The following is a 144,179-nucleotide window of genomic DNA, read 5'->3' on the forward strand; positions in this document are numbered from 1 at the left end:
AGCACCATTTAGTACTGTTCTTTGCAGTTTAAAATTGCTTCTGCCACACTGGTAATTTATGAATATTATTAATTCAGATTGCAGTTACTTTTGTAGTGTCTGCATGATACTGTGCAATACTTTTGCAGTCTAAATATCATATGGAAATTATGCAGATTGTAAAATTTTCATGAATTTGATTCCAACATTATGCGGAAAAGGTGGACTTTTAATATTTTGATTACTTCACATGTGAATCTATGAATATTTTAAAGGAAAGTCATTGAATTGATGAACTTTATTGCAATGGAATTCATATTTAAATACTCACATCTCCAAACTTTAGTGCAAATGACATTTGCATGGGTTGTGCATATGTATGTAGTAGTTTGATCATAGATGGATGCACATAGAAATGAGGGTCATTTAATATCACAACATATCATAGTTGTGGTCCTCCCCTCAGGAATTGAAGTGGAAGCCCGAATATGGGGTATGCCCTCTTCTAAAAGATTTGCACTTGGTGGTATTGGTTTGGCATACTCAGAACAATTGTGTTGAGCAGCTCCTGTGGTGGTTCTTTTTGGTGCATATCATCCCTGATGCCAGGCTGCTATGAGCTCTGAAAAGTAACTAAAGCATGCTCAATTGGGTTCAGATCAGGAAAGTTTGCTGGCTGGTCCAATCAGTGCAGTATTCTTCTCTTCCAAGTTTAGCCACACCCAATGCATGATGAAGATGATCATTATTACTGATATAAACAAAATCTGTTTTGGTAGCTTCATGGAACAGGCAAGCATGCTAGAGGATGGTGACGAATGATAATACCCTTTTGTGCGTGTATTGCACACAACACACAAATACAACCCCACAGATGTGATAAAAGTCAAATCTGGTCTCGGAAAGTTTTGAGTTTGACACAAAGTTGTGTCAGTCAAGTTCAGTGTATGGTCTAAAATAAATTAGGTGTCTGCCACAATGTAGGAAAACCATTTTATCACCCTTCAAAGTAGTCTCCATTGGACAAAATGCACTCTGGGTACAAACATGAATAGGAATTAGTCTTTGTTTGATATCCTACTCATTTTGATTATCACAGTTGCCTGGATGACGGGAATATTTGAACAATTCACCCTTCGGATCTAGCTTCAGCTCTGGGAATAAGAAGTAATTGACCCAAGCCAAATTCAGTGAATAGGAAGGATGACCCAGGGTGTAATCTTTCTCAGGGTGAGAAAAGCCTTAACAATTGCACTGATATGCAATTAAAAATTATCATGTAGATGAAATCGCTGGTTCTGTACAGTGTGGTCACACTCGATGAATGAGTTGCCCTATGCATGTATGTATGCATTTAAGTTACCTTAGAATAAGTCATGGGCTCAGGCTCTCTACTATTTTGCAGGTTTTAAATACCAAATTATTAGGACAAATACACTCGGTGGCAAAAAATATCACCCCCTAGTGATAAAATCTAATATTTTCTTTCAAACAGTATGTTTTATTTTTTATTTTTTTTGTAATGATTTTGACAATTGTACATACTGTATGGAATTTTAACATTTTCTGATATTTTACTTACCCTAACAATGACGGTAATAATGAAGAAAGCAACATTAAGCTTTATTGCCTTCCGCTATTGTTTAGTTACCTTTGTTTGGTATGATGTATAGTTCAATTGTTACATTTGTTTAGGAATTGGTTTGATAACCTCGCTGAAAGGTTTCTTGATCAGAAGTCTTCCTTCTTGCTCACACAAAGTACAGTATATCGAAATGGGTAGAATGCAGGGTGTTACAGATCTTAGTCCAAGAAAGCAAGGAAGGATACTTCAAATGTTAGAGGATAATGTGCCCGAGAAAGAAATTGCACAAAGACATTATATTCATCCAAAACCTGTCACAAATGTTGTTCGGCGGAATACAGAGACTGGAAGTACAGACCGTAGAAAAGGCAGTGAGAGGAAACAAGTTACAACACCCAGGGATGATAAAAAGTTGAAACATCTAGCAAAAGCTCACAAGCTTTCTCGTATACTGTCTACCCGCTGATTAGCTGACATTTGGAGCGGTGAAATCAGGAAAAAGGTATCGGAATGAATAATGAGAAGAAGGTGTGCCGAGTGTGAGCAAGAAGGAAGACTTGTGATCAAAAAACCTTTCAGCGAGGTTATCAAACCAATCCCTAAACAAAGGTAACTAAACAAAGCGGAAGGCAATAAAGGCCATAAAGCTTAACAATTTAATTAACTAACCACTTTCTTTGTTGATTTCTTCATTATTACCTTCATTGGGTGTGTTCCGAAAGTCTTAACGAAACAAACGCATTCAATGAAAATAACTTGGCTCGTGAATCTGGTGAAACCAGTTATTTTACAGACTTATGGTACACTCTAGGCAAAAGTGCAGGTGCAGCATTTTCTTTAGAGAAAGTTTGCGCATGGCGTCAGCGGAAGGAATGTCCTTATGGCAAAAATAAACTCTCCTGTGGACACTGTTACTCATTTCAATCACATTCTAAGAAGGCATAATCATCTTGTGCATGTTGCTTCATATCGGTCTCTGTTAAAATTATAATACATTTTCTGAACTAGTGCAGTTTGAATCCATCAGCATGCGCGATGTCTGAAAGCAGCAGACGATTCTCACGGAACAAACCAGCCTCGTGGCCTGTGCGTTTGGTGAATCTCGTTCTTGCACGAAACGCACGGAATGCGACTTTTGGGACAACATAAGGAAACTCACGAAACACATGGAAGCACTTATGGGACAACCATAACTCGTTTAACGCGTTAAACTCGTGCGACTTTCGGAACGGGCCCATTGTTAGAGTAAGTAAAATATCAGAAAATGTTAAAATTACATACAGTATGTACAATTGTCAAAATAATTACAAAAAAAAACATACTGCTTGAAAGAAAATATTAGATTTTATCACTAGGGAGCGATTTTTTTTTTTATGCCACAGAGTGTAGTGAACATGAAATGACTGGAAGAAGGTCACTATATTTTAGTTAAACACTCACTTAGTTTGAGAATATTAATTTCACATACAAAGATACTATGGTGAAGAGAAACTGAACACTAACTGAACCAATACAAAACCTTTGTCACATAATATTGGCATCAAATTAATGAACATTGTACTCGGGGAGGGAGGAAATGTGTGTGTTAACATTTATAAATATTCTGAACAACTTCAAATTGCTACAATGTGTCGATATTAATTCAACCTTAAATCTTAACTTTCTTCTTTATATTAATTTTTTTTATGATATCTAATCTGAAATCACTTACTATAATTTCATTTGAAGAGAATATATTTTTATGAACATCTTGAAGGTCATTGCATGATATCTTTCGTCCATTATTTTCAGAATTTGCCACTGCGAAGGTGACAGTGAAGTTCCACTTATTGCTCCTTGCTATTGTTCAGGATCTTTACGCTATGTTCACCAAGCCTGCCTCCAACAGTGGATTAAGTCCTCTGATATACGAAGTTGTGAATTATGCAAATTCCAATTTATTATGCAGAGCAAAATCAAGCCTTTCAGTGAGGTAAGTAGTGTGAGGATTATCATTCAGGTTCAGAATTTAGAATGTGATGACCTAAAAATTATATATATATATATATATATTTTAAAAAAAAAACTAAAACTTTAGGCATTAAAGGTGAGGTACAGTTTCCTTCAGTGAGCTCGAGAAGCTGTACTGAAGGGAAATCTGTACAACTGAAATTTTACATGGCTACACACAGCACATGAATGAAAATGAATACATCTTGATGGAAAATACCAAAATGTTGCTCTCATTAGTAATGACTTGAGTGATCATCCTTCATTCTCTGTGAGAAATACAGGGGAATTCAAACTCATTTAATAAACTCTATCTAGCTTGAAAAACTGCAACATGTGGAGAAATTCCTAAAAATGCCTAATAACCCCCAAGTTAAAAAGTGTAATTATAAACAATGTTTTCTGGTACAGACTGAAGGCAAACTAACTGCTGTGATATTTATCATCACACTCTCCAATCCCCAATGACTTTTAATGAACTTCCAAGCCTGTGAGCAAGGGATCATAGTGGAAACAGGATCGGTTTGGATCCCACTTTGAACTCTAATGACTGTACTTAAAGAGAGCCAAGAACAAATTCTAATTTTTTTTTTTAAAAAAAAAAATCATGCTTTATTTGCTGGTAATGCATTTTTTATATTTTTGTTTCAGTGGGAGAAACTTGATATGTCTGCAGTGGAGCGCCGTAAGCTTCTGTGCAGTGTGACATTCCACGTAGTGGCTCTGACATGTGTTGTTTGGTCTCTTTATGTTCTTATCGATCGTACTGCAGAAGAAATTCAACGAGGAATCTTGGAGTGGCCATTTTGGACCAAACTTATTGTTGTAGCTATTGGTTTTACAGGTGGTTTGGTGTTCATGTACATTCAATGCAAAATGTACATGCAGTTGTGCCGTCGTTGGAAAGCTTTCAATAGGGTCATCTTCGTGCAAAATGCCCCCGAAAAGGCACCCCCTCCGAAAGAACTGTTGATGGAACCTGAGCCGAAGCCGAACCACGGGAACGTTCTTTCGTGTTGTGCAGAAGTGGAAGTGAACATGAATTTGGAAGATAAGAAAACTGATAGAAGTGACAGTATAGCAGACAGCGGAAATGAACAAATTATTGCTAGCGAAAGAAATGTTCCTGCAGGCGAGATTAGTGAAACGAGTAGCCTTCTTGGTGAGGTAGAGACTTCATCGGAACGTGTTGCTGCTATCGGTCTTCATTCTCAGAGAACTCAAGATTGTGTTAGTGTGGCGGATGTTACTCCTTCCTGTTTAAGCGATCCGGGCGAAGTGCCTCAATCAGTGAAATCTAGACGCCAGTCAGCCCAGTCCCTCCCTGGCCGTTCTTGGTCTAACAGCCCATGGCCCTCACCATTGCCCGATCACGATGTGGTTGTACGCGATCGTAGAGAGATTGCTGGAAGGATTCAGTCCGGCACGAGAGCATCATTGGGCTCACAGTCTCCTCTACTATCCCAGGAAAGTAGCAATCTCAATACAAACTGAGCAGCGCATATAAAATTCTAATGATCCTAATTTACACGTTAGGAAGTTTGACTGAATCTCATATGTATATATAAATATGTTATATATCTGTGATGTGGTCGATTGCTGGTGATAAATAGAAACATTTCAAAAATATTTGGAGTAGCTTGAGTATTAGGATTTCATGTTTCTTTTTTATACGTTATGCGATGTGTCAAGTGACCGTTATACAATTGAAACAATTTGTGATGTTTGTAAAGACGAATGTTTGGGATCTAATTCACTCATATTTCATTTCCTTTCTGTACATAATCATTCAGTTTCAGTTTTCATCATTTCCTTGCATAATAAAATAATTAAAATTGTTGTCCTTTAATATTTATAGGATTGAAATGTGTTTGAACTATATGTACACTGATAAATTTTAAAAGTGCATTTTTATGATACTGACATGAATTACATTTCAGCATTATACAGGGTTCTAAGTTACATTTAACATGAATTTTTATGGTGCTGTAGTGTAAATGTCCAGAAATTTGTTACATGTTATACTGTATTTCCACTTGTATGAGAAAAAGTTACAGACAATGTGTTGTGTAAAATATTAAATGCATGAAGTAACATAAATTTTGTTTGAATCTGTAATCCTGTATCTTCCAATTGCAAAGTTTGACAGGTTGAGTTTTGCCAATTGTGAACTGCAGTAATGGTCAGAAACTTTCTTTGATATTCGTAAATACAATATTCTACATATGATTTTGTTGGGTGAAAGATGCAAGCTTGAAGTTTCTCTTAACACCTAAAGTCCTGATTAGCCTTACTGCGCACAAAGTGGACTTAAAACACCAAATCCACAAAAATCTTAACACCTAATGATGATGACTAACATTTCAAGTCTCACAATCATTATTTTTATCTTTTGACCTATTTAACATTATATGCTAGTAGCAACCAGATGTTAACATAACAGACCAAATGGATAGAGAATTCTGTTCTGTTGACAGACTTGCATTTGTATGATTTAGGGTCTCGAGAATTAATTTACTACAGCAAAGGTAGCAGCATGGTCTCAAACATGCAGCCATGTTCTTGTGTTCCAAGTGTTGGAACATGAATATATAGTCAACAACTTAGCTTGCTTTATAATAAGAATGGTCGTGGCAGAATTAGAAATGAAATATTCCAGAAACTACAAAGATATATGTGTGCCCATTAAATTGTTTGTAGTTTAAAATACATTATTCATACTTTACAATAATTCATAGTCTCCAAACATGTATGAGCAGTTTTTCTACATTTCTGTCACATTTTTTTTTCTATAGAAATTGAATTCACTTTGTTGCATAAGAATTAACTGGAGCATAGCTCTTCGGGAAATGGGGAATTAAGAAAGATTGTATTCTCTTCAGGATTTATGCCATACAGTTATTGCATAGTAAATATGCAGCAGCATTACATGAAGATCTTTAGATTTCCAGGGCTGGATAATGGTCAGTAAAGCCTGTATTTTTTGTTTTGAGACTGCAATTTGTGATACTGGTTCGGTGGTCAAGCTCAACTTTCGATCTCACCACTGAAGTTCTCAGGTTGGAGTTCCACCCTGGGCATAGGTGTTGTTTCATTGTGTCCAATCATTAATTTAATCTAATCATTCATTCTCAAAAGTGGCAAGAAAGCCATGACAAATAACAAAAATACAGCAATTTGTGATTTTTTTTCTGCATTTTGGGGTATGCCAGAAGGCTGCTAGAGAAAATAACATTGTCTTGTCAAAATGAGTCCTGTTTTTTTCAACTTCTTCCCCGATGAGCCATTGGTTGTGATTGCAGATAATGTATAATATCATGGGAGTGTAGAAAGCAATTTAAAAAGAGAATATGCACACAGAAGCAGGGCAGAAAACTATTGAGAAATGAATGAGGTCTTTAATAGCTTTTTCTTGTCCACAAAACAAAGTATAATAAAGACAATATGATAAAGACAAGTTTTGCCTTTCAGCAATTATATTTGACACTCATATTAGTTATGTTTTAAGTTTAATATTTTCTACATTACATGTTTTTGTACAATAATGAAAATACACTTCAACCCTCAAAAACATTAGTTTTAGTGTTTAATAAAATATGTGCGATGGATGACTATGGGAATCTGGAGGCCGGATAATATATTTTTTAATGAAATCCAAGTTTTTGAAATGCTAATTTATCAATAGGCTGTAATTTAATTGGTCTGTATTTTTGGTATTTTGGCCAGACAAATCAGTAATTTGAATCCTTTGACAAGTTTCCGCCCCTGGAATTCTTAATGCACAGAATAACAGCAGCTTGGGTGGATTTTTTCATAAAAGGTTGATTTGTTTTTTGTTATATTGAGTTGCTTTTCTGCCACTTTTGGCTAATTGCGACGATGAGGATGAGAGGTGATATGATGAAATTGATGAAGGGATATTCACAAAGAACACCCATGCTTAGGCTAGGCCAGGATTCCAACTTGGGACCCCTGGCATTGTATCGTACTATGCCATGGAGGTTGGTTCATAAAATGTTGAGCAAAGTTATATAAAGTGGTGCACCCACCTCACTTAGTATTGATTCTGTCAATTTCCTTGTTCTGTAATTGCACATAATGCAATTCAGTTTGTTATTCAGTTCTGTGTGGCCATTAATTCTTGAAGGTGCAAAAGATTCTAATCCCAGTGAATCTCTCCAGCACTGAATAAATGAATACTTCTTCATTTATTGATCCTGTACATACTACTTACATATTCACATTTGAGGAAAAGAAGAAGTAAAAAATAAAGATGCACAGTTTTCCAAATCCTCAAGATTATATTCCAGGAAACAACCATGAAGATCATTTTTCCTGCCACCTTTAGGCACAGTGAACTGGGCCAGTATATTTCACTAATAAAGTAAAATTATTCTATGGAGGTATATTGTTTTTGATGCTTTAGTACGATATTTCAGGAAATTGGTTACGTTCATCAATAAGAATCAACTGGAACATTTCTATTCAGAAAATAAGAAAGATGGTATGTTGTTCAAGATGCATACACAAACTGACCGACTACCTCATTTTTGGGTTATAAAGATAAAAGTTAAAGCTATCCCCTGGCCACTGCACCATGGCAAAGAGGGAGATGGTGGAGGTAGGGCCCACACATTCTTGCTTTTATCCAGAGTGGAGGTGGCGTTAACACCATCATGCTCCAATGGATGCCTTTATTCCTAGGTAAACCCTAGAGCTGCTTCATCAAAGACAGAAAAGTACCTATCCCAGGAATTGAACCTGGGACCACTGTTGCACATGAGTACCATTGAGTTACCAAATGGTTAGGTCCCTTGCTCTTGGTGTGAGTGGTTTTTGGTTAGAGCCAGGCCTCCAAAATGTTGATGTTGACCCGGTACTGTGTAAATTTTAGAATAAATTATTCTTCAAATGAATAGTGACAGACAAGTCCACAGTTGAAGAGCATATCAGTGAATATACTGATCAAATTTCACTTTATGAAAATCATAGCTTGTTTGGATTACGTTATTTGGATGCCATTAGGTAATAGAAATACATGTGAATGCTGCCAGTGTTAATTGATTGATAGAATAAAGTTATTCTACAACCTTTGGCTAATAGCAATGATGAGAATGAGTGACTCCACCACAGCGTTCAACACTGTTACCAGTGTTAACTTGGTATTGCGAAAATATCAAAATTAGTTACAATTTTCTCAATTGCTTCTTGCACACCCACCCCTAAACCGAAATATTCAGAACAATTAGAGAACCAAAAGATAAGTTGACTTTGAATTTCCTTTTAAGATAGTGATGTGTGCAAATATTTTTTCTTTGCATTTTTATGTACATAAAAAAAATCAGCTTGCTTAAAGTGTAATCATTTTAGTTTATTGTTTGAAGAAACTGTAGTAAAAAATTACATTAGTGAATTCCAGCTTGCATGTTTTATGCGCTTAGAATATTTTTAGAATAACTGTACCTATGAATATCAAAGAAGAGAATGGACGAAATAATTTGTCATTTTATATTGAACCTTTACATGAACAAAACTGAAAGCTTTTATATATAGATGTAACTGACAATCAAAATTTCTCCTTACTCTGTACTCCTGCATGAGTGTGTGTTTTTTTATTTAACTGTAGAAATTAGTGTGTTATGAGAACTAAAAAGTTGTAAATGACAATTTGTAATAGCAAACATTTACATTTTTTTTCCTTTTTAACATGAAGTTGCTGCTTGAACAGTGTAAAAAATCTTGTACAAAATAAATCTGAACAAATACATGCATCAATTTTTTGGTTATAAAAATACCAGTTTCACAATTTTAGTACCCCTCCCCCACCAAAAAAAACACCTAGCACTTTTTTAAAACTATTTTTACTTGGAAAAATTAACACACTTCTTTTAAGTAGCAAAAGTCTTACTGCCAGAGCAAAATGCAGATATTGTAGTGCAAGTAGACACTAACTACATTTCTTAATGGGCAAAGACTTAAGAAGATGATCTAAGCAACCACATTCCTAAACAGTGCAATTGTTTCATCTACGGAAGCTTTTACATTAGTCAACTGAAAAGGAATTTGAAACGTTATAAATGCTGGTAAAAAGTCAAATGTAAAGTGGAAAATCTGGAGAGATGAAGAATGGAATTTTGTACACTTAAAGATAAACATGTTAGCCATGTTGGTGTACTGGTTATTGAGGAATACCTTACGTATGGAACTTGTGTAGCAGTCCCACACGCCTGGAATATAGAAGATACCACTTTCAAATCCTGGAGAAAGATACTTCTTTCCATGAGAACTAGATTTCAATTGGGCAAGGTTCAGCAAATGCTGATCTACCTAGGGTTACCTAGGTGTAGCTACGGGGTGTGCCTAGGCACACCCTAAATGCTGCTTTATCAAAGAGAATTAAAGACAGATATTTTAATAAGAGAGAAAATAAGCGGCATCTTTCTTTTTCCAGGACAAAATTATTAAAAGTAGAGATTATTCGAAATATTGAACTTGCTGAGTTCTTTCAAAGCAAGAACAAACAAGACTGCAAAATTGACAAATCATGGAGAGGCTAATAAAAGGAGGCTGCCCATTGAGAGGTCATACTGAGAATAAAGAAGCATACGACAGGGGGTTATTTCTAGATGTAGTTGATTTAATTTCCAAATATGACCCCATTTTGGAAGAACACTTAGTGAACGGGCCCAAAACATTGCACTTACTTAAGTCCACAAATTCAGAATGATCTAATCCGCAGTTTGAAAAATGTTCTTGTAAGGAAGTTGAAAATGTCATTACGTGGTACAAACGTGTGCATTATCGCTGATGAAACGAGTGATTGTGGTCATCATGAACAGATGTCTATAGTTTTTCGATTTTTTGATGTCATTAAACAATTACCTGTTGAGCATTTAGTGCCTCTTCGTAAGTTATCTTCTGTAGATGCACAGACAATTTTTACTACGTTAGCACTAATAGTGACAGAGTTTGGTGTTGATTGGCAAAATGTTCCTTCAGTTTGCTTCGATGGAGCCTCAACAATGTCTGGGACACTATCTGGGGTGCAAATGAAGTGCAAAGAAAATAACAGTTCAATAAGGTACGTTCACTGCTATGCTCATTGTTTGAATCTTGTACTTGTGGACTCCTGTAACTTGCGACCCGAAAATAGACTAGTTTCAGATTTTTTCGGAACAATTCAATTCCTTCTCTCTTTCATTGAAAGTAGTTTGTCAAGGCATGCAGTTTTTGAAAGTGTATGCCAGGAAATTGGTCTAAGTTTAAGAACACTGAAGTCTTTCTCAACAACAAGATGGGCGTGCCGTGCTGAAGCTGTTTCTGCAGTGAAAAGGAACTACTCTGCAATTATTTTGGCTTTGGAAGAAATCACTCAAAACAGTCATCAGGATGCGAGAGCTAAAGGGAATAGACTAAAACAACAAGTCAGATCGTTTGAGTTCGTCTTTTGTCTCTCAATGCTGCATCCAGTCATACAAATGACCATGAAGGTTAGCAAGTTACTCCAAACTTCAGATGTAAATCTACTTTCGGCTGTATCTAGTGTCAGATCGCTTCGCAATGCTGTGGAATCCATGAGAAATTCATCTCAATTCATGGAACTCTTCAACGAAGCTATTAAGGTCTGTGATAGTCTGCAGATTTCAATTCCTCCAGTGAAGAGGAATCAGTCAACTCGTAGTATTTGTACGAAACAAAGGAAAAGGAGATGAGAATTTCTTGTTATTATCCTCTTTTAGACTCAGTTGTTTGTGGTATTGATTTTTTTAGCAAAGTGCCAAGTTCTAATATTGTTCTAAACTTGATGAGAAATGTCCAATAATCCATGTTGCTATAAATCAATAAAAGTATATGCTTAGCTCAGAATTCAAGTACAGTAGAGCGTCGATTATCCGAACGTCGGTCAACCGAACGACCGCTTAACCGAACTGTGTACTCGCTCACTTTCAGATATCTGTAATGAAAAAAGTACGTGACTTAGCTGCTCGTAAGCGTGTAGGCTTGCTTAGACAGACCAAAATAAAGGATTTTTTTAAACGTTAATTTTGTGTACTGTGTGTATTGTTCATGCAAAATGCGTATGTAATATGTACATATTTTTGTTTAATAAACTGTACCACATACTATATATTCCTACTAAAGTTGCCTTTGTACGTTACTTTGTAATACATACTTAAAGAGATGCCTGTTTTTATGAATAAATTTACTGTACAGTACTTCTTTTTGGCAAATAAACATGTACAGTTCGATTATCCGAACAAACCAGTTTTCCGAACACCCATGTCCCCCAATTACTTCGGATAATCGACGCTCTACTGTATTTTGATTTATTTCCCCATTAAAGAAAAAAAGGGATCTTTCTTTCTGCCATGATACTTGCAAAGAACTAGCCAGAATTTTTCTTTAGTGTTATCAATAGATAACATGCATATTTTGTTTTTGACAGAAACACGAAATGTGAAATCACACACTATATATATATAAAAAAAAGGTAAAGTGCTCTCCTGTGCTTAGCACCACACTTTCTTGATCCGGTCGTTAGTGGGGGTGATGTGATCAGCATCATGCCCCTGACTGCCTTTACCCCCCAGGGTTTCCCCCTGGTACCCATGTTACCAGGTGTGCCGGTTAATGATTCTTAATTTCGTCGCTGGAAGCAAGGTTTTGTGCACAGTCTCAACTGTTACGTCAGTGTGTTGCCAGGACATTACCTGTCAAAACACCGTGGATGTGCAACCGAGTGCGAGTGATTGTGATATTGGGTTTGTGTTGGAAACATGTTGACCTCAAACCAAATAAGGAGCATGTGCGGCAGGGCACATCCTGCTTTTCTTGTTCAATCAAAAAAAAATGCAAGTGAAAGCCATCATACCCTTGTGGAAACGTACGGTGACAATGTCCTAACGCAAGGTGCGTGTATGCGTTGGTTTCAACAATTCAAAAGGGGTGATTTTGACTTGAAAGACAAAGATCGCCCAGGCCAGCCGAAATAAATTCCAAGATGCCGAATTGCAAGCACTGTTGGACGAAGATGACACGCAAACGCAACAACTGGCAGAGAAGTTAAATTTTGGTCGCCAAACCATATCTGATCGTCTTCATGCCATGGGAAAGATCCAGAAGGCAGAGAAATGGGCCCCACATCATCTGAACAACAGACAAATGGGAAAAGCGAAAAACGGTGTGTGAAGTGTTGCTTTCTCGGCATGAAAGAAAGTCTTTCTTGCATCGGATAGTGACTGGGTGGGATCAGAAGGGTGTGGTGTACCATGAGCTTCTGAAACCAGGTGAAACAGTGAATGCCGTTCACTACCGTCAACAACTCATCAATTTGAACCATGCATTGATCGAAAAGCACCCAGATTGGGCGACAAGACACGGAAAAGTGACTTTGCACCATGACAACTTCTCATGACACACAGCGAAAGGCGTCAGACACACACCATTTCTGCACTTGGCTGGGAATTCTTGCCCCACCTGCCATTCTCACCAGACTTAGCCCCTTCGGACTACCACTTGTTTTCATCGATGTCTCACTCCCTTTCCCAGCAACACTTCAACAATTACGAAGATGTCGAACAATGGCTTGCTGACTGGATCACCTCAAAATGTAAACAATTTTTCTGGAAGGGCATCCACAATTTGACGGGCAGATGAGCACAATGTATAGCTAACGATGGCACATACTTTGAATAAAGCATTTGTTACCTTTCTCCCCAGATACACTTGTTTTCTTTCAGATCAATTAAGAATTATTAACCGGCACACCTGGAATTTGACTGTGGGTGGGTGCTGGGCCCGCTTCCAATGGCCTACAATATGCTACAGGAAGCATAAAATCACACACTATAATCTTCCATTTTCTTTGTTTTGAAAGGTGCATTTTCCTACAAAGGTTTGCCACAAAATGATGTGAAAATAACTGCAAAATGTGAAATAAACTCTTAAACACGAAATTTAGAGTTTATTTACCCACATGACACTTTCTAAAGTCTGAATTATCCTGTGAGTTTTGCAAACCACGAAAAATATATTAATTCTGCTGTAAATAAATGTGTTTTAAAAGTTCCGCAGGATTCTAGAAAGCTATAATTTTAAAGTAGGTAATAGGTTTATTACAATGAAATATTGTGTTTTTACACAGAGGAAAATTTAAAATTTTGTTCTGCCCACACCGTGCACGTGATTCCAAGATGGTGTCGATGCAGGAAAAAGCTCAGTGCGTGTTATGGCGTGCAGAGTTAAAATCTTGCATTTTGGTGCGGTGAAGGTTCCGAACAACATTTGGAAAAACATCTCCAGTAGAGACAAGAATCGAGAGATGGTACGAAAAGTTTAAAGCTACAGGAAGCATAAAAGATTTGCCATGTAGTGGGAGGCCAAGAACGTGTAAGGATGTGGTGGATGCTGTGCAGGAGAGCATGGAATGGGAGTCCAATGAAATCTCTTAAATGAAGATCCTTGGCACTGGGAGTGGTGAGGTCTACATTGCACAGTATCTTACTCAAGAAAGTGAAAGTCAGGCTCTACAAGTTGAAATTTGTGCACGATCTGATAAAAGAGGACTGTGACATGAAGGAATTTTGTGAATTGATATTAACCCAATTAAATGGTGATGGTCTCTTATTCTTTTCTCTGATGAGGCCAGGTTTCAAGAAAAGTGAATACACACAATTGCTGAATTCGGGGGGTTGAGAATCCACAAGAGTTTGAGATACATAAGCAGGATAGGCCCAAGGTCAATGTGTGGTGCGCATTTTCCATGGACCACCTCATTGGTTTATTCTTCTTCAAGGACGAAACAGTGAATGGCACCATCTACCTGAACATGTTACAGGCATTTCTTATCTCAGGACTTCAGAGGTTAGGCATCATCAATGAGGTCCACTTCCAGCAAGATGGTGCCCACACACTTTGCCCTTGAAGTTCGTGATTTTCTTGATGGTCAATTTGGGGAGAGAGGGATTTGCCACAGAGGTCCGCAAGGTTACAGGACCTTACACCTTGGGTTTCCTGACTGTGGGGATATGTCAAGATTCAGGTGTATGCACAGAAACCGACAGATCTTGACGACCTGAAGTTCAAGATACGTGTTGTGATTCACAACATTCCAGACAAGCCCCATCAGACATGGGTTTCCGGAAGGGAGGGCTGTGACCCCCTCCCCCTGGAAAATGAAAGTCAAACAAAAATTTTGTATTTTACACATATTTCATTTTAGCCACAATAATGTGTGTTCATTATTGCATGAACACCATAAATTCAAATTTAAGCAATGTGAACAACATTATTTTTGGGGAAAATGTGCCTTGTTTGCTCCCTCCTGGGAAAAAAAATACCTTCCTTGCCCCTCCATGGAAAAAATCATGCGGACGTCCATGCTGCCAGAATGCAATTCTCAGATTCAAACTAAGATTGCAAGAGGGTTTGGACATGAATGGTGCCCAGCTGGAGATCTGCCAATGAATTAAACCACATTAAAACAATAATTTTAAAGTTTCCCCTGTGCAACAAACAATTCGTTGTAATAAACATATTACTTTAAAAGTTATAGGTTTTTAGAATCCTGCACGACTTTTAAAACACACTGTATTTGTTTATTCCCCTACACTGGAATAAACTCAATATTCTGATAGCTACGTAAATGTACTATTAGAAGGGAAATCTTTAGTTTGTGTAATAAGTGCAAAATTAAATTTAGGATTATATTCACCATTTTAATATTTTTTATACCACTTTTGATCCTTACATGTACCCAGTTTTTGTCAGAAATCTTGATCTTTTATTCACCATACGCATAAATATGTGGCTCTAGTTATCAAGAGTATTTTCGAGCTACATGTCAAACATTCATTTTAAGCATAGATGTTCTGCATACTGACTCTGTACTCTCAAGACACCATGGAAGCAGAGAACCTTAAGGATTTTACTCCCTTGCATTTCACACAGGCCAAAGCTATGAATATGAGATTTTAATCACAATTTTTAACATTGGAAAGCCATCCTTTATACTGATTTTCAACCCAAGATGTAGTTTTTGTACCAAAAATTGTAATCCTTTAGTCACCAAAATATGTGGGTCTATAGTGCATGTAAATACAGCGTGTCCCGCATATACGTATAATAAAAAGAAAAAATCACAACTTTTTTATTTACCAATATTTTTTGTCCAAACTTTGTACAAACATGTAACAACTCAGAAATTTTTTTTGCAAATCAAGAAAACTAGTGCACTTCCACATGTGAACAGTTAGTGGCACGGCAAATGTCAAACCGGTTCAGTCTCAAGCCACACGTTTTGAAGCATGTGCAGGGTAATGTTGCTTACTGCAACCACAATTCTTTCACGCATGTCTTGCAAATCTCTAACCGGTGTACAGTAAACTTTGTCCTTAACACACCCCCACAACAAAAAATCACACACAGTGAGGTCTGGTGACAGTGGGGTCCATTCAATAAAATTCGAACCTCTTCCTATCAATGTTCCATTGAAATGCTCGTCCAGTAAGTCTCTAACGAGATTTGAGAAATGAACCAGTTTTGCGTAACTGTTTTTCCCATTTCTTTATTGAAATGTACGATGGAACTACTTCTTTAGCACCCAAACCATAACGTGCACGAAATCATCTCTGATCAAGTGTCACAGACTTCACTTCAGACAACGTTAAAACACAAAACACTTTTTCTTGTGGCGACCACATGACGAATGGCTACTGAGAAACTGATAATATCAGTTTTTTAGACATTCTGGATACTGCGCATGCGCAACTACCACTGAATGTGTTGCTAAAAAAAATCTGAGTTATTCTTTAAAATGAAACAACAATCACATCATTCTGACAGTTTGTTTAGAAGTTATGAATATTTCTCTTATTATACGTATAAGCAGGACACGCTGTACATATTTATACTTGCCTTGGGGATGGGACAGATTAATAAGCAGACACTATCTGTTGGCCGGTAACGGTAGACTTTCTGAATATTTCTATAAATATTTTGTGATTTCTTCCACAATTCTTTCATTTTCTTATGAACTAAAAATTCATGTGTTTTTAATAAATTTGTAATCAAGCAATTCCTTTCCCATGGCAAAACCCACAAAACTGCAGTTTTCAGCCAGTCGATTGCACGAAATTCCATATTGGTTCATTCCTATTACAGTGCGCCCCAATATTACATTCCCAGATTTCACATTATTCCACAATGCACATTCAATCTTGATGGTCCCTTTAAGTTTTTTCACCTCGGTCCCCTGAAAAATGTAAAATCCAGGTTCCACTGTTCATAATAACTAGCACTGAACAAATAATACTTTGAACTCGTACAGCTGGTACCTGAGTATTATTATTGATTTGCTTTATTTTACTTTGCTTTTGTGCCACTTTTGGCTAATTTGCGAAGATGGAGATGAGTGATGATATGATGAAAATGATGAATGGACACTCGCAAACATCCATGTCCCTGCCAGGATTGGAACCCAAGACCCCTGGCATCGTAGCGCTGCTGGTACCTGAGAAATATCGGGCAATTCCTATTGACATCCCTGAAAAAGCCGCTCTGGAGCTCACCCAATGCCTGAATCAGAATGAGGGTGTAAAGATGATATTGGACTACTATGGAACAAAATGACAATGTGTGGAACCGTGCTTCCCTATGCACAGCAGCTAACTTTACTTTTATGACAAAACCCAGGGATACCTGTTCATATGTGTTCAACAGTGGGTCAAGCTTATACTTGGTTCAAATTGAATGTCTGATACTATTTGAAATTTTTTTAGAGCATTACAGGTATCCCAAGGGGTAAGCAAAATGTGTATTTTTTATTTACATTGCACTAACATTGTGTGGTAAAAGTAGATTTTATGTGATTGGATGAGAGTTATACGATTTTTTATTTTTTCATGAGAACTATTTTTAAGATCCTAATAATTTCATGTAAATATTTTTCAGAGCCAAGATGAAATTTTTGCCAATATGGACATAAAATTTGCTAATATTCTACCAATATGATAATAAAATCTGATAATAAACTACATATGTTATATGAAGACCCTTAATGGTTCCGTCACCTTTTTAATTATGTACATACCAAGATGACTGCAATGAGCTTTGTTTTGTAGACATTTACTTTCCAAAACCATGGGATTATACTGTCAAATTCATAAAAATACTAACAAATTGGTAGAATTTCAGACTAAGTTACAAGCTCTCTATCGATATGGTGCAACAGCCTTTGGGGGGGGGGGGGGGGGGGCATGGTTATTCAAGCAGCTTTTTCATTGGGTGATGTGTCGTCAGGACATTGAGTTTCATCACCACTGTTTTCTGGCTTCCAAACCGGGGTCTGCCACTATTGATTGCAAGTAGCTCCCCAATTGTCCTCATGATGCTGGGTCAAAACTAAAATTTTGAAGTTCCCATCGGGATTGGTCAAAGGACCTCTTGCACCAAATGCAAGAACCCTACCCATCCAGTTAAGCAGGAGCACTAGATTGGCAAAATTATCAGTAAATTTACTGATAAACTGGTAACTACATCAGCTGACACTGATACGAGCATTAATTACGTCACATCAAGTACAAAAAATGCACTAAAAAAACTATTTCTTTAAATGTAAAGAACTGGATAAAGTCAGACACCTACATATTCTGGGAATACAAATTAACAATTTCTTTAGAAAGAGGTGCATATTTTTAAACTTGAATTTGTGAAACTGGTTAAATTTAAAAAAAATAAAAGGTAGGATATCTGTTTCACGTGCTACAGAGGTTAGCCGAAGACTGAAACTGCCACATCTGTTCATTACATTAAAACAATAACAAGAGCAAAAATAATATGTTTCATTATCATCAAAGAATTTTGAAGTCACTTACCATTTACTCACCATCAGCTTGCTTCTGTACAGGTAAAGGAGTTTATTTCACTTCAATACAGATTAAGTATTTCCTTATCAATCTGAAAATTATTTTTGCCTCTTGGGAAAAAAAAGGAAAAAACAAAATATTTTCAAACAATGAACTTTACTGTACAAAAAGCACTGCACATAAAATTGCTCATATCTTAAGCTTGGCTTTTCTTTGCTCCATTTTGCTTAATGTCCGACAGATGTGTTTCCTCAATTCTTTTTGCCTCTTCAACTGCTTCAGCTCATTCTTTTCTACTAGTTTCTGGTGCTCTTCAAAGCGTTTAGCCATTGCTTCCTTTAGCTTCTCTTCTTTCTTCTTATATGTGACTTTAATCATTTTCATCAGAGCTGCCACCTAGAATAATTTCAAAACATGATTATTAATCATAACTGTAATATGGCAGTTGGAAGTCACATACTCATGTGTTTGGATGAAATATATTTCAAAGGCTACAAAGACTTGCAATTATGTAGAAAGCAGTGTTCGTTTACATTGGGTGCCTCCAGGAACCCTAAATGTGAGAGCAAAACAAGGTTTCTCGGGTGGGTGTGTTTTATGGCATTTCCTGGATGCAGAGTTAAGTAGCAGGGAGCAACAACTCAAAACAATGGATGATCATCTTGTGATACATGCACCTCAAACATGATTGGAGGACTATGGAAGTTAATTTATATCAATAACTATTAAAAATGTTATGTCCCATATTTACAATTGTGTCAAGGTTTCTGGCTTTAAACGAAAGCCATCTCTTTGCAAATTATACCCTCAAAGCTGTGTTACATGTGCCACTAGCACGTGAAATCCTTGATGGCTCAAGAAGCAATTGCTATCTTGCTTTGCTCCAACGTTGAGCGTTCCTGGAGGCACCCATTATAATACAGTGCACAAAACTGGAAATATACACTGCAATTTCTGAACAAAATTATGATTTCATATTTTTTTTTTTTTTTTTTTTTTTGCACCTGCCTACAATGGAGTGTTAAAAAAGGAAGGAGAATTTAGTTTCCAGGAACACAGGAAACAGTGGATGGAAAGATGTGATGTCATATTAGGATGTGATCCAGTTCATCATTGGAACTGTTTGGCTTGCACTCTGTTACTCCATCCAATCATAATCAGAATATATGTACAAGGGCTGGATAAAAGTGGTGGCAACAATGCTATAATTCGTACCAGGCTTTATTGGCAGAGGGAACAACAGTTACACTGCTTCAATCGCCCTCCATGGTGACTATCTTCTGTCACACTTATGGAAGGCATCGTTAGAGCCACACATTTATGGTGAATTAAATATCAAGAGTTCAGTACAAAAACTGGGCACATTTCAAGATCAAAAGGAGTATAAAAAATGACATTTCGGTGTTACAATGGTGAATCAAACCCTAAATTTGATTTCAAAACCACACACTTCATACTTTGAGTCAAGAAGAGCCTTGCTCTTAAGTGGTGGTCTGTGGGTGGTCTTGCGAGAATTCTACTTAATTTCCCACAGGTGTGCCCAATAAAAGGTAAAACTGTTGTAGTGGGACATTCTTCTCCTGCGTTGCTGCTAGCAGGGAGGCTGTGCAGTGAAGGGTCCACATCCCCATGTTCGGCTGGTCCAGGTGGTATCTTTGTTCACAAGAGTGCCGGTAAAAAGACACATTGGAACTTCTGGGGAGTCACTTTCTGCTGGCCATAGTAAACCTCTTTTGCCACATGCTCACTTCAAGATATTTCCCTAAGAACAGGAAATATTATGAACAAACCTATGGAGTGACTGACCATGGGTTCACCACTTTCACTGGCCATCGCGAATTTCTACATGCAGCATTTTGAACATGAAGCCCTGAAGGATGCACTGCATCCACCATCCTGTTTCTACAGATATGTGGATGAAACATTCGTCGTTTGGTCACATGGATGGCTGGCATTACATAGTTTCCTGGAATTCCTTAACAATCTCCATTCAAACATCAAGCTTACTATGAAGATAGAAAAAGATGGCTGGCTGCCTTCCTTTGCTGGACATCCTAATCTGCCCCAAACTAGATGGAACCCTCGGACATACTGTATATAGAAAATCTACTCACATCAACCTCTACTTTAATGTCCTTAGTTTACACCACAAGGCTTAACGTCTTGCGGTTCTCAACACACTAGCTCACAGAGCAGTAACCATTTCGGACACAGAAAAACTACATTCAGAATTCAACCATCTTAGAACCACACTACAACAGAATGAATGCCACATCAGTTACATCAACAGCGCAATCACCAAGGCAGTGACATCTGAGTGGAGACCAACCTTGGACAACAGTGTGACCCTTACAAGCGCCGATTCATCACCACTCGGACCAGCTGAACATGGGGATGTGGTCCCTTCACCACACAGCCCCCCTGCCAGCAGCAACACAGGAGAAGAATGCCCCACTACAACAGTTTTACCTTTTATTGAGCACACCTCTGGGAAATTAAGTAGAATTCTCGCAAGACACGGAGTAAAGACCATCCACAGACCACCACTCAAAACCAAAGGCTCTTCTCTGCTCAGTCAAGGATAACCTGGAGCTTCGGATTCCAGGAGTATATCGTATGCCATGTGAGTGTGGGACACCAACAGGATGCAACATTCAACAGCAACGTAATGAACATCAGATTATTCCAACCTGAAAAGTCAGGACTTGCACAGAGCGACACAGGATGTTATTTGCTGACATCAAAATAATAGCCAAATGTGCCGGTTACTTGGACCGACGAGTAAAACAAACCATAGCCTTTTCACGGGAAAGCACAAATCTCAACAGGGACATGGGACTCCAGCTCAAGTCACGTCTGAAACCCACTCCTCCTTAAAACCAAAGCTCCAGCCAATAAGAACACCAGGATTCAGAGCGAGTGAATAGGAAGGCAGAGTCCAAACTCCGCCCCATCATAGTCATATATTTAACCCTACACTGGTATCCAGTTCTACATTTCCTGAGGATGAGAGCAATGTATATGCTTGAAATGTTGGAAGCCAACATCTACTTAACCTGGCTTGAACACTTGTTCGAATCACGTCACCAGGAAAGGTACAATTCCTATTTACAATTCTGTTTCATTACATTTCATCATTTTGCCTGATTTCCTTCATTACAATAAAGTCGGAAGCAGTAAGAAAACTGAAATGGGATGTTATTACTCATCCTACATGTGGTCTTAACTTGGCTCTCTCAGACTATCAGTTCTCATTGTACGGGTTTTGTACAGGGCTCCCACTCACGTTACAAACCCAAATTCCCTGATTTTTCCTTCCAGATAACTTAACAGACAACTCCATAATGATTTAATATTCTACTAGCAAATAAGTGTTGTCGTCAATTTTGACCATTATTTAAGCAATCCAAGTTTATTCAAGATTGTTGAAAATTGTGACAAAAATTGAGGGAACATTTTTATATGAACTATATCCCCCCCAAAAAAATAATAATCTGACTTTCTAGATTTTTTATGTTTATACACAATCCCCTGACTCGCCCATGACCTTCATTCTTTCACTCCTAAGTAAATTGACTTCTCTGACTTTTCCAGGTCAGAGTAATGAAATTTATAATGAACCTCTTACACTTATAGTTTTTTTTATTTTTTTATGAAAGCATTGCATAACTTACAAATTATTCTATATATTAAAACAGTTCATCACTTACCTTCTGTTCATGAGGTTCTCTGACAACAGCAATCCTCTGACTCTCCAAGCTCTTTTTCTGCTGTGACGGAGGAAGTTTTGGTCTATCCTTATATGGCAATTGCTTCTGCAAAGTCTTCGGGATCACCAATGGCGCAAACACCTTCGCTTTCCGTTGTACAGGCTATAAACATAATATGAACATAAATTAATGTACAAAATCAATGCAAATTTTAACATGTAGTGTAAGTTCATATAATATGGTAGGCTCAAATGAAAATAGCTTCAGATTGACTGCAAACTAGTTTTGAAGCAAAGCCAAAACCAATTGATTGGTACTAGCTGCAGCAGAAAAACACAGTCCAGTGAGAACCAAACAATGCTGGAATATCTATTCCATTACATGACTGAGAAAACAAAGGACTACTTGGAATCAACTTTTTACTTTTGAAATATTGTGATAAACGTGAAACCTAACCATACTATGTAGTTACAAACACTGCACTGGTTACTTTAAAACAGGTAACATTTCACAAACTTTTCATTTGGATCATCAAACCCAATGGAGTTGGAAGAAAAACATGTTGTTCATTACATAGTTTGGTAAAACAGTTCCGACGTGGTCAATTCTTTGTTGTTCTAACAATGTTATACAGTAGAATCCCAGGATTAAAATTAAAATATTTCAATTTCAAATATCTCAGTATTGATGAATTTGATCACCAACATTGGTGTGTACTTGCTTCCAGAATGTGTGTCACATGAGGTACACTTTCATTGTGTTCAAGTGTCCCGGAAATTACAGGGACTGTCACTCTTTCAGTAGTTGAAGAAATGTTAAATATGGTGGCAAAAGGCGATAAAGGGGCATTCCACGAAAAGTGTAAATAATACTCCATGTAAATAACAAAATGAATTATTATGGAAATTATTATTGTTTATAATTGCAATAAGATTCAGATGTTTTTGAATGCACATAATTTGCATATTTCACCAATAAAAGATACTAGCATCTGCAACCTATGTGGTTCACAGACAAATGAAATCAAAATTTCCTACATTTTTAAAGCATTACACACCAAAAGTACTTTTCTTCATGCATTCAGCCTAAGCCATTATACTGAAGTTATTTTTTAAAAAAATGTTAGTAGACACCACAAAGTGCTACACAATTCTATGAAATCAGTTCATTAAAATATTTCATTTAATCCAATCTCATGCCCACAACCTTAAATTTTGTGTGTAAAATGTCACACATGTGATGTTGGAATGCCCCTAAAGATTCTCCTATTTTTTCAATGTATTCCTCAATGATATTGACCCACGTGCTGTACTGGTAGAAGGGCATGTCAAGTATCTGATATCTCAGGATGAAAAAGTGATCCTTCAACTACTTGATATCCAGGTAAGCATTCTCTCAGTGACCATTGCTCTCTTTGCTCAGACAAGAATTAGAGCTCTGATTCCAACTATCTGCAGTGGAAGTAAGTGCCATGATGTCACTGAGCAGAAAGAATTTTCCATGGGATTTCTGAGCAAACTGCAGTATTGTTATGAACTGTGTTCTAATGAAAGTACTAGTGTAAAAAAAAAAGTATGTGTATCACCACTGGTTAATCAATGAGCGAAGTACAATAAAGCCATTAAGAAAATGATTTATCCAATCAAAATCCATGAAATTCTCACTCAGTGAGCATTGCTCAGATAGTTTATGTGCCCTATGGTAAATATACCTCACTCTTAAAAGTTCAATACCAGTTGTTTTAATAAGCTGATTTTCTTATTAATGAATCTGAATATTTTTAACAGACTGATTTGGCATAACTGATTGCAATGTAAGATTTATATACAAGCATTCATTAACATATCTGAATAATCTTAAATTACATTTGACATCTGTATCAGCAAGAAGTGGTGAAAATCCTAGCAATGTACTAGATATACGTATTTGACTTACCTTCCACAGGTAACACAGACCAAACAACAAATGTTAAACAGGGTGAAAGGATTGCTCCTTGTAATAATAATTTTAAAGACAACATTGACCAGGGGCAGTTACTGATATTGTTGCAATGTTGCACAACGCCGGATATTTTAAAATAAATTTTCATACTTTGTTAGTATTTCTTTTCATTGTTTTTCTATTAAATATATTTAACATAAACAAATAATTTTACCCTTAATTGCTTCAAAAAAGCATTATGATCCGTTAAAAAGGAGGCAACCTGCGAGATTTCACAGTGATATGAGTGATGCACAGGTAGTTGTTGCAAAGCCGGAGCAACGGCCTGATCTCTACAGCGAGGAATATTGGAATATTCATATCCCCTGCTTCAGTCGGCTTGGTCGTTGCCGAGAATTTACAACACACCAAGGTCAGGCTGGGAAGAAGAGGACAGACCAGCAACAAACACTGGGATGCTAATTCTCTCATACGCAGTTAAAAAAAACAGCAGCATTCGAACAGCAGGCAAGTTATCGGAACATTGTGTGTTCACTTTTCCACTTACATGAAATGGATTCATCGCTGAAAATCACACGACTAAGAAAATCGTTATTTTCTTGATTAAGGATTTGTGTGCAGAAGTTCCTACGAGCCAAATGATTTGCAGGCTTTAGGGTCTGTAACAGCTGCAGACGATACGCTCTCATTTGGAGTATTTTCCTTAACCCTTTCCACACTGTCATTGTTGGCATTGCTAGTTCCTGACTCGCCCGCCGCACAGATTTTCTAGGACTGTGAGTGAAAGCCGTTCTGACGCTTTTCACCTTCTCGTCTGATACACTCGGCTGTCTGGAACTTTTACCTTTACACAAGCATCCTGTCATCTTAAACTGGTTATACCACCTACCAATGTTGTTGTCACTTCCAAATCTTCGCCGATACGCCTGTTGAACTGTAACAACTGAATTAGACCTCACGAGTTCCAACACACAAAAAGACTTACGCTCGGGAGTCGCCATCTTTACGAATGGCTCCGCCAAGCGGAGGAGTTTGGAAACAAATTCTGCGCATGTGTACAATCCAAAACTTGGTGAGTTGCTCTCTCATTTCATGTATGGTTCATATTTGTAATGTGTATAGCATATAAAATATACAAGTTTAAAACTCCGATATTCATTTGTGTTTCAAGGATTGGCAAGACATTTGTCAAAGTAGTTATTTATGATGGAATCTGCAATATTTTAAGACTCTATATACAAGTACTGAAAGTATCATTGTATATGCAAAACAAAAATGCTTGAGTTCTTAGAGCAAAGCAAACATTGAAAACGATTGATTCATCACGTAGCAGGACACACACACACACATGGTTTGTAGATGAACGTGTGTTTTATGGAGACATGTCAGGTGAACTTTAATGTAAGTGAAAACATATGTGCATCACTAGTTAAATATTTTCACATCTACAAAGAAAATCCAAAACAAATATCCACCTCACTCAAGGATTACGTGAATTCAATTAAAATTGTACCAATATCTACAGCTGAATGCAAATGCGGGTTCAGTGTCATGAATCTAACTTTTACTGAACAGAGAGAGATTATTTTTTTCTTGGATCATAGAATACATCGGCGTAAATCAATTCTAGTGATACCCCGTTGTTGGTGTTTTATTTTCATGAGATATGAGCTCCAATTACCATTTAAACCTTCATTTTAAAAGTTATTCAAACACAAAATGTTTATTTTCCTGTAGTTTACGGTTATTACAAGCATAAGAAAACAGTTTTTCTTTGTGACGTTTCAGGAGAACACACGCTCCTTTCATCAGACATTTATTTTCATTTTGACTAAAGATACAGTTATAACAATGGTTAGTAATTTTTAAACAAAAATAATCTGTTATATAATGGATGTTGTCAATGTTACATTGTTGTAATATAGCAACTTAACTGTGAAAAAAACAGTCTGTTTTATTTTTATTTAAATTATGAATCCAAAATATCATCAGGCAATTCAAATTCATCATTGTTTTCACAAAGTCTCTTGATGTTTTCTGTTACATTAAATTTTAAAGATGGTGGCTTACTCCATTTGTGAAAAAGAAAACTCCATACTGGATCTATGTTACCATTTTCATTATTTAATTTATTCCAGTGTTCTTCTGCAATGAACGAAGCTTCCCAGACATTCAACTCTGTGTTTCCCGTTAATCTTTTTAAAACCCTTCTCTTTTTAATCAAATGCTTCTCTTCGATGATATGAGTTGACAAACCTGTTCTTGGGTTTAGATTTATAATGTCCAAATCGTGTTCGTGCCATCTTATTGCCATTTTCCTTGCTGTTTGTCCCACATAATCTTTTGAACATGAACAACTTATATTATATATTCCTGTGGTTTCCACATCTGGTAGAGAGTTTCTCATTTTGAATTCATTAAATGTACATTCCAAACTTCTTGGTGATTTAAAAACAATTTTGAAATTAAAACTTCTAAAAATTTTTGCAATTTTATGTGAGAATCCCTTGTGGAATGGAATGCACACAAATTTCTTTTCAACAGATTTTTCATCTTTGTCTGTATTTCTCTTTTCCTTTAGTTTTCTTGCAACTTGTTTTTTGATTTGGTTTATTCTGTTAGTGTGAAAACCATTTTCTTTTGCTATATTAAAGAGCCTTTCTTCTTCATTTTTGATATCCTCATCATTAGAACATAGTCTTTGTGCTCTCAGGAAAAAATTTAAAAATATGTTATCCATTGTTATACGCGAATGTTCTGATTTGGCATGGATATATTTTTCCCCCGCTAATTTTTTCCTATGGACTGATGTTTGAATTGTTGAGTCAGTTGTCTTAATTTGCAGATCAAGGAAAGAAATTACATTGTTATTCATGGGTTCGCAAGTGAATTTTATGCGACGATGTGATTCATTTAATAATTTAAATACGTCCATGATGGTGTTCTCATTTTTAGTGATAATTAGCACATCATCTACATATCTGATGTAGAGTTTGATATCCGCACCTATCGCATTAACAATTGGAGATTTTATGTAATGAAGGAAATTGCTGGAGATGATTCCAGATACTGGGTTTCCCATTGATAGACCATTACTTTGCTGATATATTTTGCCATCAAATAGAAAGTAATTGTAATTTGCATATACAGTAAACCATCGAACCATTTCCCATGATTCTACTGGGTTAACCTTCATCTCAATAAGCCATCTGTGTAATGCATCTGTGGCACCTTCTATTGGGACACTAGGATATAAATTTTCAACATCAAAACTTGCAATACGATACTCATTATTCCAAACAATATTTTTTAGTTTCTGTTTCACTTCAAATGCATTTTTAACACTGAATGGTGTTTGCTGTTTAATTATAGCAAGTCTTTCAACTAAATATTTGGATAGTTTGTATGCAGGATGTGTGAAAGTTGCAATGATGGAGTAAGCCACCATCTTTAAAATTTAATGTAACAGAAAACATCAAGAGACTTTGTGAAAACAATGATGAATTTGAATTGCCTGATGATATTTTGGATTCATAATTTAAATAAAAATAAAACAGACTGTTTTTTTCACAGTTAAGTTGCTATATTACAACAATGTAACATTGACAACATCCATTATATAACAGATTCTTTTTGTTTAAAAATTACTAACCATTGTTATAACTGTATCTTTAGTCAAAATGAAAATAAATGTCTGATGAAAGGAGCGTGTGTTCTCCTGAAACGTCACAAAGAAAAACTGTTTTCTTATGCTTGTAATAACCGTAAACTACAGGAAAATAATTCTATAATGCAAGCAATGCGTACATACAAGAAAAACAAAATGTTTATCGGGGATAATTTTAAGTTTTTATTTCTGACTTCATTACTTACCTTTATTTGATTTTTTTTCTAAAAATTTCAGGGGGGGGGGGGCTGTAGCCTATTCAGCCCATACTGCAGAAGAATTTGGGGCAGCTTCCTATAGTCTGTGATTAGCAGCTTAGCAAAACTACTAGAACTTGCTAATTCCTTTCCTAATATTGACCCTGGGAGAAGGGCAATATCTCAAGTTTGAACTTGTACATGTGTTTGTGACATTTTCATTTTATCTCTTGCAAGGTAGGTCGAATATGACTGTACCAGTATGGAAAATAAGGTGCTTTTCTAAAGCCCTAGATATGACAGCGAGTCAAATACATATGATACAGAATCATCTGGAGCATGGTGCTGATCACATGACCTCCAAAATGACCTGTGGGGCCCTACCAAGACATCCCCTAAATGTGCCTTAACTTTACCTACAGAATCATTCACAGACAAGTTATTTCAAGTATACTTTAACTTCATTTGTATGCAATATCTTGTAGGGCACTGCAGAATCTTTCAGAGCTAATCACATTTTGATCTTTGCATAATGTTCAAATAATTTCTTCAACTGGCACTATCCTATGTGAGTAGCTTGGTTCATTTATATGGCTGAACTCACACTGATGTGTCAGTAACAGAAAATATCAGCCACCAATACTGGCTGACACTTCTGGAGTCTGCAAAAATGAAACATGACACTTTCAGTCTAAATTCATACTTCAGGTTTGTGCGACTTACTCACTTTTATATATATTCTTTCGTATTCCTAAAAATTAAAAATACAATATTATTTATTACTTACGTAAGACTGCATGGGAATAGTGTGATAAGAGGGCATCTTTTCTTTTATATAAGTTTTAACTTGCACAGTTTTTTTAGTGGAAGGTTTTATAGTGATTATTTTAACAAATAGCAGTGAACATGGGTTCAGGAAAGGTTTTAGCATTTTCCACATATTTTACCTTTACCATAATGTGCCAATTCCTTTTCCTGACGAGTGTATGAATTGACGAGACTATGGCAATTTGCGGATAGCTGAAATATAGGGAACAGTGGTTCCTGAAAGTTTGTCAGTGTACAAAATAGATCCTCATTTTACGTAAGTAATAAATAATTTTGTATTTTTAATTTTTAGTAATACGAAAGAATATTCAGTCTAAATATCTCTGCAATAAAATTGTTGGGAGAAATGGATTTGATATTGATATGTTCATTGTTTATATTTGTTATTTAGCTTCACTTTTGTGCCAGTTTTGGCTAATTGCAACGATGAGGATAAGTGATGATATGATGAAACTGATGAAGGGATACTCACAACAAAAAAAAACCTCATGCTCGGGCTGGAATTCGGACCTGGGGGAAATTGATTTTGTGATTACATGATTATCTGGTGTGAAGTTTTGACTATTTTAAAGAAAAATTTTGGTAGATTGCTATGATATAGTTATATCTTAAAATGTATACATAGTCTGAACTATTACAATTTCCAAGTATCAGGGGAAATTGTCATGAGTATCTATCTTCACTGGTATTGGTATCAGCTCAACCCTATTAATTTATATATAAAATGTTGAATGTCAACGCTCCACTCCACAAAAATGCTGCATAATTTTCTTCGTGCTTGCCTTATAAAGGTTATCCTCCGAGACTTGATTCCTAATGTTCCTCTCCCTCTTCAACTGGCCCAGAGTCTTCATGCCGTTCCATTCAGTTTTCTTCTCTACTGGAAGCAAGAGCGAAGTAACCGGATTGTAGAATGCGGGAACGTTTACTCCATACCATGTTCGGCAGAACACAATATCTGTCATTCAAAGAAAGGAGAAAAGCACGTTAACTTCAGCCTGCTATTTCCAAATTAATTTCACTGAATATATTTATTAGGAATGGAACAGATTATACCTATTTACCCTGGTACCAGCATTCGGTGGTATGTCAGCTATTGGAAGACCTGGTAGCCATCATGTAAGTGTTTTCACCCACTAAGAGGAGCACTAGCTAGCCATGTGCTCTGTTTGATTGATTTGTCCACTATATACACAGAAAGGCTAATTTGAACTGGACCTACAGTTTAAAGTAGGATCTGACCCACTATGTGCACCCACCAGGTATCGAACCTGGGACAGGGTGGCCACTCTTGGACCACAATTAAATATAATTCCCAATTTTCAAGGTGCACTTTCCAAAAAAGGGTACTAGCAGATGTTTTCTGTATTTCAACCTTATAAATTACCACCTCTCACCACCCACACACATAAGACACAAATATATTACAATATAAAGGATCTGTGTGATTTCAATGTATCCAAAAATTTCAATTCACTTCAATTAAACAGTATATACATTTAAAATATTTAATTTAAGGTGCGGAGTTTACATTTGCCAATTTACATACCCAGACTAAATACATCTACAAACAAAAGTCTCAAATGTTACGGGATATACTAATCTACGAAAATAATAAATAATTAAATGTATAAGGATTTGAAACTCAAATTTACCTAATCAACTTCAAGATATCTTATCTTGCTATAATCTTACATCTGGCAGATAGTTTTTCTGCAAAGGACACTAACAAAGTAAACAGCTTGAGAGAATTCTATTTTATTTTCCATGTAGCTTTCTTTTTCTTCCTCGATAAAAAAAGGTAAACTGTTAAAAACTTGCCTCAGAGCATTTATAAATATGTATATAAATTCAGTGAGATTTGGATTAATTAAAGTTGCAATTTTTCACACCTACGGAGAAAAATTCAAGCAGAATTCACGCATAATTCCCGGAATCACCCTGTGGGACCTCTTGATTACAAGGCGACAACACATGTACTTTGTTCTCTGCCAGCCAGAGCATACTGTTTCCCTTACCAGGAAAATTTGAACTATTGTTTGCCACATTCACAGCGAAGGGGAGGCCAACTGACACAGAGGGATTCCAGATGACAAGTGGAAAATAACTTTGTCGTCTAAGGATTGGAAAATCTCGTTGATATTATCAGCTTGCCCTTCAAAAAATATTATTATTGCAATATCTACTTTAAGCCAATTAGGCTTAATAATATTAACAAAAAGGACTCATGCAACCTCTCGGTCAGTCGCCATGTTTGCACAAAACATACATTTGGCAACAACAGCCTGTAAAAAAAATCATTTATTGAAGGGAGCTGTACAAGAATAAACTTGCTGGTCTATAATGGGTACTCCAATGGCATCAGTGTTTATACTGTGCATTAGTATATTTGCAAAATTACCAATAATTTTACTGATGCAATAGATCTTATAAATAGCCTGTTATTGAATACAACATTCTTATTTTGTCATGAAACATGGGGGGATCATAAAGTTTTAATTACTATCATGAAGTTATTGAGCTATTCGTATGTAATTGGATCAACATAATCAATGATCCTTATGTGCATGATGTTGTAAATTACAGCTACTTATGTCAACTTGTTTCCTTTCTGGAGCAAGTACATGTCAGCAACCTGCATGATGCACAGATTTGAAGGCCATAGTGTTATCAAGTCCCCCCATTTCAAGGGCGACAGCAACTGCCAAATGCCTGGTGAAATAGTGGCTGTTTATGGTGATGACAGTCCATCACTTGACACTGCTTGAGATGGAGAAGAAACTTTCAAACCAGACACATGTTCCTCACAGGTGAGCTTCAATCCTGGAGACCGTGAAGCACGGATGATTTTTACGGTGAAGAAAGTGGAGGCTCTTGACCACGAAGACAGAAATAGTTATTCAAATGATATGAATGAAGTTTTAGTTATGGGGGTGTGTAGGAAAATGCAGGAGCACCTGCACTTGTCTAAAGTATCAAGATGTTTGATGACCCCATTTCAGCAGCAAAGTCGACGTGAACTTTCGCAGCAGATGTTGATTCTGTTGGAGCCCTATGAAAAGAATTTCCTTGCATGTCTCATAACTATGGGTTATAATGCTGGGTCTACCTGTAAGATTCGGAGACCCAAGAAATGAACAAGGAGTGGAAACATTCCTCTTTCCCTCCCCCAAAGAGGTTAAGGTGCATAAATATGAATAGAAACTCATGCTGATCTGTTTTTGGGACAGGCATGATTTTTGGGCAATTTAAAATACCTCAAACTTAAGAATTGTATTTAAAATCTTTCTGCCTACACTGTATTTAAATTTCATCGTGACCGGATCACAAGTTCTTTTCAAATGGAGCGCTCGTTAGGAAAAAAAAACGGCACCTTTTATTGTTCTAACGATGATAAAAAATCAAAGGCATAGTTGAAAAAAATTGGTTACCATAGGTTAACGTGGAATTAAAAAAGCTAAATCTTCATGTAATTTGTTTTTATGTAGGTCTATTGGTTAATTTTAAAATAATGTCCAAATTAGTGTACCCATAATATTTAATCTGATGTTTCTTATGATGTGTTGGTAACAGTTAACATCAACGGATATCTCTATACATTATCGTTAGAAGCAGTTTTCAGTGACTGCCGAGTGAATAAATTTCTTCCAAAATAACCAATAAAATGGCATGAAGTCAGGGGATAATATTTATGAAATGGACAGCAGATGTAAGTTACAAACTTATTTCGAATGGCAGAAAAAATATTTACCTAAAAATCAGAGCTTTATACTTCAACAATTAAAGTTAAAGAGGTGGCATATTATTGTGTAATAAATTGAAGGCTGCTTTTACTGCAACAATGATTATGCCATTATCACCATAGTTTTCAAACAAGCAGTAGTTACAATAATGGTAAAAACAGAAAAAAGTGTTGGAATCATAACGCATTAGCAGAGTTCGTAAGTTAGCCTGTGGAGTATTGAGAATTCTAGAGGAAATATTGAATAATATTGTAAAGACTCATCACTTTCGACGTGATATTCAGCCCTGTCTTGTGCACTCGCATGCAGAGGACAGCAACAATGCTCGTGATGACTTTGGAAATGTCAGAAAGACAACTAAGTGAGTACAGACACTTCATGTTAACTTGTTTGAAAAGTTAGATCTTATATGAGTACATCCTCTAATATTGTACAAATAATACCTTATGTACAAATGTACCTTAATAATAACTGAGTAAATACTGTGAGTTTGACAATAGATATAGATGTGTTGCAAACAAATGTAATGACAACATTTAAGCAGAAGAGCAATGTCCACGTCTTTTGACAATTTTAAACATAATGCAAAATTTTGTTTCGCAAATGTGAATCTTATAGAATCCTGGTCATCTCCTGCTTCTGTAATAAATTCTCAGATCCATATTACTGATAATCAGGCAATCAAGTTTACTTTTTTGACAATTTCAGGTGTAAAGTTTCCTTTTGTCAATTTCCAAATGAAAACATTGTGTGTAAAAATGGGAGAGAGGTTGTAAGGGGGAAAAAGGAGGAGAACAATATTAAGTAGGAGGGTTGTCAATTTATTGTACAACTTAATGGCACTGTCCGAATTAAGCTTTTTGCTTCGGGGGAGGGGGGTTGCTTTACTCATTGGCTTATTTGAGATTTCATTCTGGAACAGAGAGTTTTTTCTTGGTAAGTAAGTTCAATTACTATTCTACCTCAAGAGTAAAATATCAGCTTTTTATTTTAAATTGTACATTCATGTCCACAAGTTAAGGGATCTGCGAGATCCACTAGAAAACACTGGGTCACTGCGATAATGGATGAACGAAAACATGCCTTGGGAATACTGAAACATGTGAAAACAGTAATACAAATACAAGATATGCAGTCACACTGGAAATTGACACTGGGCAGCACTTACATGCTGTGGTTTCTCTCTGCCGGTGGCATACATTTCGTGGTGGACGGTGCCAGCACTAGTCAATATGGGGTGTGGTGACCCCAATGGCAATACAGGTTGCACAACGCCTCCCTATACTGCGAATCAGGCTGCCCAGCATGTCCTGCGGTAACGCACCCCATTGATGGACAAGCGCCCTTCGGAGGTTGACAATGGTCTATGGTGGCGGAGTTAGGGCTACAATCCTCTGGCCTAGAGCATCCCATGCATGTTCAATTAGATTGAGGTCCAGTGAGCGAGCAGGACACTCCAGACACATGATCTTCTCATGCTGCAGATACTCCTCCATTAGGCACACACTGTGTGGTCTGGCATTATCATCCATCAGATTGAACCCAGGTTCATATGCACTACGAAAATGTCTCACATATATTGCAGGATGTCATCCCTATAGACCAAAGGCATCACAGTACCCCATGGAAACATATGCAGCGATGTACGTGCTACTAACATGAAATAACAAGAACACTGGCACTGCCATATCAGTGGTACCGTGTCTCAGAGATGTGCCAGATGAACAGGCACCGAGAATAATTCTCCAGGTTAAACCACGAATCAACCATGAACAGTAACATTTGTACCGTTACAGCTATCACAAAACTAATTACAGCATTGCATATCTTGGAAAAATCTAATGTGTTTTGATATCCCATATGGCCTCCTTGCCATTTGAAAAATTTGACCTCGATCCAATATGGCGGACATGTCCCGGATGCACCCTCACACATAGGCCCCTTAACCTGATGTACCCAGGTGAAGTTGGATCCTTTTCAAAGAAAAAAGGGTCTCCTGGGACTTTTCAATCACCCTGTATATTTCTTGTAGTGAATTTCTTTATGTAAGGCAGTGGTTCCCAAACTTTTTCGTTTCACGGCACCCTTAGTGTTTCAAGATTTTATCAAGGCACCCAAGTTAGAATGTAGGCTTATCTAACGAAAAGCTCAGTTAGTGTGGTTAGGTTACTAGAATTAATTTTATAAATAAACACACCAGTGGCGTATGCTGGGTTCAAGGCCTGGGCTATTTCATCATATCATAGTATTCAAATGGACAGTCTTTTACGTTCATTTATATATTTGTTTGTATATTGAAGTCATGTGACATTGTGATTATAAATATACACTTCACAAATAATTATGAAAATGTAAATTATATCATTAAGAGAAAAAAAAAGGAAAGTATTTCATGCTTATTTAAAAAAAATAAGGGCCCATATTGTGAAATATTTATACAGATCTACTTGCGAAAATAAAATATAACACATATAATAAACTTCTTAACTTTAACTTCTCTCCTTCTGGGTAAATTTCAATGGAGTTTCATGTAATTTGTAATTTCATTCACTGATTTTTCCTCAGGATTTGTAGCTTATCCTCATACAGAAGCCGAACAAATGGTGTTGTCAATAGATCCTTAATTATGTCAATCATTTTAGTTCACTAAACAACACAGCACAAACGCCATTCACAAAGAAAAAGAAACAAATTCCAATGGACTGTAAATTTTACGAATATGGATTTTTTTTGAAAGAGCAGGAGATTGCCAAGTGGTGAAATTAATTATGCCTACCCTGCCAAGAGAGCCGCAGATCGAGAGGTGGCCAAGTGAATTACATCTCCTCCAATGAGAGGGCCCCAAGATTGACAGGTGGTCGAGTGATATACGTCTCCACCACCAAGAGGGCCCCAAGATCAAAAGGTAGTCAAGTGAAATACGTCTCCTCCATCAAAATGGCTCCAAGATCGACATTTGGTCGTGTGAATTAAGTCTCATCCACTGAGAGGGCCCCCGAGATTGACAGGTGGTCGAGTGAATTACGTCTCCACCACCGCAAGGGCCTGGGATTAACAAGAGGTCGAGTGAATTGAGTCTCCACCAACAAGAGGGTCCCGAGATTGACAGGTACTCAAGTAAATTACGTCTCGTCCACAGAGAGGTCCCAGAGATTCACAGGTGGTCAATTGAATTGTTACGTCTCCTTCACTGAGAGGGCCCAAGATCAACAGGTGGTTGAGTGAATTACGTCTCCTCCACTTAGAGGGCCCTGAGATCGACAGGTAGTCGGGTGAATTACGCTTCCTCCATCGAGTGGACACGAGAAGGATAAGTTGTCAAGTGAATTATGTCTCCTTCACTGAGAAGGTCCCAAGATCGACAGGTGGTCGAGTGAATTATAACTCCTTCACTGAGAGGACACCGAGATTGACAGGTGGTAGAGTGAATTAAGTCTCCTCCATCGAGAGGGCCCCAAGATCGACAGGTGGTGAAGTGAATTACGTCTCCTCCACCATGAGGGTCCCCAAGATTGACAGGTGGTTGAGTGGATTATTTCTCCTCCATCGAGAACACCCAGAGATCACCACGTGGTCGAGTGAATTACGTCTCCTCCACTGAGAGGGTCCCAAGATTGACAGGTGGTCGAGTGAATTATGTCTCCTCCATTGAGAGGGCCCCAAGATCGACAGGTGGTCAAGTGAATTATGTCTCCTCCACTGAGAGGGCCCCAAGATCGACAGGTGGTCAAGTGAATTAAGTCTCCTCCATTGAGAGGGCCCCAAGATCGACAGGTGGTCAAGTGAATTACGTCTCCTCCACAGAGATGGTCAGATATCGACAGGTGGTCAAGTGAATTAAGTTTCCTCCACCGAAAGAGCCCCAAGATCGACAGGTGGTCAAGTGAAATGCATCTCCTCCACTGAGGACCTCAAGATCGGCAGGTGGATGAATAAATTACGTCTCCGCCATCGAGACAGCCTGAATCGACAGGTGAAGTGAATTACGTCTCCTCCACCGTGAGGACCCAGAGATTGACAGGTGGTCAAGTTAAATCTCTCTCCTCCACCGAGAGGATGCTGAGATCGATAGGTTGTCAAGGGAATTACGTATCGTCCTCCGAGAGCAGCCCAAGATTGACAGGTGGTTCAGTGAATTACAACTCCTCCACCCAGAGGGCTCCAAAATCGACAGATGGTTGATTGAATTACGTCTCCTCACTGAGAGGGTCCCGAAACCAACAGGTGGTCATCTGAATTATGTCTCCTCCATTGAGAGGGTCCAACTATTGACAGGTGGTCGAGTAAATTACGCCTCTTCCACAGAGAAGGTCCTGAGATCGACAGGTGGTCAAGTGAATTACATCTCCTCCCCTGAGAGGGTCCTGAGTTTGACAGGTGATCAAGTGAATTAAGGCTCCTCCATCGAAAGGACCCAATATCAATAGGTGGTCGAGTGAATTAAGTCTCCTTCAATGAGATGGGCCCAATATCAACAGGTGGTCAAGTGAATTAAGTTTCCTCCACTGAGTGTGCCCGAGATCAACAAGTGGTCAAGTGAATTTAGTCTCCTCCACCAAGAGGTCTTGAGATCGACAAGTGGTCAAGTGAATTAAGTCTCATCCACCAAGAGGTCCCCAAGATTGACAGGTGGTCAAGTGAATTAAGTCTCCTCCATCGAGAGGGCCCCAAGATCGACAGGTGGTCAAATGAATTAAGTTTCCTCCACCGAAAGGGTCCAAGATCGACAGGTGGTCGGTCAAGTCAATTATGTCTCCTCCATCGAGATGGGCCACTATCAACAGGTGGTCAAGTGAATTACGTTACCTTCACTGAGGAGGGCCCCGAGATCGACAGGTGGTCGAGTGAATTACGTCACCTCCAGTGTGAGGGTACCGAGATTGACAGGTGGTCGAGTAAATTAAGTGTCCTCCACCTAGAGGGCCTCGAGAATGACAGGTGGTCGAGTGAATTTCATGTCCTTCATGGAGGGAGCCCCAGATCGACAAGTGGTCAAATGAATTACATTTTCTCCATCGACACGTGGTCAAGTGAATTACATCTCCACTACCGAGGGGGCTTGAGATCGACAAGTGGCCAAGTGAATAACGTCTCCTTCACCGAGAGGCCCCAAGATCGACAGGCGCTCAACTGAATTACATTTCCTCCACCGAGAGGGCCCGAGATCGACAGGTGGTCAAGTGAATTAAATCTCCTCCATCGAGAGGGTCTGATATCAACAGGTGGTAGAGTGAATTACGTCTCCTCCATCGAGAGGGTCCCACAATTGACAGGTGGTCGAGTAAATTACGTCTCTTCCACAGAGAAGGTCCTTAATCGACAGGTGGTCGAGTGAATTACGTCTCCTCCCCTGAGAGGGTCCTGAGTTTGACAGGTGGTCGAGTGAATTAAGTCTCCTACATCGAAAGAACCCGACATCGATAGGTGGTCAAGTGAATTAAGTCTCCTCCACCCAGAGGGCCCAGGATCGACAGGTGGTCAAGTGAATTACATTTCCTCCACCGAGAGGGCCTCTGAGATTGACAGGTGGTCAATTGAATTATGTCTCCTCCATCGAGAGGGCCCAAGATCAACAGGTGGTTGAGTGAATTAAGTCTCCTTCAATGAGATGGGCCCGATATCAACAGGTGGTCAAGTGAATTACGATTTTCTCCACTGAGTGTGCCTGGGATCAACAAGTGGTCAAGTGAATTTAGTCTCCTCCACCAAGAGGTCTTGAGATCGAAAAATTGGTCAAGTGAATTAAGTCTCATCCACCGAGAGGTCCCCAAGATTGACAGGTGGTCAAGTGAATTACGCTCCTTCACCGAGAGGGCCCAAGATCGACAGGTGATTGAGTGAATTACGTCTCCTCCACCCAGATGGCCTTAGATCGGCAGGTGGTCAAGTGATTTATGTCTCCTCTGTCGAGAGAGCCCAGAGATGGACGGGTGGTCAGGTGACTTACGGCTTCTTCACTGAGAGGGCCCCGAGATTGACAGGTGTTCAGGTGAATTACGGCCCCTTCACTGAGAGGGCACAAGATCAACAGATGGTCGAGTGAATTACGCCTCTTCTGCAGAGAAGGCCCAAGGTCAACAGGTGGTCGAGTGAATTACGTCTCCTCCACTGAGAAGGCCCAAGATCGACAGGTGGTTGAGTAACTTACATTTCCTCCATCGAGAAGGCACAAGGTCGACAGGAGCCACAGTGAGGGCATGCCTTCACCAGAAAGTCAAAAACTACTAAATAGTTACATTTGCACTACTAGCAATATCCAAATAATTTTGATTGATTTATTTGGTGTTTTTAGTCCACTTTATGCACAGTAAGGCTAATCGGGAATGGGCCTACAGTTTAAAGTGGGAACCAAACCACTGTGTGCTTCCACCAGGAATCGAACCTGGGACCCTTACTTACAAGGCGAAGACGCTACCACTCAACCATCGGGGAGGTAATGAGAATTACAACTTAGATATATGAAATACACCAATGTATTAATGAATATAAATTGCACATTATTGAAGTAAGTTGTTAGTTTTAAGAAATATTAACAAATAAAAAATGTGCATTAATAGTTGCATGAGTTAAGTTATTGTTATTATTGATTCACTTTATTTTACTTTGCTTTTTTGTGCCACTCATATTTCTGATTCTTGACATATCTTTTTACAGTGCAGAGTTGTCAGCTCTACGCCAAACCCCCTATATGCTGATGAAATTATAGGTGGTTATCAATGTGGATTTAAACGTAACAGATCAACTACAGATCAATTTTTCACATCAGACAAGACACTTGAGAAAAAGTGGGATTATCATCAAAATGTCCATCAGCTATTCATTGATTTTAAACAAAGCATATGAATCAGTCAAAAGAGATAAATTATATAATATATTAGTAGAGTTTGGAATACTTAAGAAGCTTGTTAATATAATAAAAGTATGCACCAGTGAAACAAAAAGTAAAATTTGTGTGGGTATTAATGTCTGACAAATTTACCATTCATGATGGGTTAAAATAAGGAGATGCATTATCTTCATTGCTCTTTAATTTTGCGTTAGAATATGCTGTTAGGAAGGTAAAAGAAACTAACGAAGGTACTAAAATTAAATGATGTGACTCAGTTGTTAGCATATGCAAATGATGTAGAATTATTAGGGGATGCTATAAATATAATTAAAAATAATGCTAAAACATTTTTCAAAAGCGTTAAGGAGATAGGTTTGGAAGTTAGCAAAGAGAAAACTAAATATATGCTTACAGGCTGAAACCAAGTGTTAGGTAATAATCAAAATCTAATTATTGATAACTCGTTTCAACCACTTTCCAAATTCAAATAATTAGGAGTAATACTAACAAATGAAAATGATATTAAAGAGGAAATAAAAAGCAGACTTAATTCAGGAAATGCATGTTACTTTTCTCTTCATAATCTTTTGTCCTCTCGTTCAATATCCAAGAAACTAAAAGTTAAAATATACAAAACAGTAATTTTGCCTGTAGTATTATATGGATGCGAAACTTTGTCACCTTCTTTGAAAGAGGAAAATAAATTGAGAGTATTTGAAAATATCCTTAGGAAATATTTGGACCTAAATGGGATGAGGAGACAGGGGAATGGAGAGGATTACATAATTTGTATTAATGTCCAGATATTATTAGGATAATTAAATGAAGAAGACTTAGGTGGCCAGGCCATGTGCTACGAATGGGAGACGAAAGAAGGGTTTACAGGATTGTTGTTGGAAAACCAGATGGTAAGAGACCTGTAGGAAGGCCAAGACGAAGATGGATGGATAATGTTGAAATGGACCTACAGGAAATCGGTAGGGATGGAAAAAGTATGTACTCTTATGTGATCAAAAGTATCCAGACACACCGCGAAACGTGTGTTTATCATAGAGGGCGACACAGTACTGCCATCTACTGCATGGAACACATAGTCAGCGAACTCAGTAGTCTGCAGACAGTGTGAGACAGCAGTATGGGATGGTCTGAGGAACTCACAGGCTTTCAACGTGGTCAGTTGGTTGGGTGCCACTTGTGTAGGAAGTCTGTGTGTGAGATTTCCACCCTCCCAAACATCACTCTGTCCACTGTTTCCAATGTTATAGTGAAGGGATGTGTACATCCCAAAAGCGTGCAGGGTTGTACAGCATTATCGTCAATCATCCATCACCACCATCACACAGGAATTCCGAACTGCATCAAGATCTACTCCAAGCATCATTACTGTTTGGCGCAAGGTGCGGCAACTTGGTTTCCATGGCCAAGCAACTGCCCATAAGTCAAACATCACACAGACAGATGCCAAATGCTGCCTCATGTGGTGCAAGGAGCATCGAAACTGGACCATAGAACAGTGGAAAACCATTGTGTGGAGTGATGAATCACAGTACACAATGTGGTGATCCGATGGTAGGATGCGGGTGTGGTGAATGCCTGGTGAACGACATCTACAAGCATGTACAGTGCCGACAGTGAAATTCGGAGGTGGCAGGGTTACAGTGTGGTCATGTTTCTCCTGGAGGGGGCTTGGCTCCCTTGTTGCTTTACATGGCAATGTCACAGCACAAACTTACGTTGCCATTTTAACAGCTTTCATGCTGCCTACCGTCGAAGACCAGTTCGGGGATGACCATTGTCTCTTTCAACAGGACCGAGCACCCGTGCATACTGCAGGGCTTGTGGGGTAGTGGTTTGACGACAACAACGTCGTCCCACTAATGGACTGGCCTGTGCAGAGTCCTGATTTGAATCCCACAGAACATCTCTGGGATGTTTTGGAATGCAGACTTCGTGCTAGACCACACCGATCCACATCAATACCTCTTTTCATTTTGGCACTCTGCGAGGAATGGGCTAGCATTCCTTAGGAAACCTTCCGGCACCTGATTGAAAGTATGCCTGCGAGAGTGAATGCTGTCATCAAGGCTAAGGGTGGGCCAACACCGTATTGACTGTCAGTGTTCCCGATGGAGGGTTTTCCAAACTTGTACTTTATTTTCAGGTGGGTGTCCGGATACTTCTGATCACATAGAGTAGATCTTGCTCAGGATAGGGACAGATGGAAGGCCTGTATTGTTGCAACCGTGTTGTTGCAACCATGAACCTTCAGGTTTAAGGAGGCTAGAGAGTGAGTGAGTTAGTTAGTTTTTGTGCCAATTTTGGCTAATTTGCGAAGATGGGGATGAGTGATGATATGATGAAGTTGATGAATGGACACTCACAAACATCTGTGACCATGCCAGGATTTGATGTTTGTTCATATATGTATATTTGTTTCCATGCACGCTAGTTTATTTATAACTTCATTTTTAATTCTCTTCAGCAGATTGCAGTTTTGTCGTATTTATGTTATTTGAAGCATTACATATATATTTGTTTTTGTTAGTTTATAGCTTTGTTTTTTTACTACACTCAACTTACAAAATTTATTGGTTTTATTGCCATTTATAGTAAGCGAATAATTATGTTACTTTTGAAGCAAAGTGGGACTGAAACACTATGCATTCCACCGGGTATCAAACCCGGACCACCTGCGGAGAGAAAAAAAAGGAACTACGTATATCTGCTTGTTGTGAAGTTAGCTTCCATATTGATATCTTCATTCGATATGCAATTTCTTCTTCTTTCAGCTTGCCAATGCATTTTGGCCAAGTGAATGACACGCTCCCCCTCCCCCAATCATCACAATGAACTTAGTCGATATCAATTATTCAAAAAGTATTTTATTAGTTTTAATTTGTAGTCACCACCAAAAATGAGACACCTAGATAACTGAAATACCCTTTTCCTTGCATGTTTCCTAACTCAAATTTATCTAATCAATAACAATAATAATACTTAATCAACTTCTTGCAATAATCTTTTGTCTGTCAGATAGATTTATCTGCAAAGAACACCAACAAAGCAAAGGGATTGAGAGAATGCAGCTTTCTTTTCCTTCCTGCATAAATATAAAAGTTTAAACTGTGAAAAAGTTGCCTCAGGGCATTTATTAATAGGTATAAATTCAATGGGATTTGATTTAGATTAATAAAAGTTGCAATTTTTCCAGTCTACAGAGAAAAATTCATGCAGAATTCCCAGAGCCAATAATTCCTGGAATTCAAGGAATTCCCAGTGAGTAGCCACTCTGGTAGAGCATCTGACTCCAACGCAGGAGACCCACTGAGGTGGATGATTTCAGGTGCGAATTTTTCAAGCAATGGACCTGCATGGAGCATCTCTGGGATTCACTGTCTCTAACAAGTAGGTAAAGGGAGATGGAGCATGGTGCTGATCAAATCACCTCCACATACAACTGTACAATTTGTCATCAAGGATTTGTTTCTTTGTTTGAGTTTTAAGTTCACTTTATGCACCCATGGGTAAATTGGGACTTGACCTACAGTTTAAAGTAGGATTCCAACCATTATATACCTCCACTGGGTATTGAATCTGGGACCCCTTGATTACAAGGCGATGGCATTACATCAAAGGTTTGAGATTGACTGGTAGAACTGTGAGGGAATGCTTCAACTTTCAGTGCCAGAGACCTGTAAACAGTTATAAAGCTTATTCTACTTTATTATCTCTCATAGCCTTCTTCTGAGTGAGTCTAAATGAGAAATCCATGAATTTAATCCCACAGTCCTTTTGTCTTGGCATTTGTTGCATCATCATAAGCCTCATTCCATGAAGTGAACAATGACCAATATTCTACCACGAACACATGTCAATCTGCTTGGGAACACAAAAACACGCCCTTCTACATTACATTTTAAATATTAGTTAACACATCGATACAATCAAACAGTAGTCCAAACAAGGTCTTCTGAAACCATATTTGAAGATTAATGTTAAAGATTCTACAAAATACAAAAGCCAACACTGATAACTAGAGGCACATATTTTTGGTAAATAAAAAAGCAAAATTTCGGTACAAAAACAGAGTCGATTTCGGGTTCAAAAGCGGTAAATAAAATAAGATTTCGGTGTTATAGCGGTGAATAATCACATCAAAAGTGCTATATAAAATGACATTTTGGTTTTAAAATTGTGAATATAATCCTAAATTTGATTTAAAAACTGCACTTATTTCACAAAACAAACTTACCCCTTCTAATAGCACATTTATGTAGTTACCAGAGTATTAAGTTTATTCCTGTGTAAAGGGGTCCATTTTTGCTTCTCAAATATTTACAGCAGAATTAATCAATTTTCCAAGAATTGCATATCTCACAGGCTACTTCGACTTCAGAAAGTGTCGCGTCGGTATATGAACGGTAAATTTCGTGTTTAAGAGTACATTTCGCATTTTGCAGTTCATTTCACATTATTTCGTGACAAAACAGGGTAGAAAAATGCGCCTCACACCTTTCAGAAAAATGAAATATGAACATTACAGCATGTTATTTCATATTTCATGTTTTCGTCAAAAACGAAATTTGCATGCCTCTACTGATAACCGATCAGATATAAAATTTTAAATGTTCTTAGAACAACATGAATGGTTTGCATATGCAATGAGGTTACTTGCATGGGTTTTGCTTCTGAAAAGGAAAACTGTATATTCTGCATTTACTATGCAAAACAAGCACACGTGAATTGTCACATGATTTGGACATAAATCTCACTAGAACAAATTTTACTTCTGAATCATAATTTTAGTTGAAGTAGAATGCTTCATGTTAAACAGAAACACCTACAAAAATTTGCTTTCTTACCGCTCAATTGAATTTGATCTTCAAAAGTGGCACGGAACGTTCCCTCTGGTTTTGAAGCCTTCTTGATTTGACCTCTGATGCCTGATACTGTTCTTACTTTGGCCCCTTCAAAACGAGCCACTTCCAATGATGAATTAAACATCCCCTTAATGAAGGCTGTTTTCCTGTATATCTTCAAAGGCACGCCAGTCAATTTCAGCTTTTTCACCACCTGAGTTGATTTATCAAGATCTAAAACTAAGCCAGTTGCAGCTATCCTGAAGTCAGGCTGTAAGATATTAACAATAGGGAAAAGTATGAGGAACAGTTTACATGTTATACATAGAGATTTCTATAAAGATATACTATTAAGTGTAAAAGTGCCTTGCCAAGTATAGTTAGCACATCAGATAAATACAATAAGAAATCTCAGGTTCTATCAGCTAAAGAGATGAGGGAAAAGGTATCATGCTTAAAAAATAAGTTATAAAAAAATACAATGGACAGGGACCTGATTACATTTTTTGGTGTTATATCTTTCCTTCTATTATTACTTTTTACTTGTCATTGTTATTTTTTGAACTCTGATTTCACTTTACCATAATTAAGTGTATCAATGATCTTAGTAATTAGCATAGCCACTGTTGCATACCACAAAATAATACAGTAAATGTTACTAATATTAAAGTGGCTTTATTTCTTGCCGCGATGTTTTTCCCTGGTTTCTCACAACTTTACACTGCTAGTAACTCTGCTCTATACTAGTCACTATACATTAGTGTAGTAGTGACTAGCTATGTAAGGGAGGGGTAAGGGGGGAGGGTGATGGTAGTGTAAGAGTTTGAAGAAGTTCTGAGGAACGAAGATCAAACATAGTTCCAAGAACAAAAAGCACTTTAATAGTAACATTCACTATATTATATTGTAACATGATGATCATGTGGAGAATAAAACAAAAATTGATCCTCAGGGATAACATGTTTTTAGTTGTTAGTCTATGACAGCATTAGTTCTAGCAATTGATTTAGGACATTTTTAAAATAGCTTATGTGTTGAAGTGCCCATAACAAAAATAAAAAAATCAATCAAATCAAAACAAATATTGTGTATTTTACAATTTTCTCACCAAGTGCATAATATTAGAAGCAAGTTTCATGAATTCCGTGAAATATTGAAAACCTTGTGAATAAAGGGAAAAGATGACAACTTTGCAATCAGGTATTTAACGGATGGCCACTTGTGATGTTGACAAGTTCTCAGGACAGGTGGTTTTCAAGCATGCACTTTTCAAATGTGCACTGCTGCTTTAAAAAAATAAATCATAGGAGAGCTAATTGCCATAGAGAGATGAAATAATTTAAACATTTATCTCCCAACAATGAGAGTTAACAAAAGAAGAATAAAAAATTTGAAATCTTACAAAAAGAAAATCTTATTTGGAAGGTTTTTATGGTCTCACTACTAAAACAAAATTAATTAAAAATCTCATACGTAGCACTACAATCGTACAAATCATATTGAAAATAGTTCAATGCTTTTTTGTGGGAAAATATTAAAAAATAATAATGCACTTAAGAAAAAGTAGTGTATAAAATTTTGGGGGAAAATTTGGTTCATGCATTGGCCCTATGGATGCTAATTGCTTGAGATTTTGGAGGAAATCACAATGAAAGACTCTCCTTCAACGTCATGTGGCACCCATACAAATATTTTTAAAAAATCTTCCCAAGAATCTTTTTTTAAAAAAAATACCATACTTTTTACGAAATTTTGGAGTTTGGATCTATTACACCGAACTCCAAATAGCCACCAAATCAGTTGCGATTTGCAGGGAATCTGCATGAACACCTGCCTTCAACTACAGGAAAACCTCGTTACTACGTTAAGGCACCGCAAAATTTCGGTACAAAAACAGAGGGAATTTCAGGTTCAAAAGTGGTAAATAAATTAAAATTTCAATGTTATAGCGGTGAAAAATTAGATCAAAAATGGTATATAAAATGACATTTTGGTTTTAAAATTGTGAATATAATCTTAAATTTGATTTAAAAACTGCACTTATTACACAAAATAAACATATCCCTTCTAATAGCACATTTATGTGGTTGCCAGAGTATTAAGTCTATTCCTGTATAAAGGCACCAAATTTTGCTTCACAAATATTTATAACATTTTCATTTTTAACAAAATGAATCAATTTTCCGTGAATTGCATAACTCACAGGATAATTCAAACTTGAGAAAGTGTCACATCTGTAAATAAACTCTAAATTTCGTGTTTAAGAGTCAATTTCGCATTTTGCAGTTCATTTTGCATCATTTCATGACTTAACAGGGTAAGAAAATGCACCTCACATCTTTCAGAAAAATGAAAAATTAACATAACAGCACATTATTTTACATTTCGTGTTTTCGTCAAAAACGAAATATGCATGCCTCTATTAATACGATATTGGTTAACCCGAAGTACCCTTTAATCCAAAGTTCTTCCCATTCTCCAGCCGATAAGATAGGATTTTTAATGTATTTCAGTATGGATTAACCGAAATACGGATACTTTTTAATACGAAGTTGTTTACAGACCCTTTGGCAAAACTGGTTTCGTTTAATTTGAAGTAGACACCTGCATACGTCAAGACAAGGTAGAATGTGGAGAGAGAGCTTGGATATTATTATAAACTGACCTTGATTTGTTTCCTTGTCCTAACAGCTGCTGACAACTCGGTGGAAGAAGCCCAAAAGGCGAAAGGCCCAATGGGCTTGCATTCTTTGTAATGTGCATGGCAGGTCAAGCTTTCATCGCTGAATGCACCACCTTGGAAATATTCACCAGTGCCATAAGAGAAATATGAGAAGATCTCAGGAATGTTCCAAGATACAGACATGTAGGACCTTGAAGTCTCGCCCATCCGTCTAGCTCTGAACTAGAGTTTCACTGTGTGTGAACAACTCTTGGCCTGGCAACCGACAACTTCCGGTAAACGATTTCATTCAAAACATATTCTTTGTTCTCTGTAACACTTCATCAAAAAAGGAAACTGAGTTACAGATAATCAAAGTCATGTAGGCCAACTAAAGATCATGAACACGCTTAATGTGTTGTCATCCAGGTTCCGACAAAAGTTTACCTTGATCTTACGTATGTCATAACTTCTGTTTCCTGCAGATGTCATAAAATTTGCCAAAAAAAGTGTTCTATTGGATGAGTGACTTCTCCCTCTTTTTATTAGCAATTGTGGGGGGGGGGGAGGTCGATACAGTGTGTTTCAGTCCAGATTTTCTTTCTCGTGGGCTGATTATGCCCAAGGGTGGAAGCAGGGCAATGCGATCATTGCACAATTCAGATCCCTTTTCTTGTTTAAATGCTGCTGTTTGCATAGGAAATGTTGCCCGTATATCTGTTACTAACAACGTAAAACGTAAAGATGGATAATTTTCTTTTTTCTTCACACTGCTGATAAAAGTTCTGTCTTTGGCATTTGCATTATATTTAAAATGCCGAGAATTTTCTTCCGCCACCTGTTGCTCTAACTTTACACCTGTCTCTCTGTTTGTGTTGAGGCTGGCATTCGTCTAGCATCTGCAAAGATGACGCTTGCAAATAACAGCAATGACTCATCCAAGCAAAGTCAAAGTCATTGTTTTGAATCTCACAAAGCTGTTTTGATTAGACAATAACAAAATTCCATCTCCAGAAAGAAAACAAAGAGTTAAAATGACTTTCTGTTAAGGCGAAATTCAACAATAAATTGTCAACTAACGTGAGAATAAATAACGATCCCATCAATTTTATGCTGAAGCCCTTGGAATTCCACTGCATTTGTTTCATATCAGTGTTTATTTTCTTTCCTTTTTTTTTTCTTTTTATACCCTAGGCTAGCAACAGTCTGATTTGAATGATTATCGAGTGCGGCACTGTTTAATGTGTCCTCGGATCCACATTCTGTGCAAATAAATTGCAAGATGTATGTGCAGATTACAATGCAAGTCAAGGAAGAGTTTGGACGGCTCACTGGAAAGGGTGATGAATATGAAGTTGGTTGAAGCAAAGAAAGACTTTTTCTTTTACTTAGACAGCCAAACCAGAATGAAATTTTCCAGCTGATAATGTGATAGAAAGAAGGAAAGTTTTACTGTTCACTTGACCCCTCCCCCTGTTTTGTCTGGTGCCGAGAAAGGTTGTGTTGTCTCTCCCAAAAGATCTTATTTCCCCAGTTAATCCTGTAACGGACAATGCTCTAGTAGACCCATATAAAAAGCCAACATTCATTCAGCCCGATTATCTCCAGACTTTTGCTGGACCCAGTATAACTGCTGTGGAGATTCTAAGAGTCTCGCTTTTATTAAATGAGAGATTGTTTTCCTTTCTGTAGGTCTCAGTACAAACAAGTTTATCAGGAACTAGAATTGTAAGAATTTCGTGGAAGAGCAACAAATGTGCACAATTAGAACAAAATACCATTTTTTAAAGACTTTCTAGTGAAATCCAGAAAGTTCTTTTTGCTCTTGTGTTTTTTTTCTTACAATATTATTACATAGTACAGATAAAGCTTATTTTGAGATATATATTACCAAGTTTAAAACATCCGTTATGGGGTAATTTATGCTCTAATTTATTTCCACCTGAAAAACAGGTGCTATCTTGAAAAGTTTGGATAACTCGAAGTTGACATTTTTTGGTCCCCTGGACTTTAAAATATTATGTGGAAAAATATTCTGAAGAACCAACTTTTTGAAAAATGAAAATCGTAATTTATGGGGAAAAACTTGAATCTGGGCCTATTCTGCCAAGCCTCTAATAGGCACAAATTTTTCCCATAAATTACAATATTTCTATAAATATTTTCATTACATCAAAGGCAGGTGGTGAGTTCCTGCAAACCTTTCACTTCAGGAAAAGGATCTTGGTAGACTCGAAAATTTGGAGAAAAGTTAAAGCGTGTCTGGGGTTTATATCCAATTATATTACAATTGCATGTTAAGGGTGAAAGCACAAGAAATCGATAAACAATATTTGAAATTAACCTTGCATACCCTACCTGTTTTCCAGCAACCTTTTGTACTGCTAACAATCCTGTTCCTTGTGGTGTGACAGGCCCCCAAAAGTGTGCTGTACAGTGTAAATGCTTTGGAGTATATTTCAAGAGCCTGGAAAAAAAAAAAAATTGTTACTTACTTCATATATTCGATTCTTAATAATATCTTTAATCTTTATGGTATGTCTTCATGATGCAAAATTGATACCAAAAAATTGAATAATTCATTTTAAAAATAAGAATTTGTAGTTTATGATTATTGTTCCTGTCTTTTTCAGTTTTCATTTACTGGACACTCCACAGAAGAAATATCTTACTTTAATGATAATAGTTAACATTATGATAATAGTTAACATTATAATTGTCTAATATTTTACAATCACATTTTCATAAAATTGAAGTACAATTTTCAGTATACAGGTAAACTTAATGAATCCAAGTTTGGAGAATATGAAGGTAATTTCAATTCAAAGCACATATAAATCAAAATGTGAATAGTTTTTGATTTGAAATTACCTTGAAGTTCTTTCAGTAAACTAAACTGTTTAGTTCAAACTACTAACTATAATTGGACAATAAATCTTACTCTCGTAGGGTGGAGGAAAGTATATATATTTCTACAGTTCAGGCTTGGGCCACAGCTGAAACAACAGTGTGCCAAGAAGTACAAGTAGAACAGAATTTTGTTTTCCATCCAAGTTCCCTTTTCCCTGTAATCTTTTCTTACTTTCACAAATGTTTGTAAATCATTGTCTGTGGAAACATTCATCAGGCAGGCTGCATCTTCAGTTGCAGAAAAAAAGACTGTGAAAACGGAAGTGAGTATTCAACCTGAGAAGTTGCCAGGTTCAGATCAAATATATAGTCAGTATGGAAAAACACTGTTCTCTCACCAGGCTTGTCGAAACTGGGAATGGTAGGGTGTGTTGTGGGGAGGGGGTTGATGTGAGGAAAAGAAAGGAAGGTTGGAAATGGGGTTGGTTGGGAAAGTAATTCAGTGGTCTTATTCAGGCCAAGGGGGTATGGTTGCACTCATGGCTGATATGAAGGCTCTCCCATCTTTGTCATACTGAGGTGTTGGTGAATTGGGGTAAGTGGTAGGTGATCACTACTTGGAAGCAGTCATTGAAAGGGATATTAAGATTGTTGGTATGAATTGCAACACTGAAGTCCAAGTTTTGCATGGGGGAGTGGTGTTTCACCTGACCCCCAGGTAAAAGCCATCACAGATGTTGCAGATAAAAATATATAATAATGTTTGAGGTGTGACAGTGTGAATGTGGAGGTTATGAGAAATGACGAAAATGTAACAGGTTCTTCACTTTCTGTGGTTGCATTGGTTGTGAGGTGAAAGGGTAATGTGGAGCAGAATGTTATGGAGTTTGGTGGGGGGGGGGGGGCTTGAAAATAAGTTTCTGGCATTAAGATCACTGTGGAGAATGGGGAGAAGGGAACGTAGGGTGTGTCTGATATTGGGTGACAAGTACAGGGGTGTCCGGTTTCTTGGCGAGAGTGTACGAGGAAGCTTGGAATCTGTTTGGATACCAGGGTAGATGATAGCCATTGTTGATCAAGGTTTGATGTAGGTGGAGGTTGTAGTTTCGTTGAGAGTTTAGTGAGGTATTGAGGCATTGTCCTCAGAGGGCCAGAGAGAATGATTGCTGCTTTCTTTGTGAGAACTGGAGACTTATAAGTACTGCATGTGGTTGGTGGGTTTGACATAGATGGATGTTTTCAAATGACCTTCCTCAATGTGCACATCCACATCCAGGAAGTGATTTGATTGGTGGAGTGGGTCCATGTGAACTTCATAAAGTGAAGTGATTAAGTTGGTCTAGGAAATTTAATGGGAGAGAGAGGGGGGTGGGAGGAGGTGGCACGCATGTGCCCAGAACATGAAAATGCCATCAATAAAATGGAGGTAGAAGTGTGGTTTCTAAGATTGGTTATCGAGTCCTGTTCAAGATTACCCACAGCTGTGCCACAGTTCTGAAGGTGAAGTTGTTGGAGGTGAGGCATAGTGGGCCAGACTGCTCCTGGGATTGTGGAGTTTAGGTCTGCTGCTGCTAATGTAGAATTTGATGCAGCACAGACCATGGAAGTGAGGGATGTTAGTATACAGGTGACATCAATGATAGCAAAGATAGTGTTTGGGGGCAGTGGTGGAAGGTCATTCATTATCTGAAGCAAGTAGCTGCTGTCACAAAGGTAGGAGTGCAGAGCTTATACAAGAGTCTGGAGATAGAAGTCCACAAAGGTGGAAATTCTTCTGGTGGGGGAGTAACTTGGCACAATGGGTCTGCCAGGGTAAACAGGATTGTGAATTTTGAGCAATAGGTAGAAAGTTGGGGGCAGGGTTCAGCAGGTGATTGTGGATATGGTAAAGCCATCAGACCCTCAGAAGGACCTTGGGTGTGAATGAAATCCTGAATTCTGCCCATGTGTGTCGTTGATAGATCAACACTGGTAGGTTTGTAGGAGGGGTCCACTAGCTGGAAAGTGACTTCAGGCTGGTTATTCCAAAAATTCAGGATCACAGTGGAGGACCCGTTGTCATATAGGGTGGAATTCTGGAGGTCAGAAGAGCATTTTGCTGGGAAGGGGTGATGTTGAGTTTGTTGTGGAGTAGCTTAAGCGAGGCAAAGATAGTGGGTAGTCAGTGGATGGGGGGGGGGGGGCAAAATTGGAGGATACTGGGGCGGGTTCCATGAATTGTAGTCTGGAGTGAGGGTTTTCCCAGAAATATTGCTATATAAAGCTACAAGCACAGGTGTGAATATTAAAGAGGATGCAGAATTCATTGGGGAGGGATGGGGCTGTGAAGGAGGTGAGGCCTTTGGATGAGACATTGGTTTCAATATTTTCACTGCTGAAATTAACCTACTTCAATCTCTCATTCTCACCACTCTTTCATGTACTTCAACTTATCCGCACTACATCTGTCACACATTATAACAAGCATGGCTAGTAAACCATGTTATTTTGGACCAACTTTATCTCTGTTCTTCACCTGGCAACCTTGCAGGTCACAAGCACAACTTAAATTGCTTATGCCTGCAGTCACAAAAATTGAATTTCCCAGTATTTGATGTTGTTTCCTATCCCCCCCCCCCCAACACACACACAAAAATCCTTCTGGCCATCTTCCTTTTCTTCAAAATGAGGTGGAACAAGTTCCAACCGATCCATCTGTCTGCCATTGGTATACATGATTTTGAATTAAAAAATAATGAAAAATGATTTTTTAAAGAGTAGTTATTTGTCTACATAAGGGATGGAAAGATGTGCACTATATTTTGTCTCATCATACCTGTTCCTGAAATTGTGGTCTTGAACAGAATACAAAGGAAGAGTCTGAAATCTACGCCAGCCAAGAGATATTATCAATGGATCCTTAGTTTTGAGAATTTTTTGATGCCACCTGTGCTTCTTCACTCGAGCCTAAAGGAAAAATAGCAAAAACACTGTTAGAGAATAATAATGGCTGTTTGAAACACAGTACATCCTAAATATATCATGGATTCCAATTAAGAATTGTCTGGTTTAAATGTATATAAATTGTTGAATTTGTGCATCGCATGGTTTGTATATTATGAATTTTTATCGAGTATAAAGGCAAAGGATTTATGGCTCAAAAAAATAACAAAAACAAGTAGGAGATGCATTTACTATGTAACTAATATATTCCACGGATACTAATCAGGCCTTTGTGGCACTTCCCCAGTTTATTGGTTATTGATATTTTTTAATAAATCTCTGAATATTAGTGACATTAAGTAGACACTAAGGAAAATCAAAGAAATAGGCTTCACAGCAATGGCCCAAAAACCCAGTGTTTAATTCAAGCAAATATGGTTTCTTCTTCTCAGAAAATAGAAATAGTACCATAATTGCAGCAAAAAGTAGTATAGAATTCCTGGGGGGCTCTGTGGAGCACTTGGTTAGATTTGTACTAATCACAGGTTTGATCCCCTCCACAGGCAAAAACAAATTTGTTCACCTGAAGATAAAAGCAGATGTGCTCTCTCAAAACGTAGCGTTAGAATAAAGCTTAACGACCACTGAGATGCCGGAAATGTGCCACCCTGAACCTCCGAGTGAAAAATTTCATCTGCCTTTCCGAGGGTAGTCCGCACATGTACCAAGCCGCCACACACCGAACCACAGAGCTGAACAGAACATTTTCCATGCTTGGCTACAGCAGCGAGGAGCATGATGCTTGCCGAGCTAAATGAAGAGACGTGGAATTACACAAGAGGGCATTTGGAGACGTGGCCAAAGGAAATTTTCCACCCGAGAAACCTGCTGGCATCTGGCATGGAAATTCCGCGATTCTGTTCCATGCTTCAATAGAAGCAAACAGAAGTTCTGTTGTCGCGTTTCTCCGATCTGTGTGGGCGATATGCTTAAGTATAGGTAAAAGACTAGACAATGGGAAGTCCAGCTAACATTGCATGCTATCAATAATATACATTTTTAATGAATTTCTACTGAGGATAATTTATATAATAATTAGAATTTGATTCTGATTTCACTACACAAAATTTTATTTTTGTAGTATTTGTACTGTTCTAATAGTAAAATCAAGGTAACTAATGTCTTTTCTTATCAGCATTTTATTCACAAAATATATTATATTTTTATTTCAGTTATGAATAGATTGCTACTATGTCAAATGTCCATTTTTAACCTCTCATTGACAGAGAGGCAGGCAGATCAGTAGAGATATTCAGTATCAAATTACTCTAGTTGGTTTTTCTGTCAGTTACAACATTTTAACTTTGCATTTGTAGTAGCTTTCAAGAAATCAACAGTTCAATCCTTGACATGAACAGATGAATGAATGTTGGATGAACTGGAAAAGATTTCTTAGAATTAAGTTGATGTTTTGCATATCATTCAGTACACCATACTATACCTTCTATCTTTATTTACTTCTGAAATATTGAAGGTTATGTACACAGTGGAACCTCTATTTTACGGTTTTCAGGGGCACAAGCTGTAAAAACTTAAAATGTGGGAAAATTAAAAATGGAGGGAAATTTTTTAACATTTTGCTATGTGGGAACCATCAAGATTTAATGTATAATACGGCTAAATGTACAATCCTGGAACGTAAAATCGGAGTTCCACTGTATACTGTACATTGATTGTTGAAATGAAACTGTTTGACTGTCATGGACATGTAATAATGTAAAGACAAACTGAATAATAATTGTCTATTGAGTAGGAGGAGGGAAGCTAGTATCAGGAGTGAGTTTCTGTGTAACACTTGAAATGATGATAAAAAAAAATTCTTTACTAAAAATGCTTAACAACTATAGTGCAATTAATACATAATTATAGTAAAAATTCAGTAATATATTATTCCAGCTATCTACCAAGCATCTACCATAAATTGTAAAAAAAAGTGGTAAATACCTATAACTATTATTGTCATAGTAGATTTCTACATGCTAAAGAGTTGAAAGCATGACTGATTCTTTTCCTAAAATATTTACTATACAATTTATACTCTACTACCAGTAATACTCAGTACATCAATCTGAAGTATAGTTTGTCCACAATAAAATTAAAATTTCTATATTTTTTTTTGTTTAAAAAAAACCTACTTTACCAGAAGAAAGGGTAATTCCCCTGACATTGCCATAACTTTTCCAGAAAAAATAAATTCTCTGACTTTTTCCAGCATTTCCAGATTTGTAGACATTGTGTATAAGAAAGATATTACATAACATACCTGAACATATCCAATGTTTTCTTCTCCAGGTAGCAACCCACCCACTATGAGAGGATAAGTAGAGTCAAAGTTTTGAATGAGCTCATATGGTGCATTTGCGATCTCTATTCTGCAGTACATTCCTGGTCGAAAACCTTCCAATTGAACTCTCAAATTGTCATCTAAGCCTTCGAATTCACTTTTGTTTAGCTGCAAACAAGAACTGTGTGTTAAATGCAAATAGTAGAAAGAAATAATGCAACAGAATAACTACTGCAGTTCATCTGCATTAGTCAGGACCATCAATGCAAGTGCTCATGTGCCATCTGGGTGAATGCAATGAAAACCTAGGAGCAACAACTGCAAGTGTAATGCATGTTTCCCACATAATTATCTTCGCTCCACTTTGAAGCTAACACAAATCACAAAAAAAAGGAAATGAAATGAACAATCGAACACATACAAGCAAAATACTGATCTGAAACTTGCAATGTAGTTTCATGCATACGCCACCTTTCGCATTTAGATTTGTCCACTCACGCTAGACATGTCTTGTAGTCGAGCTACATATCATTATGAACCAGGTTGTAATGCAATGGGGGAGTGAAATTGAATGTAGGCATAAAAATGGATAGCTCTATTATAATATATTTTTGTTTCCCCCATGGCAAATCCTTCTCACAAGATTTGCACTGACAGACTTCGGATAAAGGTTCTCCAGTTTATGATATTCTGAAGTTACACGGAATTTCGGTAAGGTTAAGTGAAAAAGAGAACATCAAAAATGGCCATGGCATGATGATGCAGGACAAAGTAGGAAAGTTGCCCTAATGCTGAAACTTTACTAGAACTGTTGGCCCAACCCTAACTGATTTGTGGCACAAGTACAAAATATCTTGTGTTCAATAGGGCATAAAATTCTGATGGAGAACCTGAAAGCATGCAAGATTGAGTTGGTGTTTTAAGTCCACTTAATCGGGACTGGACCTACAGTTTTAAAGTGGGATCTGAACCACAGTGCAATGGTGCCTCCACCGGTATCGAACCCAGGACCCCTTGATTACAAGGCGATGACGGAAAGCATGCTAGAGATGAACTTCCTACTTATATGGCCACACATAAAAAAAAACTGGTTGAGGATTGTTATTGAAGAAGCGTTTGGGTTTGGTGAATAAATGACTCAAGGGAAAGTGTGCTGCACCTCCTCAGCAATGATGGTCTAGTTGGTTTGTTTTATTTTACTTTGGACTTCTTCCTCATTTGGCTAATTGCAAAGATGAGGACGAATGGTGATAAGAGGAGATTAGATGGATGAAGGGACAATCACAAACATATATGAATGACACAACACATGTGAATTCAAACAGACAACATGAGTCATGGCACGGTCTTGATATTGGCTTTTCGGCAATGAGCAGATGGGTATGAACACACTGAAGCACGACTTAAGGTCAATATAGTGCATCTATTTTTTTCATATTTTGATTCTTTAAGCTTCTAAACAAAGACTCACCTGTGTCTGCTGATCTACTTCTTGTTTTAGATCATCATAATATGTGGTTCCTCCTTCCTCTTCGTCATATTCGGCATCAAATTTTTCCTTTAGTTTTCTTTTCTTCTCCATTAATTTTTCTCTGTGAGACTTGTCATCTACAGGTTTCTCTATAAAAGAAATTAAACCATTCTAAAATATACCAAAAAAGTACACAAAGTTCCAGCAATGAGAGTCTACAATTGGTCTTGGATGCTTTAAGTAATTGCAAAAAATTTGCATACAGCACAGTCCTGATAATCCATGGTGTTTAATGCTTTCAGGTTCTCAAAGATATACGTAACGGTCTCCAGGAAAAAAAAAATTATGCATATTGGCCACTGTGCAAACTCATGTCAGAATTACTTCCATACACCACTTACAGTCCAGACCTTACTCCAAGCCATTTTCACCTGTTTGGACCCTTACAGGAATTCCTCGGAGACCAGCATTTCAGCAGTGACAAGCAAGTAATCCATCCATGACTTCAGCATACTGAAAAATATTCTACATTGCTGTTATCCAAACAGGATAAGTGTATTAGTGAAGGGTTACATTCAGAAATAAAAGTATTTCCTAAGTGCCCAAATGTCTTCCGTTATTCCAACATATCAAAAGTGTCAGTTTGACTTATATGGCTCTTGTACAGAGACATTAAAGCAGTTTACCTTGTGAAACTAATGAGAAACCACATTCTCAGATTTTGAGTTTCAATTAATTGAGACACTTCCTACACATCACTTCTTGCCCATTATTCTGGTAATAAATCCGTATATAATTAATCCATGTGCAAACAAAAACAACCCACTTGACAAAAATCAATAGCACATGATGAGACAAATGTAATATGTTGATATAAGGGAGAAAAAACACAGAAGAGAAAGAAAGATGCAAGGCTAATGTAAGAACAGGAGGAAGTTCATATACAGAGGCTACATGTTATACTGAAATGATTCCAAGAAAAAGTTAACACAGTTCAAAGCTAAATTGGATGCACTGATCAAGTTTTAGATTTAGCATCAACAACATCTATTATAGAAACAACTATGGTTTTAAAAAATATTAGTCTCTAAGATGCAGAAAAAACGGTAAAATACAATTGCATTTCCAAGAAAGTATTTCTATAAAACATCTTTCATCTGAAGTGAATTCACTGTCATTCTTTCATCCTGAAGGGAATTTACTGTCATTCTTTCATCTCTCTCACTTTACATTGAATCACTCACCATCACCCTCAGTTGAATCTTTCTGTGCAGCAGAGTGAGTTTCGCCAGTCTCCAAATCTTCAAAGTCTCCATAAACATCTTCATCGTCCAATTTGAGAAGTTCTTCTGCATCCTCTGACTCTTTCCAGTTTCCTGTTACAAAGCAGTCACGTATTGTTTCTCTCACCTACAACAAGTGAACAACAAGAAGTGGTCAATATTTTGAAATTAATCTGCACTGAAAGGATGCTATGCTAATCTCTCTGTATTCCAAAATTTGTCCCTTTCAATTTTTTTGATAGACTTATGTGAAGCAACAGAATCTGCTTAGTTATTTTATTCTCTCTAATCTTCTATTTCGAATAAGCAATCAATATGCTACTACATAGATTATTGAAACAGTAAAATGGGTTTATCAGCATTGAACACTGTCCTCCTAATACAGTGGAAACCTTAGTTTACATATTCCTGGATTTTACATTTTACTGCAGTTTAAATTGTTTCATCTTGAACCCTGAGAAAAACCTAAACTTGAGTTTCCACTGTACAATCACTGCCAATAAAAATGGGACATGCAGATCCTGAAATACTGGCTTCCCTGCAATGCATTATGCATGTTACCTAACTCTCCAGTGATTGCAGAACTTCCAATTAAAACTTGCTTTTGAAGTTTGCTCATTTCTGTAGACTTAGGCAACACATATAACTGAAGGGAGGATAGGTTCGAGTACCAGCCTGGGTATGAGCATCCCTTCAACAACTTCATGTAATAACTACACAGCCTCAAGGTCGCACTTAGTGAAAAATGGCAGAAATGCGACATAAAATACAAATAGAAGTTATAGCCGCATCCTACATATCCACAAGGAGGGATAAGCAATCAATAAGCATTAAAATTACATATTAAGTAAGACAATTACTTTAAGTTAGATACAAACACTTCCAAAATTAAATCAAATTAAAAATAATACTTCAAGTTTATACATTAATGCTATCATTTACTAAGGTATTCATTAAAATTTATTGTTGTTATGGGATTATTGAAAAATGTAGAGAATTTCTACAATTCTCACGATCGTGAAACCTTGTATGGTTCATTATACCTGGAATCTTTTAACCTTTATCAGGGTTGTCTACCAGTTAGGCCTACAACAATTGTCTACCAGTTAGGCCTACAACAATTGTCTACCAGTTAGGCCTACAACAATGTTCAATCTTTCCTGACAGGGCAATTACAATAATTTCCTTTTTTAGTTTGTGTTTATGCACAGAGAGATTAATCAAGACTGCACATACAGTTTACAGTGAGATCTGAACCACTATGCACCTCCACTGAGTACTGAATGCAAGTCAACAACATTACCACTACATCATCGGGGAAGCCTAACAGCACAATTATATTTATACATAAAAACAAATTCCAAGACATTACTGTTATTTTACCTCAGGCTCCATCCAGTCTAATAACTGAGATTCTGGAAACCTTGAACATTCTTCTTCATCTCTCATGTCCTTCTCTTCAAGTTGTTTCTTTTGTTTTCTTCTAACCACTTTGAAAATTTCTCCTATTGCCTCACTCCCATCCTCATTGTCAGTTTCATCCTCCAATTCTGAATGTCTGCCTGAAGGTATGAACACAAGAAAAAAAGTATTAACTACAGGACTGAGCCTATACTGATGCCAATGTATCTGTCGATACCATTGATACCAGTATTAGAAAATGTCAGATGGATTTTATTTACCAATACCAGCCAATACTTTTCTGGCATTTTGATTTTTTGCAGGGTTTGCAAAAAAGTCACGTGACACTTACATATAGTCTAATTATCCTGAAAATTATGCAAAAATTCAGTCTCCATTTACTTTGCACCAACATAGTGTGAAAAACAAATTTGTGATTACATAACAGGTATTTTAATATTCTGATGTAATTCTTGAATATTTTGAACTTCAGGTAAATTAATGCATATAATTAGATTGGAATACTTGCACACCAATATTAATCAATATTCTGAACAAGTTTTAATTGTAAAAATTTTCAAGCATCAGTATGGGTATTCGTTCAGCCCTAATTAACTACAACTTCCTTTATTCAAAATATTTCAATAAGTAGATTACCAGTCGTAATTTGCATTTCATATACCCAGACATGATTAAAATTTCATATATTCGAAACAAAACTCACGTTAAAGATCGAACAAAGGGTGTGCATACCTAGATAGTATTCTCTAGGAATATCACCAACTTGGGACTACTCCCAGTAGACGAGAGTCTCACATACCATTCTGAAGATGGTTGTAGTCCCATGCATCCAAGCATCAATGTTATCTACTAATACCATATTTACACGTGTATAATGCGACCCTGGTTTTTGATGGGGAAAAGTGACAAAAAATTTTATCTCGTGTATAATGTGCAGTATAATCCAGGTTCAAAAAATGGCTTTCTTAGTTGTAGGTCGTAAAGCTGTTGCTATGCTAATCAAGAGCTAGTGACATCGTACGTATTCAATGAGTCACCTGTTGCTATGTGGACCAAGAGGAGAATATCCTCTTGTGTAAACAGTAAGTTACCAACCAAATCCACCCCCCACCCCTCTCCCTCCACATTGTTTAGCATTCCAAAGCTTTCATTCTTTAACCACCTTAATTATTCTGTAATAGTAGAAAGGGAGATCAAAATTACGTTATGGATTTGCAGTGCTCAGGAAGTTATTTTCTGTAATTTCTTGCCCAACAAATACCGCTGATACACATAGCATGTGATGGGAGGTGCATACTCGAATTTTGCCCGAATGGCACTGCTTTACTTGTGTTGCAGAACATTATATTACAAAGTGAAAAATTGTGGAAAATTGCCTTTAAACTTTTATGCATGGTTTTGCTAATTTTCTCTTTACTTTTTCTGAAAAAAGTAAATACTTTTTCCGTGATACACGTAACATGTAAGAGGCCCATTCAGGACCCTTAAACTAGCAGTTAGCAGAACAAGATTTCTTTCATTAAGGCATTTACACACTCCACAAATGTCATATTATTTGGCCAGGAATACATTTTAATTATTATTTTCTTTCTCCTTATCTTTTCTTTCATCCAAAGTACCACAAAAATCAGAACGTTCCTTCATTTTGTGATGAGCTTATTTCAACTGCATTGCACATTAGTGTCGCCATCTTGAATGGAATACTGTTGCCAGATTCAGAAACTACAGTTTTCAAGATTTACAATGATATATAACATGATAGGGTTCTGGAAACATGAAAAAAAAAAAAATTCAGTGCATAATACGCACCACAGTTTTTGGGTGCAAGAATTTTGGAAAAAAGTGCACATTATACATGAGTAAATACGGAATTCCCCTTTCTTCCCTATCCTCTGCACATTACAACATGTCGTGGAGGCATATGGTAGCTGTGATTAGCACCGTTCTAGCTGCCTTTATCCCTACCTCGACCCCAGGTACCATGAGAGAGGCAAGTTAAGCCCAAAGCGGCAGGGACCTTGCTTGAAAACATGACACACAAAATTACCCAATCCAGGCAGTCAGATGCCCTACTGACTCAACAACCTCAGCTCTGTTATCTACTCTTATGTGTTATTTTCCTGTAGTTTACGGTTATTACAAGCATAAGAAAACAGTTTTTCTTTGTGACGTTTCAGGAGAACACACGCTCCTTTCATCAGACATTTATTTTCATTTTGACTAAAGATACAGTTATAACAATGGTATTTTGGATTCATAATTTAAATAAAAATAAAACAGACTGTTTTTTTTCACAGTTAAGTTGCTATATTACAACAATGTAACATTGACAACATCCATTATATAACAGATTCTTTTTGTTTAAAAATTACTAACCATTGTTATAACTGTATCTTTAGTCAAAATGAAAATAAATGTCTGATGAAAGGAGCGTGTGTTCTCCTGAAACGTCACAAAGAAAAACTGTTTTCTTATGCTTGTAATAACCGTAAACTACAGGAAAATAATTCTATAATGCAAGCAATGCGTACATACAAGAAAAACTATTACTCTTATGTGGTTGAAATTGATTGTCTTTTACATTTTCACGTGTGTGGGGAAGGGAAGAGAGTTTAGATGCTCACGAATTAAAGCAATTGGAGCAAAGTTACAAAATTTAAACAATAAACAGTACAAGAGTACAAGATTCAATGGATAGCATGCAGGCTGTTAATGAAATATCAACAGAAAGTAAAGATCCTTACCATACACAAGCTTCATCAAATTGGCTGAGCTTGACTGTCTGTCATAGAAGGCATCCGATGCCTTCTGCATGAGATTTTCTTTCCACTTGATTGCAGACTGCATAGCATCATCATTTTCCTTCTCTTCCTCAGCATCTTCATTGTCATCTGCACCACTTTCACTGTCATCTGCACCACTTTCACTGTCATCTGTATCACCTTCACTGTCATCTGCATCATCTTCACTGTTGCCTGTAACATCTTCACTGTTGCCTGTATCATCTTCATCAATTTCACTATTAACTGGATCACCTTCATCATCATATTCCAGATTGTCTTCACCTGACTCCTCTGAATAGCTTGCAGTTCTCGAAGCTTTAACTTTCTCTTCTGATGACTGTGTTGATTTGTTTTCTAGCACGGCGAGGGTTTGTGAAATTCTCGAGTGAATCTCTTGGTCCCTTTGAGAACCTGTCTGGTAATACTTCCAGTTTTCTGTTTCAGCATTCTTCTCATTACTTTTATCTTTCTTCAAACCCCACTCTCCAGCAAGAATATTGAAATCATCATCATCTTCATCAGTGTCATTTCCCATTTCTTTCAGCAACCTCTTCTGCACAGATAGAGCTTCTGCTTCAAACACATCTTCCGTTCTTGCACATTCCTCCTTCTCAAGAGCACTGCCACCTTCATCAATCTTCCCCTGTTCTCGTTTCTTGTTCTTTCTCTCCTTTCTCTTATTAGATTCTGATCCCTTTGTAGCGTTTGTTTCATGCATGTCCTCTCTTCTTGAACACACTTCACTTCCAAGGTCATCGTCCAATTCAATGTCACTATCATCAATGTTCTTCTTCTTTTGTTTCTTCTCATCAGACTCGGTAACCAATCTATTTTTCTCATCCTTGCTTTTCTTCAGTTTCTTCTTTGGTGGTTTATCATCCATCTCCAATTCATCATCACTGCTTGCAAATACATATTTTTCTTCAGACTTCTCCTAGATAAAGAGAGACAAGTAAGAATATTATTGCTTATCAAAATAAATTCTAACAAGATCTATGAAATTCCTGAATTAAAAAGAAAAAGGAAAAGGTTTATTTCTGAATAATCAAAGCATGTTCTTAACATGCAATTCAATTAATAGAAAGAGTAGTTATTGAAGCAATAGGATTTGATAATACATTAGATTTTATCCAATCTAATAACAAACAAACTCACTCTCTAGCACTTGCAAACCCAAATGTGCATTTCCACATGCACTGTACAAGTAATACCCAGTTTATTTTGTCTGTAACAATTTCATGCAAGCTAATTCTAAAAGAAGAATGAAAGTAAAAACAATTTTCCTCGTTTTTTATGAGCTTCATTTCCTGCCCATCTAAACCTTACTGATTTACTTATTCTCATAATATGAGGAAGCGAAGAGTATCAAAATATATTATTTTTCTTCATAGCTGATGAAATAAAACTCAAAATGTTCTACCTACTGATGTGGTGAAGAAAAAATTACCTGTTCAGATGTAGTGACTGATAACTTCTTTCAGCTGACAAGGGAAGCTCCCAAACCTCCCAACAAGAATTGCCATTAAACTTTCAGAATAAGATTACAATGGAGCCAAAGTTACAAGTGTGCAGTGCAACATTTCACAACTGGCCAGAACCCCTTAGCATGTTCTCTGCCAGGTCGGTAATAATGACTGAAACTGGCACACACCAATCAGACCATGTTGGTCATTATGACCGAAACATGTGGCTTGACTTTGTTCTTCCTAGCGTGCCGTCAGTCACGAGTATAACAATGATGTACACAAGGCATAACCAACAAGGCATGGGGAGTAAATTTTCGAATTTGAGAAATAAAGTCCAATAACCACTTTGGCACCGGAGGCAAAATTGTTGAACCCACTCTGGCAGAGAACGTATTAATTCAATTCTGACTGACATGAATACCTGTTCTGATATACTTTTATCAGCCAATATTCAATTATTGAAAATCACTTTCAATAATATTCATTTATTGATAAAACATTAAAATGCTGACCAAGGCAAACTTTTATAGTATAAAAATATACATAAAAACGTAACATTTCCACCATCTAACAGGGTCTTCTTCAGACAAAACTTCACAACAAAAAAATCAAATCATTGGAAGTTCCAACGAGGATGGTGGCAGTGGCCACTGAAATTAATTTGAATTTAAAATTTTGGGTGCATCAGCACTTAGGCTATTTTGCACCCGTCACATTATACAGGGGCCAGCCCCTTATCATTACAAATGACAACTCTAAAAATCTTCTGACTTCTGTTAAAAGCTGAGGCTCTAAACGGGCACTCAGCACACACAAGGACAAAAAACAGGACAACACACACAAAATTATACTGGCCATAGTGCCAGTCGCCAGAGCCTCGTTAGTCTACAGTCCAGGGTGTACAACGTGAAAGTGAGGTTGACTTTTGAGCCCCTATGTGGAAGGTACCCCTACACCCCACTGAAATTAATAGAACGAAGAAGAAGAAAACAGTTTTTCAGATAAAGTGAGTACTAGTTTCTCTGTATTTATCAACTACCGCGTGTCTCTGCTCCTAATTGTAAATTAAAATACATGCCTGAAAATCCTCTGATAAACTGCTTGATAATAGGGTGAATAATGAAGAGAAAGAAATTCTGTGAATAATGAAGAGAAAGAAATTCTACAGTCTGCGCGGAAAGTATTGACGTAAATTATTTTCGCGTTTTTACATAGGACTATCTCCTAAACGACACCGTGAAAACAGTTGTCGTTCATGGGCAGTAAACTACCACCTGCGATCTTCCTTTGTTCGTAGCTGCAAGTTTCAACTTGCTCAGTTTCAAGTGGGAGACGTTGTTGTACGTGCGCACGTGCGTGTGGTATTACCTGTGAATTTTGGGCTCTTGTGTGTGTGTTCTGAGTTGATTTTGTGTGTGAAACGATGCCTTACAACATATTGAAGCCTGGTGATACTGAGCACGTGATTGCCTTGTTTAGAGCAGGCATAAAAAGCACAGAAATTGCAACACAAACAGGTGTGAACCTGAGAACAGTGCAACGTTTGGTGAAACGCTTCAAGGACGAAGGTGGGGTCAAAATGCCTTGCTCAAAATCTAAGTCTGGTCGGCCTAGGAAAGTGTCTGAAAAAACACTGCACATCATGAAAAGGCAGCTAAGGAACCAACCTTCGTTAACAGCTAGGGAACTGAAAGAAAAAAATCCTCTGTTGCTTGATAATGTGTCCCTCCGGACAATTCAGGAGAAGATCCATGATAACTTAGGGCTACGCAGTTACAGAGCTCGCCCGAAACCTCGCCTTACAGAGAAGCATCGTAAGAAAAAATGGGATTTCTGTAAGAAATACAGTACCTGGACTGTTCATGACTGGAAAGAAGTGTTGTGGAGTGATGAAGCCACTTTCTTTGTTACTGGTAGTGGTTCCAAGCGAGTGTACCGTTCTCCCGGTGATGATCCCACCCTTCCTCAGTACACACATCCAACTATAAAACACCCTCCCAGTATTATGGTCTGGGGTTCCTTTAGTTATGGTGGTGTAGGAGAGTTAGTTATTCTTCCTAAAAACCAGACCATGAATCAGTACTCCTATTTTGAGCTCTTAAATGATGTTTTGGAAGTGTCCTTTGAAAAAGGTGGAGCATCTTTTTTTATGCAGGATGGGGCTCCTTGTCACACAGCCAAAAGTGTGGTTTCATGGCTCAAAGATGCTTGTGTCCCTTATTTTGATGATTGGAAAGGACAAAGCCCCTGACCTCAACCCGATTAAAAACTTTTGGTCTATCATGAAGCGACGTTTAAGGAACATGGACACATCTACACTCCTTAAGCTAGAAGCTGCCATAAGGGACATTTGGGTCAATCTGTCAGTTAATCTCCTCCAAAACCTGGCTTTGAGTGTTCCAAAACGACTGACAGAATGCCGGAAGCATAAAGGAGGGTCGACAAAATACTGACTACAAGGTGAGTAGTACAACATTGATTTTGTTGTTTGTTTGGTGTATACATCTGTTGTGGTTCTTGCTTTCACTGGTGTGGCGTCAATACTTTCCGCGCAAACTGTACTCACATCATTATTTGTTGTCATATATTTGCATAACAGTGATTATGCAAACATTCATGAAAGATCACGATGTAACATGGTAAACATGGTTGCTATACTGTACCAACATGGAAGAGACTTCCTGGTTCCATGTTTGAAGAAACTATGGCAGAACCTCAATTTTACTTTTTTCATGGGACCATTTTTGAAAAATTTTAAACATGGGATAATGTAAAATCGAGGAAAATTTTCTAACATTTTGCTATGTTGGGACCATGAAGATTGAATGTATAATGTGGGAAAATGTAAAATCCTGGAGCATAAAATCAGGGTACCACTATATTACTTTGTTGTCTGCATTGTCATATGCTATCTACCTGCAAATAATGAAGGCAGCAAACCTTCAAATTATGTAAGTTTTTAAAGAAAACACTATGCAAACAGAAAGTCTTTTCCATCTTGGTATTAAAAAAAACTGAACTGTGTAATTTGATGTAATAGAAGGGAAAAATTAGGGCTGAACCGATGTATCGTTATCAGCCAATCAATACCTGTGGCATTTGAAATCATGAGTTGGAATTTATCTATTGATACTTTTCTGGAATTTTTGTCATTTGTTGAGTCTGCAAAAAATTCTGGAAATTATGCAAAAATTGAAGTTTTTCCTATGTTTTGCACCAGTGTTATGGGGAAAATGGATTTTGTGTTTACCATATTTACTCCTGTATAATGCACACTTTTCCCCAAAAGTTTTGCCCCCAAAAACTGTGGTGCGTATTATGCATGGAATAATTCAGACAGCCAATATGAAACAATGTTTTTACTATATCACTGTGAATAACAGGTATATAACAACAGGCGCAAATATAAATTACCAGGTTGGAGTTCTTCAGTAATAATATATATAAAAAAAAAAAAAAGTGAAATGGCTATTCGCATGATTTTTCACTTTGTAACTGAACGTTTTGGGACACAAAGAAAAGTGACGCTGTTCTGGCAGAATTCAAGCATGCACCCACCTTATGTCACACAGGATGTGTATTAGTGGTATTGGTCGGGCAAGTAATAATAGAAAATAACTTTATGGGCACTGCAAATCCATAACATATTTTTGATGTCGCTTTCTTCTACTACAGAATAAACAATGTGGTTACAAAAGTGAAAGCTTTGAGATGCTAAAAACATGCTGGAGGAAAAGACAAAAGGGGGGGGGGGGGGAGTGATCCACATAGAAAAGAAACTGGCAATTCATTGAATAGAGTGAAAGCCATTTATTGAACCTGAATTGTACTCTGCATTACATACGAGATATAATTGTTTGTCACTTTTCCCCGTCAAAAACCACGGTGCGCATTATTCATGCATGTGCATTATACATGCATAAATATGATATATACTAGATATTTTAATATTTTTATGTAATTCTCAGATATTTTAAACCATGTAGATGTATATAATTCGAGTGAAATGCTTAGACAATAATATTAATCAATGTTTTGAACTTTTAGTTGTTACAATTTCTATGCATGAGTATCAATGGAACTCTGTAAGAGTATAGGCAACAGTATGCATATTGGCTGAAAGTGGTATCGTATCGACTCAGCCCTAGATACAGAATCAAAGAAAACAATAAAATGAGGAATGTCATTCCAAAGAGCACATTTAAAATAAATATATACATATATGTGTGTGTGTGTAGCATACCAATTTTCTCTTCGATGGCATTTTGGATGAAAATTTTGATTGTCTTTCACTGGATACAGCATCCCTGGATAAAGAATCTGCATCTTCATCACTGTCTTCACTTTCTTCATCTTGTTCATTATCACTATCTTCCGCATTCCATTCAGCTGTTTCATCATCATCATCGAAAATCACTTTCCTTCTGAGTGTGCCATCATCTTCTTTTACCACCTTTTGATGAAAACCGGTCTCCTTAAACATTCCTCTGATGAAAGTAAACAAAAAAATCAACATCATATAAATACATGAGATACATTAAATTCATGAGAAAATATTAACACAAGTTTATACAAAGAAGAAACTGACGTCTAAAACAATTATTCAGTAGGAATGAGTTTACACACCATACAAAAGAACACAAAAAATTAATTCAAAAAATATATTCTAACCTAGATTTTTTTTAAATATGTATGGATTATAGATAACCAGGGAGAAATTTTAAATCAAAGGTGCAGCTCGAAATTCAAATGTACTGATGGATGTCTATACGTATACTTGACTACACCAAGATTATTAATATTAAAAATTCTTACTTAAAATTGTGTAAGGTACATGAAATATTTTAACCGAGACCCTATTTATTTGGGAAACCAAATTCCCTCACTTTTCTAGGTTTTACAGACAATTTTCAAACAAAATTTCAGGCCATTATGTGTGCTTCAACATACTAACTAGGGGGGTGGATATTTCCATGTTTTTGTCCATGGTGGATATTCATATGCATTCAACATTTCACCTGATTTGATTTGGATTGCCCTGGTGATGTTTTATGGTGCATATAAATGCACATTTGAGACATTCATGAATATTTAAGCATAACATGCATATAATTGCATGTCATGAAATTGCAAATAATTTTAATGCAGTTGTTCATTTCAAGTTTTCCTCTTGTGTTTTTTATTATTTGTGTCATAGGTAGGGAATGGATTTTTAGATGCTAAATAAAGAGGTATTTAGGACTTTATAAACTCCATTTTAGGATTTTTAAGTGTTTATTATAAATTACTAGAGGCATGCATATTTCATTTTTGACGAAAACACGAAATGTTAAATAACACATTGTAATGTTAATTTCTCATGTTCCTGAAAGGTGTGAGGTGCATTTTCCTACCCTGTCTTGTCACGAAATGATGCGAAATGAACTGCAAAATAGACTCTTAAACACGAAATTTACAGTTTATATACCGACGCGATACTTCCTGAAGTCAGAATTATCCTGCGAGTTATGCAATTCACAGAAAATTGATTAATTGTGCTGTAAATATTTGAGAAACAAAAATGGGGTACCTTTTTGCAGGAATTAACTTAATATTCTGGTAATGATTTAATGTGCTATTAGAAGGGATATGTTTATATTGTGTAATAAGTGCTGTTTTAAAATCAAATTTGGGATTATATTCACATTTTTAAAACCAAAATGTCATTTTATGTGCCACTTTTTCACCACTATAACAGCGAAATTTCATTTTATTTACCACTTTTGAACCCGAAATTGACTGTTTTTGTACCAAAATTTTGCTTTTTTATTTACCAAAAATATGTCTATAAATTACTGTAAGTGCTCTAATTATTAATTGATAATTTTATGAAACAACTGGTTTTAGATGCAATTTGTATACAAAAATGCTATTCTCTGATTATAAAAGATGCAGTTTGTCCAATACAAAATATTTTATCATATGTTGAAGTATTGCACCACCATATGATTTTCAATGTTCTCCATGGTGAAGTTCTTCCAGTTGTCTGTGAGCATGACACGCACCTTCTGCCTTTAGGGCTTTATATTAGTCGGTTACAACCCTTTTATTGGACTTCTCAAAGGCTTCTAAGGGTTAGTAGGACCAAGCCCTTGCGAGATCTGTGGTGTAGGATTTATTTTTAATTATCACCTATGTAGGTTTGAAATGAAGGATCATTAAGATATTTTACTCGAAGATTTATTTAAACTTTCAATGATATACAAACACTTTTCAAACAGACAATTCACCCGATACAACTTGTAGGCCTAAACCTATTAGTTGTACCGAAGTTTATAACCCTGGTCTTTTTGATGATGCAGGAGAATGCCTTATTCAAAGTTGGGTTTGTGGAATATCTGCCAAATGGAGCACAAGTACACCAGCCAATCCGAAGATCGAAGCAAGATATTACCCAACGTCCCCTGAACCATCAGCCTTTCGGCAACCAGGAGAATGTCCCGTAGGCTTATAAAAGTCTAGCTCTTTTATATCATAATTTTATTTACAATTTACATAGTTGTTTTATATTTCCATAGTTTTAGCATTTTTTCCTGATTTAAGTTAAACAATTCATTACCTATTGTAACATTAACAATAACACATTTTTAAAGAAAAGATTCCAACATAGATTAATACAATACAGATTGAACAGTTTTGTGCTTAAAAGGCATGTGTTGACAGGGGTGACACAAGCAGGAGCTTGTACAGTCACAGACACTTCAGGGATGTAACAATTCTATTAAGTTTCAATGTGATTGTTACAACCCAGAAGTGTCCATGGAGAACCTTCTCTCCACACTGCAGAAAGTTATTGGTGCAAACTCATAAATGCAACTGTTGCTGATTCCCAAGGTAATGTTGAGCCCTTGGGATGAAGGGGTCGTACCTTTGGTATCCATTGAAGGCACATAGTGGTTCGGATCCAACTTTAAACTGTATGTCCAGTCCTGATTAGTCTCTGTGTAGAAAGTGAGCTCAAAAACTCATCCTCAAAAATTCAAACCCCAGGCAGGTTCGCAGTGGTCTTCTCTCCTTGATGAACAGGCAGTTGTACTGTCCGGCGTAAACCCTCCCCTTTCACTTAACTGTTGGGGAAATAGGCAACGTGATTGATCACTTACAGGGTTGCCTTTCCTACTCGTTACAGCAGGCACTCGAAACAGCCAATCAGACGGATGTATTCTTGAAATCTTCCTGTGCTCTTACACTGTTGGAGGCTGGGAATAATGCTGGCCCTGTCTTAATTATGAATGATTTTGTAACTAGGATTTTGTTTGAAAACTGCCTGCATTTTTGTTTGGTATACTAGTCCTACAGTCCCTTTAATTGCCTAGGAAGTACTATAGTGTTTAACAATGGGGAATGCTTCATCCAGTCACTTCACACCATATTTTTCCAAATTCATGATGCAGGTTGGAAGATCGTGAGAAATTTGCACAGAGAAGATGCTGACGCCCCTTGCTGTTGCATTGTTCCTTTTGCCACTTGGATTCGTTCAAGGTCTCAAGGTTTAAGGGTCTCAAACCTTTGTGGTGGAAATTTAAGGTTGTTCTTAAAGTTATTTTTAAAGTATGCGAAATGTTCAGGTCAAAATAGGGCTTTTAGTAATTTATAGTTTGTTTAGGCATTTTAGGTCCTATAGAATTTCAGTAGAGGGGTACTGTGTACATGAAACGCAAAGATATCTAAATAGAATATGTCTAAGATATAGCAAAAAAAAAAAAAAAAAAAAAAAATAGGCATGGACCTAGGAATTCATTCCCTAGCCATAAGTAACCTATATCACCTGGCTGTGGACACTAGTTGAATCAGGAACCTTCCAATACTCGAAACTACTCTTGAGAACATTGAGCAAACCACCCTCCCACTAATGAGCAATGCCTAAAAGAAATTAGTCACGTGTCCAGGTGTAAGCAACAGCAGTAGAGGTTGCATTATTTTTTGACTAGCTGTACATAACATGTCTTCATAAATCTGTGTGTGTGTCCAGTTCATCCCTGAGTGGTAAAGGAGGAGGAGGAGAATTTGCTATCATGGAATAGATTGTGTTCATTATAAAAGCCACTACTGTAATTAAAACATAATGCAGTGTAAAGCCTCTTTCAGATTAATTTACTTCTCGACATCTGTCGGACACATCACAACATATCGGCCACAGTTCCATGCCATTATCAGCTGCCATGAAAAGAATGGCTACCTCCAAGCCATAAATAGCACAAAGTACGGATGGGACCGATTAATCGGTACTCTATCGGTATCGACTGATATGGGCATATCGGTGTATCGGTAAAATTACCGATTATTATACCAATCCGATATATCGATAAATATCTGATAATTTACAGCAAAATTCTTCCATTTTGTTTTAATTTTTATAAATAATCTCCATGCCATACTCTCTAAAAAAGTAAATGTCTAAATATGCAATTTCTTTTTCACTGCAGTCACCTTGAAACACACATTTATTAAGAAGGTCAATGAACCTTTCAGGTTCTTCAAGGACCATTTCTAATTGTATATCGGATCGGTAGAATATCAGTTATCGGTATTGGTAAATTTTATATTGGTACTTTATCGGTATCGGCCAAAATTTCATATCAGCTCATCCCTACCACAATGTGTTTTTAAGGCCCTGAAAACCTGGACAATACCTAATTTTCAAATTGGACATTTAAGAAATGTTGTAGTTTTATTCCAATGTTTTCGAGTATTTTCCTGTCAGAGAAGCTCTTTGTATTTCTAGCAATTTGTTTAAGAAAAAGGATCAGAGCCCAACCATTTATCAACGATAACATCCAAAGTATATGTGAAAAAAAATATTATACTTTCATTTCGTTCTGAATTTTTTGATTGCCATTAGTTTTATCCCTCAATCCTCTATAAATAGTATTTTTCTATGAAATTGGTGTTGGGTTTTTGTCAGAATTTCAAGGCTTTGTAAACCATGGTATGCAAAGTATGTAGTGCTGTGTGGGGTTCTTCACATGGATTTAGTTTTGCCTTACACAGTATAGTTCAAACATCATTTATTGAGCATGTAAAACAGGTTGTCTTTGCGATTTTTATTAATTTCTTCTAATTTTTGTGGCAATAGCAATGCAACAATTTTTCACTATTCATGGTGGGAAATTATATTAGCCCACCATGCAAAAAAAATTAGGTTTCTACTGTAATTCCAAGAATTCCTATATGGTCTATATGTGGGAGTTCCTGGAATTCTTGGTGTTACAGCAGAACACCAATTCTATGTTCCAAGATTTTACATTTTCCCACATTATACATTCAATCTTGATAGCAAAATGTTACAAAATTTTCCTTGATTTCACATTTTCTTGAGTTTCAAGGTTTTTTAGCTTGGTCCCCTGAAAAACATTAAATCAAGGTTCTGCTGTATGTGGGGTACTGACGGGAGTCATACAGAATAGTATGGGCCATAATATACAATTACTAGAGTATCCTCTTGAAATTTTAATGCATATTTTGACTTTTTTTAGTTCATATAATAAATAAATCTACTCCCTACTAATAACCAAATTTTACAAATAACAAAATATTTTTACATAAAATATTTCCATCAAGAAGCTGATTCAAGAGAAGGCAAATTTATTTTCAATGCCACATACTGGCAATTAATTTTCCTTGACTTTTGCTGGTCACCGGGAACAAGTTTAATATACTATATAAGAGTCTATGTACTTCAAGACATCCAAGTATTTATGTAAAAAAAAAAGTATTAAGATTGCCAATATTGATATTATCAGCAATATCAATTTCTGGCAGTATCCATATGGCTACTTTAAATTTATGTTTTCTTTGCAAAAATCTTAGAAATCTTGTTCTTAAGTTATTAAAAAATTTTGATCTTTTATAAAAAGTTCCTCCCCTACTTACACCTCAAAGTCATCTGCAGTGACAGGTGTGGCATTGCTAAAGAGCTGCAGCTCACTTCTAGACATCTTGACATCCAATGTTTCTTGTGTGTCTAACAATGAATTCACCATTTCTTTTTGAGGTGCCAAATCTCCTTCTGCCTACAAATAACAAGTCATAAACACTTATTAGAATACTTACATCTCATATTCATTTTCAAAGTGAACATCATCATAGTGATTTACCAATCAATAATTGTATCTACGAGGGTCATACCAAAATTAATGAGCATATTTTGCAGGCAACTCAGTAACAGAAAAAGAATGAGCAATGTGTGGTAGGTAATGCCACCTGTTGTGTATCCTTGAGTGTCATAAGACAAAAGCAGCTTTCATTGCATGGCCAGTATTACTTCTAACAAAATGACAGACGATATTTCATTTTGTCAGCATGCTGTTATTGAATTTCTTGTTAAGAGAGGAAATTCCTGCTGCAGAAATTCACCAGACTTCAGCGTGCTTATGAAAAATGTGTGCATGGGTACTATTACTGTTAGAAGGTGGGTTAAACATTTTAAATATGGTAATACAAGATCAGTCTCGTATCTATCACCCTCAAACGGCATAAACTGAATGTGACATGGACAAGGTTGGGCAGGTTTCCTTGAACCTGGGCAAACCACAAATGCTGCTCATAATGTCCAGACAGTGTACAAGATCAATCATGTATCTCGTGATAAGCATCCTGTAAGGAAGATCATCCTTAAGCACAACAATGATCAACCCCACTTAGCTTGCTTCATACTGGAAGAAACTGACAACCTGGGGTGGGAAGTTCTATGACACCCCTCCTACATCACTGATCTGGCACCATCAAATCTGTTTGGATTTGTTAAGGATCAGACATGAGGCAATGGAGGAAATTCAGAAAGCAGTGAGTCAGTGGCTTTGGAAAGCTGGAACGGAGTCCTAGGAAGGAAAAATGTGTACAAGAATTAAGATTGTTGGAAAGTAAAGAAAAGACTGAAGATTTAGGTTATGTACTTGGTTTTTCAATAATACAAGGGAAAGTCCGTAAATAGGTCCCAAACTGATGTGGGATAGCTGAAAATAGTAGTGAGTAGTTTCTAAAGGTGTCACTAGGTGGCAGCATAATCCAGCTTGATGATATTCAGTTAGCATAGCAGATGCACACATGGGCAGCTCCGTTTAAAAGTTTGTCTGTGCTCGAGGAGTGTACGTTAGAAGAGCAGTGTATTGTTGTGTTTTTGTTGGGAAAAGGACTTACTGCAAAGCATATTCATAAGGAAATGTTTCCTGTTTATAGTGAGAAGTGTTTGTCATGTAAAGAGATGCAGAACTAAACTAAACTCTGTGGCGCAACAGCCCTCAAAGGGCCAGGACCTGTCAGAGCGGCTTTTCATTGGATGACACATGGTAAGCGCATCGAGTCCCATCGCCACTGATTTCTGGCTCACGTAACCGAAGCCTGCTACTTCTTGAAGTAGCTTCCCAATTGTCCTCACGATGCTGGCTCAACACTGACATTTTGGGGGCACCCACCAGGAATCGAACTCAGGACCACTTGCACCAAAGGTTGGAGCACTAACCACCTGGCTACGTGGTCGACAAATTCTCACAAGAGCGGTCAAACATTTCACGGATAATGAAGATTCTGAACGTGAGGTGTGACTGGGACAGCAGCTCAAATACTTATATGTAACAGGTTTTGGGGCACTAATAAAGAGATGGGATCAGTGTATCAATGTTAGTGGAGACTATGTTGAAAAATAAAAGCCATTTTCAAGTCAGTATCTCGTTAGTATTTTTTTAGTAAACATTTGTGACCTAATAACTGACTTACCCTCATATAGCATGATAATTCAGAAAAAAATGTTGATAATTTCTTTTGGTATGACCCTTGTATTAGTAAAGAGAGAGTACATCTGAAAGAACACTTCTAGCATGAAAATCTAAAACTTTCTATAGCAAGAAGAAAATAAGAGATGAAGATTTCTGGGATAGCACCTATCCCAATGGCAGCTTCGGCTATCAAATATCTCTGAACACTCACATCAATGAACAGGCATTTCCTAGTGCAGAGGACAAATGACACATGAATCATAAAATTAACCTCAACAAAGATAAAGACAACATATAAATTTTCACACTAACTTCAATCCTTTCTCGGGACTAAAAAAGTTATAAGCAAGACATCATAAAAGTTTCAAACATTAAAAAATTTGGTTAAAAGGTATAAGATCTCGTCAGTAGAATAGCCAGCCACATCCATGAATGCTACTTCTAGTGTCCTTTCACTTCATTAATTATATAATGTTTTTGACATGCAGCATGAAATATCAACTATTTTACATGATCTGTTGTCAATTTGTTTATTTTTCCTTTGTTTAAATGGGATACCACAACTACTACTTACTCCAGTAGTTTCCCAATCTTTGACGTTGAGACAACATGAAAAAATAAGAGTGTAAAGTTCCCATTGAGAGGATTTAAGCATCCCAGTGAGCCTATCACTTTCAGGCAGCTTGAGATTAGGGAGAAGCAGACTCAAATATCAAAACCTAAGTTTTAAGAAAATGAAACTTCAGATTCGATACAGGATTCAGATACTGGAATACATTTTGGGATTCAGATAATTTAGACTAAAATGCTCAACTCTATTTCAGACCATTACATATGAATGGCTTATTGCAGAAAGGGACCTGAGTCACATTTTTGAGGTATCGGAGTTAATTTTTTCATCTCCACTGTGTCTAGCAGCATACTGAAGGGGGGTGCATTGAGGGTTGCAAAATTAACTATTCATTATGTTGAATATTTGAGCCAACAACGGCACATTTCTTTCTTACACTATTAATATTATACGATTTTTCATTGTTTTTCTCAGAATTGTGCAAAAGTGACTCAGGTCCCTTTCTGCAATAAGCCATTCATATAATAAACACACATGAAAAATATCACGAATGGGGCAGATTAATCTGTACTCTATGGCAGTGGTGGCTGGTGGTCTGGCTCTATGGGTGTGCACTTCAGTCTCGCATCCAGAAGAAGTGTAGTACCACCCCTGTCAAATACTCGCACCCATTTTGGAATACATAATGATGCTAAATGTATTGGCAACCCAAGTTTTTATCACTGAAAATGAGGCTATGACAGAGTTACCGTATATTTCATGGACCGCTAAATGATGCAAAATCCTCAGGCATGGTGGCAAGCCAGAAGACCCAATCAGCATCCTCTACATGACTGCTGCGACAGAGTCAGAGGGAACGAAACTCGAAGAGTGCGAGAGCATGCCTCTTGGTGAAGCAACATGCGAACACTTCATGTTTCGAAGGAGATAGTGTTCAATGAATAAGTATAATAAAAATGATTTGCATTAGATTTATTTGGGTGTGCACGTGTAAATAGGCAGAAGCCGTTAAAGCTCTATGGGTATCAGCCAATATAGACATATAGATCAGTTTATCAGTAAAATTACCAATAATTTTACAGAACAATAAATAGCCAAAAATTTAGTGCAAAAAAGACAAAAACCCATTACAGTTGCATACAAGGAGGTTAAAGAACCATTCATGTTCTTCAATGTATTTGTATTTTTGTTTCTTTACATTGCTTTTCTGCACTTTTGGCTAATCACAACAATCTGTGATGATTACATGGAACTGATAAAGGGAACAAAGAACAACCATATCCAGGCTGGACTTTAACCTGTGAACTTCAGTGGGAGATCAAAAGTTGTCCACTTAATGTGCGCCGCCAAACATGTTCTTCAATGAACATTTACAATTTTATCAGATAGATGGAATATTGGTTAGTGATATTGGTAACACTTTTATCAATAGTGCTTCGGTTAGCAGCAAAAATTTCATCAGCCCATTGATAAAAAATACACTACTTCATATCATCTTTCATAATTACCATGTGTATCCTATCCTTCCTAGCCCTATACATATTAATTGGTGAGAAATTTAGATAAGCTACTTTTTTGGTCTGTTATAGTGTGAGATATATAGTTTTTCTATTTCTACAACTCTTTACCTTTTGCAAATGGGAATGACTTCCTGCAAGTTCCACATACACAGCATCCTTGTCGTAAACAATTCCTCCTACTCCTGAGAATGGAGCATATATGAGCCTCTCCCTTTCATCAAGAGAACGTTTTTTTTCCTTATCAGGCAGAGGACATGGATCAGGAAGAAATGTAACATCACTTGTTTTCATGTCTCCACAACCTGTGCATACAAGAAACTCCAGTTAGTCTCAATTCTCTGCTGAATCAAAAATAAAGAAAATAAAAAAATAAACTGCACAGTGTCATGTGAATCAAGCATTGGTATTCACTTAATAATAGTATCAGAAGAATCTGTTTCAGTTTTTATCAGCTACTGGCAGATATTTCTCCCCAAAAAGAAAGTTATTTGAAAAAAAAAAAAAAAAAAACATGCAGCAAAAACATTTTGCCACTTTATACACAGGAAGGCTAATCGGGACTGGTCCTCCAGTTTAAAGTGGGATCCGACCCACTTGTACCTCCACCGGATATCAAACACAGAACCACTTGATTACATGGCAATGATGTATATAAAGTGGAACCTACCATCGGGTTAAAAAATATATATACTCGAGTGTGAATTCAATTCTGCGTTAATCTATGCTAACCAATTTTTTTTTATATGCCTTCTATTTTTTATCGTCGTGAGAACAAAAAAACAAAGGTTTTTTTTTTTGCAAATAATCGCTCTCCTTGAAATTCTATAAATAAAAAACAGGTTGTCCGATCATGATGAAATTTTAGTATGGTGCAGGTAGAAAGGTTATAAACACAATTCTTAATTTTCAGATTTTTAAAATTTGTCAAAAAAATGTTATCGTCAATTTTTCGAAACAACTTTTTCTTGTCATTGGATAGTCCTACAAATACAATATTAATCTTGTTTTGAAGCTGATTGCATCCATTTTAAAATCAATTATCATTGTTAATTCACATTGCGAAACTTATTTTATACAGATTCTTATTCAGCAGAGTACAGATGTATCTGAAACATGGCAACACTGCATGCAGAGATGTCTGTTGAACTGTGGGAACTGCAGGCTGTTACTCCTATGAGACTATGTGGAAGAGGGGAGGGGTAGAAAATATGGAAGACATGGAAAACCAGGGTTTCACATTGCTCGCCATTAATGACAATTGTTAGCATCCTGTTAGCCCACAAATGTTTACTTATACAATTAAATATGTTTTTAGCTTGTAATGTTACACTTGTTTTGTGACATGTAAGCATTACACTAAATCATATGAGGGCTAGTCAAAAAATAATTGAAATGAATTCTTTACTTATGAAATACATTAGGCAGGGTCCACGTTGATATGGTCTTTTTCGAAGTAGTCCCCATCGAATTGTATACACTTGGCCCAACATGTCTGCCAGTCCTGGAAGACGTGCTGGAACTAGTCTTTTGACATCGTCTTCAGAACTGCCTCCGCCTTCTTCAGAATGGTCACCAGCTAAAGGTTTGATTCCAGGTTTTGTGACCGGTACATTTTTCTTATGCCCCCGGCGGTAAGCTACCCCATGCATAAAGTGGTGTTGTCATTCATTAGTAGTAGGAATAATAATAATAATTGTTGTAATAATAAACAATAACCTTTTGATCAATTGAGATGAGCTATGCATCTTCAATTCAAAACTAAAACTAAAATATTGACCCTATCGAGGATATACATCTATATATAAATGAATCAGGAACACCTGTAGAGTAATGAATTTATGTGTGTATTGGGTAAAAATTAACACAACATTAATAATAAAAAACACATTACAGATCCCCTCACTCTCATTCAATAATGCCCTCTCACACTCATGCTGCAGGGGTAAAACACATGGTAATGCCCCCTACCCCACCGTGGGGTTGCGCAACTGATATGCACACACAAATATGGTAACAATATGAAGTGTGTGTGATTCCAATGTATCCAGAAATTCTAATTTAATTTAATTAAACGGTATATTTAAAACATTTAATTTGAGATCCTTACTTTACATTTGCCATTTCACATACTCAGACTCGAAATACATCTACAAACACAAGTCACACAAATGTTATGGTATATAATCTAACCTGCGGAAAATTGTTAATTGTGTAAGAATTTCAAACTCAAATCTACCTAATCGCCTTATCTTGCAATAATCTTCCGTCTGTCAGATTGCTCTACAAAGGACAGTAACAAAGTAAACAGATCAAGAGAATTCTGTTTTATTTTTCACACAACATTATTTTCCTTACTCGATAAAAATAAAAACTCAACTGTGAAAATCTCACCTCAGGCCATTTATCAATATGTATAAATTCAATAGGATTTGGCTTAAAAAAAGTAGCAATTTTTCACGTCTACGGAGAAAAATTAAAGCAGAATCCACGCATAATTCCTGGAGCCAATAATTCATGCAGAATTCTCGAAATTCAAGGAATTTCCAGTGAGTAGCCACATTGTAATAGTTTACTCTACAACAGTTACCATATATCGAAGTTTACATTCAAAAATGATTCTTCTAACATATCAAAGGTCCAGGCAGTAGTCTGTGAATGAGTTTTCAAGGTACTGGACCTGGCATGCCTCCTGGCAGCTTTAGAAAAATGGCGTCGAATGAGAGCAAGTTTGCTCTGGGTGCAAGCGGTCTTTTTTAGGTCACATGTAATGTTATAAACATGTGAAACACAGTCATATTTAGAAATGATAAATTCTTAACCTTCAAGGATTAGGCCATATTATTTTGATCCAGTTTCTACAGCTGCGGACATGGTAAAGTATCATCTTTTTCTATACATCAGATTCCTTGCATGGAAATGACCAAGTTCATAATATAAGAAGAAATATCAGGAATAATCAGTGCACAAATCTTGTATATTTGTGAAAACTTAAGAATTTCATGTCTGGTTGACTTTGGAAGATGAGAAAGTGCAACAATATTGATGTTACATACATTACTAGTGTCGATGTTCATCACTTAGTGTATCACTACTAAACATACAGATTATGCAAAGCATAACATAGATTTTGTAATTTCATTTAAAGTGATGTTACTATGTTGAACTTTGACATCCAGAAAATCTGATTTTTGGTATTGATTGTTGTATACTGATTAAGTCACTTTCATATTGTCCATTGGCATATGTAACCTCATATGTAATATTCACTAATTTGTACCGTTTGATGTACAACATTGATGTTGAATTGGGATGCATCCTGCGTGAGTTTTCATTCATTGTGCAGTCTAAAATACTATATATTTTTTATTTATGTAAATATCTTTGACAGGATTTATGAATTATACTTGTTTGTTCATAACTCACTTTTTTATTGAACATCTCAAGCAGATATATTAAGATTGTCTTAAGAAAATTTCAATATGACTCACAATACCATCCATACCTATCTGAAGTAAGTGTTTTAATGAAAGTAATATTAATTCAGATAGTTTAGTATGCAGCACATATCACAATATCCCGATTGTTGCGTTACTTTGCTGCGTTAAATAAATCAAAGCTGATTCGTGGTCACACTCATTATTGTTATTAGTGTGGTCATACCAAATTTAAGTGACTAAACCGTCTCTTGTAAAATCAAGTTACAGCGGTCGTCATACCAGTTATATTATAAGGATAAGTAATAAAAATAAAACATGTGGTTAGTTGAAAGGAAACAACTTTTTCTTACCATTGGTCTCAAAAATATATGTACTATACATGCTGCAAAATATGAATGACAATTTGACACACACACAGGACATATACTTCATAGAAATTTTAACAGAAAATGCAGGTTCGATCAGGACTCAAACCCAAGTCTTTGGCATACCATGTTATTGGTTTACCAACTGAGCTACAGACGTGGTTTCACCTGATTTTTCGCTTCTGTAGTTTTACCTGGGTGAAATTATGTCGGTCAGTGATACACCTGTTGCCTTTGAATCACTGGTGTCATGGCAGTGCCCAGAATCTACTGGTGTGGAGACTTGCAATTCCACACAAGTAAACCAACAGAAACAAAAGATCAGGCGAAACCTGGTCTGACTAGCTCAGTTAGTAGAGCAATACATAGTATGCTCAAGACTTGGATTCAAGTCCTTGTAAAGTCTGAATTTTCCTAAAATATCTACAATACTAGTCAATTTGTTCCATACCTGGTATGTGAATGTAGTTGTGTTTCTTCAGAGAAACTCCCCTTACAAATCCATACAAACTCACAGTTCGATTGCACTTGGGATTCTGACGAATCATTTCAGGTGGAGTGATATCCTCTAATCTATCAGCTGTAATGAACATAGACAACTATTCAAGATAAGGCAAATAGCATGTTTGACATTGTTACCAAGCTATATCAACATTCATACCATTAGCCCTCATCTAACTACTGTTAACATGGTATATAATACTCGTTAGATGAAGAAGATCTGGGCATATTTGCATTTTACCCAGTTTCTTCCTCAATTTGTGTTCACAATATATTTCAACTCTATCTATGAGCTATCATCATGACTGTCAGGAACATCCTCAATAATTCAAAAATTGATATTTTGTGGAAACCAGGAAGGAAATAAATATTCTTACATATTATGAATTGTGACTTTTCCCAAAATTTTTGTATGTAGAGTCCAGCGCAGATAATTCTGCCGTGCAATGCGCGACAGAACTAAAGAAGCAGTGTTGCTAATGGAGCAGATAGAAAAATCGCTGCGGTGCGCCGATGCACAGCTGTTACGTACAACAATAAAATTAGAGAATTCAGGTCTATCTAACGTTGAGTTTTAAACGTCATGCATTATACCAGGACTAGGATTAATATGTACTAACAAGTGACTATGCATGTAGCTACATACATATGGACTAAAAATTCGCAAAATATGAACTAACACATAAGTAAAATTACCAAAAATGCTGCAAAGAAGACTTCTTCATACGATTCCTTATTTGAGTGATTTCAAGCAAAATAAAAAAATATATATATTATTTTTCATTGCATTAATGCACTGGTGGCGTTCTAACTTTTCACTCCCAAAACCCGTATACACTGGTATGGAACTGCAACGGCAGATAATAACATGCCAACGTGTTAAACCGCTACAATTGCACCATAACACTCCTCCTGAAGCAGTATTATTATTTCCTCTCTGAGATCAGCGACAGTCGGTTGCCTTTGTTGTACATTTACAAAGGATGCCGGCTTCCACAACAATAACAAGTACATATACTGCCACTAGACGATAAGCTGCGCGGCTTTTTCTTTTGTTATGAACCAGGGCCGGCGCTAGTCATTTTGCCTCCCTGGGAGGTGGCGGCAGATGCCGCTCTATTTCGACCCCCCCGGTCATTACGCAGCAACGGAAAATTGAAAATCAATATATTCCTAACTAAAACATCAAAATATAAAATAAATAATGAGACTTCTTATGCTATTTCAATACTATTCAGCGCAAAAGAATATCTCGCTCGATCACAGTTTTCAATAGGCTTATTTTTTTCTTCTCTTCAAATTTTGCCGCTCTGGGCGATGGGACGGTTCGCCCTCCCCTTCCGCCGGCCCTGCTATGAACTTGGTCACCCATCAAAGCATGGCAATTTTAACACAGAAAACAATATGTATCGCATTAAGCAGCAAAAATGACAGCCTCCTCTATGCAATTTCTACAAGAACACGTGCCGGAGCCAGAGTTGAAATGATGTTGGAGCCACATAATTTATTTATTTTGAATAATTCCAAAATTATGAAATATGAACAATTTGTTGCTGCTGTTCGCTGCTCTCTTGCCAAAATGCTTTATTGGGATGCTAACACCATGACTGGCTTCCTCCTTCATGAACTCGTGCACGTTGCTTAGAATTTCCCGAGCTTGGCTATGCAAGGTTTTTGATTTCAACTTCGACAGAACTGGAGGCATTATGGAATTTAACGTTCATTAGCAAACACACACTTTTACATAAACACACGCAATACACGCACACAACGTCAAACCGGTCAAATACTTAGTATAAAATAAAAATATGGTGCTTCCAATCCAACAAAACTCACCGCCACTTTACCTGCTTTCCCCTTCCGTGACAGAAATAGTGCTTCATTATTACAGTTGGCAACACTAGTTACTAGCTAGCCAATGAACATGCACTGCATAAAAGAAGCAACGACTACGCCGTGCTATATTGCCACATTGCCGTCCCTGCTGACAGGTGGGAACCGCGAGCTGGAGCGCTGTTCAATTGTTTTCAATGAAGTTTGCGCGAGTGTGTCCAGGAATGGAATGACAATATGGCAACAATAGCGAAGGTTTTCGAGCAGGGTAGAACACGTGATGCTAAGAGAGAGGGAGACGAAACGAAAATACGTTTCTACGCAACGGCAAATTTACGTGTGTGGCACTCTACCACATACTATGTAGCTAGCCTCTATGGAGAGGAAATTTTCAAGTGTGCACTTTTCAAATTTGACACAATGTACAAAAAAAAAAACTCATTGTCGTAGAGAGATGAAACAGTTTTTAGGAATGACAAGACTTGGACAGGTAACATTTTTACATTTTACATACCTTCCAAAAACAAAACTTACACAAAGAAGAAGAAAAATATCAACATTTTTAACAAAAATTCATATTCAGCATGCACCTGTGGTACAATAGACCAAATTGAATGAAACAAAATGTAGAACATAGCAATGGTATATTCCTACAACCATGCAAAGTTCCGAAAATAGGCATATGGAAGAGAAACAAAAACTATGTACAAGAAAAGCAGTGTTGCCATCTTACAATATGGTAAGTGAAACTCTAGGCCTTTCTTAATAGTTCGTAATTTATTGGGTAACTGTAACACATTTTCATTATTAAATATAATTATCTGAAATCGGTCATTATTTTTGAAACACACTATATATTACACATGTGAACAAAGCAATACACACAAAAATATGAGATTACCCAATACATAAGGATGAGTTGTCCTCCACTGTAATGGCCTAAACTTCATTACGGATATGAATCGTCCTAAATTTCTAATTTCATTTTTCAAGTATTCTCCATGAAGAAGTCCAGAAAGGTAAAACAGCTTTGCTCCTTGGTACACTTCTGTCCAAAATCTGTGTTTTAAAACCTTTTTGGTTCTTTTTAATAATTTGTTGTTTCTAAACATATCCAGATGTGTTAACACTCCCATCACTTTTGGAAACCCATGAACCTGTAACAAATTAATCCATTAACTTGGGAAATAAAGTACACTTTTAAAAAAATGGAACTGAATATGGAAATTCCTGCAATTGATCATTATACCACAGTAGCATTCTTAATGTTCTCTGACGAATGGGTGTAGGCATAGCAAGTGAGGGTGCTTTTTTTTTGTTGTTGTTGTTGTTTTCTATGCTCAGATGGCTAATCGGGATTAATTTGATTTATTTACTGATGGAGCTGAGCCCTACAGTTTAAAGCAACCTTTCTCAAAGGGGTGTGCTGCAAAAATTCACACACAAAAAACATTTTATTATAATGATAGAGCATGAACATAAACAAAACAGGCATATGTATGAAATATTTTAATAATGTTATTTATTAACTTTACAGAAATATAGAAGTGTAATACAAACTGCAGAAGTATTTTATCACAATGGAAACATATAAGAAACAGGTATGTATATGTATTGCATATTTTGACAATGTTATTTATTATTATAATTCAATGAGAAATATGGGCTTCTTTACTTTTGTACACTTATTCAATGCAGGAAAGAATAGCAAACATGCCCGTAATTATTTGTCCACAGAAATAAGTCATTCTCATTTACCTATTTTTTATATTTGCCAATGTGAAGAATCCCTGTTTGCACAAGTAGGTTGTAGAAAACTGAAGTAGTGTAGATAAGGGATTCTGATAACACTGAGAACTCTTCCCTTGCCAAATTCCAGAAATGAAGTACTGTTGTTTCTCAAGTTTCTCATTCACAATATATCAACACCAGTCCTTAATTTTTTGAAATGCTACCGCAGGCAGGGTTGCAATCTACTTTGTGTTGCTGGGAACAGTTGGATCATCAGTTCATACCAATCTTACCTCACATGCTGGCAACATTTTTGTTAAACATGATACCACCTACATAGTGTTAAGCAAAACAAAACAGTAAACAGATTACAACAGAGCTCAGGTCACACTAGCATAACTTATGCCATAACTGTTTGTAGGATTGTGACAAAATACAAATAAGAGCTGAATATATTAATTTGGTTTGAGATTATGTTAAACTGCTTCAGTACTACGGAATAAGGAACATTGTATGAGTGAGAGTCTGGGAGCTGCAGGTTGGAAATTTCCTTGCTCCACTATTTTTATGTCCAGGCATTCTGAGAAAGGGTTAATGGAGTGGGATGCTACGTCTTAAATTTCCAATAATGATCTTAACATGATGATGAAGATGAATGGCTGATTTATAAACTAGATGAAGGAACAAAGACATGCCTTACTCAGGAATCATACATATTGCCTCTGGTTTTGTAACCAATCTGTCAGAGGCTAGAATAGCAGTAATAATGATGGAACAAAGTAGAAGGCACTTTAAACATATTGATTATATTAATATTAGCACTTTCATCTCATATATTTGAACTGAAACCTTGTGATTGTGTGATAACTTCATGCGGTACACTATAAATAAATAAATTATTAATAATAATAAAAAAAGTATACATTTTCTTACATAGGTTGGTAAGGAGTTTGATATTTCTTTCATAGGAATTGAACTTCCATATTGGGTGACCCTACAGATTCTACCAGTTCTATTCCTCCTCAAGGTGCTACACAGTTAACCCTTAAATGTTGAAGCTGATTTTCCAATGTTCTGAACCAAGGCGAAGCATGTTTTCAGCAGGAAATTTAAAATTCCTCAAAGTCTTCAATACAAATCTCAGTAATTTCTGAAACTAGGAATGCTAGATTCACAAATTATTCATAGTTTTGTTCAGTTCGATTAGGCTATAAGCCTATGGTCTCTGACCTCAAACAACGTAGACAGACTTCTTTCTTTATCCTGCAGGCAGCTAAGCCAGCCCCCCCCCCCCCCCTCTCAACTCATGCCATCAAGCAGTAATTTGGTTTTCAGTGACGTGGTTCTCAAAGTGCAAGTGTGTGAAAACATCTAGCATTGTCCAATGCTCTACTTCTCCCATGACCTTCCTCCCCGCCCCCTTCCATTAGCACTCTTCTGCGGGAAAAAAAACCCTCAGAAGGCCCTTACAGGACACTTTCCTTGATAACACTTGTTTTCAAACAGCAGAATTGAGAAAATAATGATGTCAAAAATCATGAAAAAAAAAAGTCCCCCAAAAATTCATGTTACCTTCAGGACTGTTCCCTCCACCTTAAAGAAGACCAGAATCAAATTAAACTTTACTAATTACTCATGCACCACTCCAAAAAATACATCTCCGAATATTGCTGATGGACAGTATATTCCAAAGTCACATATTATGCAGAAAATGCTCTTTGTGACATAGCTCAGAGTTAGCAAAAATACTTGATGTAACATATATGTTACAGCAGGCATTGAAGGATTAAACGTTAAGAGAATTTTTGGTGCTTTTTAAAAATTTCTGCAGTGTTCTTTTTAAAAGTGCAGAGTATCTATTTATACTACTGATCAGGATAAGGTAATATCAGTAACTTCTCAGCATTTGTAGTACTCAATATTTTGAAAAGCAAAAATATGACACTGATAATATAAGTTTATAAAAACTGATTTGATGAATATCAATCAATTCTTGCAAATATAGTATGATTTATGCATTTTCAACTTTCAAAATCACTACTGTTGAAAGCAACAGTTTGTTCTGTAGTAAAAAGGTAGCAATGAGATGAAGCTGAGATGGCACATCGGAAACATTAATGGAAATGGTAAAAATATATCCAGTATTTCAATAGATACCAAAACTCTTATTCTTATATTTCAAAATTCAATACATGACAGCATATTGTTCATAGTACAATAGACGGCTGCACTGTGTTCGTGTAATGGAAACATAAGGGCCGTTTTCTTGAAATGCTCTCACATTTTAGTCCTTTCCAATACATGACTTTGTGTACCAGTGTAAAATATTCAAAGATATGGAAATGCTGTAACGGCATTGTGCTTTTATTAATTAATAACATTTATTGTAAAAGTAAAGTGCTCCCCTGTGCTTAGCACCACGCCATGAAGGCGTAAAGGGGGTGTGGGAGTAACGCCCCACACTTTCTTGATCCGGTCGTGAGTGGGGGTGATGTGATCAGCATCACACCCCTGACCGCCTTTACCCCCCAGGGTTTCCCCCAGGTACCCATGTTATTCGACGCTGGGTGGGCGCCGGGGCCGCTTCCAACGTTAGAAAAGTTCCCGGATTTGAACCGGCCGGGGATCGAACCCGGGACCTTTAGCATGGTAGTCAGACGCGTTACCGACTGAGCCACCGTGGCCACATTTATTGTAATGGGTTATATATTCATATTGGTACTGGTTCAAAAATTTATCAGGGAGAACATCAGAATCTGTAAATTTCATATTTTGTCACATCATTTGAAAAAGAGCCAGGTACTACGTCCAGTTAAAGTAGCTCAGCAGATCTGTCTTCCATCACATATAATTATGTGCAAAGTATAATGCTGGCCATTTCACCTTCCTTTCTGCAAACACAGAGGCAGCTTCACATGACCCATCTTCTTAAAATAGTACAGGGAATAATTCTACTCTTACAATACCTATTAAGTTGTAGAAAAATCTTAACTCACCTGGCAAATATTAAGGAATTCGAATATTTCCATTTCAAATCCAAACGAAGCATCCACTAGTAGAAGTACCAGATCAGCAACTTTAGCAATATCTATCATACTATTTATATCATTATTGCACTCCATTATTGTCAATCGCCTCTTTTTACCTGCAAATAACAGACAAGGGATTATAATTATTGTAAAACCCCAGTGAAAATTTTGCAAAAAACAGTCAATGTACAGGCACCGAAAGCAACTGAAAGTGCCTGAAATGTTTTTAAAAAAAGTTCATCCAGAAAGCAGTTGCAAAACATGTGCAGTGTAAGAAATATAAAATTAATATATTGCAGCTGTGTTACACAGTAAAATTTATATGGGCTGTAAAACTAATGTACATGGTATGTGATAGTTATGGAATTTGTTGCTGTTTACACTGTAGAAGGAAAGTTAAAGTAAAACACTGAAAACCGAACATATTTAATGAACGAAGCAGTAACACTTACATGCTTGATTGATTGATTTAGTTTATTTTACTTCGCGTTTTGTGCCTCTTGGCTAATTTGCGAAGATGGGGATGAGTGATGAAATTGATGAATGGACATTCACAAACAACCAAGCCCGACCGAGATTCGAACCCAGGACCCTTGGCATCGCAGCACGATGTGCTAACCACTCGGCCACAGGATCGGGCTAACACTTACATGCAAATGCAATGTTCCTACTTACATGCAAATGCAATGTTCCTACACAATGGAGTACATAGGTAGCAGTTGCCTGTGAAGGTTTTGGTAACAAACTGATCATGAGTTGCAACAATAATATCACTTGTGAAGCAAATATGATGTCTTATTCCATCCATATACAGGTAATGTGCAAATGTTATTTACAATGTAGTAATAATAACAACAACTACGAGCAGGTTAACCTGCTGATATAGACACACTCTGTTTCATACAAACCATTTGTTAAAAATGATCGAGAGCATTTTGTGACATTCAATACTTTAACTCCAAAAAGTCACATAACAATACAATAAACAGAATAAAAAAACATTGTATCATTACTCAGTCATTACTTAAAATAAAATAAATAAAAATATAGTTCAGGCACTAGAAGTTCTGGTAATGATTTTGCAATCCTTCCAGTCTCCTCTGTGGAAGAAACTTCACATAGAATTACCTGAAACAATCGTGATTGGTCCTTTTATGGTCGCCAGCTTTTGTCTTACAAAATTCTTAACTAGGCATTGAATTAAGGTTGTTTTCCCAACTTTCGGAGGCCCAACGACTGCCACTACAATGGGAGGTGGTTCCACAGGGGTTCGGTCCACTAACGGAATGTGCTCCTTTTTGGTCTTGAGGTCCTGTGTTCTACAAAAGAAAAAAACACTAATCAGCATTGCATGAAATAGAATGTGTTGCACTATTAACCATCTTACAAGGGATGTGTATATTTATATAATAATTTCATTTCCAGTATGCACAGATGTCAATAAAAAAGAACTGTGGACATGAAGAGATAAATTCATGATCTTATCACCAAACAATCTGGATTCTAATCACACTTTGGCATGGGTGTTCCACTGTGCATTTCTATCAATTTCATCTCATCAATGCAATAAACCAAATGAGATAGAAAAAAAATACATGATGCCCACATGACTTGGAACAAAGCAAAAGTAAGAACACCATCAAAAAATGTGCTTCACTATTGGGTGTCTGGAGAAGAATGAATCATTGCATACGAGGATATATAAGCAAATATTCCCCCAAAGCAAAATGCTTCAGAGAAGCATTGAATTTTGCCACAAAAATGGATGAGGCAAGATGTATAACAAAACTGCAGTCCTGAGAGATGATGACACAACATACTTATCTGTCTGATTTAGGCCCATCTGTATAAACCACAATAAAACTGGGGTACTTGATCAAAGCTCTACAATATCTCTTCATAATCTAGCACTGGCAGATCTGTTTCTTTCAGACCAGTTTGCAAAAGATTGATTTGAGGTGCAGGATATTCCCAAATAGGGAGCCACAATAAGAGAGAAGAGTGTCTGGAAATTCATCACCAGCCTGAGGTGTGATAAAAATCTCACATGTACACACACACCTTGGCTCTGGGATGTATACATTACAAATCTAGTCTTCTGGAGTCTGAAAGAACTGCGTAAATGCTCTTGGTCTTGCAGGCGACCTAGGATTGATTCAGGTCTGGTATAAAAGTGGCTCTGAGGTTCACCCGCATCTAATAAAATGGGTACCTGGGGGTAGCATGGATAAGCTGGTTAGCACACTGAATCTATAGTAAAAACAGGTTTGTTGTAAATTTGATCTCCACCACCAGCAAAAAAAAAAATGTTCACCTTAAGCCACAAGAAGAGGTGCTCTCTTGAAACTGAGTGTTAGATTGCTGTTGATTTGGTATATTTTACTTCGCCTTTCCGCCACTCTTGACTAATCGCAAAGATGAGGATAAGTGGTAATATGATGAAATTGATTAAGGGACATTCACAAAGACCACCCATGCGAAGGCCAAATCTGGGATCCCTGGCATTGTAGCGTGGTGCAGCCATGTGCCACATGGTCGGCGAAACATAGTGTGGATATGTCTAATTAATACTGCATGTTAGATAAGAGTCATTCCATGCGAAATCAACACAGCTCCCAACCTGACCATCTCCGATTTTCATGAAATTTGGGGAGTTGAAACTATGAATGGAACTTAGTAATTATGAAAATTTTTAGTCTCGTGCGTCTTGTAATTGTTAAATTATTCAAGGTCAAAGTTAGCAGAAATTGCCCTTTTTGAGCCCGCTTAGCTATACTAAATGTGCTGTAACTCCCCCCCTATTTTGCCTAGGAAGCTCAAATAAAGCTTATTGTACAGGGCATTGAACAAGCTTTTCAGTGATATATAACAAGCCCACCTTTCGATAAAAATATAATTTTGTCACGTGACCTTGACATTTGACCTTGAATATCTCAAAACATGCCATCACCAAAAATCGTGAAAAAAATATATTTGGTCCCTCATGCCATACTATAAAACATATCAAAAAATCATTCTGGGACTGCAATGGGATCAGAAGATACAAAATAATATGTGTTACTATGTGACTGATAAAAGCCTCATTACATGAACTATGACAAGTCCTTTAACACCCCCTACAAAATGTAAACTAGTTATCCTGGTCATGAAAGAAATAGGTTGGGCACAGAAAGATCTCTAGCTGTGTGTGTCAAGCGCAGGTCCGGCATATTGTTGACCTCCATATTGAATTCAATGCAAAAATTTCAAAGGAAAGTACAGAGTTATGCAGGAACAAACAAATATACACACCCATTTTTATACAGGGTGTTTCGTAAGTTCGTTTACAATGCTTGGGAGGTGATTGTACGAGTGAAAATAAGGTGGAAAGTTCATGTAATGAAATTCCGGAAACGGCTTTGTTGCAGAGTTATTGACGTTTGAAAATGTGGGAAAATGATTTTCCGAAGTGAATAATGGCAAAATGGGTGGAGAGAAGTCGTCAGTGTTGGGCGGTCCACTAAGAAACTGGGTACGCTCTTGTCAAAAAATCACGCGGCAATGTTCTGCAATGTCGGCGCAAGGGATTCCCCAAAGGACATGAACGAAGATGTTGACGGGAGTGAGGTGGGTGTGCATTCTGTGTGAGCTGGTATCGACGAAAATTGGCGTGTGTTGAATGGCACTAAAAAACAAAGAACATTTCCTGAGCGAAGGGCACCATGATGTAAAAACGAAAAAATGAACTGTCATAGGTTGCATACCCTGAAGGGCACACAGTATGCTTAATGGAGATGTGAAGGGAACTTCATCACAGACGGTTTCAAAGTGTCCACCATGTACTTCCAAGCAGAGGCAACAACGGCGAATCAAGGAATGTCTAGTGCAACCCAACAACCCCGGTGTTTCTGCTATCGATGCTGCAGCTACATTGATAAGGGCAACGAGGTTCTCGGCTGACACGACAGGTGTTTCGTAAATGAGGCGTTTCATCTCTCCCCAGAGGAAGAAATCCAGGGGCGTAATATCAGGCGATCGAGGTGGCCATGGCACAGGCCCTCCCCTGCCAATGCATTGGTCGTGTAATACGGTATTGAGGAAATGGCGCACATTCCGATCGAAATGTGCGGGTGCACCGTCATGTCGTAACCACAGTCTTTGTCTCAGTGCCAAGGGCACGTCCTCTAGTAGTTCAGGCAAAACCTCACTGAGAAATGCTTCATAAGTGGTCCACATAGGCGAACAGGGAGAATGTATGGTCCAATCAAATGGCCATGCAGTATCCCGCACCACACATTCACTGCAAATCTGTGCTGATGATGTGCCACTAGCAGTGCATGTGGATTTTCATGTTCCCACACATGACTGTTTTTACTATTGAACACACCAGTTTTCGTGAAGATAGTCTCATTAGTCCATAGTACCTTATTCTGAAAATTGGGGATAGTTTCAATTTGATGAACAAACCATTGGCAAAAGTCCTCACATGGGCCAAAGTCCCGAGGTAAAAGATCTTGCACTTTCTTCAATTTGTACGGGTGCATCCCCTCTTCTGCCAGGACTCGCCACACATTCACATGGGAGGTGTTTCGTTCGTGGGCTAGTGCACGCGTACTGGTGGCTGGATGATCCATCACTGCAGTTAGCACATCTTCCACAAACCGTCGTGTTCGCACACTTCGCGGTCGTCCAACTTCTCGACGAGGTGGCAACACTGATCCTGTTCCCGAAGTCGAGTGTCTACAGTTTGAAATAAGGTGTGCAATGGTAACACCCTATTTGGAAAATGTGCTCCATACAGATGCCTTGCAGCACGGCTATTATCTCCAGCCTACCCAAAAATCAGATGCATGTCCGCCAGCTCTTGGGACGTGTATGCAGCCATCCCTTACACCAGGCTACAAGTGTTTATGGTCATTAACACTAGTACACTTCACAGAACACGATGGGATGTGCCTAAGAATTAACACGTAACACTGCTAGGTCAAATGTTTGTCCAAGAACCTCACGTCTTTCCATTCAACCGTGAACATTTAACAACCTGCTGCTGGCACAGCACCTGAAGCACGAATGGCACAGACACGTGCGCTCCTTCATGAGGAAACCTACACTGTTGGCGGCCCTAGCGGGAAATGTGGTACTAACGTCAGATCACATGGACACCCATCTGCACTCCAGGGTATGCAACCTATGACAGTTCATTTTTTTTCGTTTTTACATCATGGTGCCCTTCGCTCAGGAAATTTTCTTTGTTTTTTGGTGCCATTCAACACATGCCAATTTTCGTCGATACCAGCTCACGCAGAACGCACACCCACCACACTCCCGTCAACATCTTCGTTCGTGTCTTTTGGGGAATCCCTTGCGCTGACATTGCACAACATTGCCGCGTGATTTTTTGACAACAGCGTACCCAATTTCTTAGTGGACCACCCAACACCGACGACTTCTCTCCACCCGTTTTGCCATTATTCACTTCGGAAAATCATTTTCCCACGTTTTCAAACGTCAATAACTCTGCAACAAAGCCGTTTCCGGAATTTCATTACATGAACTTTCCACCTTATTTTCACTCGTACAATCACCTCCCAAGCGTTGTAAATGAACTTACGAAACACCCTGTATATATAGAAGATTATGCAACAATTTATATATTATGTGAATTTAAAGATACAGCACAAACATTTGTCATCACCATTTTCATTAACTTTCTGAAATTGATCAAATCATTTCAAATAACATGAACTTAAAACAGAAAATAAAATTGTACACTACCTTCTAAACCGTCTTTCAGCTTTCACCGCAGAGTTGAATGCAAATGCTTTTGGATTTCTCTGCTTTGGAGCAAGTTCCTGTACATGTTGGTTTTTCGCTTTCTTCTTCTCTGCTTTGCGTCCTTCGAAAATTAAAGGAAAAGGGGGAATAAGTTGCATCATTATATTCCATGGACAATAGCATATTGCAAATTTGTTTTCCATAAAGTGAGAGTACTTACAATCTAGAAAATGATTACTCCATTCAATGGTTCATAGTAGGCTTAGGATTGGTAAATACATACCTTACAAGACCTAGGCACCAAGCAATATACAGGGGTTACTCTGATGTAGCATGATACATCATCCACCCACCCAAAATTAACATGAAATGTTCACACTTTTAACCCTTAAACATTCTGCTGGAAAGTTCTCACAACAGGATTAAAGTTAAGGCCTGGCTGGAAAAATAAGTTCCCACAGTGTCGTTCTGTTATGTGATTTTGAGAACATACTGTAGCTCAGATAATGTTTTGGAGATATATGTTTTCATTGCTACATGAGCCTTGAAGAGTGTCACAATTAACTTGGTTGTAGCGAAGCTACAGGGGGAAAGGGCCCAGATTAAATGCCTAAGGCTTTTATAAAATCAATTTTGTTGTGCTTGCATAATGGAAGAGGGAGCCAGGCCAGAATCAACAATGAAAATTCCACACACCCAAGGGGAAAAGTTTCACTGATAACTCACATGTACACTATTCTTAACTCCCTTTGAGGTCAAGGGCTAAGGGGAAGTCCATGGACAAACAAAAGTGCTGTGGGTATGGAGGTTCTAGAACAGTCTAGCTTTCATATCTGTGGGGTCTTGCATTGCACAAAGATGATTCTGTGTGATATCACATCACAAGGCATGTTGCTTTGCATTATTGTTTCATCAACTATAAAAAATAGGCAGGTAATTTCTTGTAAGAGTGCGTCATATATGTCATACAATATGTAGAACATTCCTAAATTGGTTCTGTCTCCAAGGGGGAGGCAAACTTCTAATTCCTTGAAAAAAATGATTTCTTACTTCCATAAGTTCTAAATAATAATTCAAAATTAATTTTTATGCCATGTATTCATCTGTACTGAAGAAAACGAGGTATAATTTGCAACTCTAGTATTTGTAGATTCAAAGTTCTTAAATTTTAATGAAAGCAGTAGATAATTTCAAATTTAGTGCTGAAAACCAGAGGTCAGAAGTAGCGAGCTACTTGTAGCGTCGCTACTGTAGCTAGCTACAAAATTCCTGTAGTTGTAGCGAAAATTTCGCTACAGCTACATTTTTTCTCGGCATTTTGAGGTGAATTTTGAATGTGGCAACAGCATCAGAAAAAATTGACAATAACCCTTAATTTTGCAGGAGGTTCATAAAGACAGTCTATTACATGGAGACACAGATTATCTAGATTGTAGATTATAGATATCTGCGTAATTTATTTAATTAGTATCTGAAGAATTCAGATATCCAGATAACTAACAAACATATATGAATATATTCCTGCTAACAGCTACATTTTTTTAGCTGCATCGCTATTTTGCCTCATTTGCTGCCCCACTGGAAAAGTGCCTCGTTTGCGTCACCCCCGGAACAAATCCTGTGGATATTCATGGTGTAAGAGACACCACAATGTCATTAATTGCTGTGTAAGACACAACTTGCAGTGCAAAAACGAGCAATGGAATATCCACTGCACTGATAAGGGAATAGTGCCAGCAATAAATGGCTCAGTATGTTAACAGCATTGATCATCGTCAGTATATAGCATCTCACCAGCAAGAAATTATTGTTACAAGAATGATAGAGTTTCTGGAATTACAATTATTTTTGCGATAGTATTTGTTCACAAATTTTAAAATTACAATACGTTTAGAACACTCAGGTTTATACGACAGTTTCCTCAATAATTTTATCATATTGCAAAAAGTATGTACAAGTTATTGACTTTCCTGCAGAAACGACAATCTTCTTTAGTTAATATACATAGTTTTCAAAATTATGTATTTCTCCTACTTTTGCGTCACTTTTCTGTAACTTTTGCTAATCATGACATCATCATCCTTCGCTGTTTCCTGCCTCTGGCTGGGTCGGCATAGAAGTCAAGCCTCTCCATTTTTTCCTGGTTTTTCACAACTCCTTTCTTTCCAAGGTGTTCCAATCTTGTCTCCTTACACTCTCTACTATCTGCTCTTTCCACCGACATCTTGGTCTCCCTCTTGGCCTTATTCCCACTCCTTGTGCATGGTAAGCTCTTACTGGTAGTCTTTCTGCATCCATCCTCTTCATATATCCAAACCATCTCATCTGTGTCTGATCTATTCTGTCCTGAAGCTTCACTACACCCACTGTCTGTCCGATCTCCTCATTTCTTATTCTATCCCTTCTAGTCTTCCTCAAAATACTTCTTAGAAATTTCATCCCCACTGCCTGCATCTTTTCTTTGTCTCTCTATGTCATTGTCCAAGTCTCTGCTACACACGTAATTATTGGCACATAGTATGTTACATATTACCTTCTTGCATTTCATAGGTACATCCCTATTCCATATTATTCTTCGAACGCTTTGATATAGTCCACCACCTTTCATTTGTCCTCTTCTGTTTACCTCCTCATCTATTCTTCCACTTCTCTCAATCATGACAATGAGGATGAATGGTTTATTTAGTTATTCTCTTATCTATAGTCGCTTTCTGCCACTTTCGGTAAGTTAGGGAGGCTAGGCTAAGTAAGCTAGGGAGGCTAGGCTATGTTGATAGGCTTGAAATCAGATTATTTTTGCACCTCTATGGAAAAAATCAAGTGCAGATATTTACTAGATACTTCACAATGGAAATTTATCTATAGTTTAATAGACTTACACAATCACGAAACGACTGAAAATATCTAGGCAACAGCGAAAGCAAACCACATGAAAATTCACGTGAATGCTCTAGAAGGAATTCCAAGCTGACGTAATTTTTCTGATTTTTGAATGTCATAGCAGTTTTTCCAAAAGAGAGGAAAATTCTTAAAGAAAAAAGAGAGAGAGAGAGAGAGAGAGAGAGAGAGAGAGAGAGAGAGAGAGAGAGAGAGAGAGAGAGAGAGAGAGAGAGAGAAACAACTCATGTGGACCAAAAACTTTCAGCTCACTTTCTGTGTAAAAGCTGCTGGCTGGATGCAGAATTTAAAGGGCAAGTTGCAGCATGTGGCAACAAAGCATACTTGCTCCACATGCATTCATAGCAATGAGGTGAAAAACATGCAAACCAGTTGCGAAGAAAAATAATTCTGTTGTGGTTTTGAATTTGCACAATGTGAAAAGATAAAATAAGGAAATCTGATGGTTAGGCTATTTCACAGACATCATTTTCATATGCATTGCATTGCCACTGGGCTCATCATATTTTTACGGCAGGTGTACAAGACATGACACATAACTGAATTGGACTTACATAAACAAACACATGTTTAAAAACATCTTCGTCTGAATACAGAAATCACAGAGTTAAAATCGCTCTGCCTTACTTTTGTTTAAAAGAAGACTTTCTTGCTTTCCAGTGAGATATATTTGACCTTTTTCCAACCATGGATTACAATTTTACAAGCATGTAAACAGAGGGCTCAACATATTTGACAGCGGTAGTAATCACTGTCTTTACACGTATACCTTAAAAAGAAAGAAAAACTCACTGCAGTATCATTTTCCCTTCAAAGATGGATATCAGGTTGAAATGCCTTCTATTCATGTGCATAATGTAACAACTTACTTCTCAGTTGAAATCTCACCATGACTAAAGTTTTCTCCTAACTAAAACTGATGTTTATGCTCTAGAAACTTCATAGTGCACACCTATCAACATTTTATCAGAGTTGATGCCCCAAGTTCAGATTGTTTAATACTGAACTTATCATGGTTCACGGACATTTTTGACACTGTTTAATTTCTAAATTTGTCTGTTAACACATACTTCCGAGTCTTAGTGATTAATTAGTGTGTTTTGTTGAGAACAATTCTTTTCCTTCCACATATTCCTATATGATTCTTTGCAATCAGCCATTCATTTGCAGATTGTTGCTGATATCTACTTCACATGCAGAGGTGTGAAGGGGTAAATTGTCGCTAAATGCTTTCATTGATAGGTTATGCTGTTCACATTTAGGCTTCTTAGCAATAATAAATATCCCTAAATCATTTCGTTGTTAGATTAGGTGGGTCAAGTTTAGGGCTCTTAGCATAAAAATAACATACCTAAATGTTTTAAATACCTGATCACATAATATCTGGTCTCAGGCATCAAACCCCCTTCGAAATGCTACATTTCAAATCATAATTTTTTGGTAAATAATCCTTAGCGAGCTTTTAACTGTGATAATTAGTTTCTCCCAGCTTCAACCTTATCCCACAACTGTTTCCAGCATTCTAGTACCCTTATAAAACTTGAGGAAAATCATTAACGGTAATGGTTCCCATTGTTTTATGTTGATTTTTTCAAATCCTCCTAGCAGGAAGACTAATTATCGTAGAAGTTTGGCAATCATTGTCACACAAAATTTGAATTTTCCTTAAAGTAATGAGCACTGTTTGGATTTCGAAAAAAGTTATTTATGTTGAAAAAAAAAATAATTAAAAATTACCTTCCGCAAGCATGCACACTTCCCACGGAAAATGTATTTTCCATTGACATACGACTGTAAGTATCGTAGACTAGTGGGAATTAATGTAGAATTAAATCGGAAACTTTAGTGGAAATTATTTAGGGACTAAATAATAGTCTAATCATTATCATCTCGAATAAACTTTACATATGGCAAAAAATGAGTGGGACGCCAGTAGATTGAGCAAGTTTCATCAACATTGTAAAAATTAAGTACTTATGCTACAGAGCATTACCTGACATTCGCTACGAGACTCGGCAGCAAACAGCCCGGAATCAGCGCTTGTCTTTCCCGGTGAACGGGTATGCGACAGTCGCTAGAGTCTGCTATTAAAATTACAGTTTTCATATTGTGTACTAACCTTGACTACAGAAGGTGTTGAAAATGATGTCCTTCTGCTGCAACACATTCCTGGCATCTCCACAAGGAAATTGGCATTTACACGAGCAAGTTAGTCTATTGTACTTCTCCAGATCTCTCGTACAATACTCTCTTTTAACTCACGGATGGTGTGCGGATTGTCTTTGTATACTTTATTTTTTAGATTTCCCCATTTTTCTTTCCACTCTTATTCAGAACTGACCCTGTTACTCTAAACTTTTATTTAGTAGTCCTATGTGGAACAGTAACACTAGGAAATTACGTTGCAAAACGTCGTCGCACTTCTCCACAATTCCTCTTTCCGAAGTAACACTCGACATTGTTACAATGGAAACTTTTGTGCTGCCACATTAAGCCACAATCTTCAACACAACTTCCGAGTGGCGTCAGTCTGCAACGTCAACAGAAAGGGAAAGAGAGCGAAAAAACAGACTGTAGCATGCGACTGTCGCGGACCCGCTCACCAGGAAAGACAAGCGCTGATGCCGGGCCGCTTGCCGCCGAGTCTCGTAGCGAATGTCAGGGAATGCTCTGTATTATATTTCACACACTGTCAATATTTTGTAAGTTAAATCACTCACACTGGCCACAAAGCATAATGGGAAAAATATTAGGCATGAGTTTACAATACCGGACCACTCTCCAATTTCTATAAAATTTCGCCTACTTACTAATTTCGGTGTCCTGATGACGTATCTGTAGTTCATATTTGGCGGTCACTTGTTAAAATTGTACATTTACGTGTAGAACTTGTAAAATAACCTTGCGATTTACCACCTTGATTGTCCATACACTGCAATTCGGAACCATCTTTCTTTCGCAATTCATTAATGCTCTTTCTTTACGCACAACAATCTTGCAACCTTGAATATTGACGTCAGACGAGGAATGCCTACGAGGTTAGGTTAGGCCTGTTAGGTTAGGTATTAGCATAAATACAAAGAAAAATTAATATTTTCGCTAAGAGACGCATTACCTTGTCTTGCCTAACATGAAAAAGCTCTCTCCCGTGACGTCAGAACACAATGTTGCTACAGTGTTGTGCGATAAGTAACACCCATTCGGGGGAAAAGGCGTGTTCCGTGGAGATGTTGTTCTTATGGTTGGGTTACGTTAAGAAAACATAGTTTATTTCGTTTTTTTTCTCGATTTACATACTTGACCGCCAATTATTACATGCAGATTCGTGATTAGGAGGTCTCAATTAGTGAGTAGGCGAAATTTCATAGCAATTGGAGAGTGGTCCGGTATTGTAAACTCGTTCCAAATATTATTATACCTCACATACACACTACAAAAATATCCAATTGATCAGCTTTTTCAAGTTGGGGCAGGGAAACTAACAAGCAGTTCAAAAAGAAAGAAATAGGTTACGAGAGAATGTGTGATTTATTAAAGAAATCTCCAAACAGTGACAACTCATGCTACAACACAAATGCTATGTTCACTACCTACTGAGGGTAGTGACTTGCAAAAACAACACAATCGATATGCTATGCGGAAACTAATAAGGATATGCAATAAAACGATACTTTACCTGCATGTCTTTTACGGTGAGGCTTTTTCTTGTCAATTATGTCTTCAACTTCACCAGGCATTATGATGTTGGTAGGAATTCCTCAAAATAATTTAATCTTCTCTGAAGTCGAAATCATGAAACTTACATGTTAACAAAGTTCCTGCACCGAGAAAACTAGTTTGTTATCCTGTAATTATATAAAACCACACATAAAGGACGAATGGTACACTACACACACAACTGTGGAGCAACTAACAATTTTCTGTTTTACTCGTCAAGCATGTAACAGTATTTTGCTTTGCACACATAGAGATTTATGGGCTCTCAGAAACACTACTACTACTTCCTGCAGTTTTCTCCGTTCTTCGGTTTCTGCAAAAACAGAAAATCAAAGAAACAAAAAGCACATATCAAAAATGTGAAGTTATTTTGTAAGCGGACACTGGCAGTGGCACACGTGTTTCTTTCCATTTATACTGGAATGACTGGATTTGGATTATTGTCGACCAGAATCAAAATAGGGGAAACCTCTAACAGCACAGCTACAATTAGAAAAGTACTCTCTCACAAAAATCGCTGTAACATCATATGCTAACTTGTATTTTCCATTTTATTTTGTTTTATAATATGGACAAATTGGTACATGAGAGTGCACGTGCTAGCTGGCGTATTGTGCTAATCGAATGCAAAGTAGACACCATGTAGCGATTACTTTCACAAAAATGTTTTAAGATTGGCAGTGTCTGCTGCCACGTTCTTTTTCTGCTGGAACCTCAAAAAAGATGCGCGTGGCAGCAGACTCGGTGTTTGTCTTAACGTGATTTCATCATGCTATGTATGCCAGTGGCGTGGCGTACGATTTTTAAAAGTGTTACCGGTTATCAGTAGGACATTTAAGGGAGACTTGGGCGCCTCCCCACCTCATGACTCCCCCCCTCCAATGTCTTCCAAGTATACGTAATTTAATACTTACAGAAACATCGAAGGCTACTTATAGAGCAGATCAATCCGACAACTCTTCTTTGAAAATAGTTATATGATGGTGGGGTCCCGGGTTCGAATCCTGACTTGGGTATGGACATTTGTGATGTCTATTCATCAATTTCATCATATCATCACTCATCCCCATCTTCGCAAATTAGCCAAAAGTGGCACAAGCGAAGCAAAATCAATCAAATCAAATCAAAAAAGTTCTATGATGCTGTCATAAAGTGAAGTTTTTCATTTGAATTTGAATTTTTGGATGCGCCCATGATATCCACATCTGAATTCCACACGTATTTTTTTCACCCGAAAATAGAGTACATGGCCAACAAAAAAGAGTTTCGACAACTGCGCACATCCATATAACCACGGATAGCTTCAATCCGAAATTATTGCATTCCTGCGACAACGTATGTCAATCTCAATCGGCCCTTTCAACAATTATCACAAATTCCTGTAACCTAAATAAAGCCCCTATCACACGGAACTAGATTTCTAGTAGGAACGCTCTAGTTGACGCTGGACTGACTACCCATTTGCTAGTTTTCGTCTCACACGGTACTTGTTACACCGTACTTGTCGATTGTCTTTCGTTCCCATAATGGCGGCCGCGCGAGATGTAAACAACGTATCACTTCACACTTTTAAAATACGATAACTATTCAACCGAGAGGAATATCGCGTCGTATTAAATAGTTTTAGGTAGAGAAGAATGGCGCTGATAAAATACATACTTTACAACGTTCACTATACACGTATGGAAGAATATTTTAGCTTTTTCACTTGTAAACACCGTGCACTCAGTCACCATAGATGATACTCGACATGCCTTTCGTGCTGTATGCACTCGGAAACCACAGACAAAAAACGCTACTTTGCAAACTCACAGATTATCTTCACATGGCGAAACTTTGCTCTGATTGGCTGTTCCACAGAATCTAGTCGAAGAATTAGTAGCAATTAGAACATGTCCTATTCCTCCAAACCAGTCAAGCAGTCAGCCAGGCAGCCATGATTGCTACCTAAAAAGTTAGTTCAGCGCCAACCTACTAGAAATCCAGTTCCGTGTGATAGGGGCTTTATATTATATGTGTGAAATATAGAATTTTAGGTTGACATTTTTAGAAGGACAGCAGACCCCTTGACCATCCCTATCCCTCTTCTCTCCTTCTCGCCCATGAAGTCGAACAAGGACAAAGAGGACTTTCGTAATCGCGTATCGAACCCGGGATCTCTTGATTATAAGGCGGCGACGCTACCACTGCTACATCGTTCCCCAGTGTGACTGGACACCTTCAGAGTAAGATAGACCTGATTAGGCGACTTAGCTCTTTTCTGTCAATTGAATATGGCAACACTGGTCTGTATCCGGTTAAACAGGCATGCCAAAAACCCGCCTCCTCCTCCCGCGGTCAGTCTTTGCCGCAACGCAAAGTCTTCCTTGCATGGGCTCAGGTCCCTTTCCCCATGTTGCCTGAGGAGGGTACAGGATCAGTCCTCCTCTTCGCTTTTGCCGGTGTCAGAAAAAATGTCAGTCTGCAATGTTTACTTTACGATAATATTACCAGTTTATGTACGTAATAATATTTTAAGACGGGTTCTTCAATTCTTTATATTTTGGTGTTACCTGCGGTAACAGCGGCTACATGCACGCCACGCCTCTGATGTATGCAATTACATCTGTAACACATACTGTGAAGTTGTAGCGATTACTTTCACAAGAAATGTTTTAAGATTATGTCCCTTAGCATTCTTCTAATATAAACCTAAATGCTCTCGTAGTTTGGTTAGATTCTGTTAGCATTAAAATAATATCGCTAAATGCTTTCTAAAGAAAAAGGTTCTAAATTACCTGCACATTCATTCCCTCTAATCATAAACTCGCATTTCTCTCGTCTTAATCTGTTCTTAAGATTTGTAACATCCTCTTAGCAAACGAATTACGTGGCAGCAGCAAATTTGACGCTTATTCTTACTGCTGACACGTGCGTGGCAGCAGACTCGGCCTTTAAGATTAGGTCCCTTAGCATTCTTCTAATAATAAACCTAAACCTAAATGCTCTCGTAGTTAGGTTAGGTTCTGTTAGCATTAAATTAATATCGCTAAATGCAATCTAAAGAAAAAAGTTCTAAATTACCTGTACATTCATTCCCACTAATCATAAACTCTTAGTAGACGAATTACGTGGCAGGAGCAAATTTGACGCTCATTCTTACTGCTGACACGTGCGTGGCAGCAGACTCGGCTATGGGGTGTGCGGACAGAATGTTTTTGGTGGGGACGGGAAAAATTCTCCATTTCCCGATAAAGTCGGAAAATTTTCGGGACGGGAAATGTTCGAAAATTCCCGAAGCTCTGAAAATCTTGAATTCTACACGTCATTTTCAACTTAAGTGATTGTTTTTCCATTTCTGGAATAAAAACAAACAATTTGCAATAAGTTCCAGACACTTGCAATGCAGAAAACGTCGAGAATTAACAACTTTTTGAAATGACCATTCGGTATTTCCCGACTGCTCGGGATTCCGAAAAGGCGGGAAGTCATTTCCCGAAGTCGGGATCGGGACGTAAAATTTTTTTCCCGGTCCCGACTTTTCGTGATCCCGCACACCCCTAATGATTATGAATCGTTATTCATATCTTGTCTTAAAGTATAATTACAAAAATATAATTTAATTTATCTTATTAGGCTGATACTAACGTACACAATTTGACTAAAGTGCATGTGCATTATACACAAACAATACACATCTGACATATTTTCCCTTTTCAAGGGCAAACTTTCCCTTCTTCGCCTAATTTTCCCCTTCATCCACTTTTCCGATGGCGGCGCCAGGCTCGTTGTATCCCAAAAGAATTCCGTTCGTTATTTGGTTGCCCTAAGCTTCTTCACACTGGAACGCAATGATGGAACAGGTGCGGCACCAAAAATTTTCTAGCGGGTGGACAGAAGTTGCATGCATATTGATAAATTAGGGTGGGCATGAGTTTTACAAATATGTATTCGTCCCTTCCCCCCCCCCCCTCTCGGTCTTTCTTTCGCCTTTGACTTTATTCCTACATATTCCTCTTTGGCCTTTCTTCTTTTACTCTTAACTCCTTTTTATACTTCCTTATTTGTGTTTTTCTCTCATCTTGTGTTACTCTCTCTCTCTCTCTCTCTCTCTCTCTCTCTTTCTCTCTCTGTCTCTCGTTACAGTCTTGAAATCTTTCTCTTAACTGATTTTCTTGTCCATTTCTCGTCTATTTTTCTCTTTCTCCCCAACTATCTCAAAATTATGTTTAATTTCCTTTTGCTTTGCCTCCGATAGTCACTGCTTGCAGGAAGGTTTTCAAAACATTTCCAGAACAAATGAAACTATGAATACAATAGATCTTACACAGCTTATATTGAATTGCGCTTTCTATTGTATTGTTACAGTAAGAAGTAAACCGTAACATCATAGGCGTGCGCATTTGGTGTTGCCTTAGGGAGTCTCCATTGCCAACTGCTGTAACCTCATACTTCTTTTTCGCGAAACTATTAGGTATGGGGGTGATTCCTGAGTAAACAAAAAATGATAGATCAGACAAATCGATTATTGATGGCGGGGAAAGAACTTCTGGTTTGGTGAATTTTCCAATGTAAACAAGTGGAATACAGATCGTCACCGAGCTTTTTTTTTTATAAAAGATCGGAAACAAAATGGATCACTTGAAATTTTTGAGTGATGTAGAGAAACAAAGGTACCTAGAAAAGATTGGCAATTTCCCGGATCGTTTGGATGCAGATATAAGGGACAATACTAATATTTTCCAAGGTAATGTTGATCTTCTACCATCAGTTTCGTTTTGGAAAAGACTTCTCCAGGTTGAAATGAAGCTTACATTAATTATAAACATTAAAATACTTCGATCACAAGTCACAACAGTAAAGGAAATAATAGTAATTACTAAGGCTAAACTATTGTTATACACTAGTACCTAATTAAATACATGATTACTGATTATGATAGTAAACAATATGACATTATTTTGGAGTGAGAGGGAGATCGGGGCATCTGAAATGAAACGAAATTCCTTACTTTCTTTTTAACACGAATGCTATTTTTATTATATAATGGTAGTTTCTTCATGTTTTAATTCTTGATAAACCGGGTGTTCCTAGATACCCTTGGCCATGGGCGTATATATAGCTCACATAAGGGAGGGGGTTTCAACTTTTGGTTCAATTTCAATTAGAACTCCTATATTTCAAAAGTGAAAATCCGGGACATTACTGACCGGTAGCTTGTTAGGGAGCGGAAGGGGGAAGGGGGGCTGGACCCGATAAAGTTGTATGTATGTACAACATAATTGTCATTTACATCACACATTATGTGGGAACTTTATTTGAAAACTGCGGACTGAACAGATAGGCACCCAAGCACTGACTCTTTATATTAAGCAGGTTACTATACAATGGAAGAGAATCGAAACTGAAATTCAATACTGCTAGCATACGGCGGCGCCATCGTGAAGTCAAAAATGTTTTCAGTACCTTCTTGTAACTTGATAACTCTTGTATTATGGAGAGGGAGTGGTTCGATGTAGAGTTAGACTGTTTTGTAAAATGAGCATTTTAAAATTAGGTCCACGCATTTAAATACAAAAAAAGTTCCAGAAAGTATAGTCTTAATTTAATCATTTCTTCTTTCCCACCCGAAGAAACTATTCGGAACATCGGGACAAATGATACCATTCCGGGATTGTCCCTGAAATTCCGGGACGTATAGCGTCTCTAGGTATGACCTGGCTATCAAAATTCACTCTGCCACCACATGAAAGGTCACACATTTATTAAATTAAGTCTATCTACGAACTTCTAACTTTTCTACATAAAGTGAGCAGAAAATTATTTTGAAGAAGCTAATCCCAGCTTCTTAAAAAAGAATTACAATGTTAGAATTAGTATCTTCCTCCTTGCTACAAAATTGAAAATAACATCATCGGTGTTATTTTAATAGTCGTATGTATGTACGCTTCACAGTGCAGGGTTCATTAGTCGAGGATCTCCCGTTGAATTGCGAGGACATTATTTCAACCTTCTTAATGTTAAACACATCCTCTCGGGTGTTGAAGATGAAACTGGCAGTGTAGCCAAGATCACCAACAATTTGTGCATATTTGAGTACAAAAGCTTGTCACAAATTTCTACTGCTTAAAGCGCAGACCCTGGATATGTCTTTCAATTACTGTTTGTCACATTTTTCATTCAGATTTGAAAATGTAAAAACTATCAACCAGGCCATCCAACATTTTGACACACTGTTTGAATGAATGAGGAATAGGCATTTCATATTGGAATAAGTTGTTTCAATCTTTCAATGTGTTGACTGTGTTCAGAGAAACTTGGGTTCATTTCTACTACAAAATGGTCCAAAAATGAACAACAGTCAAGTTTCTGCTATTAGTGTATACCAGTGGCGTATACTGGGTTAAGCACCATATCAAATCATAAGAGCATATCATAGTGTTCGAATGGACAAAAATTTGCTGGTGGGGGTGTTTTTGTTTTTTTTAACTCATTTGGGGTGGCGGGTTGAAGTGATGTTACTCTGTGATTAAAAAAATATACTTCATAAATAAAACATGGAAATGTACACTGTCAGTAAGTTTGGATTTCAAGAATTTCATTCTTATTTGCATAAATAAGAGGCCCATATTGTGAAATATTATGTAGGCCTATATACGAGAATAAAAATAAAATTTCAACCTACCTATTTTCACGATTTTAAGTTCGGGTACCCCTTGTTGGCGAAGTGGTAACGTCGTTGCCTTGAAACTAAGGGGTCCCGGGTTCTATACATGGTGGTTTAGATACCACTTTAACTGTAGGTCCGATCCACATTAGCTTATTTGTTCATAAAGTAGACATACAAGAAAAATCCACAACGATTTGGAGGTTATCATCATTCGTAAGCCGAATAGACAGCTTGTTAATTATGTCACTCATTTCAGTTCACTACACAAGACAGCACATAGCATTCAGAAAATTACAATCCACTCACTGCTGTATTCACACGCTGCCTCTAAATAAATTCCACGCACCAAGACCACTCGACGCGATCTAGACTAAAACTGGTCCTTGTCATTTCGGTAATTTTTAGATGCACTCATGAACCATTCCCGCTCAGCCAACAATTTTCTACTCCCCACTGTATCTCTAGTTGTTTCAAGGTCAACGACCTCTTTTTCAACTCCTCTGCAAGCGTTCAATGATGATCTTGTCCCTGCCATATGATACACTTTCCCCTTGCCTGCAATAATTTGGCATCACAATTCCCCATTCCTGGGAAAATTACATGCTGGGAAAATTTGGTTTGCAACATTGACCCAGACTGTAGAGGAAGTTCAGAGGGTTTCCCCCCACCATATCCAACCCTGTTCTCTCTCCTGTAACAGTTTGACTACACAATTCCCCGATCCTTGGGAAATTACATGCTGGGAAAAATTTGTTTGCAACATTGACGGGGGCTCTGTCAAGTTTACCCGTCACCCACATGGAGTTGCCCGCCGGTGCTGGGCCAGCCGTCTCGCGAATTCAAAGAAAGCGGGCAATGTTTCCAACTCCTCTAAGAAATCAAGTTCATCTTCTTATTGAAATGAACAATTTTATGCACATTTTCTGATAGATATTTTTTGGTGTATTTTATTCACTGAGTCTGGGCTTCGCAGATAGCCTAGACAGCCCCGAATATACGCCTCTGGTGTATACGATTTCATATGTATATACTGAGTATTGATACTTTTCTGTCTATCTTGTGTCAAACAACTTTGTGAACGTTACAGAACTTTCCTAGCTATCAGAAATGTATTTTTTACAACCAAATTACTTTGAGAAGATTGATTGATTTATTTGCATTATTTTACTTCGCCACTTTTGGCTAATTTCCGAAGATCGGGATTAGTGATGACATGATTAAATTGATGAATTTACACCCACAAACGTCCATGTCCATTCCGGGTTTCGAACCCGGGCCCCACGATGTGCTAACCACGGGGGCTGCTCCTTTGAGAAGACTCGAGGGAAAAAAATTATAACTGATTTGACAGTCTCAATATCGCAGAAATTCCACAGAAATGGGCAATAGCCAGGATTAAAATATGTGCTGAACAATGTAGAAAAATTACTTTTGGACACTTCTCTGAAATTATCTATCTATCTCATCCCCTTCATTCTACCACCCATTACATCAGCACCATCATATTCTTCACCGACTATTTTTTTTTTTCCAAATCGACACCCACTCAACCCAGAGAGAGTAGAAGTACTAATAGCTGAAGCTAACCCAGATGCAGTTACAATTTCCAATAGGGACAAGTTTCCCATTCCGATCTAGAGTTTGGAAAATGGTTTATCGACTTTCGGGATTATCAAACAGTTAGGAAATTCAAATTATCAAAAAATTACAACCTGAGGAATACTTAAAACTTGAATGGTAACAAACCACATCGGAAACTTCTAATGAAATTATAACGTTCGCACAATAAGTTTACAAGCAGCTGCTTTGGGCAGAAATTACATGTGGCATTATAGATTTTGTGAAACGCCAGGTGTTTTCTGAGTATTTTCCAGAGAAATTCTGAAACTATCAGGAAATTGCAGTCCCATCTGGTGTGAGGAATTTTCCCATATGTATCCCGCTTGTAATATATGACAACAAAATAAGTCTGAAGAAATTTTTAAGAAGAAGTCTCTGCGCATAGCGGATAGAACAGGCAATCTGGTAATTTTACTGAAGCAAAGAAAGGTGGACCCGATGAACCCCTCCTTAAATACGCCCATGTCCCTGGTACCGCCCTCAACGCATGCCTATGAGTAACATGGATTAACTATCAATGTGAAATTGATCGTAGATCAATTTGAATAAACAAATCTGTCTGTTTATTATTTGTATAGTCTTTTGCTTCATGTTAAATCCGCATTAAAAATTACTTTTTACTCACACACGTTGAATTTGTAATTTTTAATTCTAAAACTTTTGAATACATTGAGACAAGTATATACGTACATACAACTACACGAAACTGCTAGGCCACTTCTTCTCCCCGTTCAATATCTACATCACATGAATTTCGAGAGAAACACGCTGAAATCCAATCTGAAAGTTCTGTGCTGGGTGAATACAGTGAACAGAAAGCACTCCAAGATGCCGCATCCACTTCATCTTCCGGTGCAAATTCGGTAGATGTACGGATGAGATTTCGCAACCGTTCTGTCAGTGTTCCTTTTGTGGTTAATACCTTGAATACTGCGTAACCTGGGATGAAAACCGATGATGCTAACGAGATGGTCCACCCTTCTATTACAGTCCAAGGGAGAACAGCTCTGGCCATACGAAAGTCATTTGCCGCAGACCACGAAGGAGCAAAGGACACAGACCAATGTTGCGGGAGTTAAGAACATTCAAAATAGCCACCACAGTCAGTTCACCGTCCTTGCACCATAGACAAACCTCAGAACTCTCGCGTAGTTCTTCATACCATATCAGGCACGTATCTAGAAATATATTTCGGAGGGTGGGGGGTCCGAACCAAGTGTCTCAATAATAATAATAATGTTTAAATTAAAATAAGTTATAATTAAATAAAATATTAATTAAATATGTAAATTTATCAATATTGTATTTTTATTATTACACGAATACATAAAAAGATGTTGTGAGTACGTGTACTTAAGATCGCCAAATTTTGTATAAATACAAGGAAATTAATGTTAAATAGATAATGCATGGAATATTTATCAAATAATAAAAAAAAGATGTTATATCCAGTTGACGAAAAGTAAAGTTCCTGATTATCATTTTTTGCTTATTATCATTAGTAGTAGTGGGCATAAATCTTATTTTGTACTGTCCTTCAAAGCAGTATGATCCAAATATAATAATAACCTTTGCCATCTGAGTTCATAGGAAATAAATAATCATCGATTATAGTGCAATTGAGTACAGTTATGCTGAAAAGTACATTTTCATTAATTTGTTTTAGTATTTGGCAAGTCTTTCGGGGGGTCCGGACCCCCCCCCCCCCTACACACACACCAATGCAAGAAATTCCATGAGGCATATAAGAGCTATTATGAGGAGTGCCTAGGTATCCAGCAGTTTTATCCAAAAGATGCTATTCTTTAGAAGGTTCGATAGTGGAGGCACATAATGGTTCGGATCCCACTTGAAACTGTCGGTCCAGTCCCTATTAGCCTTTAAGTGCATAAAGTAGATTTAAAAAAAAAACTCAAACCGGTCACTCTAGCCAGGAAGTCAAAAGAGGTGTGAATGACATTTTTGATTACGTTAACTGCCGCAAAATTGGCTTTTGAGTAGAATTTTTCAAAGCAATTGTATACCTAGAAGCCTATATTCAAAAGGAACTATGTGAAAATTCATTAACGCTGTGAGAATATTTAGTTTTTATTTTGTTTATTATAATTGTTGAATCTTTATTATTAAAATCAAACTATTTAGGCCTACAATGTAAGTACAGGCAACAATTCTGTATTTCGTTATTATATCATTTTGGAATGAACAGTCTTCAATTTCAGTCAGTATTTATTGGAAATTCTTTGCCATGGTCGGTTTGTAAATAATCTGTCTTCTTACAACATCGCAATTATTCTTTGCAAGTATATTATAATAATAATTATTATTATTACCAGCACCCAACCGTTGCTGAAGTTGTGTTTCCACACCCTGTATATTTATATTTTAGGGTGCAGCAGCTCCGACTTCGAATGAATTATTTGGGAGGTTAAAACTTGGTCAATTTACGTCAGATGGTTAGTTAAATATATTTTTAATATTTGTACCGCATTCCAAGTATCTCATTTTCCCTCTTATGTGGCTTTTTTCAAAGAAACTTCTCTCTTGTGGAGGCTTAGGGCTGCTGCAGCTCCCCTAAATGCGGGCCTGATTATACACTGTATAATTTTTCGCCTATAACTCTATCCCCGGAATCTGTGGAGCTAGATCGCGCATAGCGGCAGAGAAGGGGAAAATCGAGTGGGCAGAGAGAAGCAGTACACGCTGCTACGAAGGCTGGTGAATTCAGTCGCTTTCCCCTTCCACGCAATCTCTTTCCCTCTAACGTTAATTGATTGATTGGTCGATTTGGTTTATTTTACTTCGCTTTTCTGCAACTTTTTGGTTAATCGCGAAAGTGGGGATGAGTGATGATATGACGAATGTACGCTCACAAACACCCACCCATGCCCAGGCCGGTATTCGAACCCAGAGGCCTGCACAAGACCTGGAGCAGACACGTTCGCGAGACATCGCTCCTGAAATGCCATGCAACCTGCGCAACACCGTCGCTTCAGCACCTTGCCTGACCATCTGCCCAGATCGTTCTTGGCAGGTATTGAAAACCCGCTGGGTACCCGCAGTCGTAAGATACCTAGTATGTCTCAGTGCGTTCATTCAATCAACTGCACGCCCCTCCCTCTGCATGACGTAGTTCCTTCGAGTACAAACTGCACCGGGCGCACACCTGTCTGCAGTCTTGCCAACTGCAATAGATTTTCACTACTTAAAAAAGGGAACTCAAAGCTTCGTAAGCCACATCGTCAATGAAATTAGATTTACGAATGTTGCTACCCCCCACACACACATTGAAATAGGTTTTCCGTGGCACACGATCCATAAGTATATGTCGTAAACAACCAATATACGTATATATAGGGATATAGGATAGGACTGAAACATGTCACGTTCGACGCTGAGGTCGCGAGTCGAACAACACACACTGTTCTACTGCGACAACAGGGCTGTAGCCAGCCAGGGGCATTACCGTTACCCTCGTTTGAGGGGGGTGGGGCAAGTACCTGGACAAACGTGCCAACAACAACAATAATAGTAATAAAGTAGCATGAAAGGCATTATTATCCTCATAAATCATGCAAAAAGGGGGTAGAAGTCTGTTCTCACTCATTTGTGTTGAAACAGAGAATTAGAAATATTTTTTTCAACACGTCAATTTCACATTAGCTAATAATGGAAAACAAGCACACAAACTGTTTTTGAAAGAAAGAAAGTGCATGACAAATGCATTCCGAATGTACATACATACGGTATGTAAAATTTCCATCTACAATAATTTATCTTCACATGGAGGGACGTAAAATAAGAAATACATATGAAGGGCTCGGTGCAATAAGGAGCTAACCCTCACTTCTGTCAAAATTGAGATACACCGTGCAGCAAGTGTGGCATGAACGTCTGCTGCATTCACCAAGAGGTGGTGATGGTGCCGTGTCACATTCGCGCGCAATCACATGGTAGCCTTCTTCGAAAGTAACGTACGAACGGAAAGTTCAGTGCAACAAGGTGTCAAGCCACAGGAATATGTCGGATAACGAGGAAGGTCTGGAGAGCACCTCCTCATATATTTGTGATTCTGATGAGGAAAATGGTCCTCTGTGCGGTGACAACAGCTTTGATGACCCAGACTATGTGTGTGGAGTGTCGAGCAGCGATTTCCGACTCTGAGCTAAGAAAGAAGTTTTTATTTTTGGTATTTTTTGAAAATGTTGGTTAACACCTTATTGTCTCAGACTTGGGAACGGTGAAAACGTGTATCTCAATTTTGACAGAAGTGAGGGTTAGCTCCTTATTGCACCGAGCCCTTTATTTATAGAATAATGTACATAAGCCTTTTGTAGACATCAGAATCACTTTTGGTGAAAGTACTCGTACATTAATCTCATAAAATTTAATGGTGTTTATGCAGTGACGTGCACTGAGGAGTAGCTAGTCTAGCAGAGATAGATCAATCAATCTCACATCTCGAATTATATTCAAATCACAATATTTATTGTCTTGTTAAAGCCACCACAGCTCATACGCAACACTTTCTTTTCCACGCGCTTCTCGTCCATCGGTGTTCTCCGCGGGCAAAGCTGACTGGATACCCTAGCTCGCTCTTCTTACGCCTGACCAGTTTCCAGGTAGAAACGGCCGGCCTAAGGAAAAGGACGATTTCTACCTCTACCTCCCTTGCCCCCTCGCCCCCCGCTGCAATGGGTGAAAGCCCAGGCTTTCAGGTCCACCAGTCTATCTCCTATAGGACAGATAGGGGATTGGTTTCTCATAGATTTTTTGTAAATCCTCTAAAGAACACAGGGTAAAATTTTCTGCAGTACTTATATTCTCTGTATTTACACAACCTTTTACACGTTGTACAATATGTACATATGTATAATATGGTATGTACTTTTATTATTTATGCAATGGGAACGTGTTATGTGCAGACAATAATGTTATGCTTTCTTTCTTTTTCAAATATCGAATATATAATGATTAAATTACAAATATGTGCTCAGGCTCTCTCTGACTCTCGTTTTAGTAGTGTTTTATTTAAATATACTACTCTTGGTCTCCAACAGTCATAAATACGGATGTATTTATTTGGGCAAGAGAACGCGTGTTCCTATTGTTGTTGGTTTGGTTTATTTTACTTCGCTTTTCTGCCACATTTGGTTATCGCGAAAATGAGGATTGAGTGATAATATGATGAAATTGGTTAAGGGACTTCATATGAACAATCCAGGCCAGGATTCGAACCCGTGATGAGTGCGCATTCTTGTCCTATGTGTTGCAGTAAATAATGAAATAATTTGGAATGAAAAATGTATCTCAGAATTCAAAAAGTCAAATGAATATCATTGAAGAAACTACAAAAAAGTATGTTGTGTTTTGTTACCTGTCATCAAATCAACCAAGCGTGGGGGAGTGGTTATCACAGCGTGTTACGACACCAGGAGTTCCGGGTTCGAACCCCGACCCGGCCATGGGCGTTCCCTGTGCTCGTCCCTTCATCGATTTCAGCGTATCATCTTCGCAATTAACCAAATGTGACAAAAGCGACGCTAAGTAACAAAAATCATTGATCAAATCATCCAATCCGAGATTCGAACCCAGGATCTCTGGCTTAGAGTCAAATCAAATAGTTTTTTATTTTCGAGTGTGGGTGGGGGTTACGTGTACTTTTTTCTAGTACTCATTCATAATTTTGCAATCTTTTCCTGTTATTGACATTCTTCTTTTTTGTAGGAATACTGGCCCTAAAGGGAGGAGGGGTGTGACCCACATCAACACCCCCCCCCCCTTGAGCACGCCACTGACTGCTACCCCAAGTGTCGACGTCACCGCACGTCACTGTGTTTACAAGACTTTAAGAAAGGAATAAAAAGGAAACAAAATATATGGACTGATGAGGTGAGACTCATACGAAAGGAAATGTAATATGTAAACTGTAATATACAATTAAATTTATCTTGATTTAAAATTCAATAATTTTAATAGGCAAGAATAACAAACATACAAAATATTAATCATGTTAAAGTGTAAATTGTGCCACCATTAAACTGTAAATAAACATGGCAGCTGATATTTTGCAAACTCTCATTTAAAAAATTGCCAAAATTTAGCTACAAAGACTATAAAAAATATTTTAAGTTACAATATTATAAAATACATTCAGAATGTTTTATTTTCAGTGGAAGAAAGGTTACTGAAATTATTATAGTTTCATTAATACACTCAATAAACCTATCTATAGTAGGTTCATATGTACAGTATTTGAAACGGAAAAAATATATTTACATATAATTTGTTATTTGCTTTAATCAAACTGTTTAAATATTTTACAGACCATTTAATAGAAAAAGCCTTTCTGTAAAAAAAAAAAAAACATCTACGAGGGGCTTTCAAGTCAGTCCGTGACTTTTGAGTTTATAAAATAAAATAACAAATTTCAAGGGGTGGAAATTTGTTTTTATTTATTTTACGACGTAGATACTCCCCTACTACATTATATACACTTATTCCATCGTTTTACTAATGCCTGGAAAGCTTCGGCATCGAAAGGTTTCTCAGTACGTTTGAACCATTCTAGGGCAGCCTGCTTCATTTTGTCATCACTGCTGAAATGTTGAGCTCCGAGGAATTCTTTTAAGGGTCAAAACAGGTGGAAATCACTTGGTGGTAAGTCCGGACTGTAAGGGGGATGTGGCAATAATTCCCAGCCGATTTCCTGGAATGTTTGTATAGTGCGTTGAGCGGAATGAGGTCTTGCATTGTTCTGCAGAAACACAACACCCTTCGTGAGCAAACCAGGTGTTTCTTTCTGAGATTTTTTGTGTTTTGGTATCCAGCGTGCACGAACTTTTCGGAATAGCAAAATGTCGTGAATTATTGTGTTTACTGTTCCTATTGAAAGATTACACACCTTAGCAATTTTACGACAGGTTATGCGACGATTGTCAACAGGGCCGGATTAACCTATGCGCAACAGGAGCAATTGCCCCGGGGCCTCCACCAATAGGAAACTGTGAAGGGCCTCCACCAAAAAATCTTTTAACCAGCTGGCTATGCTTGTGAAAAATTACATAAGGAGTTGTATTTAGAAAAAAAAATCAATGTTGTCGTACTTATGTCTTCACACTTCTGGATCATATTGTAGCAGAGCTCTCAGTCGATCTGTTTGTAGATATCTGAAGCTCAGTATACTTTATACCATGGATTGATTTGTTTGTGGTGTGGAAATAAGGCACACTTATTCAAACAATCAATTCTCAGATACGATTAAGATAATAAATAATCCTACGAAGTACATAAACTTTCCTTCGTTAATAACATCGTATTAGAACTGTGAGTTTTTCGAGAGGAAAAGATTGTGGAGTTACTAGCGCTCTCTCTCGGTTCATCAGTGAACTAAGGGACACCTAACTTTAAGCAGCGCTTTTGTCAACCGCGCTAACATAATCTAACGGACGGCGGAATGAGTTGATTGTTTCCTTTCGGCTTTCTGGCATTGAGAACTTTTCTCAACAGTGTGTGACTTACGTCTTATTGTTGAGTACTGGCGTGTTCGTAACTAGACGACTTACTTCACGTAGTATTGAGGACTTGACTTTTAAGGTAAATACAAACGTAACATTAATATAAATAAGTCAAGATAGCACAATTAAATATTATTTAGCAACATATTATCTGTGGAAAATACATCAGCATTTGATGGGAGGTCGTTATATTGAGCGGGAAGTCTGTGGAAAAACGATCTTTTTTGAATTTCCAGTCTAGGCTTTTTTGTTTAAAATAGATTTGTGTTGCGTGTTGTGCGCATAGGCACTCGAAAGTGGAATTTCTGGAGGACCGTGTTGCAACGGATTTGTCATTGACAATTTTGTAAAGATACCTCGAATCATTCAGTAAACGGCGCTGATAGGGAGTCTCTAAGTTTAGAAAGGACAGGAGATGTAGTGTTGAAAAATTGCGTAATGAGGGAACCCTGTAACGAACTATAGCAAGGAAAAAGTTAAGAACAGAATTTTTTGAGAGAGATGGTGAGAGTTCTACATTTTTCAGGATTTAATGTAAGTTTCCATGTCAGGCACCATGAAAAAAACGTTATGTCATTCTGGAGAAGATGAGTATCGTTGGAAGTGGAGATTTCTCTGAAAATCTTAGTCATCTGCGAAAAGAAGGTAATTACTAGAGGCGGCTGTGAGATGGTCGGTAAGGTCATCGACGAATAATATGAACAAGAGGGGTCCTAGAACACTGCCCTGTGGTACTCCAGAAAGGACGGGAAGAAAGTTAGATAGAGTTCCTGGAAGGACTACACGTTGTTGGCGACCGCTAAGGTAATCTGTGAGCAAGTTAAGAAATTTACCATGAATGTTGAATCTATTGCATAATTTGTGAATCAAAAGACGATGACTGACAGTATCGATAGCTTTGGCTAGATCAAAATATATAAAATTGTTAAATTCATATTGTTGTTCTGACACGGTAATTCAATTTGCATGTATGTGTGTATTTATTTATGTATAACCCTCGGAATACTAAAGGGGTACATTTTGTACACCACGCATATTTGTAGCTCCATTTTATCTGGTTTTTAGTTCCGAAACGGTTTTTTTTTTTTTTTTGGTAGTTTAATTTTTTGGTTTAATGTAAATGACAAGCAGTAAAGGGTGACCTTTCTCGAAAAATGTGCTATGAAAAATAATATTTTTTGTGTCTAGGGTCCAAAATGTGCCCCATAGGTATTCCAATAATGAAAGTAAATGCAGTGTTTTGGGCATTAGAAAAGTTGTTTGTCAACTACATTTTCATTTATTCTTTGATTGTTAAAGAAAATATGACCTACACTAATGTGTTGTATACTCTCTCAGTTTGTTTCTATTGTATCATTCAAAATCATTAATCATTCAAAATCAATCATGAAAGCTACGTATAGAACATGAATATAAATGACTGTGTTTATTACATATTACTATTACATATTGCATGTTATTTATACTTGTAACTTGGGAAATCTAATATATAAAAATGGATATATGTGTGTGTGTGTGTGTGTGTGTGTGTGTGTCTGTGTGTGCGTGCATGTTTGTTCCGACATAACTCTCAAACGCCTGGAGCGATTTCAACCAAACTTCGTACGCGTATCACTTGCAATCTGGAAAGAAATACTGTGGGGGTAGGACACCTCTGGCACCCCTGGGGGTGGGGAGGGGGTGGTGACGTAAAAATAATCGAAAACGATCGATATTAGTGTGGAATCCATAGTTTTCGGGGTCGCTAAGATGAATAGTGATACTCCCAAAGCCGTTCAACTCCAAGTTCATTTTGCACTATAGTTAGAATTCATAATTTTCCTGTCTAATAGAAGATTGGAATAAATAAATACCCAGGCAACGCCGGGCAATCAGCTAGTACAATATAAAAGTACTCTCTGTATGTTCTTTGAAAACCCCTCATTTTTAAACGCGAAACAAAGAATCAAATCATTGGGGTCCAAAATGTATCCCATTGGTATTGCGTGGGTGTTGTTTTGCTTGGTATTTCGAGGGACTAGGTTCTCATAAAGTAACAATCATACGACATGTATTCTGAATACATGAATATTTGTATGTGTCCTTTCGATTCATTCAATCCAATCTTTGTTTATTAAGCATTGAACATGAACTTCTTCGTGAATTGGACTTCGATGATATAGTAAATGAATTAACGACGAAAAAGCCAAGAAAAGTGTGTCTACTATAAGTGTTAAGCCTTTGGGAATTTTCTTGAAGAAAGTGTAGTTACTACAATTTCCACAATTAACCTGTCGTTAATTGTCCAGTAGATTGACCGTGCATATGTAGTGACATATTTACTCTTAATTGTAAATAATGTACGTATGTACAGTCTACTGCTCAGTTCTTTGTTTCCGTCTGAAACCCCTTAGTATTGTAACGTATTAGTTGGGGTCAAGTTGCGGTTGCTCGCGATATTTAAATTGGAAGCGGCTGCGCGGCAACCGCAGCTGCAAAAATCAAATTGAGACCCGTACTATTAGTTACAAATTCTAAATTTGTGTCGCACTTCTCGCAAGATAATGCGGGAGTTTACGAGCAGAACCCGCGAGAAGCGCGAGACAAAGGCCCTGTAAGAGAAACACACGTATATGATTATTATATGTGCCTAAACAAAGGGTCCCGACAATGAATAGCCTTTTAAGCCTTCTCAATTGTGTATATATAAGTTTTAGTAATTAAACCAACGTCTTTACCTCTCTCTCTCTTTTTTTTTTTTTACAACAAATGCCCCATCAAAACCACTCGTATTTTTGGTTATCATTCGTCGGGTGACGTACTTTTCTTACATTAGCTAACGAACTAGGATTCAAAGGTAGTAAGCAAAATATTGTACTTAAAATTCCAACTATAAACAGATAAATATAATTGCTCAATAACAGCGTTTTATTTCCCCAAAACAAGACTGCTCGTAACAGTATCAACTTTAACAATAACCATACATTAAATGTCTGTGTTTATCAAAAGCGTGCAGCCACGCGTTCATTTATAGCACGTCCCGCGTGCACCTATTCAACCATTAGCATTTAATTGAACATCAATCATAAATACGCGTTACGTACACATGCATGCATTATTGCAACACACTGAATCACGCAATTATAAATTCAACATTTAACCAATACATTAATTAATGCAATTGGTATAACCATACCACAATATTATTGTTATTATTCTGATCCTTGGATATTCTAAAGCTACAGCAAAGGAGGGGGAGATACTGACTGGAATAACTAGTTCTGTCCCAACTAGGGAGTCAATAAAGGATCGTAGTCTTTTCTCTACAAGTTCCAAATTAATTAAACTTGATTTTGAATCACTAGACAAACGTTAAATGGATAGTAAAAATTGCATTGCTAGTGCGAAGATGGAGGCTCGGCTGTTCACTAAATTAGCGCACGCACGTTATTTGATTATTTATGCATGCACTATGCGCAAATAGCCTGAACAAACGTTTAGAGCACAAAGATCATCAAACGTAACTTAATTCTGTTCATATACGTCACGTCCAATTTTTATTATTTTGTCCATTTAACAAAAGGGGTACATGGACAATTGGTCTATCAACACGCACTCAAGTAGGACAAAAGGGGGGGGGGGGTATTGAACATACAAGTCTTTATCGCCTTTAAGTGAAAATTAAAAAAAGGGGAAACGTAAAATTTACGACACAATTACTGCAAAAATGCGATGTAATGTTCCTATTGCAGGGGGAGAGTTTACGTACCTAATACACAAAGTTCTGCCTCTATTGCTACGTGCACCACACTCAGTTTGTAGTCCTATGTTCTAAGTCGCTGGCCCATCACGCTCTTGGCTGAAATGGCTGGCCTCTATTCTACCAACGGCATGGTCAGGTACAATCAACAGCAAATGAATTAGGAGAAAAAAGATTTTCTCGACGAAAAATGAGTTGGCAATGCTGCGAACACCGAGACAATCTTGATAAAACGCTTGAGGAGCGTCGAGCAAACTTTCCTGAAAAGCACAACTCCAGTATCGAAGGTCATGTTACACGTGGATTGGCAACATTCGGGAGCATGCTGTCTGTCTACACAATTCTCCCCAAATTCCTGTTTGAAGATGAACCTTCGGCTCGCATTTTATTTTTCAAATGTAGTTCTGACGTTGTAGTCATTTTACAATTATTTGTATTTGTTCTTATTTTGCTTTGCTTTTATGTCACCTTTACAATTAATCGAAACTATGAAGATGGATGATAATGAGATTAAATTGATGAAGAGACACTTAAAAAAGAGATTGCCAGACCAGGAATCGAACCCGGAACCTAAAGCGGATAAGGTGGGGAGACCGTCAATAACTCCCGGCGATGAACTGGAGTATAAAATTTGTAATTGCTCAGGAGTATTTTTTTGTTCTGTTCGTGACTAATACCTGCTTTCGGACACTTAATTTATAAGTGACACACTTCGTTCGGTGGGGACAAGCCACGTATTGTTTGAGAGGAGGGACTAGATACATATACATATACTAGATACAATCATGGACTATACTTGAAATGTGACGTGCTAAACAATAATTTCGGATATCAGTTGGACATAGCAATTTTGATATACAAGTTGCATTTTCTCTACTTATTCATTATGCCTCATAGATAATCTCGCAAAAACGCAAAATGTTTAATTGACTCGAATTCACAATGACTAATATATACAGGACCTACATATTTTAAATGCAAAATCTAGGTAACGAAAATATGCCTCAACACGAAACGAAAAAGCAATATTCATTCAATACACTAAAAAAAGCTAACCAAAGCAGATTTTTAACAACATTACACACGTAACGTTTCCATCGTCTAACAGGGTTTTTGTTGGAGTAAGATTCACATGGCGTAATAGGATTATCATTCACTACAAAGCAATAGCTATAAACATGAGATAAACCTGAAATGCGGGGTTAGAATTCACCATAAGGGAAGTGCGGCAGGTAAAACAAACGACATACTATGACTGAGTGGTAGCGCTAGACGATTTTACGTCAGGGATCCTAGGTTCGAATACCGGTCTGGGCATTGGTGTTGTTTCTGAATGTTCTATTTATTTTATCTTCACTCATCTTCGTCGTCGCGATTGCCCAAAAGTGGAAGAAAAACGACGCTAAGTAAAAATAAAAATATATGTGAAAATTAGAAGGTTAATTAAGAGCTGATAGGTAAAATATACTCTATGAGCGATGTTCGATAGATGTTCTGTTAAGATGTCAAACCTGTAAGAAGCAAATAGCGAAGTTGTGTGAAGGATTGAAGATAAGCTTCGATAACATGGTCACCTGGATTGTCTCGAACCGAACCAGTAAATGGGCGATGTTTAATCTCAAAGGCCATTCTGCAAAACAAATGCCAAAAGAGGTTCGTGTGTGGATTTGGTCAGCATAAAATTGTTGGGTGATGATAAGTGAATGGTATTTTTTCTGTTTTCGTTATTTTACGTTGCTTTTCTACCTCTGGATCTTGAATGACGAATAAATTAATTTGGTGAACTGATAAACACAAAAAAGCCAACCCCATGGCTAATTGGTTAGCGCACGCGCTTCGAAGTAAAGTGAGGATGTGTCATTGTCTGCATCCCACTTCCATCCATCACATCTTCAACCTTCATCATTGCGATTATCCGAGACTGGTAAATAACAAAAATATCACCCTCGGCGTCGATTTCAAAGTTTGAAGTATTGCTATTTCTGCATTCAATAGCGGCTCTAGATTGTGACAGTGATGTGAAATGCTTCTGATTTTATAAGAAATAGTAAAACGAGAAGAGCGATAGATATTCCTCTATTTTCAATTTTCTCTAAAACTGTTTTTCCCGATTGTGGTGATAATGAATTCTATGTAGTATGAGAAATATACTTTAAATTAATTTATACTAATTTATGCATATGCAACTGATTAAGAGAGCCTCCAAGATGGCGCAAGGAAATCGTCGCCGCATTGTAATCAAGGAGTTCTCGGTTCGATGCCCGGTGGAGGCACATAGTGATTCGGATTCTAGTTTAAACTGTAGATCTCGTCCCGGTTTTCCTATTTGTGCATAAAACTCAGACTCAGAATGATTAAGGACTTTTCGAAATATTCTGTCTGTATAGAAATGGCAACTTTCTTCAGAACGAAAATGAATTCGTAAAGCAATAATACGCACAGCACCTCTAATTACCCACTGCCATTCAACACGCTACTATTCGTAAATTCAGAATTATTATTTTAGGGTTCAAATTCTGGCATCTGAAAGAGAGACACATTATGGTGAGAGAATGGGAACCTGGCTATGAAAGAACAAGAGAACAATTACGTGGCCATGTGTATGACGTATGGAGAACTATACAGAACAGGCCACGTATTTGTCATAGACTTGTTGAATCTATGCCCAGAAGATTACATAAGTAAATCGAGAACAATGGCTGGTGGACTCCTTACTGAACACACGGCAACATTGAAAATCAAGTTCATTGTTTGTTTGTTTGAATGAGTGTGTCCTTTCTTTCTTTCTGTTTTCCCTAGAGACAATATATTTATTTTCTTTGAAACATTTTGTACTCTGATTTTTACAAGGCTGCATTAATTTAGCATGTGACAAAAAGGTCTCAAAATATGGCATTTCAGTTTGTAACAGGCAAACTAAAGTCGAGTTTGCAAAAGCAAATACATTTTTTTCGCCCTTGTAACTCATTGTTTCTTCCAATTATTGAGTGCTTTCTTTACTTTGCGTTGCTCTAGGTCACTCAGTTGCCATTTTTGTTTGTGAGCATATACTAGTATGATTGAAGCTTATCCTCTATCCTTTCATCATACAACTTGACTATGGGCTTCAGGTTTGACATCTTAATAGAATTTCTATCAAATATCAATCATCAACTTGAAATATATTTCACTTACTAGCTCCTACTTTCCAAAATTGGTATGTTTGGTTTTCTGATGATACACGTGACATCGTAAAATTTGAATATGATAGATTTGTATTTTATACCTATGGAGATTTCTTACTTACTTTTGTATCTCAGATCTCTTGTAATTACCTACAAATTATGCGAAACAATACACTAAACATCCCCTACCCCCGACCTGTTTTCAAGGATCGATCCAGCATCCACCTCACAGAAATTTCCATCTCGATCATTGCATATCAAATGAGTGTGGGTCTTCGTGAATTTTCCCTGTAATGTAGATCCGTAATTTGCTCTAGAGCATGTGAAGATAACTGAAAGCAATACTTGTGTATATAATTTCAATTTTGAACTATTTATCCATCTATTTACTTCTTTCATTGTGGGAGGGAGACTGGCAGTCGGAAGATAGGCCAAGGCCCTTCCAGGGCTGTATAGCCACGTTTTTTTATTTACTTCTTTCGGTCAGGGGTTCCATACCCGGTGGAAGCACATAGTGGTTCGGATCTTACTTTACAACGTATGTCAAGTCCCGATTAGCTTTTCTATGCAAAACGTGGATTGAAAAAATTACTTAGTCAAAATTTGTGACAGTTAGTTACTGATCGCAAGTTGCATTGTTGCAGAATATGAGGATATTAGACGTGTTGAAAGCAGAGGTGTTCATTTGGAATCAACCTCCCTCACCCTCCGAGATCGCAGTAGCCCTCACTCTCCACCGCCCTCACTCTCACAAGTCTTCCGGAGGGTGAGGGTGAGGTCTGCCCTCACGAGGGTGAACACATCTGGTTAAAGAATCACAACGATGAGGATGAGTCACGATATGATAAAAGCACACAAAAAACAATGCCCAGACCTGTATTTTTTAAAAAAAAAAAACAAAAGGAATACACCTATTCGGTAGTATCCCCCGTCATTGACACATTTCTTAAACTTTCACACATGTCAATTCTTACCTCTAATTGTTTCTCGGATATGAACGAGATGTGCCTCCCCAAACGCCCCGTCAAACAAAAAGCGGATTCTCCCCGACGAACACATTTTGGATCTAATACTACTCATAAATTAAGTGTCCAGAAACAGATATTAGGTATGAATATACGATGAAATACTCCTTAGCAATTACAAATAGTTATAAGCTAACTCGTGGCCGAGAGTTAGAACGATATGACTAAACTTCCCCGCTCTTGCTTCCGAGTTCGAGGCCTGGTCTCGGTATGGAGTTCTATCTCTGTAGTGTTTCCTTGTCAATTTAATGTAATTATCATCCATCCTCATAGTTGCGACAAATTATAAATGTGTCATGGTAAAAACAAAGCAAAATAAGAAAAAAATATTGTAACATTACTGCAATGTCAGAACTACGTTGGCAAAAAAAAGTGAACACCAGATCATTTTCAAACAGGCATTTGGAGATAAATGTGTACAGGTAGACAGACAACATGCTCGCGAAAGTTGCCAATCGACATGACCTTCGGTACTGAAGTTGTGCGTTGAGAAAACTTTGCTTGAGGCTCCTCAAGCGTCTTATCATAAATGCCTCGGTGTTCGCAGCATTGCCAACTCATTTTTCGTCGAGAAAATATTTTTTCTCCTAATTCATTTGCTGTTGATTGTACGTCTCTCTCCTCCGGCAAGGAAAAGGAAGTCAGTGCAGCAAGGCTGGTTGTTGTCGCTTCGTTCCCAGGCGATCGAGTGCTCGTGCGGCTGTGTGCCGAGGTTACGGCTAGCCCACAAGTACCAAGATTTGCCGCTGTTGGCAGCACCGGTAGAGATATTCAGGGGACGACGACCTCTGTAGCCGAAAATTGAACTAAGCATATATCAATTTTCAGATTATGTAAGATTTATAATATAGGGATATTAAAAATGTTACAAATACCCCCAGGTTGCGAAAGGCAAGAACCCCAGAAGATATTAACAGCCTGACTTAACCAATATATATATATATACACTCAAAAAAAAAATATATGACCCAAAACATGTAACAATACACAATTAGAATTAAGTAACAAATTCCTGAAATGAAGGAAATTTATTCTCGCTTTGCAGCACAAAAAAAATCTCACATATAAAGAAGTAACCAGGTTAAAACATGGTCGCTGATAAAGTTCATAGTAAGACCCGAAGGTATACACGATAATACCAGTCGTTTGTCGATGATTAGTTGATCCTTGATACATCGTGTTCGCCTCCCGGCCAAACACCTAGACGTAAGAACATACTCGACCAGTTGATTGAGGCACAAACCACACACACTGCATGCTTGCTGTAACCGTGTTGATTCCGTAGAAGGACTGAGATGGAATTGGAAAGCTCGTAATAATTGATAGTAGCAAGTTGACGTTTCCATGATTTCGCTCCGATTAAAAATCACATCCTCGTGGAGTATAAACATATAAAAAAAAGAAAAACGAAAATTCAAAAACTAGAAAAAGAGAGAAAGAAGAAGTAAGAAATAGGAAAGACGAGGAGGAAGGTTACCAGAGGAAGGAAGAAGGAGGTAGCATTATTACAAAGTAAGCAAGGAATCAGTAACACTATAGGTTGTACAACAATCATACACAGTTTCAATTACTCAAAAGAGAGCATAATAAGCTCCCAAAAATATATAGATATGCAAAAAGAATGAATGAAATTACATTTGAATAAGAGAAACAACAAAAATATCACAATGAGATACTACACATTATATATAAACACTTGTTATAAAAAAATATGTATATAGAGACATGCTATATATATATCATAGAATTACAAATGCAAAATGATAGAGTGGGAAGATGCTAGTTTAAGTACCAACCATAGCGGAGGAATAACAAAAATCCATTAATGGGGGGCTGAAGTAGACTGAAGTGCAAAAGCTACATCCGAACCAGACAAGTCATAACAAAAAGGTGAATATGTTAACCAAAAAACTATGAAGGACGCGCCTCAGGGCTAAAATTTGCTGAATGAGAAGAGTTAGAGCGACGGCGACACGTAGAAATCAGGTGACCCCTCCGGCGACAATACGTATAAAAGGGGGAGTTATCCCGAGAAACTGGGCCATGTTGGTTTTGGGAAACGTGCGCCGACAAGTTCACTGATTTGTTCCAATGGTCCATTGTACTTGTTTCAATGGAAAAAACTTCCTTCGCGTACTGAGTGAGTTCCGCGAGGGACTGGGGGTGACCTCGAAAAAGAAGACACCCCATCGAAATGTGGTTGAGGGGAAGAAGAATTGTCTGTAAGAGGATGTTTTCATCCCAGGCAAGCGCCAAGGCGGAAGCAGAAGTGACGATGTCGCAAACAAAAGGATGTAAATTTTCATTAATGCGCTGAAGACGTGTAACGTACTGGTTGACCAACAGAAGGTACTGGTGATTCGGAACAAGGCAGTTCCAAATAGTAAACTTGAGGTCATCCCAAGACAGGGATTGGGACAACGCCTCCAACCAAGTATTTTCCAAAAAACCCGTGGTGCGACGAAAGGCATTATGTAAGACCCACTCAAGGGGAAAATGGCCATAGCCAATAAGGCGCTGTAAGGCGACCATAAAAAGAAAAAGGCTAGGAGGGTCCATGCCGTCACAGATGGGTAAGGCGTCAATAGCTCGATTTAAGGTTTTTCATTTTGATAGTGTCCAAGGGCGATTGAGAAGAGACACAGGAGCAAGAGGCCTGAGGAGGAGCGAAGGATAAGGAAGGTGCAGGAGCGAAGGAGGGAGGGGGTGTTGACAACGGCCGGGTTGGCAAAGCAAATGAAGGACGGACTGTCAAATCGGGAATCCTATAAAAGGGGGGAAGCGATGAATTAAACTGTAAAGATGGAGCAGGAGGAGCCGAAGGTATAGATGAATTGGAACCCGCCAAAGGGGGCACAACAGGGAAGGACAACGCCGTCTGGCAACCAGCGTCAAGAACTTTGGCCTCATCGGGGGGGGGGGGGGGGGCATGGTGATAAAGCAAAGGGGAAGGCAACTGTAAGCAGCTAGCTACAAATTTCACAAAATATATTACCAAAAAGGCAAATTTAGGGGATTGCAAAACAGTAAATATGTTGAAGAAAAAAAAATTAACCTGAAAAGGAGAAAAAAATTGATTACATACAAAAAAAAGGGGGGGCAAAAAAACAATTGGGAGGGAAAAAAATTTCAGGTTTTGTATAGTAACAATTGTAATGTTGCAACAACGGATCAAAATAGAACGATGCTCTGATACCAATTTTGTAACGTATTTGTTGGGGTCAAGTTGCGGTTGCTCGCGATATTTAAATTGGAAGCGGCTGCGCGGCAACCGCAGCTGCAAAAATCAAATTGAGACCCGTACTATTAGTTACAAATTCTAAATTTGTGTCGCACTTCTCGCAAGATAATGCGGGAGTTTACGAGCAGAACCCGCGAGAAGCGCGAGACAAAGGCCCTGTAAGAGAAACACACGTATATGATTATTATATGTGCCTAAACAAAGGGTCCCGACAATGAATAGCCTTTTAAGCCTTCTCAATTGTGTATATATAAGTTTTAGTAATTAAACCAACGTCTATACCTCTCTCTCTCTTTTTTTTTTTACAACAAATGCCCCATCAAAACCACTCGTATTTTTGGTTATCATTCGTCGGGTGACGTACTTTTCTTACATTAGCTAACGAACTAGGATTCAAAGGTAGTAAGCAAAATATTGTACTTAAAATTCCAACTATAAACAGATAAATATAATTGCTCAATAACAGCGTTTTATTTCCCCAAAACAAGACTGCTCGTAACATTATCAACTTTAACAATAACCATACATTAAATGTCTGTGTTTATCAAAAGCGTGCAGCCACGCGTTCATTTATAGCACGTCCCGCGTGCACCTATTCAACCATTAGCATTTAATTGAACATCAATCATAAATACGCGTTACGTACACATGCATGCATTATTGCAACACACTGAATCACGCAATTATAAATTCAACATTTAACCAATACATTAATTAATGCAATTGGGTATAACCATACCACAATATTATTGTTATTATTCTGATCCTTGGGTATTCTAAAGCTACCGCAAAGGAGAGGGAGATACTGACTGGAATAACTAGTTCTGTCCCAACTAGGGAGTCAATAAAGGATCGTAGTCTTTTCTCTACAAGTTCCAAATTAATTAAACTTGATTTTGAATCACTAGACAAACGTTAAATGGATAGTAAAAATTGCATTGCTAGTGCGAAGATGGAGGCTCGGCTGTTCACTAAATTAGCGCACGCACGTTATTTGATTATTTATGCATGCACTATGCGCAAATAGCCTGAACAAACGTTTAGAGCACAAAGATCATCAAACGTAACTTAATTCTGTTCATATACGTCACGTCCAATTTTTATTATTTTGTCCATTTAACAAAAGGGGTACATGGACAATTGGTCTATCAACACGCACTCAAGTAGGACAAAAGGGGGGGGGGGGTATTGAACATACAAGTCTTTATCGCCTTTAAGTGAAAATAAAAAAAAGGGGAAACGTAAAATTTACGACACAATTACTGCAAAAATGCGATGTAATGTTCCTATTGCAGGGGGAGAGTTTACGTACCTAATACACAAAGTTCTGCCTCTATTGCTACGTGCACCACACTCAGTTTGTAGTCCTATGTTCTAAGTCGCTGGCCCATCACGCTCTTGGCTGAAATGGCTGGCCTCTATTCTACCAACGGCATGGTCAGATACGTCTCTCTCCTCCGGCAAGGAAAAGGAAGTCAGTGCGGCAAGGCTGGTTGTTGTCGCTTCGTTCCCAGGCGATCGAGTGCTCATGCGGCTGTGTGCCGAGGTTACGGCTAGCCCACAAGTACCAAGATTTGCCGCTGTTGGCAGCACCGGTAGAGCTATTCAGGGGACGACGACCTCAGTAGCCGAAAATTGAACTAAGCATATATCAATTTTCAGATTATGTAAGATTTATAATATAGGGATATTAAAAATGTTACAGTATTTAGGTCTACTATATATTGTAGTTACGGTGTACACTCTTCATAATATACCAGTGACGTGCGGTGACGTCGACACTTGGGGTAGCAGTCAGTGGCGTGCTCAAGGGGGGGGGTGTTGGTGTGTGTCACACCCCTCCCCCTTTATGGCCCAGTATTCCTAAAAAAAGAAGAATGTCAATAACAGGAAAAGATTGCAAAATGATGAATGAGTACTAAAAGAAGTACACGTAACCCCCACCCACATTCGAAAATAAAAAACGATTTGATTTGACTCTAAGCCAGAGATCCTGGGTTCGAATCTCGGCTTGACCATGGGTATTCTTTGTGTGTGTCCCTTCATCAATTTTATCGTACCAAAAGTGGCGGAAAAGCGAAGTAAAATAAACCAAATCGAGCAATCAATCAATTATTTGATTTCAATTTTGTTACTTAGCGTCGCTTTTTTGCAGTGGCGTTGCGTGATTCTATGAAAGGTGTAAGGCTTCCTTAGATAAACTTGATCTGAATATTGGATAAAGAAAACCCAAAGATATTTTAACTAAATAGAATCTATTTGAATGTAAGTCATGCATGGGCATACTCAATTTCAAACATAAAATGCACACACTCTATGTTAACAATAATAGCATATGTATGTATTACTTAATGAAAATTCTCATTTATACTGTAACTCGATCCGACGATCCTTTAGTCTGAACACCTCCATCACGTCGTCGTAGAATCGGGAGTTTCTGGTCAATGTCTTTAGCAGCTCCTTTTCAATGGATATCAGTCCCAAGTCGGATTCTCTTGCCTGAGTCTGTGTGCTGCGTTGAAATGTGTGAATCCTCTTCAGTGCAGAAAACTGCTTTTCCACCGACGAGCCTGAGGCAGGAACAGTGAGGAAGAATTCTGTTAGTTTGTACACTTGTTCAACAGCTTCATTCAAATGGGTAGTACGCAGGTACTCATGAAGTTCAAACTCACTCTTTACTCGATATTCGGCTTCAGAATAAATTACCTGTAGCTCAACTTTCAACTGATAGCAATTGACAAATTTCGCATACAGCTTAGTTAAGCACACAAACTCTTCTTATGGAAAGGCCATGTCATATTTTTATTCTTTTTCTTTCACTAAAAAGCCATTTGTGGGAAATGCGTAGGATACAGTTTGCAAGTGCAAATGCATTCGAGAATATTACTCATTATCATGGTTATGATATTTGCGCACAATTTAAAAAGCATATCAAGCAACTTAGTCAAAGGAAAAGGTAAAAAAAAAACAAAAAAAACTGTAAATTATAACGCTAAGTATTACGCGCATGCTTTTAACATTACGGGCAACTGGGATGCACGCTCCTAACTTTTGCGGGTGCTGCCGGATCTAGAATTGCCAGACATTCCTCTTTTATCTTTAACTTTGCTGCTTCTAATGAAGGTAATATCCAACATTAAACCATCTCTTTGTGAACTTAATATTTAGTTTACACATTTAAAATGACACCCGTTTTGTTAGCTACACCTCCCGTCAAGCATTGTTGAAACAACACGGAAGTCGATTTTCTTGGTTCTCTTCCGACCGTGGCAAACAGACGCAGCGGGGACAGAAATCTCGCCAGTTAGCACCCACTCGTAATGCGCCTTACAGTGCGTGAGAATCGGGGCGCCCTGTCATTGGTTGATAAGATACTACGTAAGCAAACACACCCGCCATGGGCGAGTCCAAATCATTTCTTCCATTCACCCGCACGTAAGTCCTCTCAAGAAGCCTTACAGAGAAACAACTCGAATCAAAACGAGTCCTCAATTGTTTAGTTAAAGGTTCTGCTTGAAGTCTGATATTGCTATGTGTGTTCAAGCGATAAATACGGGAATGAAATACGTTTTCTTCAATAATTTCAGCTTGTAAGGTGGACTTACAAGCCTTACGTGGACACTACGCCGCTGATTTTTTGTCACATTTGGTTAATTGCGAAGATGATGCGATAAAATTAATGAAGGGACAAACACAAAGAACACCCATGCCCAGGACAGGGTTCGAACCCGGAACTCCTGGTGTCGTAGCGCGCTGTGATAACCACTCCCCCACGGTTGGTTGATTTGGTGTTTTAAGTACACTTTGTGCACAGAAACAAAACAAGTAACAAAACACAACACACTTTTTTGTAGTTTCTTCAATGATATTCATTTGACTTTTTAAGTTCTGAGATATATTTTTCATTCCAAATTATGTCATTATTCACTGCAACACATAGGACAAGAATGCGCACTCATCACGGGTTCGAATCCTGGCCTGGATTGTTCATATGAGGTCCCTTCATCAATTTCATCATATCATCACTCATCCTCATTTTCGCGATAACCAAATGTGACAGAAAAGCGAAGTAAAATAAACCAAACCAACAACAATATGAACGCGCATTCTCTTGCCCAAATAAATACATCCGTATTTATGACTGTTAGAGGCCAAGCGTAGTATATTTAAATAAAACTACTAAAACGAGAGTGAGAGAGAGCCTGAGCACATATTTGTAATTTAATCATTATATATTTAGTGGGGGGGCAAATGGTAATATATTTGCCTTCCGTGGGATTTTTGTGGTACAATAATGGGAGTTAGTTTCTCTGAAAGGTATTGGCACAAGGAAAACGAATATGAATGTTGCCAGTCCCAAAAATTGTGCAGGGGGTGGGGGATGGGGGATTCAAAATGGCCAACAACTTGTTTCACCGAAGCAGCAATATCTTCATTATTTATACGACTATAACAAATTTTCAAAGCTTTAAATACTTCTTGATGCTGTTTCTACAATTACTAAAATATTGCGAATAATATAAACGAACCTTTTAGCCTCTTACGGATTGCTTAATATAGCTCTTCTGGTTTCCATTGAAGGGTTTCTTTCTGTTACAGAGTATATATTTGGAATGAAACAAAATATTCATTGTGTAGCTTTCATTATTTTATTTTATTTAATTATGCCATCATCATAAATTTTAGATACAAGGACAGAAAAATTCCATGGCATCATATTGATGTATATGTTTGTTACCGAAAACACAATGAAATGTGAAGCGGCGTTACACCATTAAAACACCTGGCGTAACTTTCCCAAGTCCTGGAGTGTGTTGATTTCGTGTTGGGTTAAAGAATGAAGTCTCTCATAGTTCATGAACACAACTATATATTATAATAACGGATATTATATACACAAAGACACAGGTTATACGACGACGAAGTACCACCACTTGTGGTCGCGTCGCGCTCGCTCACACACACACACGAAGTCAAAGTCAGTCCTATTGCGTCATGCATATGACACGTACTTCACGTGGCACACCTCCCTGCCATCTAGCGAGCAACTCTAACATCATTTTTAAATTTTAATTATATTACAGTACTGAACAAAATGAATTAAATATTATAATAATCTGTTTCAGGAGATCATTACTACAAAGTGTTTGAAAACAGCAGACCATCCAAATAAAAATAATGTAAAATAATAATTACACTTATTAATCAGTTTCACTGTCTTCATCTGAACTATTATCCCCATTCCGGTTAAAACAGTTATTTACATCATCGTCGGGGTCCACACATTCACACATGTCAGTGCATGGAAAGCCATGACGTCTGCATTTACATACAAGTGTTGAACATCTACTCTTTTTGCATGAACATTTCAAGCTCCAGAATGGCCTGTGGGGTAGGTTGCATCGTGGTCATCTGGGGTACAAATGTACCGTTTTGTCTTTCCTATCCATAACTAGCATCTGGCTGTGGAATCTTCGGATTCGCAACATCATTTCGCCATACCATGGCTTGATAATGTGCTCTCAATATAGCATAGCGAAGAGCTGACTGTGTTGGTGGCATTTTCTCTGATTCAGCAATTTTCTTTTGAAACAAGGTAAACCGGACAACTCCAACATCCGATTTTGCAGAGTTTGGTATGTAAAGTTTACAAACAAAACGTTCTAACGCATAAAAAATACCATTAGATGGTGTTGCATCCAATCCCAAGTTTGCAAAAACTTGCAAAATACAAGGTAACCAAAAAAGTTATTGCCGTTCTAGAGCAGTGATAAACAAAGAGCAATACAGTGGACGATACGTACCTTTAGGTTTCGAAGTAATCTCCATCAGCATCCAACACCTTTTGCTAACGTTCCTGCAGCTGCACAATACCATGGTGATAGAACTTGGCGGGCTTGGATGCAAAGAAGTCCGTGAGTGCGTTCCGCAGGTCTCCCTCATTTGCGAAGGATCTCCCACGGAGGTGGTTGTCGAGGGAATGAAACAGGTGGTAATCTGTTGGTGCAAGGTCCGGTGAATATGTTGTCTCACAGCCAAGTTGCTGAAGGGTCTCACGGGTCCTCTTTGCCACATGTGGCTTGGCATTCTCGTGCAGGAACAGCACACCCTTGGGATTCACCAATGCCGGCTCCTTCTGCCAAAATGCATGGTGCACCCTTTGCAACTGCTGAGAGTAGAGGTCAGAAGTGATGGTCTGACCAGGTGGAAGGAGCTCGTAATACACCACTTGCCGACAATTCCACCATACAGAGAGCATAACCTTTCGTGGGTGCAGAGGTGGTCTTGAAATGTGAGGAACAGGGTCACGTGGCGACAACCAATGTCTGGTACTCTTGGGAGTGTCATAGAGGACCCACTTTTCGTCACCAGTGAGCAAGCGATCAAATATGGGTGTGTTCAGGTGCCGAGTGACCAAGGACAAACAGGCTGCTTGTTGGCTGCCGACAATGTGTGGGGTACCACTTGCTTAACTTGTATGACTTCCCTATCCCATGCAGGTGCAGTCTGACTGTTTCAGCGGAAACAGGGAACCTTTCTGCAAGTTCATCACACGTTAGACCACTGTCCTCCTCGATGGCTGCTTTCAAGGCTTCGTCATCCAACACATGTGGTCGTCCACTGCGAGGTTCATCCGAAAGGCTCACATCTCCCGAACGGAATTTCTGGAATGCGTTCGTTCACTGCATTCTCCCAAATGCCTGGCAAATGCGGCGACTTGATGCGGCAGCTGACAGGCCCACTTTAAAGTCATACAACAAACACAAGCGAACAAGCTGTTTCGATACCTCCATTTCTCTTCGACACTGGACAAGCTATGACTGCTGTGTGTGCGCTACGTGCCTGTATTACTGACAGTCGATGCTCAGACTAACTCCCGATCGCTTGGCAGGCCCGTGCGTCATTTCGTTTCCTCTCTGCGAGCGCATGATTAATGGGACGTCAAAAACGGCAATAACTTTTTTCGTTACCTTGTATTTGTATCACATTGCTGAAATGCTTTCCAACATGAAAGTTTGCCTTTACCAGCGAAAGCTCCTGTGGTATCGCTTCCAGTGAAGGCATGAAACCCAGGCAATGCATTCACTTTTTCTTTGCCTAGTGCATTGCAGATTGGTTTTAGAGCAATGTGTCTTTTCTTCTTACCAATCCCTAAAATACACGATGTTCTAGAACATAGCATGGGGTATCGCCGAAGAGCCAATATAACAACATGTGAATCTGGTGAGTGAATATCAATAGTAGAGACTCCTCGTAAGGTTCCATCAGCAGCGTGTAATATCAATTTTGTGTCAGGTTCCTCGTGTGAGCTTCGTAGGTGCTGTACTGTGATGTGAGTAGCTGCAACTTCTTCTCGCCATGTCACAATGACATGTAGTTTCAGTACTTTAAACCGACTGATAATTTATATGTAGCGTTACCGCTAGTTTTTACACAGTTCAAATTATTCCTAATAATCATAATTGTATAAACTGCATCAAGAAGTATTTAAAGCTTTGAAAATTTATTGTAGTCGCATAAATGATGAAGATATTGCTGTTTCGGTGAAACGAGTTGTCGGCCATTTTGAATCTCCACCCCCACCCCCGCACAATTTTTGGGACTGGCAACATCCATATTCGTTTTCCTTGTGCCAATACCTTTTAGAAAAACTAACTCCCATTATTGTACCACAAAAATCCCACGGGAAACTACATGCTCCCCCACTAATTCCATATTTGAAAAATAAAAAAAAGAAAGAAAGCATAACATTATTGTCTGCACATAACACGTTCCCATTTCATAAATAAAAAAACTACATCCAATATTATACATACGTGCATATTGTACAACGTGTAAAAGGTTGTGTAAATACAGAGAACATAAAGTACTTCAGAAAATTTTACCCTGAGTTCTTTAAAGGATTTACAAAAAATCTATGAGAAACCAATCCCCTATCTGTCCTATAGGAGATAGACTGTGGGGACCTGAAAGCCTGGGCTTTCAACCATTGCAGCGGGGGGCGAAGAGGTAGAGGTAGAAATCTTCCTTTTCCTTGGGCCGGCCGTTTCTACCTGGAAACTGGTCAGGCGGAAGAAGAACGAGCTAGGGTATCCAGCCAGCTTTGCCCGCGGATCACACCGATGGACGAGAAGCGCGTGGAAAAGGAAGTGTTGCATATGAACTGTGGCTTTAACAAGACAATAAATATTGTGATTTGAATATAATTCCAAATGTGACATTGATTGATCTATCTCTGCTAGACTAGCTACTCCTCAGTGCACGTCAATGTAATATACTGTAGACATTTAGACGCAGAATTTTACTGCTGCTATAGCACTACAATTTTCGTCCTGTAACATTATTTCACTGCGCTATTCCACCTGCAAACCTATCTGCGATATGTTCTATTGTGAATGACTACTGATTCTAAAATCAGGTCTACCATTTCAACTTCTGAAAATTGGTGGTTAACATATTGAGCTAATAAAGCTCCGAGTAAAAAATAATAAAAAAATGGGGGGCCCGCACAAAACATTTTACGCAGGGGCCTCCATAAACCTTGATACGGCTCTGATTGTCAATGATAAGCTGTTCCATGTGCTGAATGTTTCCAGGAATGACTGCTGTGGGCTGGGAACAACCACGACCGGGATCGTCGGTGACAGACGTACGGTCGTCTTTGAAGCGCTTACACCATTCAAATGTCTTACTGCGGCTGAGTGTTTCATCACCGTACTGTGCTTGCAGTCTTCTGTAAATTTCAGCTGGTTTTATGCCCTCCTCCACTAAAAACTTCATCACCACACGATGTTCCGTGTACACGTTCACACTGTTGTCCGCCATCTTGAATACTGGTGTCTGGACTGGCGTGTGCAATGAGCACCGTCTACCGGTAACATGACACAGTTGCCAGTTCCTACTGCATGCACTACCTCCCTCCACCCTGAGATTTGTTTTTAAACCTTTAACAAAAAAAAAAAGTCCCGGAGTGACTTGAACGCCCCTCGTATATGTATGGTGCCAAAAACCATACTAGCAATTTTAAGCGTTTATACAAATCGATTTAATATAATAACAGAAATCAAAAATTGTTTTTTTAAAACGCTGTATATTTCAATGTTACGTGCGCTTGCACCATATCCTGTGTCCCATTCAGAAAAAAAATACGCAATAGCAAATAACTTTAGAAAACGATTACAACAGTAGCCTGGCATTATAATACGAGCTTATGGTTTTGTTTCCTAAATGGTATCGACTCATAAAAATATACTTATCGCTAAAGCTCCGATTTATTTGCACTGAAATGCCAATTTTTTACGATATACTCTTTTTAAGGTTACTTTATGATATAAGCTTTAAAATGTGTATAATAACCAACTGAGAAAGCTTAATAAGTTAAAGGTATGAAAGCAAGCGTCTTTCATGTGCTACGACACATCATCTTCTCGCCATTTTTCGTCTAGAGTGGGATGCATAAGTATCATCAAGCAAATTGTGCATCGCCATGTATATTTATATTCTCTTTGTTTTACGCAGTGAGAGCTTCAAGAAATTCAAACAAAACACGAAACATTCTTCTAAGAACATGTACACCAGTACACGTAAAAATCGATTTCTTAAAAACATGTAGAATGCAAGTGGACATTTAATGTAAATAATCATGTAGAATTTGTCGAGCAATACCTGTGCATCAGACTGTACAGTCAAGTTATAAGATACGTAGATACAAATTGTCCATCACTTTTTTCAATAACTTTAAATTTGCATCCTATATGTTTACCACGGGATGGATTTTTATTGTTGGTATTAGAGTGGGTCAAAGTATCTTTATTGGGTAGGCCATTCCCGAGGTTCCAAGATTTTTCCCCGTGATCCTCTGCGCGCTATGACGTCACGAAGAGGCCAATCGAACTTCCTGCGTTAGCGTATAAGGAAGCTTGAAATAAATTGGGTAATTTTTTACGTATACACACCTTTTCTGGAATGCCGGTACAATGAGTACAAATCACCCTGTTTGTGCTATTGCCACGTGCAATAAATCGCCTTGAATAAAGTGATCATCGCTTTCCGAAAAACAAGTTGCCGCAGCACAAGCTCGGATCTACGGTGAGGGCGAAAGGGGCGATCGCCCCCTTCCAACTGCCATGTTTTTGGATGTACAGGGTCAACGAAGTTAGTAACAAGTTGTGTTTTGTACAGAGTATATTGAAACACTTGTATGTTGAATTGTATCTTCTGCAAATATGCTGTATAAAGAAACAAACTGCCGGAGTACTAACTGAGGCGAGTGTACTATTATGCCTAATAATATTCAAGACTTATTCGTTCTTTATTATTATTACCACGTTTAACAGGCTCGTGAAGTCCACTGTATGTTCATGATAGGATAATTGACAACTGGACCTACAGTTTAAATTTGAATCAGATCGAGTCTACAAGGTGCATTAAAAGGGAATCAGACCTGAGACCACTGCAGAGAATGCGTTTTTATTTCTTTGTTTATTCTTTTTACTCCTCATATCTGACCTTCAATTTACCGTGACGATGGGAGGAATTATGATAACAACAGAGGCGTAGCAAAGGGTGGGCGAAGTGGCTTTGCGTTCCATGGGCTTATTATTTTCTTTTAAAAATGTAATAAATAAAGGTGAGAAAAATATATGCAAAGGACTAAATTTTGTGGGCGGTAAAACAACAACATTATGTATTTAACCGGTTATAATTTTCTAGTGAAACGTTACAATTTGAATGAAATATGTCAACTATTTAGTATTTTTAATAAACCGAGTAGTAGCCGTCTGATTTTAGAATATTCAGGAAGCCAAACAACAACAACGAAACGTTCTCTTACAAAGGTTGATAAGCTTAAACACAATTTTTGACTTCTTAAAAATGAGCGGAAACAACAGAAAAACTTCAGGTATTTGGTGAAATGTTCTCCGAAATATGACCAATTACCTCAAGAACATTTCAGATGTACACAAATAAATGAGATTCACAATAATTTTCCACGTTCTTAAATTCAAAATGAACTGGTACAGGCAAAGAGCAATGATGTCAAAATGGCTATATTATTATTATTATTATTATTATTATTATTATTATTATTATTATTATTAATAATAAAAAAATTGGGAAAGTTCAGAGATTTACTACACGTTCAGTTTCAATATTTAGTTTCTTTAGGTTCGAAACTTATTCTATTACATTCTATATTAGTTTGTAAATGAACGTGACCTAACACAAAACACAGCACAATAATGTTTAACATGCAACAGTTATTGTTCATTGTAGAAGCTCGTTACAGTAGCTATGAAACACCTAAAACGTATAAGAATTCCATTGAACTTTTACTTAAGGTAAAAGTTCTTTAATACCGGATATCCATTCAGAAGTGGAGAGATGCTGGCAGCTGCAGGATAGTACGTAAGTTTTTTAATTTTATTATTTTCAGTCGCTTTTCTGCAATTTCTGGCTAATAGCGGCGGTGCGATTTTAGTGATGATGTGATTAAAGTAAAGAAAGGACACTTACAAGGACACCCATGTCCAGATCGAGATTAGAACCCGGGAACTTCGGTGTCAAGATCGAAAGTCGGCCACGTAACACACTCGGTCACCGAACCGGCGTGTTTATGTTATTATACCTGCCGCAAAATTAGTTTGGTATTGACACTTGAGAACCACGTGTTGAAATCGGGTCTACGTCACTGCGGGAGGGTGGGTTGCTGGCATGCGAGCCAATCAAAATCTTCCCAGTGCTTCACCCAGGCCCTGGTTACCTAGCAACAGAAAACGTTTTTCTCGGTGTTGCCGCTTATCGGGCGATTCTTCCTGCGATCAGATTTCATGTTGTTGGGAGAGGACGTGTTGTTTGTTTGTTGCGTTGCGTTACTGTGATATTTTAACCAGTCCGTTTGTTTAGTGTTTATTGAATTTAGAGTATTCTTTGTTGTATATAGCGTGTTGTTTTAGTGTGTTATTTTTTGTACATAATTTTCTGTGTTCTGCTTGAGTGTGTCGTGTGCTTGTGTGAAGAATGTCAAGCACGGGAGGCAATAATCGAGATGACAATGTACCAAAGAGGCCATGCACTAAAAGAAAAAGGAATTCTTCTCAAAGGACAAACGCGGGAGATGGTTTGTTCTGAGCGCAAATAATTTGAGCAAGAGAAAAACAATGGGGGTTCGAATCATTTCTGTAAACAAAGTTCTGGACAGGACTGCTGCTGCTTTCGGCGTGTCTAAGAACACTATTGTTACCATAGGGAAAGAAAAATATAATGTGGTAGAAATAAATAAATAAATGCGAGGCTTCAAAATTGGAAACCCCAGGAAGGAATAGGAATATCAGTAAACGCGTGACAAATTTAGATACTTTTCAGCAAGATGCTATTCTCGCAATATTTACTCTTATTATAGGAGGAAAGATCATCCCACTGTTGGGAAACTGCGCGTTTCGTTGAAAGATTCGGCATTTTTTCAAGGTGGGGAAACATCTTTAAGGACAGTCATAAAATATCTGGGATTCTCATACAAAAAAAATAAAAATAATGGACACAAAATAAAGTATGGAGGCATATGGAGATGTGGAGGTAGAGCTCCACACATTCTCGACCTCGACCTAGGCCATATTATGGAGGTGATGCGGTGATGTGGTTCACCAACCGCCTTTACCACAGGTTTGCCCCAAGTACTCACTTGGGCTGAGTCGATCACGGAGCCGCTCGGGATATTTGAAAAAGTTCCACAAACCACCGCGGGTCTCACGCGTGAAAGTCAGACGCCCCACCAACTGGACTTTGTACACTTCAGTTGCGGTATAATTGAAAGACGGGCAGACTTTAACGGCGACTTCGGAAAGAAATGATTATTGAAAGTGTATATACAGAATGGATTGAAAAGGTAACCTGTAAACAATGCTCGTTTCATTATTTCGTTCATGTTGTAAAGGAGATGGAAATGAATAGAAAAAACAATAACACATTCATCATTGTTGTCATCATTGTTATTCAATTTTCCTCGAAAAACAATAACACATTTCATCATTGTTGTTCCTTTTCATAACACGTTTTCCTCGACACAGCGTCAGACGGCTGCAGTGCGTACTGTACCGCATGACATGGCAACACCGTGACGCGTGTTCCTTCAGCTACATTGATTTTGCTTATTTTACTTCGCTTTTCTGCCACTTTTGGCCACTCGCGAAGATGAAGATGACGGGACAGTCACAAAGAACATCCATTCCCAACCCAGGCCGGCATTCGAACCAGGGACCCTTATTAATGCTATATATGTTCAAAGGTGTTTTTCTGTAAAATAGATAAACCCTGTGGCCAACACGTCTTAGAGTGCCAAAGCCTACCAACCAGATTTCAGTTAGATGGCGTCTAGTGAACTCATAGAATCCCATCACTGCTGCTGTATACAGCTTGATAGATTAGATTGCAGAATGAATGCTAGTTATTCTCTTTATCTGCTATTTTATCCTGTGTGTTATATTATGTGCTAACAAAATATAACACACAGGATTTTCCTGAAGTTAGGCTACTTGATTCTTGCTGTAACACGATTATGCCCTGTTTCCCTATTAAACACACTATAGTTCCTGACCAAGGCAGTTTCTTTTTTCTTTTTTTAAAAATAATTAAAAGTACTTTACATATTACGTTTCCACCCTATATATCATGGATTCTTGTTATTCGTATGGCAAAAAAATATGTAGGATCTCTCCCGATAAGGTTTTACCCTACCGTTTGTTAGGAGACGACGTGGAAGTTCCACTTAGGACAATGGGCCTGCCTCTGCGTTGGTGGCCCTATACTATGGTGTGATAGTACATGTTTTCCGAGTTGTACGAGTTCGACAGCTCTGGAATATTGCTGGGTCAGGAAGGTCCTACGTTTGCTCAGCATCCACTGTTGTTATGCTGGGGTGAACTTGGCCAGCTTGCCACAGTAAAATTACACTAATCACAGTAATCCCTGAGATTTTTCCATGTCACTTCAGGAAATGTAGGTATGTAATGAAGTAAGTGTTCATAGCCACTATGTAGGTATTCAAATACTAGATATGTAATGCTAGACCAGTAATGGTTCTTCCTTTTGGGTCTGCCGAGTAATTCCTTAAGTTTGTAGGTTAGGTTGAGTGATAGGTATTTCAAGTGCTTTATGCAATTTTCATGACCTTAGATTTGTGTATGACAGTATTTGCACACTCAAAAGGCCTCCCCGATGGCGCAGTGGTAGCGTCGTCGCCTTGCAATCAAGGGGTCCCGGGTTCGATACCCGGTGGAGGCACAAGTGGTTCGGATCCCACTTTAAACTGTAGGTCCAGTCCCGATTAGCTTTACTGTGCATAAAGTGGACTTAAAACAAGAAATCAAAAATCAAATCAAAAGGAAGGAAGAATGGTGTATTACAAGAGATCGCTGTGGACATGAAAGCGAGATCTTTTTATACATAGATGCAATCGACATTTATGTCGACTGTATTTGCAAGCGATATATCAAGTCGATTGCAGTTGGTTCTCCGGCGCAAGACTGTAAGGTACAAATGGCCTTGCAACTGAAAACTGAGGCCCTCACAGATGGTAGAGACGTTGACGGCGTTGTGAGGCTTCTAACTGACATCTACCTGTACCGACATTAGTTGGCCCCATCTTTTCAGGACCATGAGAGACAGATTGTCCACGAACCATATTAATCCAGTACCTGACCATAAGACCCCCAGTAATTTTGAGGTGGACGAGTTTTCTTTGATCCTGTTAGGACATGCCTAAAGAAAGGAAAAAAATATTGTGTAGACATCTGACATACTGGGTCTAAGATTTCTAGAGCACCATAAATTCAAGATGGCCACCGCTTCACCACGCACCAACAAATGAAATCCACCATAACTCCTTTAAAATTGGTTTTTGACCATTTTGCATACAGGTATATTTTGTTCAGATTTGAAAACGGAACAAAAAATATTCTTGCAGTTTTTTTCATATCTTGCACTTATATAGATATATCCAGTGAAAGAATTCCATACACTTTTCTGCAAGGATTCTAAGCAATATTTTACACTTTACTTGACATTCCGGCATATAAAGGGCAAAAAACTTACTGCCTGTGATACTTTGTTTATGCCTACTATTATGGCGCATCGACCATGTCTCCTTATCTAATTCAGAAGTCATTTGGACCATTTGTAGGTTCGTTGGGTTTTTAAATAAAGGGAAGAAAAGACATGTGTATGAAGGATGCCTTCACTATGAGGCATACAATCATAAGTATAATACTTTGTGTCTTGCTGGACAATGTGTCAAGAGAAGATAGTATATGGCGCCGGGAATCCAAGATGTCCAAAGACATCTCGGGATGATCTCTAGAGCGGTAATGTTCCATCAAGACAAGGCCTCTGTCCACACATGCATTGTTGGCTGGCATTCATAAATGCTGGTTCGAATTGCTGGAACATCCACCGTATCACCGTATTCGCTCGATCTTGCACCGTCGGATTACCATATTTTGAACAACCTGAAAAAACGTTGGCTGGGAAATGTTTTGAGTATGATGATGACGTTATCAGTGCTGTGGTTACTATTTTTGACAACCTTGAGAAAAGCTCCTACGAAGACCAAGATCAGAGCTCTCTAGAAGCGCTGGCGAAAACGTGTATACATATAAGAAGGCTATGTCGAAAAATATGCTAGACACTTGGTCTCATGGGATTTCGTCCTTGCTCAGACTCTGGACTTATATGACGCCCCTCGTATGTATGGCAATTCCGTTCCCGTCTATTTACGGCCCTGCTCCTTGCTATAATCAGTGCCTGAAGTAGGAGAAGGGGGTGGAGGAATACCGTCGTCCCAGGTAGGATAAACCAAGCATCCACCAACTCATCCCCTAGGCTCAAACTTCCTCAACCTAAGAGTTTTTACTTCAAGTGCTGGTCGTAATGCTCATCACATGACCCGTTCCGTTGCTTACTGAGGCGAAACATATGATGCTTTTTGCACTTGGCTTTACTTGCACACAATAGAGAGCATGAATGTCACGTACACACATCCATTTCACGTGTGCTCTTTACATACGCAATGAGATCTCTGTGAGATATGAGTGTTGCCAGGTCTTAAGGTCGATCGGGAAAGTTGCACTTTTCTTTTCTGCATCGCTCTCTTTCTTAGAATTCATCGCGCAACACCAGGGAGATTCTGCACTGAAATACAAGCTTAGGAAATGTATATGACAATTTCACTAGATACGTCTCTGCATGTCGAAATCTGGTTACCCAACAACAATAGAACTTTTTTTTAGTGCAAAGGCCGTCTCCATTCTGAGATTTACGGTTTTAGTGGGTGCAACTACGCGAGTACAGAGCGAAGGAAGTTATGTATGAACAGAGTTGCTTTCCCTACAGATCAAAATTTGACACCAAAAGTAGGAGGAGATCTTAGCTTCACTAGACAAAGTCAAAATGGGGACATGTTGAGGTAACGATAATTTTGTGGGCTAAGAAATAAAGTTATTTTTCACAACTCTCAGACTTAGAATTCTTGCTCATTCAGATTTCGAGGGAAATCGCTAGTGCATGATGTGGTTCAGAAGGAATTCCTTATCGAGCAATTACCATATATGCATGAACCTTTGTTGTTCATACAATCACTTTCAATCACACAAAATCATTTGAGTATTTGGTTTTAAGTCCACTTTATGTACAGGACAGATCGGGACTGGGCATACAGTTTAAAGCGGGAT

At 37.8% G+C, this 144,179-nt stretch overlaps 2 protein-coding genes across 3 annotated transcripts in view; one reads left to right on the forward strand and one right to left on the reverse strand.

Annotated features, from left to right (window-relative positions):
* Positions 1-9,318, forward strand: part of LOC145978933 (E3 ubiquitin-protein ligase MARCHF8) — a 25,520-nt gene extending 16,202 nt beyond the window's left edge. For both annotated transcript variants that reach the window (XM_083111929.1, XM_083111938.1), the window contains exons 4-5: positions 3,356-3,536; positions 4,205-9,318. In XM_083111929.1, the coding sequence (XP_082968055.1) occupies positions 3,356-3,536; positions 4,205-5,047 (1,024 nt within the window). In that variant the 3' untranslated portion in view covers positions 5,048-9,318. The remainder of the gene's footprint in view (positions 1-3,355; positions 3,537-4,204) is intronic.
* Positions 9,319-18,549: 9,231 nt separating this feature from the next.
* LOC145978942 (ribosome biogenesis protein BMS1 homolog) lies at positions 18,550-101,039 on the reverse strand. Its single transcript, XM_083111951.1, has 20 exons — positions 100,463-101,039; positions 93,889-94,009; positions 89,263-89,453; positions 88,102-88,250; positions 84,276-84,531; positions 81,492-81,620; positions 77,347-77,540; positions 73,307-73,446; positions 67,638-67,881; positions 61,890-62,862; positions 59,107-59,285; positions 57,685-57,850; positions 56,441-56,589; positions 54,949-55,137; positions 52,519-52,649; positions 49,212-49,320; positions 44,195-44,462; positions 29,543-29,718; positions 22,128-22,289; positions 18,550-18,813 (listed from the first exon to the last, which is right to left on the reverse strand). Exons 1-20 carry the CDS (start codon positions 100,521-100,523, stop codon positions 18,607-18,609), a joined length of 4,194 nt encoding a protein of 1,397 aa, XP_082968077.1. The 5' UTR covers positions 100,524-101,039; the 3' UTR covers positions 18,550-18,606.
* Between the last annotated feature and the right edge of the window lie 43,140 nt (positions 101,040-144,179).

Source organism: Lepisma saccharinum, chromosome 1 (assembly GCF_977018435.1).
Source record: "Lepisma saccharinum chromosome 1, izLepSacc3.1, whole genome shotgun sequence".
NCBI lineage: Eukaryota > Metazoa > Arthropoda > Insecta > Zygentoma > Lepismatidae > Lepisma > Lepisma saccharinum.

Coding starts and splice junctions, on each gene's coding strand:
- LOC145978942 (XM_083111951.1), bottom strand. CDS start 100,523: ATGCCTGGTGAAGTTGAAGACATAATTGACAAGAAAAAGCCTCACCGT. Junction 88,251..89,262: donor ACCAATCACGATTGTTTCAG/GTAATTCTATGT, acceptor TGTTATTTGCAG/GTAAAAAGAGGCGATTGACA. Junction 59,286..61,889: donor TTTGATGAAGCTTGTGTATG/GTAAGGATCTTT, acceptor TCATACCTTCAG/GCAGACATTCAGAATTGGAG.